We start from the raw sequence: 142,104 nt of genomic DNA, 5'->3' as shown, positions 1-142,104 counted from the left end.
TTTCTTTTTCTTTTTAAAGATTGACTTATTTACTGGAAAGTTAGAGTTACAGAGAGAGGGAGATGGAGAGGCAGAGAGAGATCTTTAAATCCTCTGGTTTACTCCCAAGAGGGCCAGAATGGCCAGCGTTGGGTCAGATCGAAGCCAGGAATGCCACCCTGCTATCCCACATGGGTGGCAAAGGCCCAAACACTTGGACCACCCTCCACTGCTTCTCCCATGTGACCATCAGGGAACTGGATAGGAAGTAAAGTGGCTGGAACACAAGCAGGCACCCATATGGGATATATGGGATGCAGGCAGTGGCTTTATCCTCTGCATCACAACACCGACTACAGAGAAAGCCTCTCAGTGATGAAGTAGCCCTGAACGCACTTGAAACAAGGTGGTGGTGGGAGGTGGCAGGGGGAGAAACTGAAAAATTGATGGCACAGGACCCTCAGAGAGATAAAAAAGGGGTGGAATTAAAAGCAGAAGCTGATCAAGCAGTGGAAAAAAATAAAACCAGAAACTGAACATATAGGAATGTCCTAGGGAAAAAGAGAGTGGAAAGCCTCTAGCGAAACCATCTCAGGCTCAGCACAGCAAGAAAGGAGATGGTTCACTGTGGAGGACTGAATCCCACGCCCACCACACCCCCACTCAAGCTCGTGAGTTATAGTTGCAATCCCTGTACCCCAGAATGTGATGACATTTGGAGATAGGGTCTTTAAAGAGATCATTAAGGGGCCAGCACTGTGGCGTAGTGGGCTGGACCTCTGCCTGCAGCGTTGGCATCCCATGTGGGCACAGGTTCAAGTCCTAGCTGCTCCTCCTCCAATCCAGCTCTGTGCTATGGCCTGGAAAGCAGAAGATGGCCCAAGTGCTTGGGCTCCTGTACCTACATGGGAGACCTGGGGGAAGCTCCTGGCTCCTGGCTTCAGATCAGGCCAGTCCTGACCATTGTGACCATTTGGAGAGTAAGCCAGCAGATAGAAGACCTTTCTCTCTGTCGCTCTCCTCCCCAACTCTGCCTCTCAAATAAATAAATAAAATCTTTAAAAAGAAAGCAAGGCCGGCGCCGCGGCTCAATAGGCTAATCCTTCACCTAGCGGCGCCGTCACATCGGGTTCTAGTCCCGGTCGGGGCGCCGGATTCTGTCCTGGTTGCCCATCTTCCAGGCCAGCTCTCTGCTGTGGCCTGGGAAGGCAGTGGAGGATGGCCAAACTGCTTGGGCCCTGCACCCATGGGAGACCGGGAGAAGCACCTGGCTCCTGGCTTCGGATCAGCATGGTGCGCCGGCCGCAGCACGCCAGCCATGGTGGCCATTGGAGGGTGAACCAACGGCAAAAGGAAGACCTTTCTCTCTGTCTCTTTCTCTCACTGTCCACTCTGCCTGTCAAAGAGAGAGAGAGAGAGAGAGAGAGAGAGAGAGAGAGATAATTATGTTAAAAATGAAGCCATTAAGGTGCTTCCCAAACCAATCTGACTGATGTCCTTCTAAGAGGAGGAAACGTGGACACAGAGACACCAGGGATGCACCTGCACAGAGGAGAGACCAACAGAGGACACAGGGAGGAGACAGCCATCTACAAGCAAAGTGAGAAGCCTCAGCAGAGCCCAAGCCTGCTGCCATCTGGATCTCGGACTCCGCCCTCCAGAACCGTGGGAGAATGAGTCACCCAGTCTGTGCCACTTGTTACAGCAGCCTGGGCTGACTCATACATCTACCAAGCCTGTGTATGCTCAGAAAGACTGGGAGTTAGCGATGGGCAGACATGGAGTCCTCAAGTTGCCAAGAAAACTAAGGCATCTCCCCAAGGAAAGGTTTTCTGATCACACTTATTTTCTTAATTCAAATTGGTTTCTATTACTTACCAAAAAGACTTTGATGCATTAACTTGAAAGGTCATCTCCAGGAAAGAAATTATTTGCTTGAGAAATCAAGCTTAGGGTTGACCAGAGAGTACTGCGGAGCACAGGTAATCCTGGTGACAGGGCAAGGGTGTGAGGGTGAAGCTAGGAGCCCTCTCAGGTCCCTTCAGAGAGGACAGAGGTGTCTCTTCTGGCCAGTGATTCCAGCCAGTCTCCTTCCTCCTTTCCCTCAAAATAAGAAGCAAAAATCAGGAAGAAGGACCTCTCAAAAGTCTATAGCTACCCCAGGCAAACAGACACATGTGAGTCCCAGCAGAGCCGTCTACAGCCACAGGGGACCAGAGCTGAGGAAAGACAAGACACACCAGAAGATGTCTCTTCTAAGAGCAGGTTGAGCAGAATTACACAGACAGGGTGAGGAAGAAGTTAAAAAACTGGCATGTCAGCTCAGAGCTTTTCTTACATGGTTGTGAAATAAAGCCATCTCCCATGTAGGCTGAGTAATGGCCCCCCTAAGATGTCTACATCCTAATCCCCAGACCTGTGTCTGTTATATTATACAGTAAAAGAGATTTTTGCAGATGTGATTAAGCTAAGGATCTTGTAGCAGGGAGATATCCTGGATTACCTGGGTGATCCCCATGGAATCACAAGAATCCTTCAATGATGGAGACAGAAAGCAGCCAGGAGGGGGCAGCAGCAGAGGCAAGCAGTTGAAGACAGCATGCTACCTCCCTGGCTCCTTAGCGAGAGGAAGGCCCACAAGCCAAGGAGTACACTGGTACTCACTGGTAGATAACAGCTGCCTTGCAGTATTGCTGTGAGGATTAAATGATTTAATACACATAATCATAATCCTTCAATAAATCTCACTATTATAATCATCCCTAAAGCTCTTAGAGTTGCGTTGTCCAATATGGTAGCCACAAGCCACGTGTGACCCTTGAACACTTGAAGTGTGGCTTTTCTGAGCCGAGGCATGCTGTAAGCAGAAAATACACACTCAAAGACTTATCAAAAACAAGGGAAATAGCTCTACAATTTTTAATACTGGTTACATGTTAAGATGGTATTTTGGATACATCCAATTAAATAAAATATATTATTACGATTAAATTTACCCCATTCCCCTCTACCTGTTTCATGTGGCTACCAGAAAATGTGACATCTCTGTGTGTCTCAAACTGAATTCTCCAAGACAGTGCTGCGTGAACTTCTGGCCCTTGCTGAATGAAGCAACAGGGAGCAAGGCACCTGCACACTCAGAACAAGTGCAGCCACCCGCTCACTTCTTCACAGTTGCCGTGGCTCTCCCCTGCTCCCTCTTCTCCATGTTTCCCTGATGCCATTTCTGGGAACTCCCTAAGTGTTGACTGACAGATACAACGAAATCAGGAGAATAAACTGTGGCATAGTGGGTAAAGCAGCCGCCTGTGGTGCCGGCATCCCACATGGGTGCCGGTTTGAGTCCCGGCTGCTCCACTTCTGATCCAGCTCTCTGCTATGGCCTGGGAAAGCAGTGGAGGATGGCCCAAGTCCTTGGTCCCTGCACTCAATGGGAGACCCAGAAGAAGCTCCTGCTCCTTGGCTTCAGATTGGCCCAGCTCTGGCTATTGTGGCCATCTGGGGAGTGAACCAGTGGATGGAAGATATCTCTCTCTCTTTCTCTCTCTCTCTCTGCCTCTGCCTTGGCTTCTGCCTCCCTGTAACTTTGCCTTTCTTTTTTTTCTTTTTATTTTTTCTTTTTCTTTTTTTTTTTTTACAGGCAAAGTTAGACAGTGAGAGAGAGAGACAGAGGAAAGGTCTTCCTTTTTTCCATTTGTTCACCCCCTAAATGGCCACTACGGCCGGTGCACTGCGCTGATCCAAAGCCAGGAGCCAGGTGATTCCTCCTGGTCTCCCATGCGGGTGCAGGGCCCAAGCACTTGGGCCATCCTCACTGCCTTCCCGGGCCACAGCAGAGAGCTGGACTGGAAGAGGAGCAGGGACAGAATCCGGTGCCCCAACCAGGACTAAAACCTGCGGTGCCGGCACTTCAGGAAAAGGATTAGCCAAGTGAGCCGTGGCGCCGGCCTGTAACTTTGCCTTTCAAATAAATAAATAACTTTAAAGAGAGAGAGAGACAGACAGACAGACAGACAGACAGACACAGACACAGAAACAGCCCCTGCACTGGGGCAGGAGAAGGTAATCTCCCCTTTCTCTCTCTCTCTCTCTCTCTCTCTCTCTCTCTCTCTCATTTAAAACTTATCTTTTCATTTCAATTTCCACATACTTTTTGTGGGTTCTTTTTTTAAGATTTCTTTATTTGAAAGGCAGTGCTTACAGAGACTGGGGAGAGACAGCAAGAAAGGTCTTCCATGCACTGGTTCACTCCCAATGGTTGCAATAGCCAGAGCTGGGCTGGTCCGAATCCAGGATCCAGGAGCTTCTTCCAGGGCTCTCACTTGGGTGCAGGGGCCCAAAGACTTGGATCATCTTCCACTGCTTTCCCAGGTGCATTAGCAGGGAGCTGAATCAGAAATGGAGCAGCTCGGTCTCCAACCGGCACACACATGGGATCACAGGCAGCCACCCAGCCCACTGTGCCACACGCCACCTCCTGCCCCCTTTCTCTTTTAAACATCCAGTGAGTGCAGAGCAGTGAGGCTCAGCAGGCACCTGTGCCCTCCACACCAGACTTTTCTTTTAATCCTTTCCCCTTGCTCCTAGGGGTTTCCTCAACATCCTGCCAGTGCTTGAAATTCCACCATTTGCGTGACTCTGGGATACGAAATTGAACTCTGGAAACTGGGCTTGGCTCTTACGGCTGTTCAGCCTCAGCAGCCATTAGGAACTCCCACTTGCTGTCCTTGCGTCTCTGGCCCTGCCCACCCTCTCCTCCTGAGAGTAGCCCTTGACCAGGAAAGGACCTCCGAGCTCTGGTCTCCTCGTTGTCCCTAAAGACCCTCTCAAGCAAGGCTCTTCTCCTGCCAGCCACTACAGTGGTGACAAAGGGCAGCACAAGTCACAAAGTCAGGCGGGTTTCAAGGGCTCCAGGGTCTTACTCAGCTTGCACAACTACAGGCCCTGGTAGATGAGCAGTGGCAGGTACTTGAGCTGTTGCTTTTATCCGTTTTTTTTTTTTTTTTCCAGGCAGAGTTAGACAGTGAGAGAGAGAGAGAGACAGAAAGAAAGGTCTTCCTTCCATTGGTTCACCTCCCCAAAATGGCCACTACAGCCGGCGCGCTGCACCAATCCGAAGCAAGGAGCCAGGTGCTTCCTCCTGGTCTCCCATGCGGGGCAGGGCCCAAGGACCTGGACCATCCTCTACTGCCCTCCTGGGCCACAGCAGAGAGCTGGACTGAAAAGGAGCAACTGGGACTAGAACCCGGCGCCCCGACCGGGACTAGAACCTGGAGTGCTGGCGCCACAGGTGGAGGATTAGCCTAGTGAGCCGTGGCACCAGCCTGCTTTTATCCTTGAGAGTGGAGCTCCCCACCTGCTATGGTTTGATAGGATTTGGCCCCCAGAATTCATGCAGGAGTTTAATCTCCCAAATATTATGCTGGTAGTGTTAAGAGGGTGGAAACTCAATCTGGCTTTGGTGTTTGTTTGGGTGAGAGGGCCTCTGGAAAGTGATGTTAGACTAGATCATTAGGGTGATTGGATGCTGGTGGATTCACACACACACACATACACACACACACATGCTCCATGTCTCGCTGTCTGAAGCTCTGTGCTGCCTAAGACTCCACCAGGAAAAAGGCCATTGTCAAGTGGAGCTCCTAGACCTTGTTCCTCCAGAACCCTCTCCTTTAAAGCTAGCCTGTCTCAGGTATTTTGCCACAGTAATGAAGAGCTGACTGATATACTACCCTATGCCTCCAGGTGAAGGGTACATGGGCTCCTTTCCCCCAGGAAGCCCAATCTGCACTTTGTAGATCTGAAGAAGCAGCAGGAGCAGAACAGATACTGCTCTCAGAGTCAAGTGGGCAAGCACTTGAGCCATCCTCCGCTGCTTTCCCAGACACACCATAGCAGAGGGCTGGATTGGAAGTGGAGCAGCTGGGACTCGAATTTATAATCATATGGGATGCCAGCACCGCAGGCCAGGGCTTTAACCTGCTGTGCCACAGCACCAGCCCCTATTTTTCAGCTCCTATTACTCTGACACATACTACAAGATGGTCAGACTTTCGGGATATTATGCTAAGTGAAACAAGCCAGACACAAAAGGACAAATAGTATATGATTCTTTCCATAGGAGTCACAAAAAGCAGTAAAATTCATAGGGACAGAAAGTAGATTATAGGTTCTAGGGGGCTGGGTGAGGGGAGAATGTGGCCTTGTTGTTCATGGGGTATAGAGTTTAATGAACAAGAGGAAAGACTTCTGGAAATAGATGGTGGTGATGGTTGCACAAATATGTGAATTTACAAAATGCCACTAAATTATACACTTAAAAATGATAAATTTGGGGACTAGCACTGTGGCATAGCAGGTAAAGCTGCCATCTGCAGTGCTGGCATCCCATAAGCGTGCCAGTTCAAGTCCCAGCTGCTCCACTTCTGATCCAGCTCCATGCTAATGCACGTAAGAAAGCAGTAGAAGATGGCCCAACTGCTTGGACCCCTGCACCCATGTGGGAAACCTGGAAGAAGCTCCTGGCTCCTGGTTTCAACCTGGACCAATCCTGGCCATTGTGGACATTTAGAGAATGTACCAGCAGATGGGAGACCTTTCTCTCCTCTCTCTCTCTCCCTTTCTCTGCCTCTGCACCTCCATCTCTCAGTCTCCAGCTCTGTCCACTCCGTACTCCGAACACAATGCAAGCGGCTGTGTTCTGTGTAGGCTTGTTGGCTTCTTTTCTGCACTGGGTCAAAATGGTGGAGTTGCTCGAGGGCATACATGGGCTGCACTGAGCTAATCCAGGCTTGTGGAAGGGTTGGGGACATCCCTACTGGGGCACGAGGGCGTCTTTGATGGTTAGCTGTGGACTCGCCTTGCTCCCCACTGGTTTGGAGTTAGAAAAGGATTGACGTTCAGGTGGCAGATGGCTACATGTCAGGTCAGGAGGGGCTTGGTTTTATGAGTCCTGTTTGCTACCCTGTCTCACTTTCATACTGTTTTGTGATGCTGCCCCAAATCTGCAAAGCAGGATTCTCTGTGCTTGCCGTTGGGTTCTGTCAGGCCTGATGTTGGGGAGAGCTGGCAGGCAGCAGGACAGGAGGAACCTACTGCCCACTGGCTTGCTCCTCCTGGCAGGTACCCCGGCAGTGGCTCTTCAGCCCAGTGGCAGGGCCCAGTCCCAGCTTCCAACAGCCTCACAGACTTTCCCAGAATGAGCCTCAGGATGCTGTGGCACAGGCACCCTATCAGCCTTTCAGCACCCCCTTCCAGTGATCTGGGCTTTGCTGCCCACCACCATTGCCATGATCGGAATTATCAGAGATGGTCTGAACTCAGCAGTCAAGGACTTTTCCTAAGTTCATTTGTCTTGTTCCCCCAGCTATTTTAACATTTTCTGTTAACATGTTGGTTAATTTCTGGGCTTGGCCCTGACTACTCTGTGGGGGTCAAGGTCTGTGGTAGACAGACCTTTAGAGTCACCCTCATGACTCCAATCCCTGGTGTACTTGCCCCCTTCAGTCCCTTCCTCTGGAGAGGGGGCAAGACCTGTGATTTACAGCTAAAGAATGGAACATAGCCAAGATGAGGGGACTTTGGGGACTTTGCAGATGCAATCAAGGTCAGTTGACTTGAAGTTCAAAATAAGGAAGATAGGGCAGGCTTTCGGCACCATGGTTGAAACGCCACCTGGTACACTTGCATTCTATACTGGGATACCTGGGTTTGAGTCATAGCTTTGATTCTGATTCTAGCTTCCTGCAAATTGCACACTGGGAAGCAGCGGTGATGGTTTTAGTAGCTGGGTCCCTGCCACCCAGGTGAGAGACCCAGACTGAGTTCCAGGCTCCTGGGGAGTGAACCAGCGAAAGGATGATTCTCTCTCTCTCTCTCTCTCTCACACACACACACACACACACACACACGCAGAGCTTCAAATAAATATATATGGAAGATGACCTGGGATGGGTTTGATGTTATCAGGCAAAAGCCCTTAAAGAGGAGCCGCTCAGGCCTTCTCTGAGAACAGATTCACTTTGCTGACTTCATGAAGTTGCAGGCATTTTGAGGAAGCCCTCCTGGCAGACCAGAGAACAGCCTCCAGCTGACACGAAGTGAACACCAGGGGCTGTCCACCGTGCAACCCTGAGGAGACGAACTTGGCAAGAACTTGAATGAGCTTGCAAGCCCATTTCCCCCAGTAGAGCATCCAGATGAAAATGAAGCCCTGGGAAACCTTGCCTGCGGTCTTGTGGGACCCTGAGCAGAGGACTCCACTAAACCATGCTGGGAGTCCTGGCCGCTGGCAGAAGCTGCAGGTTAATAAATTTGTGCATTGTTTTAGGCTGCTCAGCATGTGGTAATTTGTTACACAGGATCGAAAGCTAATACAACATCCAAAGGCTTTGCTTGAGGCACATTAAACATTGTGTTAAAATTACCGGTGAAAATCTCAGGGAAGCTGACACTGACAGTCCAACCCAGCCTGGCTTTCTCTTCTAGACTAAAACGTACAGTGCCATTTGAAGCAGGTGGCTTCCACAGAGACCAGGAAGTACAAAACTACATATGTCTTTAAACATCAGAATCACACTTAGCATACCAAGAGATCACACCAGAAGACTGAGATTTATGAAAGTGGGAGTGTATTTGTGACTCCCTCTCACCCACGTCCTGTAGTTTGCACTCACTGAATGGAAGAGCAGGTGGAAATTTTCGTACCATTCAAATGTTCTCCCTCACTCAGTATACAGTTGGGTTTACTTATAGTAAACAAGTATATAATATCATTCTTATTTATTTGAGTTTTGTGTTTGCATTTTTAAACTAATGAGACATTTGTGATAAATTTTGGATAAGCTCCTTTCATACTTTAAGGCTAGTTTAGCTAAGCCTAAATTGGGCCTTTTGAAGGTCCATTGATAAGAGAAATGGAAATAGTCTCTCAGGAGGTAACTACAACAGAATATGAACACTTCTTTTGGTCCTCTGTGCAAAAGATAGCAACAGAACAACTAAGGACAAATCCTCTATCTCCATCCAGTCCACAAAGAATCATTTATAATATGTGCAAGCAGCATACATGTGTACATCAAGGATCTGCAACTTGGAACTCAGTGAAAGAATCCCCAAGTGTTCCTTCAGTGAAGGGCTTGACTTGGTTTCTGTGGACCAGGTCATGCTATAATCCTGGAGGAACAGAAGTTAGCTGTGGCCTTGGTCCAAAAAGGTGTAAATAATTTCTGTCTAATGGAACAGTTTATTGCCCATGACAATGGCTTACAGTTTATTGTCTCTACCTCAGCAATCTTTTTTTTTAAGACTTATTTATTTATTTGAAGGGCAGAGTTACAAAGAGATAGAGAGAATGAGATCTTCCATCCACTGGTTGATTCCCCAAATGGCCATATTGGCTGGAACTGGGCCAATCTGAAGCCAGGATCCAGGAGCTTCTCCTAGGTCTCCCACATGGGCACAGGGGCCCAAGCTCTTGCGCCATTATTCACTACTTTCCCAGGCCATTAGCTGGAAGCTGAATTGGAAGTGGAGAAGCCGGGACTTGAACCTGTGGCCATACTGGATGCCAGTACCACAGGCGGTGGCTTAACCCACTATGCCATGGTGTCAGTCCCTACGTCAGTGATCTTTTTTATTTATTTTATTTTATTTTATTTTATTTTATTGACAGGCAGAGTGGATAGAGAGAGAGACAGAGAGAAAGGTCTTCCTTTTGCTGTTGGTTCACCCTCCAATGGCCGCCACAGCCGGCGCACGGCGCTGATCCGATGGCAGGAGCCAGGTACTTATCCTGGTCTCCCACAGGGTGCAGGGCCCAAGCACCTGGGCCATCCTCTACTGCACTCCCTGGCCACAGGAGAGAGCTGGCCTGGAAGAGGGGCAACTGGGACAGAATCTGGCGCCCCGACTGGGACTAGAACCCGGTGTGCCGGCGCCGCAAGGCGGAGGATTAGCCTAGTGAGCCACGGCGCCGGCCGTTTATTTTATTTTTATTTATTTATTTTTTTTACGTCAGTGATCTTAAATTAGAATTTCTTTATTAAATTGCATACCTATATCTACATAGTTTCAAATTCTCAAATATTCTTTGAACCAGTTTTAGCATCTTACCAGGTCCCACATTGGTTAAAGAGTTAATTGAACAGATTTTTTGACATAGTTTATTCTATATTTGAGTGACAATCATGTCTTTTGCCATTTTGAAAATTACTCTTGAACCAATATCCAGAGGAGAGTGCCAACCACATACCACAAACATCAATGCATTTATACTAGAAAAAGTCCAGATGGGTATAGACTGAAGAAAGACTTCAGAGTGAAATTCACCTCCTTTCCTTAAAGAAGGATGACTTCCTGTCTTCCCCAAGCTGTGCAACAGAAGAGAAAGTCTGAGACACCCCCAAGTCAAGAGGCAATGGCAAGAGGCTAAAGCAGGTCACAGGACAGTCTAGAAAGGGTCTGGATGGAATTCTTTCAGGCAGTGTAGCAGAGGAGGCTCCATGAGAAACCAGGCAGCCAGACCCAGGGCAGGAGCGGCAGCAGCAATAAGGGGCCTGATTCCAAAGCAGCAGGAGTCACCTCTCATTTCTGTGTGGCTTCACCAACTACAAGGCTGGACTGCAACTGGCCTGCTCAAACTCGGCACTCTCAGTAGCAAATATTCTTTTTAAACATTAGCAAACAGAGACACAAACAACAATTCCCACCTTTCCCAAGTAGGTAGTTTCCCCACATCAACCACGTCCAAACCTCCTACATCAGTCAGGTGTCCTGTAATTCCATTTAATTCGGATCCTAATGACTCAGAATTAGTGGCAGGCTCCACAGTTCTAAGTACTCCACAGTTCTTCTATCTGAATTGGCTACAAAGCTGGGGGTTTCCACAGCCACCCCAACCTAAGGCTCGATAATGTGCTCACAAAACTCAGGAAGCCACTGGCATTACAAAGGACACAAAGAATAGCCAAGGACAAGGTGTGTGTCGGGTCCCATGGAGCTGGAGTGCACTGTGCAAGAATGTGTTCTCAACTGGGACGCTCCTAAAGGAACCCCACTGTTTATGGGTTTTTTGGAGGTTTCATTCCATGAGCCTGATTGAAGGAGCCACTGGCCATTGGTGATGGAGTTCGGTCTCCAGCCCCTCCTCCCTCTGAGGTGGTTAGGGGTGGCACTGTAAGTCCCAAACTTCCTATCAGGACATGGTCTTTCTGGTTAGCAGCTCCTGTAGAGATCTAGGGGCCCCTGTCAAGGTTACCTCATTAGCATAAGCTCAGGGATGGCTGAAAGGGGTGCATTGTGAATACCAAATTTCATTCCTATCACTCAGGGAATTTACGAGCTTTGTGCCAGGAATGGGAGGCAGGGAGGAAAAACAACTTATTATTATTATACCATGCCATTGGATTCAGTCCATCTAGGAAGCTTAACATAATAGTTACAACAATGTATCTACATATATGTTCCATATTAAATGACAAATAGTCTCATATTTGATCCAACTATCAAGTATAGTATCTACAAGAGATACACCCTAAACAATGTGACTCAGTATGTTTAAAAATTACAAGATGGGGACTGGCCCTGTGGCATAGTGGGTAAAGCCACTACCTGCAGTGCCGACAACCCGTATGAGCACCTATTCAAGTCCTGGCTGCTCCACTTCCAATCCAGCTCCCTGCTAATGCACCTAGGCAAGCAGTGGAGGATGGTCCAAGTCCTTGGGCCCCTGCACATACATGGGAGACCTGGAAGAAACTCCTGGCTCCTGGCTTTTTGGATTGGTCCAGCTCCAAACACTGCTGCCATTTGGGAAGTGAACCAGAGGATGGGAGATATTCTCTCACTCTCTCTCTCTCCCTCTCTCTCTCTCTCCCTTTCTTTCTCTCTTGCCTCTGCATCTCTGTAACTCTACCCTTTCAAATAAATAAATAAATCTTTTTTAAAAAATCTTAAAAAAAAGATAAATTTGTCATCAACTTTTAGTTTCTGAATAACAAAGGAAGAATGAACAAAACTCAGTTGTGGAAACTGTCAGTTCTTAACAGATAGAGTTAACAAACACGAAAATGTAGAACGCAAGGGGAAAATTCACTGTTGGGATGCACTTAGCAAATATAAGAAAAAAAGAACATACCCTCTTTTTCAGTGTTCATGAAATAGTTTTAAAAACTGATTACATAGTCAATCACTAAATATTTTAAATGGGGGGCAGACACTGTGGCACAGCAGGTTAAAGCCCCAGCCTGCAGTCTGGCATGCTATATGGGTACTGGTTCAAGTCCTGGCTACTCCTCTTCCAATCCGGCTCTCTGCTATGGCCTGGGATAGCAGTAGAAGATGACCCAAGTCCTTGGGCCCCTGCACCCGCATGGGAGACCTGGAAGAAGTTCTTGGCTCCTGGCTTCGGATCAGCTCAGCTCTGGTTGCTACGGATATTTGTGGGGTGAACCAATGGAATGGAAGACCTCGCTCTCTCTGTCTCTACCTCTCTCTGTAACTCTTTCAAATAAGTAAAATAAATCTTTAAAAAAAAAAACCTTAAATGGATTCCAGACCAGAAATTACAAATGACTGGTTTCTGTACCACAATACAGTAAAACCAGAAATTAAAAAAATATGTCAACAAAAAAATATCCAACTACTTGGTTTGAAAATATTCTTCCAAAAAAAATGCATAGAAACCAAAACTATAATTCACAGAACTTTTGGGCACTAATGATAAAATACCATATACAACATCAGCAGGAGATAGCGAAATCTGTAATTAAAGGCAACTTCAACATGTTCAATCAAAATAGCAATTAACATTTCTTGAGCACTTACTATGTGTGAGACACCTTGCTAAGTACTTTTACAAGTAGTTTCTCAGGTATTCCTTGTAAGCAACCTGAGCTGCTGTTACAGTATTATCAAACAAGAAGGAACAAATGTGTGAAGTCAGCATAAAACTCAAGAAGTTTAAAAAAGAGCAAGATTAAATTAAAGCTTTAAATGCAGAAGAAATAAATTAATAAAGCTAAGAGATGAAACTAATGAGAAATGTGAGCCAGCGCAGGACTGGTACAGCGGCCCCGGGGGAATGTGTGGGAGAGCTGTCTCGCCCCCTCATCTACCTGGAGCATCTTCACCTCCAGTCGGTCTTGTGATGTCAGCACCTGCCTTCCTTTGCACATCACGTTTGCTGAGGCTGCAGAAGGCCTCTCTGCCTGTCCCAAGACAGACTGTAAGTGCCAGGGAATCCACACCCGGACTCCCCTCACCCACGCCACCTCCCCACAGGGAACTCCCCCGCTGTGACTGTCTGGAGTTGTGTCCAATACCCCATTGCCACCCCTGGGGAGGACCCCCTCCAAGGCATGCTCTTACCCCTCAGCCATTCGCAGGCTCACGCCTCCCCACACCCTGATGAACAAGGCAAACCTTGTGTGGTCACCTTCCTCCTCCTATATCCCCTTCTGCTCCCCTCCAGCACTTCTTGCACGAATTCATTAAGGCACTTGAACTTACATCCTTGCCTCAGGGGAAACCCAAACTGCACACGGAACAAATATCAAAAGAAGAAAAATATCTATACCTGTAGAGGAGGAAAAAGAAAACAAAAAACTGCTCAGTTGGCAATGATACTTTATAGCCACGGATTAAAATGAGAAATTGGGGCTGTTGTTCGGCGTGGTGGTTAGGATGCTGCCTGGGACCTGTTCCAAATCCCATGTTGGAGTCACAGGTTCATTTCCAATTCCAACTTCCTGCTGATGCACATCCAGGGTGGCAGCAAATGATGACTCAAGTACTTGGGTCCCTGCCTTCCACAAGGGAGATCTGGATTGAGTTCCAGGCTCCAGGCTTCTGCCTGCCCCAGCCCTAGCTGTTGTGGGCCTTTGAGGAGTAAACCAGTGGGTAGGAGATATCTCTCTCTCTGCATTTCAAATAAAAAATAAACTTTTTTAAAGATTATAAAATGCACATACAGAAATAGAATTATAAAAGTATTTCTATGTAAACTTTATTTGAAAAGCTTAATAAAATAGTAAATGTATGGGAAACTATAAATGACCAAAAATTGACTCAAGAAAATGTAGGGGGCCTGAAAAGACTAACATACATGGAATAAATTGGAAAAATTGCCAAAGAATCGCATCCTCCAAAGATGGTAGGTCTAGATAATGGTTCCTTAACATGACAAAAAGCATAATTTCAAACCAATAGCCAGTTGTTAATGCTAACAAAAAAGTAGACTCTACAATATCAACAGTAGAAGAAATAGATTTCAAGTCAGAAATATGACAAAAATAGCACCAAAAAGAGAAAATTACAGACCAACCTGACTTATGAATATAGATGCAAAAATCCTGAATAAAATATTAGCCAATTAAATGCAGCAGTGTGATAAAAGAATAATGCACTGTGATCAAGAAGGTTTATTTTTATAAGAACACAAGTAAGGATCAAAATTAGAATATCTATTAATATGATATTACCCACAAGGAGAAAAAGATTAACTCAATAGGCACTAAAAACATAATTTTATGAAGTTAAAAATACTAAATAAACTGGAGATGAAAATATATACTTATTTAATAGAAGGAATGTCTGCCTCACACCAGTAGGCAATAGTGTAACTAAAGAAAAACTTTAAAAATCTCTAATAAAGTAAAGATGCTACTGTCTATTGGATAACATATTGTGGTCATTTCAACTCTGCAGTAAGACAGAAATATCCAATGAACCAAAACTATAAGTGTACAGCTATCAGAGCAGAAAAACAGAAATGTACAGCTATCAGGAATGTGGTAGTTAAGTCACCACTCAGGGGCCGGCTCTGTGGTGCAGCAGGTTAAAGCCCCAGTCTGCAGCACATGCATCTCATTTGGGCACCAGTTTGAGTCCTGGCTGCTCCACTTCCAATCCAGTTCCCTACTAATGCACCTGGGAAAGCAGCAGAGGATGGCCCAAGTCTCTGGGCCCCTGCACCCATGTGGGAGACCCAGAAGAAGCTCCTGGCTCCTGGTGTTGGATTGGCTCAGCTCTGGACGTTGTGGCGGCTTGGGGAGTGAACCAGCAGGTAGAAGACCTCTCTGTCTCTACCCTTCTCTGTAACTGTCTTTCAAACAAAGAAAATAAATCTTAAACAAACAAACAAAAAAAGACACCACTCAGCAAGTCCATATCGTCTATATTCCATATTCAAGTCATTGGGCTCAAATCCTGGCTCTGCTTCGGATGTCAGTTTCCTGCTAACGCACACCCTGAGAGAAAGCAGGTGATGGCATTTGCCACCCACATGGGAGACCTGGATGGAGTTCCAGGCTCCTGGCTTTGGCCTGGTCCAGCCCTGACTATTGCAGGCATTTGGAGAATAAACCAGCAGGTGAAACTTTCTGTCCATCTGTTTCTGTCTCTCTCTGCCTTTCAAATAAAATAAAAAATAAATAAGTAAATAAATTTCAAAGAGAAATTTATAGCTGTCAGGATAGAATTGTGACAAATATACAGTTATTAGAAAGGAGGACCATCTTGCAGCTAACATAATTGCCTATCTTTAAAACCCAAGAAACTGAAGGAGCAAGCAAAGACCACCCAAATGAAGATGTCTGAGCCTGCTATCGGTAGGATGATCAGCTACCAACACTCACTTTTGACAGATTCAGAGGCAGGTGAGGAGTAGGGTGGGGGTGGGGGTAAGAATGCAATATGCTCTGTGAAGTGTGAAGTGTGAATGTTTGGGCCCCCTCATTCGTATAGTGCAACTCTAAGTCCATTGCAATTGTATTTGGAGGTAGCATCTTTGGAACTCACCTTCAGGCTCCTGCCATCGGATCAGCGCAGTGCGCCAGCCGCGGCGGCCATTGGAGGGTGAACCAACGGCAAAGGAAGACCTTTCTCTCTGTCTCTCTCTCACTGTCCACTCTGCCTGTCAAAAAATAAAAAATAAATAAAAAAATTTAAAAAAAATGACAGAGCCTTTATCAAAGGGATTCGTGCCTTTGTATGAGGAATCCTCTATCTGCCAAGTGAGAAAACCATAAGATGTCAGCAGCCTGCATCCTGGGAGAGGGTTCTCATGAGAACCCAACCATGCCGGCCTCCTGACCTCAGCCTTTCTCTCTCCAGAGCCACGAGAAAGAAACGCCCGCTGTCTGTAAGCCCCTGAGGACTGCGTTTGTCCCAGCAGCCTGAACTGAGACACTCGGGGGGTGGAGAGGCGTGGGTAACTAGAAGCATCCATGTGATTGGCCTGGGAAGCATATTTTTCTTTCTCTGGATGGTCTTGGGTTGGAAGCGGGCACAGCAATTTGAGGAGCTGACCATCACTAAGTTCTCTCTGCATCTCTGTCTCTGCCTCTGTTTTTCAAATATAATGAAAATAAATAAAAATTTACCAAGCCAAATAAAAAGGTAAATATTTCATAAAATGTTAAAAAATAAGTTACATGAAAGGCAGAGATAGAAAGAGAAAGAGAAGAGAGATAGAGACACAGATCTTCCAACTGCTGTTTTACTCCCCCAAATACCATAATATCCAGGCTTGGGCCAGACCAGAAGCCAGGAGCTGGAAACTCAGTTCCAGTCTCCCACACAGGTGGCAGGGACCCTACTACTTGAGCCATCACCTGCTGCCTCCCCAGGTGCGTGTTAGCAGGAAGCTGCATTGGAAGCAGAGTTGGGATTCAAACCAAGTGCTCTGGTATAGGATGTAGGTCCTGGGCAACATCTTAATCACTGTATCAGACACCCATCCCTCAAATAAAAATTTTTAATGGCTTAAATAAAATAGAATTGTAGAGGAGTAAAAATAACTTTCTATCTACCCTTCATAGCTCTTAACTAGGACCCTCATAACAAAAGGCAGATTAACAAGAGAAAAACAAATAAGAGCTTATTAGCTTGTATACTTCATGCATACGTGGGAAAGGATTGAAACTTCAAGTCTAAATTCCATCTCTAAAACAAAGAAAAAAGGGTATATGGTCCGGTTGAGAGGTGGACGGGGAGCCACCATCACACAGGGTGAGGTTTGTCATGAAGATTAAGTTGGTGCTTTGTTGTCACAACATTGAATAAGATAACCTTATCCCATATTGCAGGGCCTGGGTTTGATGTTCAGCTCCACTCTTGACTCCAGCTTCCTGCTAATGCAGAGCCTGGGAGAGCAGGGAAGGCTCAAGTGATTGGGTTCCTGCCACCAGTGTGGGAGACCTGGATTGAGTTTGTAGGGCAAGGGGCATTGCAGACATTTGAGGAAACAAGCAGATAGACTTCTTTCCCCACCCCCACCCTTCACAGTCCAAGATGGCTGCCCCTCAAACGGAAATAATTTTAAAATAATAAAAGCAGCAGAGAAAGGCGTGTTATTCAACAAAGGGCACTGATATCATTGGATTAACTTTCAAATAAAAAATTAAGCTGGGGGCTGGTGCTGTGGCACAGTGGGTTAATGCCCTGGCCTGAAGCACCAGCATCCCATATGGGTGCTGGTTCGAGATCCAGCTACTCCTCTTCCAATCCAGCTCTCTGCTGTGGCCTGGGAAAGCGGTAGAAGGTGGCCCAAGTTCTTGGGCCCCTGCACCAGCATGGGAGATCGGAAGAAGCTCCTGGCTTTGGATAGGTGCAGCTCCTGGCCTTTGCAGCTAATTGGGGCATGAACCATTGGATGGAAGATCTCTCTGTCTCTGCCTCTCCTCTCTCTGTGTAACTCTGACTTTCAAATAAATAAATCTTTTTAAAAAATTAAGATAAAATTCCACCACATTCCTTATATAAAAATAAATTCAAAATGGATTTAAGAGTTGAATGTAAAAACTTATGAAATCATAAAAGAACTAGACAAAACCGTAGATTCTTGGATTTGGAAAAGTATTTTAAACTATAAACCACATATAGGAAAATATAAAGGAAATTTTCCATAAAGGAAAATATAAAATATTTTATATAAAAATATAAAATATAAACAAATCGTACTGCTTAAAAATTTAAAACATTTCCAGGTCCCTCAATACTACAACTAAAATTAAAACCAAGTGACAAATTGAGAGTGGACATGGGAAGGAAATGCCTGCAATATTCTAACCAACAAAGAGTTAAAATTTTCATTATATGAGAGAATCAGAGAAATCAGCCAGGAAAAAATAAGCAACCCAATGGGAAAAATTGGCAAAGGACACACACAGATAATTCACAAAAGAACAATGCAGATGAGCAAAAATTATGCAACGTCAAAAGTAGTGATGAAGATGCAAAAAAAAAAAAAAGCCATCTTCTATTTTTTAAACTAGAAACTGTGAAAAAAAAGATGAAGTAATGAAATTATCCAATCTTGGGAAAATATTTGACCGGTTGAAGTAAAACTGATACAGCTTTTTAGGGAGACAATTTCTTGATAATGACAGACAAATACTCTGAATGCTTTACCAGCACTTGTCATTCCACATCCAGGATTTTAAAGGTAATAATTAGAGACTCCAGACAACACTGCAGGTTCAAGGACATTCACTGCTGTACTGTTAGTGTAACCTGGAGCAGGCCTCCCTTTTGTGCCACAAGGGTTTCTAGCTAGCCTCTGGGGAAGAGAAACTAGATACTATTTTACTGCATTAACAATTGTGCCATAATTAATGCTGACTATTTAATGCTGTCTGGAGTGTTTTAACCCCTTCAGCTGTGCCACTGACACCTCCAGAATTTGAGAGTCCTGCAAACATAAGGCTGAATGCCACAGGAATGTGGAGGAGCACCTGATGACGTGAGGACCCGCTGTTGATATTTTTTTTGTTGTTAAATGAAAAAAAGGTGAATTACCCGCCATGGTATATTCTGGGTCTCCATGGAAGTGTGCTCTTAGTCTCCGTCCTAGTTCTCAGAGAACTTCTCTGTTCTCTCTTTTCCTTACTAAACCAGACTTCCTTTTAACCAAAGCAACAGCACCCCAAGGTGTTGCTAATAGCAGACTCACTGAAGGGTTGAGTGGTGGGGTGTAATTACAGCACCGGGCAGCAAGCCACTTCACACTGAACACCAGAGTCTCCCTGCCACAGGGAGGGTCTCTCCCCTCGTCCATGTGGCCACAGTCTCCCTCCACCTTCCCTTTCACACTCACCTTCTCTCTACTTCCTGCTCCACTGTCTTCTCCCCGTGTCTCTTGAGCTGCAAATAACTCAAAATTCCCCCTTGTTTTCGTGGGGAGTAATTTATTAGTCTTGGTTTCACTTCCTCTCCCCATGACCTGCAAAGGAGTGGAGATGACAGGTGTGCACCATTGATACAGGTTAGGAACGTTAAGCATGTTCTAGTAAAAAATCGGCAACTTCTTTGAAATGAATTCTATCTTCCTCTCAGAGTCAGAAGCAGCTACCATTGTGTGAGTCTGTGTAAATAAATAGATTTCTTTTTTGCATAGCATGTTTACATGTGCATATGGTTAGAAAAAGACTGAACATGGGGCCAGTGCTGTGATGTAGCAGGTAAAGCTGCCATCTACAGTGCCGGCATCCCATATGGGTGCAGGTTCGAGTTCCACTTTTTTTTTTTTTTTTTTTTTTGACAGGCAGAGTGGACAGTGAAAGAGAGAGACAGAGAGAAAGGTCTTCCTTTGCCGTTGGTTCACCCTCCAATGGCCGCCGCGGCTGGCGCACCGCGCTGATCCGATGGCAGGAGCCAGGTGCTTATCCTGGTCTCCCATGGGGTACAGGGCCCAAGCACTTGGGCCATCCTCCACTGCACTCCCTGGCCACAGCAGAGAGCTGGCCTGGAAGAGGGGCAACCGGGACAGAATCCGGCACCCCGACCGGGACTAGAACCCGGTGTGCTGGCGCCGCAAGGCGGAGGATTAGCCTAGTGAGCCACAGCGCCGGCCCGAGTTCCACTTTTGATCCAGCTCTCTGCTATGGCCTGGGAAAGCAGTAGAAGATGGCCCAAGTCCTTGGGCCCCTGCATCCACATGGGAGACCCGGAAGAAACTTCCGGCTCCTGGCTTCAGATTGGCGCAGCTTCTGGCCATTGTGGCCATTTGGGAAGTGTAACAGCAGATGGAAGGCTCTCTCTCTTTGCTCTTCTCTCTGTGTGTAACTTTGACTTTTAAATAAATAAATAAATCTTTAAAAAAAATACAGAACAAGCCTGCTTCAAAATGTTAACAACAGTTATCTCTGGCTGTTGGAATGACAGGTGCATTTTCTCTTTGTACTGATGTTTCCCCCCAAATCTTCTGTGATGAATATACGTTGGCTTTCTATATTTCAAAGGTAGAGTTACAGAGAGAGAGAGAGGAAGAAGGAGAGACAGAAAGAAAGAGAGATCTTCTATCTGCTGTTTCACTCCCCAAATGGATACAACAGCCAGAGCTGGGCCAATCTGAAGCCAGGAGCCAGCAGCTTCTTCAGGGTCTCCCAAGTGGGTGGCAGATACCCAAGCATATGGGCCATCTTCTGCTACTTTACCAGGCACATTATTAGGGAGTTGGATTGGAGCTGGAGCAGCCAGGACTCGAACAAGTGTCCATATAGGCTGCCAGCACTACAGACAGTGGCTTAACCCATTGTGCCACACAACCAGCCCCAAGATAGTGCTTTAAAGGAATCAAATGCAACAACAAATCATTCTTTTGTGCCAAAAATGTTGATTTTCAAATGTAAATACCTTTTACTTCATCTCAGCTTTCTTCACCCTCAGGGATCACTGATAAATAGATGTTAAGTGTAGCAGTTAAGATACCACTTGGGACACCTACGTCCACTGTAGAGCACGCAGGTTTGAGCCTGGCTCCCCTTCAGTTCCATCTTCCTGCATTCTGGGAGGCAGCACATGAGGGCTCAAGTGCTTGGGTCCTTGCCACTCACATGAGAGACCCAGACTGAGCTCTAGGCTCCCGACTTTAACCTGGTCCAGCCCTGATTGTTATAGGCATCTGGGGAATGAACTAACAGATGGGAGACCTTGCTGTCTCTGTTTGTCTTTATCTCTTTCCTTGTCTTTCTGCCTTTCAAATAAAATGAAAAATAAATAATTCCTAAAGTATAAAAAAGTGTTTATAAAGAGTTACAACTAAAATCTAAAATACATTGTGTCAGCTTTTCATTACTGTAAGGAAATGCCCAAAGCAGACAACTTTATAAAGGAAAGGTGTTTGCCTTAGTTCATGATCCCAGAGTCCCAAGGTACAGGGGCCTCTTGCGATGGCCTTCTTGTTGAGAGAGCTCCAAGGAAGCACAGGGCAGGAAATGCTCAGAGTCAGGGAGCACGTCTGCCTGTGTCTCTCCTTATAAGGCCACCGGTATTCAACCAGGGGGCTCCACCCTAATAACCCAACCCAGTCCTATCACTTCCCAAAGGCCCTCACCATGTTTGGATTAAGCTTCCAATCTCAGGACCACTAACATAAGACTTTAGAGACCAAACTGAGTTAGGGGTACAGATAGTCAAGCAATTGCACATGTATTCCAAATATGTCAAAAGGCAAAGATGAAATAAAAACAGCTATTAACCAATGTGCAACACTGATTCTTGGGTTCCAAATATGGATGGAACCTGTCCTGGATTTATATCATGTATTTCCTGGATTTATACCATAGCTTACCTTTCCGTAGTATTCAATCAAACTGGTAGACATTTGGCCAGATTCATGGCCCATGAATTTTAACCAGAGATAAAATTTTATAAAATCTATCAATCTTGATGTTTAGTTTTCCAAAAATATTTATGCCAATCGTTTGTCTGTATAAAACATGTAAGGGACAATAGATTCTTAGGTTGAGATCAAATACATAGGATATGTACAAACTCTAAGGGGAAAGTATGGTAGGTTGAATAGCACCCCTCCAAAATTCACATCAACCCAGAATCCCAGAACATGGCCTTATTTGGAAATAAGGTCTTTGTGTATGTAATTCAGTGTTCAATTTATGGTGAATTTAGAAGAGAATCTGTGTGAGATGAAACAGGAACTGTGGCTAATTGGCAGGAAAGACTACACTAAGTATCCACAACAGGGCAGGCGTTAGGTGCAGTTGTTAAGATGCTACTTGGAATGCCTGCATCCTGTATCAGAGTGCCTAGGTTCAAGTCCCGGCTCCACTCCCAATTCTAACATCCTGCTAGTGTGCACCCTGGGAGGCAGTGGTGATGGCTCAAATACTTGAGTTGCTGCCACCCATGTGGGAGACCCAGGTTGTGTTCCAGGCTCCTACCATCAGCCTCGTCCAGCTCCAGCTATTGTAGACATTTGGGGTGTAAATCAGTGGATGGAAAATCTCTTTCTATCTCTGTCTCATTCCTTCTGCCTTTCAAATATAAACAAATAATTTTTAAAAAAAGATCCACACACAGCAGGAAATTCTCATTAGTGGGCGGACTCCTCATCATTGAATAGCCTAGGGAGAGGGTATGGTGGGGAGGGAAGAGGAGAAGAGCTAAATCAAGGTTACTATCATTGAGTTGGAGGAATTACCAGTTAGGCCTAGGTCTGGGAGCCATCTGGCCCAAATGGCTCAAAGAAGACCCAGCTGCACACCCTCAGCAGCCCTGGCCACCTGGATGGAAAGGAATCAGGACTGACAGGTGACCAGGACGAAAGCCCAAGAACAGAAACTAGACTGGAGGCGGTGTCAGTGATGGAAGAGGTGTGAGAGTATTTAATTGATCTGAGCATTGAACTCACCAATTTCCAGGGCTAGCTAGAACATTAGCAGTGCGTGGCAAGCTGAAATACTAATCCAGGGGCACATGAACCTGACCCATCTATCTCACCACCGGCCTTGCCTGTCTCTGAGAAAAGATTGCAAATAACTCAGCCCACGCTGTATGTATATTCAATACACACTGCCTAGACAGTATTCAGTTCATAAATGATGATGACGTGCAGTGGCCACAGGACCAGGCAGACAGAGCTAGGCCTAACTTTGTTGACAAAGTTCTGAATCCTGGAAGAAGTTTTTCCAACTAATAAATGTCTCAGTGAAGTTACCTGATTTAAGATTATTCCAATTAGTTCTAGTTAATCCCAATTGCTAAAGGGGATTAGTCCCTTTGTGGGTTATTCATAGCTTTTTTTTTTTAAAGATTTAATTATTTATTTGAAAGGCAGAGTTACAGAGAGGCAGAGGCAGAGAGAGAGAGAGAGATCTTTCATCTCCAGCCAACCCTCCAGCTCTGGGCTTGCTTGAGTCACTTGAGCCTTGTGGGTATAAAGGACACTGGGATGGAAACTTGCGATGGCCACCGATGATGTCAGAGAGGTGTGTGCTGGAGGAACAGGGATGGGGACAAATAAGCAGAGGGAGACTCTTCCTTCTTGCTTCCCTTTAATTCCTACGGACACAGGTGCTTTGTGGGGAAGGAAGGAAGAGCAGTCTCGGGGAGTTAGGGGACTTAAAGGGTCCATTGGCCAGGGGTGACCTGTACCTTTTTGCAAAACCAATTCTGAAGCAGCTCAGGAGAGGATGCCTAACCAGCTTACTGCTCTACCCACCTTTTTTTCCAGTTTCTTTAACCACGTTGTCCTTCTGACCGCTGGAATTTGGGCAGCTTCAGTAAGCCAGAAGTAGCATCTGGGGCCAGAGCCTTGGGATCTCACTGCTGAGCATACTGGCAGAGCCAAGGGTAGGAAACTGGATTTTCACAACTGCCCACACTACCTGCTCCCTGGGTGACTGGGGAATGAAGGCCTGGCCACCGCAGCCTGAATCTGCACTAAGTGGCGCCTGACATAGTGTGACGTGCCCAGGAGAGGAGCTACTAGCACCCCAGAGAAGACTAACTGTGGCCCAAGAGCTGTCTCCACAACTCAGTAGAAGAAACAGGTCCTCCAATCTCCCCTGCCCATCCACAGAAACAACCACCAAGCACAAGAAAAACCCCTAACTGTGACTGGCTTTCACAAACGTGAATGCATTTGTTCCTCACAGCTATTGAATAGGCCAGCAGCGGCAGAAAATGGAGGGAAGGAGAAACACAAGCCAGCATTCAATAAGCAGCGCGACGTGTCACACTTCAGGGCTGGTACTGGGAACATGCAACAGGAAACCCCACCCTGAATCCAGGCAGCTTTAGCCCCCACCCCTCCTCACCCTATTCCCAGTCTATCCCCAGGCCCTGCAACATTTTCCTCCAAATGTTGCTCAAATCCACCTGCTTCTCAGCAATGCAGCACCCAGTCCAACTAGCATCAGCCATCACCATGACGACAGAAAGAGACCGGACGTCAACTTGACTGTGCTAGTGGACACCCAGATGGCTGGTAAAACATGATTTCTGAGTTGGACTGTGAGGGTGTTTCCAGGGGAGGTCAGCGTTTGACTTAGTGGACTGAGTAAGGAAGATCCACCCGCACCACTGTAGTGGCACTGCCCAATTCACTGAGGGCCTGAATACAACAAACAGGTAGACAAAGGGAAAAGTCATTCACAAACACTCATGAACATATGTACACACCCACATACATTCACATACACACACACACACAGGAGCTCCAAACCTCATGGGAAAGTGTGTATTGTATGTTTATTTTATTTATGTGAAAGCCTAAAAGACAGACTGACAGAGATCTCCCAGCTACTGATTCACTCCCTCCAAAGCTGCAATAGTCGGGGCTGGGCCAAAAAGAAGCCAGGAGTCGGCCGGCGCTGCGGCTCACTAGGCTAATCCTCCACCTGTGGCACTGGCACCCCGGGGTTCTAGTCCCTGTTGGGGCGCCGGATTCTGTCCCGGTTGCTCCTCTTCAGTCCAGCTCTCTGCTGTGGCCCAGGAGTGCAGTGGAGGATGGCCCAAGTGCTTGGGCCCTGCACCCGCATGGGAGACCAGAAAGAAACACCTGGCTCCTGGCTTCGGATCGGCACAGCACGCTGGCCATAGCAGCCATTTGGGAGGTGAATCAACGGAAGGAAGACCTTTCTCTCTGTCTCTCTCTCTCACTGTCTAACTCTGCCTATCAAAAAAGAAGAAGAAGAAGAAGAAGAAGAAGAAGAAGAAGAAGAAGAAGCAGCAGCAGAAGCAGCAGCAGAAGCCAGGAGCCTAGAATTAAATCCAGGTCTCCCACATGGATGGCATGGACGCAAGTCCTTGAGCCATCAGTTGCTGCCTCTCAGGGTGTGCCCTGCAAGGAATCAGGAGCTGGAGGCGGGACTCAAACCAAGGTGTTCTGATATGGGATGTGAGCATCTCGACCACTGCACCAAATGGGCATCTGAGACACAAGCATGGGTTCCAAATTTTTGTACCAATATGAGCTTAACTTGTAGTTGCATTTCCCACTAGCCTTTTGAAGTTCCTGCCTGTGTAAACAAATACACATATACGCACACACACACACACACACACACACATCCTGGTTCTGTCTCTGGAGAACTCTAATTCAGGTGCCTACTAGGAACTCTTGTAATGTTGTGTCCCTCCTACCAGAGCTGGATTCTCAGATTGAAATCAATCATAGGTCCCTTGAGTGCATGGCCAGTGCCCTTATCGTTATATACCAAGTGCTGAGCTCTATCCCTGGCTTGCCAAGTAGGCTTGTGGTAAATGGGTATTTAATCTATAATGAATAAGGACAGACCTTATGCTCACAGAGCTCACTGTAGTGAGAAAAGATGACAAGTAATTAGGCAATTTTAATGCACTGTGACAAAGGCATTTACTGCACACACCAAGTGCCACAACAATGTGGCTCCTAATTCAAGGGACAGGTCACAGAACTCTCTGAAGAAGGTGACCCCTGAGCTGACCATGAGAGGCAGAGAAGGCAAAAGCGCTGGGGAAAAGCAATTGCATGTATGGAGGTGAGGGGTGTGAGAGTGCCCAGGGCACATGGGAAACCCAAGGTCTGCAATGGGAAATTTTCCAATCCATGTTGTGAGGGCTTTGCATCTTATACTAGGAGTGAAAGGAGCTGTTGCATTCAGGGTGATCAGTTCACTTTGCACTTGAGAAATATGGTGCAGAAAATGGATCACACTGGGGAGAGGCTGGAGTCTGGGAAGCTCCATAACCAAGCTGTGCCCCAGTCCAGAGGAGAAATCATCTGCATTCTTGGGATTGAAATAGCATTGAAAAGGTGGTGGTGCTAAAGCTGAGCCTGGGCTGATCTGAGAACTGGAAGAGATTGGACAGGACTAGGAACTGAGAGGATTCAAGGAAGGAGAGAATGACCCTGCTTTCTGGACTGGACAGGCATTCTACACCAATAAAGAGAGTGCAGGAGGAGGAGCGAGGCTGAAGTCCTGAGGGAGCTTGTACAGGGAAGTTGGGAAGTTGGGGATGCGTTGTGTTTGAAACTGGAGATGTCCAGAAGGGAATTAACGTTTCTTAGGCATCTGCTATGTCTCAGACTCCATGCTGCATATGTATGGCTTATATCCCAGGGAGTGCTCCTAACTGGCCATCCAGGAGTTGACTTGTGGTTTTGGAGCAAGGTCTCATTTTGATCTCACAACTGCACATAGGTCATATATCCATTTCACAAAAGAAAAACCCCAAAAGGTTTTCCCCAAGGTCATGCATCTAGGATATGAAGAGTCAGCACTAGGACAGAGGTCTCCATCTCTCAGGAGAGTGCTCACCTCATCTGAGGAAGCTTGCCCCAACAGCTGACACTGCACTGCTGGTTCTGAGGTGTGCCCTTGCAGCAAGCGCAATGCCTATGGGACAACCCAATCTACCCCTTTCACTCCACCCCACAGGGCAGCCTCCCTTGCTGCCCAGGGATCACTCCTCTACCTCCTAACCTCTTTTCAGCCTCAGCCCTCGGGGTTCTGGGGCAAAAGCCAATAGGAATATTCCTCTGAAGATCCATGATGACATCTGACACTCAGCTTACAGGGATCCCAAGGAATTGGAATCTTATCCTCTCTTTCTCTTTTTTGAGTTTTATGCATTTGAAAGGCAGAGTTACAGAAAGAGGGAGAGAAAGAGAGAGAGAGAGAATCTTCCATCTAATGATTCACTCTCCAAACGGCCACCATGGTTGGGGTAAGTCAGGCCAAAGCCAGAAGCCAGGACCTTCATCTGGGTCTCTCATGTGAGTGCATAAGCCCAAGCACTTGGGTCATCCTCCATTGCTTTCCCAGATACATTAGCAGGGAACTGGATCGGAAGTGGAGCAGCCAGGACTTCTGCTGGGAAGCCAGCATCATAGGTGGCCTAACCTACACCACAATGCTAGCCCTGGAATCTTATTCTTTATTGAATGATTTCAGACAACATCTGCAGGAAGCAGTCAGGAAGATCCATTGGTTTGATCTTAGTTCATAGAAAAATGAAAAGAGAGGACATTTCTCCTGGGGTAGTATTGGGAATCAACTGTCTTAGGGCTTTAACAGCTAACACCAGGATATAATACTCCTTCATCTGCTCTTCTTAACCTCTGGATTCAAATTCCCAGAGCCCTGGTGGTATGAGGAGGAGTGGCCCCTTCTCCAAGGAAATTGCTTTCAGTGGTCTCAGCCTGGAATAGATAGGGGGAAGGAGAAATCTCTTGTGCATAGGAAAACTAAATAAGGAGTCAGTGGAAAAGGGGAGGTAGGGGAAGGAGCCTAAGGAATGAAGAACAGACACATCCTGATAACACACCTGCTACTTCATAGAACACAGGTGTTTGTAGGAGCTGTAGGGTTCTGTGTTTTGTCCAACTCTCTCACTGTATAGAGAAGAAAGCAATTCCTAGAGAAGTGAAGGGACTTCCAAGGCCACCCAACTGAGTACAAAGGCAGGATCATGTCCCAACCTCCCAAGTCTAGGGTTCTGTTCACTAACTGAGATGGATCCCTTCCTTCTACCCAAAAGCTGCCCTGGCCCCCTCCTCTCTTGATCCTGCTTGCTTGAGATACCACCCGTGAGACCAGCATAGGGAAAGCACAGGTGTTCCTCTGGAGCCATCTAGGGTACAGTGGGCAACGGTGAAGTGCAGACCCAAGGGACCACAGTCCTCCCCGGGGACAGAGTCCTCTCTGGGCACCAAGTGGTGAGTGTGGTAATGGTCTCTGGCAAAACGCCCAAGACTGGGCAATTTATAAAGAAAAGAGGCCTATTTAACTCACAACCCTGGAGGCTGGTCCAGGACCGGGCGGCCGCATCCTCTCAACTTCTGGCGAGGGCTTCATGCTGCTCCGTGCTCAGTGAAAAAACAGAAGGGCAAGTGGGCCCATGCAGGAGAGAAGGCAGGATGGGTAAACCTGTGTTATGACAGCCTGATCTCAATTCTGTCCTGTGAATTGAGAATGATTGATTGATTGAGAGAGAGAGATATGGAGGGAGGCAAATCCACTTGGGAGGGCTTCTCCCCTGTGATCCAAACGCCTCTCACTCGGATCCACATCCCAACACTGCCCCATGGAAGAATAAGCCTCAACATGAATTTTGGTGGGGACAAACCTAATGCAAAGTATAGCAGTAATTAAACCTCTAGCCAAACTGCAAACTGAATAAGGGGGCGCTCGGGCATTTGGGTGCCTCACTGCCCACTCGACCCAGGAGGGTTCGCATGGCTGCGTTCCATCACCCTGAGGTCTGCTGCTCTCTGCTGTCTTCGGCAGAATGTGCTGATGCCACCGGCTCCAGCCCCTCCTGGGTGCTTTTGTCCACCCGGCACTGGCTTAGCACAAGAGGCCTGCAAAGGGGCTCCCTAACCGCCATCCACCCGGCTCCACTTGACCTTCCAAGCCCACCTGGGGGGTGAGGGGTCAGTGATCACACTTTACTAAGGAGGAGCAGGAGCAATTTGAGGAGCAGCAATGGGTCCAAGAGCTTATGGGCCAAACTCCAGCAGTTGTGGGAAAATCACTCAGAGCAGGAAGAGAAAGGTCTGCTGAGGGGGCGTCCATCCAGACTGGAGAGGAGAGGGAGCCTGGGGTGGCTCAACCCAAGACACCAGCCGTTCTGAATTATGAGAGCCTTTTTTTTTTTTTTTTGACAGGTAGAGTTAGACAGTGAAAGAGACAGAGAGAAAGGTCTTCCTTCCATTGGTTCACTCCCCAAATGGCCACCATGGCCGGTGCTATGCCGATCCAAAGCCAGGAGCCTCTTCCGGGTCTCCCATGTGGGTGCAGGGGCCCAAGCACTTGGGCTATCCTTCACTGCCCTCCTGGGCCACAGCAGAGAGCTGGACTGGAAGAGGAGCAACTGGGACTAGAACCCGGTGCCCATATGGGATGCTGGATTAACCAAGTGAGCCACGGCTCTGGCCCCTTTGAGAGCCTTTTAACCCTTCTGATGCACTGTGTCTTCTTATCCACAGACTCTACTTTGTGGGAATAAGGAGGGAGAGAGGAACAGAGTCTAAATGGGATTCGAATGTTTTTTTGTCCCTAACTGCCTTTAAAAAGGAGACAGAAGAGGTTCCATAAAACATGTTAAATGGGGACTGGCACTGTGGTGTAGTGGGTAAAGCTGCCACCTGCAGTACCAGCATCCCATATGGGCACCAGTTCGAGTCCTGGGCTCCTGGCTTCGGATTGGCTCAGTACTGGTTGTTGCGGCCATTTGAGGAGTGAACCAAAGGATGCAAGACCTCTCTCTCTCTCTCTGCCTCTCTGTAACTCTGCCTTTCTGTGTTAAGTGAAAGATGCTGGGCCGGCGCCACAGCTCACTAGGCTAATCCTCCGCCTTGCGGCGCCAGCACACCGGGTTCTAGTCCCGGTCGGGGTGCCGGATTCTGTCCTGGTTGCCCTCTTCCAGGCCAGCTCTCTGCTGTGGCCCGGGAGTGCAGTGGAGGATGGCCCAGGTGCTTGGGCCCTGCACCCCATGGGAGACCAGGAGAAGCACCTGGCTCCTGCCATCGGATCAGCGCAGTGTGCCGGCCACAGCGGCCATTAGGGGGTGAACCAACGGCAAAGGGAGACCTTTCTCTCCGTCTCTCTCTCTCTCTCACTGTCCACTCTGCCTGTCCAAAAATAAATTAAATAAATAAATAAATAAATAAAACAAAAAAGAAAGATGCTGTGGTGTGGTTCACACATTCTCACCCATCCCTTAGGATTGCGCTCTCACCTTCCCACTGCGTCACCCTATTGCGGGCTCTCCTTGTCCCCACTGAAGCCTCAGGAGGGCTTACCTGAGTACCTGACATCTGCGACATCAGACGAAGGCAAAGGCCTCAGCTCACGGCAGATAGGAAGTGAGTTAGCTTGATGTGAATTAATTAAAATGGCCTTCTGCATCTTAGTTGGTGAGCCTGACCTTCTCTCTATTAATCTAAGGATCTTTCTACTCTGCCCTGGCTAAGAAACAGATAATGATGCTGAAGGTGAGCCCATGAGCTCTGCAAGGGAGAGGTGGCCCAGACACCACGCCCAGGGGCCTGGGAGCTAAAACACCCACCACCGCAGGCTGCCCTGAGCAGGGCTCTCGGTGCAGTGCAGGCTGAGGGCCAGCTGAGCAAGGGCTCCTGGTGTACTTGCTGAAAATGCAATCCCTGACCCAACTAAGTCAGAGCTCCTGTGGGGAGAGGCTGGGAATCAGTGCCTTAGAAGCACTGGTAAGTGATTCTGCTGTCCACTGCAATGAGAGGCGCATTGTCAGTCTCTGAGAGGCTATCCAGCATTGACTGACACCGCTGTCATCTACAAAGACCACCTTGCCTCTGACAAGCAGACTGATGGGGTTCCCAGATCCCCTCACAACGTCCACCCAGGCACTCAGGAGAAGCTCAAGACACGGTCTTGTGGGGTTGGAAAAGCAGGCCCATGCGGGAGCTGGCCCTATGATGACCCTCTCTGTAGGGTTCCCAGAGCCACAGGCAGGAAGAGGATTGGAAGCAAGCAGGCCCCTGGCCTCTACTTCCCATTGAGTTTGGAGAATATGGCCAAATACCTGGGTGGTGCTGGAGGCCCGAGTGTAGTTAAGGGCTGTGTAGCACTCCACATACTCAGGGTCTGTTGGATTGAGACGTTCTGTGTGGCTCAAGTTGAGAGAAACAGGTTCCTCCTACAGCCTCCGCTGGCCTGAGGGACCCACTTCTCCTGACTACACAGCAGCTGCAGTGCAGGGCATTTAGAACTTGCCAAAGCAAACAGCACTGCAAGGGGAAAGTACCAATTTTTGCTCTCTCTGCTTCCCCAAAGCTGGGTCTTTCAGTAAATGAGACCAAGTCAACAGTCTCCCTACCCCTTCCACTGAGTGGTATTGAGACCACGGGAAGAACTTTAGGTCACTTCCAAGGCCAAATCGGCTTTGCCTACCAATTCTATGCTTCTCTTGTGCAAGAGGTCCCTGGGTTAGGGAAGCACTGGAGCCACACCTCTTTCTACAGCCTACCCTAAGTTGCTCTAACATCATCCTCTCACATTGTTCCTTGAGTTTATGAGCCGTGCTGGCCCCCTGAACACTCAGCTCCACCTCCAAGAGCCCAACAGGGACTGCATCCAGTGCACTCACCTGCTTGGGTCTGGAAGGGCAAGAAAAGGAAGATGGGAGGAGGGGGTGGAGGTGCACGACTCACCACGTTGCCAGGAGCATTGAGCCCATCCACTGCCCGGACTGAGGCCAGGGTGACTTGGGGGCACAGAGAGAGATCTCCGTATCTGTGGTCTCAGGTTCTTAGCATTTCCCATTGAATTCACTTCTAACAGAGCTCCTTGCCTCCAGCCCCCAACCACCTCCTTCCTTCCAGACTCAGTCTCTGTGTAATTCAGATCTGGTTGTGTGTCTCCCTTGAGGAAATCTTACAACTCCCAGCCCTGTCACGGGAAAAGCCTGGCTCTGGGCACAACCTGCAGCTCTACGTCTCTCCACTCTGACTTCTTTCCCCTCAGGTGCCCGGCATCTCTGCTTTTTCAGACCCCAGACATCCTGAACTCTCTATTTTATGGCACCAGAGCCCTTCCCTGGCCTCCCGACTGACAGACCTTGGACTGACCTTCCTGTACAGCCTGCCCTGCCCCAGCCTCCTGGGCACACTGCTGGCACACCCCTTGTCACCATGCCAATGGTCTGTTTGCTTTTTGTCTCTCCCACCAGACTTTGAGCTCCTTGAACTCAAGGACCATGAATTACTCATCTTTGTGTCCCCAGACAAGGCTCCGTCAAGGCTGAAAGATGAAACAATAAGAGCACAGGAACAATGCCCACCAGAATCAACCTAGTGGGGACCCACCCCCGAGGCCAGAGAGGAAGAGCGGCCATGGTACCCCAGGGCTCAAGGCACCCCAGTGACTTAATGAGCAAAGCCAGCACCAGCATTGTGGGGTAGCAGGTAAAGCTGCTGCCTGCAGTGCCAGGCTTCTATATGGGTGCTGATTCGTATCCCCGCTGCTCCACTTCTGATCCGGCTCCCTGCTGGTGGCCTGGGAAAGGCAGTGGAAGATGGCCCAAGTGATTGGGCCCCTGCCACCCACATGGGAGACCCAGATGGAGTAACCAGCTTAGGCCTGGCTCAGCCCTGGTCATTGTGGCCATCTGAGGAATGCACCAGCTGATGGCAGATTTCTCTCTAGCTCCCACTCTCACTCTTGCTCTGACTTTCAAAAAATAAATTCATTTTAAAACAACATCAAAGGCATCCTCAACACATGGCGGATGGAGCCTGTCCCCTGAGAAGTGTGAGGAGCTCTTCACTGTCCTCTCGGTGCACAGACACCCATCCACTCCTCTGCAGGCTCTCCAGCCCAGGCTTGTGGTTGGCCCCAGTACTCAGGAGTGGCCCTTAGACTGCTAGACCCTCCCCACAGGCAGCCAGGCAGTAGGGCCTGGGGGAGTAAGAGTGGACAGTGAGAGAGAGAGAGAGACAGAGAGAAAGGTCTTCCTTTGCCGTTGGTTCACCCTCCAATGGCCACCACGGCCGGCGTGCTGCTGCCGGCACACCGCGCTGATCCGATGGCAGGAGCCAGGTGCTTCTCCTGGTCTCCCATGCGGGTGCAGGACCCAAGCACTTGGGCCATCCTCCACTGCACTCCCGGGCCACAGCAGAGAGCTGGCCTGGAAGAGGGGCAACCGGGACAGAATCCAGCGCCCCGACCGGGACTAGAACCCGGTGTGCCAGCGCCGCTAGGCAGAGGATTAGCCTATTGAGCCGTGGTGCCGGCTGTAACTCTACCTTTCAAATAAATAAATAAATAATTTTTTTTTTAAAAAAGAAAGGTAAAAAAATTTACATTACAAATGAGGATAAACTCACAACACTTGAATCATTCTGTCAACTAATAATTTATCAAAGCAACCAACATCATAAGCCAACATCCATGAACTCCCAGCCTCCCCTCAGCAGCCTACACAGCTATGTAGCAGCTGTGGACAGCCCCGTGCAAAGTAGTTTCCCAATCAATGAATCAATGAAAACACAAGTTCAATTATGTGGCTACAAAGTTATAAACACATTCATATCTACCTGTTAAGCGGTATCTTAACTGCACCAGCTGAATCACTGCTGAAGTGCATCATTGGTCAGATTTTACAAGCCTATACTAGAGGCAGGCACTGTGGCATGGTGGGTAAAGGTGCCGTCTACAGTACCGGTACCTCATATGGGTGCTGGTTCAAATCCTGGCTGCCCAGTTCTGATCTACCTCTCTGCTATGGCCTGGGAAAGCAGTGGAGGATGGGTCAAGTCCTTGGGACCCTGCACCAGCGTGGGAGACCAAGAGGAAGCTCTTGTCCTGGCTTCAGATCAGCAACGGATGGAAGACCTTTCTCTCTCTCTCTCCATCTCTCTCTCTCTCTCTCTCTGCCTCTCTGTAACTCTGCCTTTCAAATAAATAAATAAATCTTAAAAAAAAACATATTCTGAATTGTTATTGTAAGCAGTTAAAATTTAAATTTAAAAATAAACTGAATTATTTGGTATGTTAAATTATAAAGTGAGGGATAGTTTTGTATTTCATCACCTTTATAAATTCAAAGAGGGATATATCAGGTTTCCCCAAGTGGGGAGGGATACACCTGTAGAAGATTAGAATGGGCATGTCTTGTTTTACATAAATCATTGTATGGTATTATGAAATTGTGAAACTTAATCAGAAAACCAGATCAGTTGGCCTCTTAAATCTCAATTCTCACATTTTTAAAATAAAATTTGAACTAGTCTAGGATTTGAAAGTTTTTAGCTATAAAAATACATTTAAAAAAAGATTTATTTATCTGAAACGCAGAATGACAGAGAAAGACTCGCATATAGAAAAAAAAGATTTTCCATCCACTAGTGCATGCTAAGGCTAGCACTGGGCTAGGCTGCAGCCAGCATCTGGGGGCTTCATCAGGGTCTCCTGCATGGGTGGCAGGCGCCCAGGCACTGGTTCTGACTTCGGCTGCTTTCCCAGGTGATTAGCAGGGAGCAGCTGGCACCTGCGTATGTGATGATGGCAACACAGCAGCAGTTTCACTCACTTTACCACAACACTGTCCCCTATAAAAATATTTTTATCAAGTGAAATAATCACAGTTAACAATGACAGTTAGTCTTTGTGTTTGCACACATTGCCTTGTTTCATCCTCACCCCACCAGACAGTCAGAGTCATCCTGTTACAGTTGAGAGACATACTCAAGACCAAGTCCACACAACCAACAAGTGAGCCAGAACTCAAGCCCCGCTCTGCTGGACTTCAAATCTCACATTTTTCGGTCCCACAGAGTCCTCTCTGTGAAGCCCTGAGGGAGGCCTTGCTGACTGAAAAGAAGATGGGGGCTCCCAAAGTCATGTTGACCCCACTTTTTATCCAGGGAACTCAGTATGAGAAACATCCATTTTTTTAATTAAAAATGAATTGTATACAGTCATTTGCAACAAAATGGATGAATCTGGAAAACATCATACTCAGTAAAATAAGCCAGTCCCAAAGGGACAATACCATATGTTCTCCCTGATCTGTGATAACCAATAGAGCACCTAAAAGAAAATCTGCAGAAATGAAACTGACACTTTGAGAAGCAATGATTTGAACAGCCCTTGTCCTGACTATCAAGGAACAGTTTTTTTTTTCTTAGTTGGGAATGGGAGAGGGAGGAGGAGGTGGGGTGGAAGGGTATGATGAGAAGAATCACTATATTTCTTAAATTGTACTTACAAAATTTGTATTCATTAAATAAAAAAGTTCTTTGGGGAAAAATTTAAATTAAATTTTTAAAAAATGAATTTTAACTAAGAGCTTTACCTTCACAACTAGAAATAAGTATTTAAAATATTCATCAATATTTAAACATGATTTAAAAGCTCCCATAGTTCTCTTGGATCTGACAGATAGATCCAGGGATTCCCCCAACTAAGTCTACAAAACTCAACTAGGAAAATCATTTGCACGATAATGCGGCATATAGCGACATCTACTGGCAGTTTGTGATATTGCACCCAACTTCAAGTCCCGGGAAATAAAAGGAGCTAAATTCCACACTAGCCTTGGGTCCAAGTCAAAATAAACAAAATTCCTTTCCCGTAACAGAAGGAAGATCTTGGAATCTCCCAGAACAGTTAAAGGCCTGTGCCCTGGTCCTGACCGCACCATAACTAGCTGTGTAGACGTGGTCGAGTCACCCGGTTCGAGAGCCACGTCTCTTAGGGGTTCACGCCAAGGCAGAAGGCAGGGCCGGTGAGGGAGCCAGGGCCGTGTGGCTGGGCAAGTCTCCTTTGATCCTCTCAGTGACGAATTTCGCGAATCATATTCTGTTTTTGAAAGAACCAACTGCTCTTTTTTAAAGGTTACAAAAAAAAAAAAAAAAAAAAACCAAAAAAAAAAAAAAAAAACACTGTTTGCGTTGAGCAGACCTGGCCGGCCCGGGTCCGCGTTCGCGGCTCCTTCCTGGCGCGGAGGTCCTCTCCTAAGTCTGCGACCCGCAGAAAGAGGCGGCCTCGCCCGTTCCCTTTGGCTGGAACAAAGCAAGCCCCGCCGTCGTCGTCGTCGGCTCGTTCCTTAAATAAGCATTTTTGTCAAATCAATTGGGAGATTTCTTTCCATGAGATCATATCTCTGATTTTATTATACAAGTCAATAGGAGAAAGAGTTCCTTTTATAGTCGCTCTTGCTGGGAGGCGTCTTTGCTATAAAACCAGTATTTCAGGGGTCTCTTGGGAAGAACTGGTGATGGAGCCAAGATCCACTGCCACAGCGCGGAGTAGCAGCGCTGCTTCTCGTGGGAATCGGCTGAGATTAAGAGCCTTTCTGAGTAGCATCCACCGTACGTAAAGTATAGGAGGCCCTGGGTGTGCCAGCCAAGAAAACAGGTACCATGTGTAAGACACCTGCGAATTGTCTGCTCCAGGCTCCTCTCGGGGCAGGCGCTTAGCCTGGCCATTGAGACACCTGCGCCCCGTGTTGGAGAGCTAGCTTGCCCGGCTCCTGACCCCGGAGGAGGGCGGCGGTACTGGTTTAAGTAACTGGATTCCTGACACCCACTGGGGAGACCTGGATTGAGTTCTAGGTCCCTCTTTGGCCTGGCCGGGTCCCAGCCATTGTGGGCACCTTGGGAGTGCACCAGCACATGCCAACGCCTTTTCTCTGCCTCTCGAGGAAATAAACATCGGAATTTCCTTAAAGTTCATTTTCAGTGAGAAATCAAGTTGTTTGGTTTTTTAAACATTTCTATAAAGAATAGGGAGAAATAATAATAATAATAATAATAATATGAATGATTAGTATCAATCAAGCACTTTCTGGGCCTGACACTGTCCTGACCACTTTAGCTCATTTACTGCTAATAATATCTTTAGGAAGTACATTCTAAAGCTACCTTACAGAGAGAACACTGAGACATGGTTAGTGGCTAAGATTATGCTGGCTGAGTTGGCCTATCCAGGCTTCCTGGATAGGAAGCTATAAAAAGGAGTCAAACCAGCTCCCTCCTGGCCACACCAGCTCTCCCCTGCCCCACGGGCCCCGGCAATCCTCAGGGCTTTGCCTCAGGGACGGCTGAACAATGCTGCCGTGTGCACACAGCCAGCGTGGCATGGGCAGTGTCTGATCCAGGCCTAGGCGTGCAGGCAACGAGGAAGAGGACGTGGAAGTCAAGTTCTCTTGACTCATCTGCGTCTCACTGTGATCAGAAGGTTTGACAAAGAACGTCGGTTGGACATTATCCGATCAGACACATCCTCCTCAGGCTGGCACCCATGGGTGGCGTTGGGAGCAAAGGGATGAGTGTGACAAGATTCCACCAGGCTCAAAAGAGCCGAAGAGTTTTTTTGCTGTCCCCTTTTTCCTCTAAACAGCAAAGTCCAAGAAACGCTTGACTGTAATTTGTGCACTTTCTCCATCTTGGCTGAAGATACAGTTTTCAAGTGAGTGAGGAATCTGAGACCACCTTTCCTGCCGTACCCTGTCCCAAGCAAGGCAGAAGACACGCCGGCCACAACCAGGCCCCAAAGGCACAACCAGCAAACTCTCAAAGGGAAAGTGCTGATCCTTGGCTTTCTCCCAGTAATGGGGACGATGAGCTCGAAATTCCTGATCAGAACTCACTGACACCGAGACTCACCGAGAAGACAGGTCTGCCTGGAGAGATGCATTGTGCAGCCAGCGAAGAACAAAAAGACCCGTCTCAGAGGGATTTCAAAATCACTGTCTTTGCTTCCCTTCTTGGAATATGCATAATTTATCTTCTTTTGGAAAGGTGCCTGTACATTTTAATACAATTTATTTAAGAACAATAAGCAAAGTCACAATTTGCTAATCCCACTTGTTTCTCAGAGGAGAAAGGGGGGGGGGGGCATCTTCCCTGCACGCTGAGTATTTAGGGCGCTTCGCACCCCGAGAGGGGAATTAACCACAGATCTTGTTAAAGGGACGGCAGCCCTGATTCGTTAGGCCCTCGAGACAATAAAAAAGTATGCGTGCCATCAAAAGACAGCCCCATCCTTCAAACACTGATGAAAAGCTCAGGGTGATATTGAACACGTAGGCACAGGGCTCAGGACTCCAGAGCTAGAGAGACAGACGCTCCTTAACATCAAAAGAAATTTCCGGAAGGGAAGGGTATTGAGGACACTGTCCAACCTCCGATTCAACTTATTTCCCCCTTTACATGGCCGGCCTTGCTTTCTGGTGTCCAAAGGCTAAGAGGGAAAGGCTGTCTTACTTGACATTAGAAACAAATGCCTGTCCCCAGGTGACTATCAATCCCAGGTGGCACTCTTGCAGTCTCTCTTGTAACCTGCTGAATAGCCGGGGATTTTCTCAAGCTAGGGACTGGAAAATAGCAGCTGCCTCTCAACTCTGTCCACCTCTGCTCTCCTCACCCGGCTCTGGGACACATCACTAATGCACAAAAGGCCAGCTTTGCAATCTGAGAGTCACCACGGGTCAAAGAGGCAGCATTTCCAGTCCACAATGATGACCTGAGCTGATGCGTTTCACACATGCTCCCCGAGGTCCCCCGGCTGCAATGAGCCACGGAACAGAAGAGGACAAACAACTCCAACCTCAGTGTGACAGGGACCAGAGCCAAGTAAGACTGTCTGTCACCATGGGAAGGGCGGGGCCAAACTCAGACACCAGCACTGCTATGAGAAGGGGACAGGCCGTGTCTGCTCCAGGCTTGTTGGTGGCACAGAGCTACTGCTGAGGACGGAAGGGTGCTGCTGCCGCTGCGGGCTTCAGCTGAGGGTGAGGCCAGATACTCAGAGGGGTCACCCCTCTTCTCAGCCCTCATGTGCCAGACTTCTAAGGGGGGTAAGGTCAAGAAAACGTAAGTTTGCTTCCCGTGCAGAGACAGAACGACTTCCACGGGGACCGGGTCTCTGTGACAACACTCACCCGTTCCTCGGCTGGCCCGCCACAGCCCTTCCCTGCTAAGGATTAGAACGTGGAGAAAAATGACCAGGTACAGAAATAAAGGGGCCGCTAGGAGGCAAATTTAATCAAATCTGATCCATCCGGATTTGTTCTAGCAAACATTGAATGTCAAAGATAAGGATAAAAGGCCCATAACTATCCAGGTGGAAAACAAAATAAAACAGGCTATTTGCACTGAGGAAAAGCAGATTTCTCCTTTGCAACCTTAAATGCAAAAGTGCCACTCAATAACAGAACAGATGATAAATTTGTGTAATGGGAAACGATACAACCATGAAAGCGAGTGTACCCCAGCTACCAGTGTCAACCTGGGTGAATAACACTCATAACCACAGGCAAAAGAAGTATCACAAAAATACAGACATGTGTGATTCTCCGTGCATACCTAAAGATCAAAAGCAAGCCATTCAAGGATACACAGCCATGAGGAAATGCTATAAGCAAAAAGCAAGAGCTTATTAACACAAAGTTCAGGATGGTGGTTTCTCTTGGAGATGAAGGAGAGGGATGCATTTGGAAACAGCTCCAAGTTACTGGTGATTTTCTATGTCTTAATCTGGGTGGTGACTTTGTGGGTGTTGGTTTTATTATTATCCTTGAAACTGTACAAATGCATGTTACACATTGTGTGTGTGTATGTTTCACATAAAACTATTTTATAGTTCAAATATAAAATAAATAGTGTGTATTAGTCATGGTTCTCCAGAGACATGGAGCCAATAGCGTATAGAGAGATCTACAGGAAGAGGTTTATTAGAGGGATTGGCTTACAGCATCACAGAGCTTCTGCAGGCTGAGGGTCCAAGGAGGCCAGTGGTGTGGTTCCAGTCTTAGCCCAAAGGCCTGAGAAGCAGGGTAGCCGGGCCATAATCCCTGACTCACTTCACATGCCAGCGAAGCAAGAGCTGAGGACCAAGGGCAGGAGAAGATGAGTGCCCCAGACATAGAGGAGATGCAAGGCCACCCTTTCTCCACCTTTTTGTCCTATTAGGACCCTCAGTAGATTGGATAGTGACTTCCCACATTGCCAGGAGAACTTTACTCAGTCCACTGATGAAGTTCTAATTGCCTCTAGAAACACCCTCACAGACTTGCTTGGAAATAATGTGTTGCCAGACACCTGGGCTAAGCCAATTTAGCCCATTCAGGTTGATTCATACACACACACACACACACACACACGTACACACAGACACAATTAGTAATTTATTTATTTTAAAGATAGGGTAACAGAGAGATCTTCCAACTGCTGGTTCACTCCCCAAATGCCCACAATATCCAGGGTTGAGCCAGGCCTAAACCAGGAGACAGGAATTCCTTGCTGATGTCTGACATGAGTGTCAGGGACCCAAGTGTCTGGGCCATATTCTACTACCTCCCAGGTGCATTAGCAGGAAGCTGGACTGGAAGCAGAGCAGCCAGGACTCAAACTGGCCCTCCAATAGGGTATGCCAGCATCACAAGTGGTGGCTTAACCTGCTCCAACACAGTGCCAGCACCAGATGCATGAAATTAACCATCAAAATATATAAATTACAACAAACTTTTTAAAGAACTAAAGAATATAACAGTTAACACATTGAGCAGCAATAAGAATTTTAGTTTAAGTACATCTTAAGAAAAAAAGGGACAAAAACTAAAGGAGAGAGGAAACTTAAATCATTTATGAAAATGGATGCAAGTTTTGTAGCTGTTATTTGAAAGGCAAATTAGATTAAGAAGAATATCATTTGGTATTGTTAGGATTTATATAAAAATATATACATGGTTCAACATTAGAAAAAAATGCTTAACATTTAGACAAAAATCATAATATCAATAGATATTGAAAAGTCATTTGATGGGGCCGACGTGGTGGCTCACTAGGTTAATCCTCCGCCTGCGGGGCCAGCATCCCATATGGGCACTGGGTTCCAGTCCCTGTTGCTCCTCTTCCAGTCCAGCTCTCTGCTGTGGCCCAGGAAGACAGTAGAGGATGGCCCAAGTTCTCAGGCTCCTGCACCCGTGTGGGAGACCAGGAGGAAGCACCTGGCTCCTGGCTTTGGATCGGCGTAGCTCCAGCTGTGGTGGCCATTTGCGGAGTGAACCAACGGAAGGAAGACCTTTCTCTCTCTCTCTCATTGTCTGTAACTCTACCTGTCAAATAAACAAAAATCTTTAAAAAAAAAAGTCATTTGATTTTAATCAAATTCAGTACATATTACTGGTATTAATAAAAAGTCAAAATATCAGTGACCTATAAAGATACATTTCTTTGGCAATAAATAATGTATATTTAATAATTAAAAGTTAAACATGACAGTGCATTCCCATTAAAGTCAAGTATAGTGTAAAGATTCCTGCCATTTTTTAATTATTTATTTATTCATCTTAAAAGTCATAGTTACAGAAAGAGAGGCACAGACAGAAAGAGAGATCTTCCATTCCAGATGCCTGCAATGGCCAGCGCTGGGCAAAGCCAAACCCAGGAGCCAGGAGTGTCCTCCAAGTCTCCCATGTGGGTGGCAGGGGCCCAAACACCTGGGCCATCTTCCACTGCTTTCCCAGGCCATTAGCAGGGAGCAAGATTGGAAGTGGAGCGGCCAGAACATGAGCCAGCACCATGTGGGATGCCAGCTTTACACACACCGCCATAATGCCAGCCCCAGTGTCTGCCACTGTGAAGATGCCTGCCATCATGATCGTTACTCAAAATGATTAGCAGGTGTTTTCCAAGTGTAATAAGGCAAGAAAAAGGAATTAGAAAGAAGACATATTGGACAAGACAATATTACAACTTTTTACATGATGACATAATTACTTGAAAACCCAAAAAAATTAACTACTAAATACTTAATACTAATTAGAGAGTTCTCATAATGTGTCCAACTGCAAAATAAATGCGCAGAACTTAACAGTGGTAGTGCAAATTCAGTGCCCCCAGGGACTGGGCAAACACCAAAGGGAAGCATACCGTGGGGACGGCCCCTCGTTATCAGAAGCCACTTCTGCTTAAGTTGCTTCCAGCTGTGGTGTGTTGTCAGCAAGCAGGACTGTGAACCCAGAGCTGCCAGATAGCCTGAAATATCAAGAGAATTTGTAAAACCAGATTTGTGTATAAAACTTCCTGATTTTTATATGCAAATACCAATTCAAAAATTATTTGAATAGCACAACATACTCATAGGCCAGATATGGCTATGGGCCTCCAGTGTGCAACTCGTGATCCACACTTTCCTATGTGACTGATCTGCAAATACAATTGGGGAAATTTAAAAGAGTAAAAGAGATTGACTTTTGAAGAGCAAGCCATTTGTAATAAGTAAAATTAAATCCATCCTCTTTGTATCACACTAAATAAAATCCGTAAAGATTTAAATGTAAAAGAAAACCTAAACAATAGAAAAATACACAGGTGATTTTTTATCATCTTGAGGTGGAGAATGCTTTCTAAAAGCATTTAAATCATAAAAACATATAAATCAAAATAAATATATAAATCATAAAAAGAAAAACTAAGCTTGATTACATATGATTTTTCACCTCTTCGGGTCAAAAAATAGAAGGCCAGTGTAGAGTAGGAACAATATTTCAGACACACAGGATCAGTGTCCTATATATAAAGAGACTGATCTTAAGATCCATGACAAGAACCTCCAGAGAAAATTGAAGATAGGATGTGGGAAAGCATGTCATAAAATAAGAAATGAAATGGTCACTGACAATAGGACAATAGACAACCTCACTAGCAATCACAGAAATCAAATTAAGCCATTGGCAAGGTGGCATTTTCACTACTGACTTGACAAGGATTTTTAAAAAATATTTTTGTTATTGTTTTTATTGTGCTTGTTTATGGGTTACTGTGTGATAATGTGACATATGTATTCAAGGCGTGATAACCAAATCAGCTTAGTTAGCATTTCCATCTCCTTAAATATTTTTAAAAGGTTTTCAAATTTATTTACTTATTTAAAATCCAAACAGAGCTCCTATTCTATTTATTCATATATTTGCAGAACACAAAAATAAAACAAAAAACAGAAACAATGAAAACACTGAAAGACAAATAAAAAACTTAGTGCATTCATATTGTGAAATTCTTGGAAGAAAGTGCTGGAGAATAGTTATTATTGAACTGTATTCATAAAGTATTGCCAAGGTTTTTAAAGTTTATTTTAAATTAAATGAACAGTATGGTTCCAAATGACACAGTCTGTATAGAATGATCTGGAAGGATATTCTCTATAAAGTATTAACAGTGGTGATCTCTGGACTGTGGAGTTAGGATTGTTGTGTTCCAAAGTTCCTTTTTAAAAAATTTGTTTCTGTTTTTCTATAATAAGCATATTGTTTGGGTTAACAAAAGAGAAAAATTTGTTTTTACTCAAAAAATAAAGTTAGAATTCTCAGGGGGACTAACAGATCATTACAGCTACTTAGCTATATTAGAAGGAGCTGTACTGGGCCCGCCTTGTGGCGTAGCTGCTTAAGCCTCAGCCTGTGACACCAGCTTCCCATATGGACGCTGATTTGAGTAACGGCTGCTCCACTTCCGGCCTAGCTCCCTGCTAATGTCCCTGGGAAAGCAGCAGAGGGCAGTCCAAAAGCTTGGGCCCCTTCACCCATGTGGGAGACCCAGAGGAAGCTCCTGGCTCCTGGCTTAGGCCTGGCCCAGCCCCGGCCATTGTGAATATCTGGGGAGTGAACCAGCAGATAGAAGATCTCTCTCTCTCTCTCTCTCTCTCTCTCTCTCTCTCTCTCTCTCATAACTCTGCCTTTCAAATAAATAAAAATAAATCTTTAAAAAATAAATTTAAAAATTCATATGCTAAATGCTAATTTAAAAAGCCATCCTTGAAATATGCAAAATGCCAAAACAGAGCTTGGACAGGTTTTAATTTAACATTATCCAAAATTAAAATTTTATTTCAAATAATCCACAAAGTAGATTCACTGCATGTGGTTGATTAGGGTTGCCTATAAGCACCTGGTCTATCCATAGCCACTTAATACAGTTAACAAACCTTACATAAATATTTACAGGCCCAAAGAGAGACTTATTGGCAGACTTGGCCTTCCTTCCAGACCCAGTTAGCAGTGAATTCCTGCCAGCCCTTCAAATACACAGAAAGAGAAGCCAAAAATGTTTTTGCCAAGGATTTAAGCAAGGAAAAGTCTGGAACTGCAAAAGGTGTGATATTTACTAGTTGAACCTGAGAGGATATTCATGAACAAGATGCAGATGTCCAAAATAAATATCAGATATGGAAATTACAGATTTCTGTATGCTAAGAACTATGAAATTAGAGCCCACAATTTAAAAAAGTAAGATGGCATTTCTTTGACCTAACTGCACAGTACCCAGTCTTCCTGGTCATGGAGGGCCAGCTGGATTTCCTCATGTTGGGGTGCCCAGAGCTCAGTCTTAGGTGCCTTCCCAAGCAAACTGACCCAGGCTTTTGGTTTTAAGCAGCGACATCTGTAATCTGATGGCTCCCAGATTTGCACCCATTGCACTTCCACACCAAGACCTCTACCATCTCAAACTTGACAGACTGCTTCCAAGCTGTCTTCCTCCCCAACTCTCTTCCTTCCCTCCGTCTTTGCAGTTCCATGAAGGACATTATCTTACATCTAGGAGTCCCTTCGGATTCCCCTTTTCTCCTCCCTCACACCAAATCCAGTTGTCTGCAAACTACAAAAACGCGTGCTGAATCCACCCACTTCCCAGCAATCTGATTCAAGCCACCATCCTGTCATCTCCATCTGGAGGGTCATTGCAATAACCTCCTGATCCGTGCTCCACTGAGCGGCTGCAGTGTGTTTTGAAAATGTAATTTCTATCTGCTTAAATCTCCACAGTGGATTTGTATTGCAAGTAGAAAAACAAAGCAACCAAACCCAAAACCCCGGCACTTCCCACAGTGGTCCTGGGGTCATGTGGGGTGAGCAAGCCAGTGTGATGCTGTTCCACTACCACCTGCTCTTGCAGATCACTCTCTAACCTCAAGGGAGAGGAACCCCAGCCCTCTGTTTCCAGAATGCCCAGTTCCTACCACCTGAGGGCCACCACGCTTTTTGTTCCCTTTGTCTCAAAGGTCCTCCTCTCCTCTCCACTTCAACCTTGCTTATCAGGGTTTCTTTTTTCTTTTTCTACTTATTAGTTTTTATTTATTTGAAAGGCAGAGAGAGAGAGAGAGAGAGAGTGACCCAGACAGAGATTCTGCATCTACTGGTTCACCCACCAGTTGCTGCAACAGGTGAAGCCAGGAGCCCAGAACTAAATCCAGGTCTCCAAGGAGGGTGGCAGGGACCCAAACACTTGAGCCATCATCTGCTGCCCTCCCGGGTGTGCATTAGCAGGAAGCTGGCAACAAGAGCAGAGCGAAGGCTCAGACCCAGGCACTCCAATATGGGATGCAGGCATCTCAAGCAGCATTTTAAAAACCTGTGTCAAAAGCCTGCCCCTGTTTGGTTGTTTTTAAAATAGTAAGAAATTAAGAATTTGAGTTGAGAGCATGCAGTGCTCTCAGGCAATCCAAAGTCTTGGGTACTGGCCTTCCACTGTTTTCAAGACGGGGACTCCTACTCTACACTGATGTGTTGTCCCTCCATACGGCCAGGGCACTGGCCACACAAAGCCCAGGCACATCCTCCCACATACTTGAAATCATCACTAAATCCCTCACCATACCTAACGCAATCCAGATGCTATTGTTACAACATCTTGTTCAGGAAATGATGACGGGAAGCAAGCCTGCACGTGTTCGGGGCAGAGGCAGCTCTTCCTAGAATACTTCTGATCTGCCGGTGGTTGAATGTGTGATGCAGATCCCGCGGCTACGGAGGACTGACTGTGATGACAATGACTTATGTCACCAGCACCTCAGGGGTTGGCTCATGATTTCCTCTTCTCTGGGGCCAACAGTTGCCTTCTGTCTTGGAAACTGAGAGTCTAAACATGGAAATGCAGACATCGGAGGTCACTGGCGCTGGTCAGCCACCGCGGAAGTCCCCACACTGCCAATTTCTTGCTTCCCCAGGATTCTCCGTTCAGCTCCTCCTTTGGAATGTATGTGCTCCCCAGTTTTCCTGAAATAAGTCCTTTAACTAGAGTTAATTTCTGTAATGTGCAACAGAAAAGCACCTAAAAAGGATCCCATCTGGATTGCCTGGTTGCTGCCCTAGACGTCAGCCTCCCAGAATCAATTCCTTAGTGGTGACTATCAGCTAACCTGGGCCATCCGTGGAATCTAAACTCAGGACTGATGTTGATGTATGTGGAACAATGCAATATGCACACATGCACACACACACACACACACACACACCACACAACCACACAGCACACACCATGTAAATACCACATACACACACCACACAATCACACAATCGACCCCACACACACCACATATAACACATCACACACCACATACACATTGTCACACACCACACACTCAAACCCCCTACACACAACACATAGACACCACACATACACAATCACACAATCAACCACACACACCACATACAACACATCACACACCACACACACATTGTCACACACCACACACTCAAACCCCCTACACACAACACATAGACACCACACACATACACACACACACACACACACACGTCTGCCTGCATTCTCCGTAAGTCCTCTTACCACACTTTCTGCTTTGTTCCAGCCTCCCTCAGGATAGATTTCTGTTCTGCCTTGACATCTGCTCACAGCTCATCTTTCCACTGCAAGCCGTGCCCCCAATTTTCGTGAGAAAATCCACATGCATAAAGGAGCCGTGTGTGTGCTTAGCCACTATCTCTGGGCTCTGCAAAGAAACCCCATCTCTCCTCACTTCCCCTGCCTGTCCTCAGTGCTCTTGTTCTATTTCATTCCCCAGTAACAGTGTCCAACCACCAGAGCCAGGGCCTTCATTTTTTTGTACATCAAGGACCCCTTTGATAAATGCTACAGCCATTTTTCCCCAGAGAAAAAAAATTCACACACACACACACACATGCACATACACGCACACATGCAGGACACGCACACATGCAGGCTGCCAGGTTCCTGGGCTCCTGATTAAGAATCGCTTTACCAAAGACAGTGCCTCTGTGAGTATTCGCTGCCCCCCCTGCCACCACCAGTAATCCCCACCCTTCTATAGCTAAGACACTCATCTGTGCTCCTCTTACCAGAGACACCAATAAAACAAACCAGTTCCTTCCTCCTAGGGTTTATTATGCTGAAACAGAAACACAAAGCATCCTTGATAATCACAGGCAGTTACACTTAGGAGTCATTAAAAGCTTCCCCCATTAGAACACTTCCCCAGGACAACAGTTTATAATTTGCTAGATTACAGTTTGTCTCGCACAAATTGCATTTTAAATGCTTTCCTTCGCGGGAAGGCATTCTTGGACCCTGACTGGGAAAACAGCTAAGTCTATCAGCAGCACACTTAGCCAGAATTCCTTAGGTGGGTTACTTCCTGAGAGATTTTCACAATGATCAATCTCGCCCATTTCTTGTTGTCAGTTTCAGAGGGTGACATTTTTGGCCTAGATCCCAGATTCTAGAGATGTTGTCAATTTAAAACCTGTAGCGTCTTACATACTGACTCTGCCTTCTAATTAGAGAAGAGGGTTGAAAATGTTGAAGCTTTCTGGGCTTCCTCCTTCAAGCTAAATTAGAGATGACTGAGGAAAAGAAAGATGGAAAGAAGACAAGACTGAGTTGATGCAGCAGAGAAAGGAGCAAAACTGGAGGTTAAGTCAGGAACTGGGACAGATTTTTTTTCCCCAACCAATGCTGAAGACTCATGAGTGGCTTCAAGCCCCTAAGCTTCTTTTCAGCCCAGTCTGACTCCCCCTGGGGTCATGCAAGCATTTATTTTGTTTGCTTGCTTGCTTTTCATTAGAGTCTACATGATATGAAACAGGGTTTCACAAGGCAATAGATTGAATGTGTTCTCGCCAAATTCCTATGTTGGACTCTAACTCTGAGGTAGAAGGTGAGGCCTTTGGGGAGTCATGAAGGTGGAGCCCTCATGAAGAGCATTAGTGCCTTTATGAAAGACACTCCTGGGGCCAATGTTGTGGAACAACAGTTAAACTACCACCTGCAATGTCAGCATCCCATATGGGCATTGGTTCAAGTCCCAGCTGTTCCACTTCCAATCCAGGTGCCTGGGAAAGCAGTGGAAGATAGCCCAAGTCCTTGGGCCTCTGCACCCAAGTGGGAGACCCGGAAGAATCCCTGGCTCCTGGCTTCTGCCTGGCCAACTCCCAGCCATTGTAGCCATTTGGGAAGTGAACCAGCAGATGGAAGACCTCTCTCTCTCTCTCTCTCTCTCTCTCCCTCTCCCTATCACTTTGTCTCTGTAACTCTGCCTTTCAAATAAATAAAAATAAATCTTAAAAAAATAAATAAATAAAAGAGAGTCCGGAGACCTCCCTTACCTTCAAAAGGTGAAGACACAATGAGAAGATGGCTGCCTGTGACAGGAAGTGAGCCTTCAGCAGGTACCCTGAATCTGCTGACACCTTGATATTGAACCTCCCAGCCTCCAAAACTGTGAGAAATAAATTTCTATATACTATGAAGTCTATGGTACTGTATTACAGCAGCCTGAAGAGATTAAAACATTCAACCTCAGTACTGTTGGCATATTGGGTGCAATCATTCTTTGTTTTGAGCTTTTCTGTGCACTGTAGGATATCTGGAAGCATATATCTAACCTGTACTCACTGGATGCCAGCAACACCCCACAGGTGAGACAACCAAAAGCATTTCCAGATTTTGCCAAATGGGCCCACAGAGGGTGACAAAATTGCCTCTGAGAATCACTCAAAAGAGGAAAGCTTTGGAGTAGACAGCCCTAGATTTTAACTCTAGCTCCATCCCATACAGGTCCCTACCCTGAAGGGGGAAAAAGGCATTTACTCTCCCTAAGCCCATTTCTTTTTAGCAAATAATACCTCAAAAAATTGTTTGGAGGATAAAATCAAATGAGATGATGTGTGTAAAACATATAGGATCAAAATGGGTGCTCAATAAACATTTGTTCCTCCTCATTCTCATTTCATTTATTTAAAACTGGTTGATCACATATGCTATATGATAAGGATGTAAGCACAAAACACAAGCCTTGTCCTCCAGGAGCTAACCAACCCAAGAGAAAGAGATAAATAGACAAATAACTAAATTATACTATAACAAGGGCAGTGTTAGAGATTGTTTACCAAATCTTATAACTCTGACCCTATTTTATTCTCTTTCCTTAAGAGTCAACCTTCTGTCTCCATAAGCTCACCTTGCATGTACCTTGACAGAGGAAGAAGCCGATGAGCAGGGTCTTGAGAAAGGAATGGCAGTTCATCTGAAGGCCGGAAGAGAAGAAGCACACCAGGCAGAGAGACTTTCTGGGCAAAGGCTTGCTCATGTGGTGATTTCAGGAACCCCTGTGTTATCCACTGGGCTGGAGTGCGGCTGAGCAAGGGAAACTGGCACAAGATGGAGAATGCGAAGGAATTTGGGTTTCTTCTTGCAGGTCATGGGGTGCCCTAGAATGCTTTCATCAGGATGGTGACACAATGAGACCTGCCTTGGAAAGCACACAGGGACAGCAGCTGGGAGGATAAATGAGAGAGAATGAAGGTCAAAAGAGATGGGAAGCCAGAAGACCAGTCAAGTGCTATTGATTCCAGATGAGAGATAATGAGGGCCCACACTATAGAATTGGCAATGGCAAGGTGCCAGCAGGCTCCAGGGACATTAAAGGTAGAACTGACAGGGTTTAGTGACTGATTAGATGGGAGCGGGTAGCAAGTGAAGGAGAAGAAGGAATAAGAAGTGAGTATAAGATTCTAGCTTAGAAAATTAGGTAGATACTGATGGCATTTAGAAATGACAGGCTCCAGGAAACTGCTTTCTTTTCTTTTTCACAGCTGCCACCATTGACACTGTACAAAGGAGCTCACTGTCCCCAGATCCCACTTGACAAATTTGTTTACAACTCAATTCAACAAAGCTGGCTAAATGTGTGGCACACGCTGTCACTCAGTGATGTTTGGGTACTCCTGTCTGTCTTTGCTTGGATCCAGGAAAACCCCGAGGAAAATATCAAGAAAGAAACAATCTCTATCCCTAAGGAGCTCACAGTCTATGTGGCGCAGTCATACTATGGGAAATGATAGTACAACATGACCTGCCCTGTCAAACAGAGCTATCACAGGAAAGAACGTTTCACAGAGGTCATCCTTGAACTGAATAGTTGCTGGGGGGGGGTGGGATCTTTTAGTCAAAGATGCAAAAGCATGAAAGTGTGGTATAGTTTGGCTGCCTGGAGAAGTGGGGTGAGGTGGGAGATGAAACTGGGGATGTAGGCAAGAGCCAATCATAAAAGTCCCGTGAACTAAGCAAGGTAAGATTAATCACTGAGTTATTTTCTTTTTTTAATTAATTAATTTTATGATGGACATAATACACATAGGTATTTATGAAGTGCAATGTAATTTTTTGATGCATGTATACATTATTAAATTATCACATTAGAGTAATTATCATATCCATCACTCCAAATATTTATGATTTCTTTATGGTGAAAACATTAAAAAAAAACTCTTTCCTTGCTATTTGAAAATATAATACCTTACTGTTAACTATATCCACCCTACTGTGCAATAGAACAGCAGAACTCATCCCTGCTATCTGCCAGTAATTCTGTATTAGTTGGTTCTCCTCCCTGCCACCATCCTTTCCCCACATCCCCCTCTAACCACTGTTCTACTCTCCACTTCTATAAGACCAACTTTTTTAAAGTCTACATTTGAGTAAGATCATGTTATATTTGTATTTCTGTCCCTTCCATGCTGTTTTGAGAATGATAGGACTTCAACGTTTTTATGGCTGAATAGTATTCTATTATACACACACACCACATCATCTTTCTGCAGTCATCTTTTAGGTTAATTTCATATCTTGCCTATTGTGATTAGTGCTGAAATAAACATGGATTTGTAGATATTTCTTTGAAATACTGATTTCATTTCCCATAGTAGAACTGCCTATCATAAGGTAACTCTGTTTTTAAGTTGTTTAAGGATGCTAAACAATTTTATGTCAAAAACATTTTGGCAACTCATATGAAAAACACATATTTCTTCAAAATCACAAATTCAGGAAACTGACGTGGAAAGAAAAAACTTTGAATTAGCCTCATGTGTATTTAAGAAATCAAACTCATTTTTTAAATTTTCCCCACGAGATACATAAAGGTCCAAATAGTTTCACTGATGAATTCTACTAAACATTTAAGGAAGAAATAACAACAAAATATGTTCTATCAGCAAATAGAAAAGAATAAAATATTTACCAACTCATCTTAAAAGAGAGCCACATAACCCTGTGCAAGGAAGAGAAAGAATGTACAGAATTGTAAGGAAGTGAAAAAATTGTACAGAATCGCAGTCTTAATTAAAATAAGTGAAAAAAATCTATAAATGCATTGCAAATCAAAACTAGAAAAAAAGTAAAATAAAATGCCACTCCTTGGATTTTTTTCTACTCTCTCTTTTGTGTATCTGCTGTAATGCTAATATTTGTACTTTCACATGTTTTCATGATGGTAATTATAATTTCATTTCTAATGTAGGACTCCCTTAAGCATTTCTTGTAGGCTCAGCCTGGTGGTGATGAATTCCTTTCAGTTCTGGCTTGTCATGGAAAGTATTTCTCTATCACTTCTGAAGAGTAGCTTTGCTGTGTATATTATCCTTTGCTGACAATTTTTTTTTCTTATGGAACTTTGAATATTTCACCCCCTTCTCTCCTGGAGATGTGAGGATCTGTTGTGGGCTAGCTTGGGTCTAAATTCCCATTCCAGGCTCTAGCCTCTTACTTAGAGAAGCACTCTAAGTACAAGCACAAATACAACACACAAAGTGATAAGGTTTGTTTAAAAGGTGAGGAAAACTCACACATATGTGGGCATTGTTCAGGAAGAGTGGACCAAGAAGGGAAAGGATGAGAGAGATTTAAGCACCCTGCTTGCTCTGAGTTCAAGTGAAGAGAGAGCACACCCTTCCCGGTTGCTGAGCTTCTTATTAGCTTGGAAAGGGGAGTGATTACATGGTACCACCCACAGGCCCCAGTGAGGGGCAGTATATCCTGGGGAAGGGGTCATTTGATTAACAGGTGGGTGGACAGGATTACATGGGATAGAGGAGTTGTGGCTTCCAGCTCATAGCCCAAATCTAGCTACCTGCCTTATATCAGTTTCAGCTGAAAAGTCTACCACTAATCTAATGGGATTCCCTTGTAAGTGACTTGACACTTTTCTCTTGCTGTTTTAAGAATTATCTGTCTTATTTTGTTTTACCAGTATGAATCTAAGACATCATGAAGAAGACCTTTTTTCATTGAATGTATTAGGGGTCATTTATGTTTCCTGGACTCAGAATTTCCCATCTTTCCCATGATTTGGGAAGTTCTCAGCAAATATTTCATTGAATAGGCTTTTCTTTTCTTCTTTATTTTTCTTTTTTTTTTCAAGAAACCTTTCATTTAATGAGTACAAATTTCATAAGTACAACTTTAGGAATATAGTGGTTCTTTCCCCCATACCTGCCCTCCCATCCACACCCCCATCTCCTCCCATCTCCTCCTCCCTCTCCCATCTTATTCTTAAGATTCATTTTTAGTTAACTTTATACACAGAATGCCAACTGTATACTAAGTAAAAATTTCAAAAATTTTCACCCCCCCCCACACAAATATAGAAAACTATTTGAGAACAGGTTTTACAGTTAATTCTCATAATACAACTCATTAAAGACAGACATCTTGCATGGGAAGTAAATGCACAGTGACTCCTGTTAATTTAACAATTAACACTTTTATGTCTGATGTCAGTGATCACCTGAGGCTCTTGACATGAGCTGCCAAAGCTATTGAAGCCTTTTCAGTCCACAATCTCCATCAGTATTTAGACAGGGCCATAAGCAAAGTGGAAGTTCTCTCCTCCCTTCAGAGAAAAGTGTATCCTTCTTTGATGGCCCTTCCTTTCCCCTGGGGTCTCACTCACAGAATTCCTTTGTGTAGGACTTTTTTTGTTTTTGCCTCAGTGTCTTGGCTCTCCATTCCTGAAATGCTCTTATGGGCTTTTCAGCTAGACAAGAATGCCTTAAGGGCTGATCCTGAGGTCAGAGTGATATTTAGAGCATTTGTCATTCTATGAGTCTACTCTGTGGACTTCTTCCCATGTTGGAACATTCTCTCCTTTTAAATGTTATCTTTTGTAGTTATCAGACACTTGATCTTATTTATTTAATCCCTTTATCATTTAATCCTATCTATATGATCAATTAAACGAATAGGCTTTTCTATGTCTTTTCCCTTCTGTTCTACTTTTGGTGCACCATAATGCCAATGTTTGCTTGCTTAATGGTATTCCATAAGTCTCATAAACTTTCTTCAATACCTATTCTTTCTTTTTTTTTCTGAATGAGTTATTTTAAAAGACCTGTCTTCAAACTCAGAAATTCTTTCTTCTGCCTGTTCAACTCTGCTGCTCAGGCTCTCAACTGCAATTTTATTTGTTGAGTTATTTATCCCTAAGATTTCAGATTGGTTATTTTCTATAATCTTTATCTCTTTCTGAATTTCTCACTCAAATCATTAATTGTCTTCCTTAATGTTATTGAAGTGACTGTATTCTCTTGCACCTCATTGTTTTCTTAAAATCATTGTTTTGAATTCTTTGGTAACTACTCAATTTCCATTTTTTTTTTGTGGTCTGTAGCTAGAAAGCTATTATTTCCTTTCAAGATATTTTACCTTGCCTCTTCATGGGTCCATATGGTGGTGTTTGTGCACCAACTCAGGGATCAGTTGCTTCTAACAATTTTATAGAGTGTTCTTCATAGTAAAAAAATTTCTGCTGGCAATGTGTCCTGTGGTGTTAGTTAGATGTGCTGCATTGGATATGGTTACAGGTGAGTGCATTGGTGTAGGGACCATGTAGCTTCTTCAGTTGTGATCAATTATGGTGATGTCTAGGCTGCAGGGGTTATGGGACTGCATCACCAGTTAGGATGCAGCTCCCTTAGGTAGTACAGGTTCACTGACAATCCTGAGTGCAGTGCCCCTGACTACAAGACTGGGGCTTCCATCAATTTCTGTGGATTGTGTGAATGTAGCACCATCCCTGTGGACACAGACAAATGCAGTGCAAAACTGGGTAATTCTCAGTGTCTGAAGGATGCATAGGGGCCAAGCCACAATAATGTGCCCAGATGGACACCTGTCAAAATCCAGAGGCTGCACAGGGAATTTCACAGGGTCTTCAGGGGGCCAACCTGCTCAGTGGGTTGCTTAACTGCTTCCCAGGGCAAAGGATATGTGGGTGAAGATGAGTATCTACTTCTTAGGGGCTCAGTGGGCCAACCTTCTGAGAACAAGCAGCCCAACTGCTTCTTGGCACAGGAGGATAAATAGGGCCTCCCAGTTGTTTCCTGGGGTCCCTGACATGCCAAGTCCCTCAGGAAAAGCTGCTTGACTCCCTCCTTAGGCAAGTGAGTGGATAGGCAAAGCTGCTTTGTCTGCTTCTCTGGGCCTCTATGGGCTGAGCTACTCAGGGATGGTTGTCCAGAAAATGCCTCAGGTATCTGAAGTGTGAAGGCACTTCTCGGGGCCTCCTTTTCCCACTGAACAGAATCCTTCTTGGCTCAGAGTTGATCTTGAGACAGAACGACAGATTTTGTGTACATATGTACCTTCTTTATGAGGCTGTATCTTCTGGTTGTGCAATGTCTAGTCCTGTGGTTGCCCTCCTGCCCTGCTCCCTGGTGGGTAGAGTCTTCCCCCATGCCATGCCTTACAAAGTTGGGGGGAAGGTCCTAGGGGCAGTCTTTTGGTTGCATAAGGCTGTCCCATTGGCTCAGTCTGCAGGTACTAGCTTGAAACAGTGCAAGGTTTTGCTTTGCACTGGGTTTCACTGTGGCAGGCCTGGTAGTGGGTCTGGCCCTATGTTTTAGACTTAATTTCCTTCCCTCCTCCCTCTCCCAAGAGGCTGGTGTCTCATTCCACACTGCGCTGCTTGGAGCTGGGGGAGAAGTGATACAGGCAACAACTTCCTGCCTCCTTCAATTCATCTTTTTTTATTATATTAAAACCAGGTACTATGGTCTCTCTTCTGGCTTCGCCAGCCCTTGCAAAGGTAGCTTGGTGCAGGAGTAGATGTTTGAATGGATGTTTCTGTGGGAAGACAATCAGGAGGGTCTTACTCAGACACCATCTTGCTCCACTCCCTGCCCCACTTTCTCTATCACTGAGTGACTTTAACCAGAGAAGATTCTGAGAAAGCCCCCAAACACCTACCTAATATGCCCAGTATTAAAGGAAAACAGGTAAGATAACAAAAATCTCATTACCCAGTGTGTACCAGGTTCTGTGCTAACTTCGTTCAGTTGATGGATTAGTGAGGGACTTTATACGTTACTTTAGGAGTTATAATTTCCTTTCCATCAATCTCCTAAATCACACATTGTGAGTTCTTTGAAGTCAGGACTATTGCCTTAAAAAAAAAAGTATGTATTTGAAAGTCAGAGTTACAGAGAGAGTGAGAGGGAAAAACAGAGAGAAAGAGATCTTCCATCCACTTGTTCACTCCCCAGATGGCCACACCTTGGCCATGCTAGGCCAAGCAGAAGCCAGGAGCCAGAAGCCAGGAGCTTCATTCAGGTCTCTCATGTTGGTGGCTGGATCCCAAACACTTCAGCCATCTTCTGCCTGCAGCTTTTCCCAGGCCATTAGCAGGGAGCTGGATCAGAATTGAAGCAGCTGGAACACTAACCAGCGCCCCCATGTGGGATGCCATCATCACAGGCTGCAGCTTTACCCACTACCCCATAATGCAGCCCCAGGACTTTTGTCTTAACCATCTTGATACCCCCAGCCTAGCGCAAAGTAGGCTCCTAGTAAGTATTTGCCAGATGAATGAATGATCTATTGGACAACTTTTTCTTGTCTTTCCTGCCTTCTAGAGGTTAGTGTGTCATCTTCTATTCAGCTTAGATAAAAGATAAGGGAAGTACAGAGAAAATAGTAGTAAATTTGGCTGTAGACCTAGGATCTAGCTCTGCCTCATTTACGAACTCTAACCTTAGGCAAAGTACACCTATGCTGAGCCTCAGGGTTCGCACCTGTGAAAATGGGATTTTTCAAAACTCCACGTCACACAAAATAATTTGAAAGTATTTTATAGCACCACTCAAATGTAAATTGCAAACATACATATTTCACCTCCCTTAAAAATTAAGAAGTTAGAGGGAAAATAGGTTGGGCCCAAAGTTACTATTTACAGGACAATAAAAATACTAACATCAGTTACATTTTTCAGCGGGTGGTCATGTTATTCTGATGGGTAACATGAATTAGATTCTGGTTGCTCCTTGCTTACACTAATCAGTTACACTTGTCTTCTTACTGTTTTTAAAAAAGCCAAGCTTCATTCTATTTCAGGATCCTCCCACGGCTTCCCATTCAGCTCTTCCCCCAGAAGGCTGCATGAATGCTGTCTTCACTGCCCAGGTCTCTGCTCAAGCGCCACCTCATCATTTATTTTAGATAAAACCATTTTATCTAAAATAGCCTCCACTCCCCTCTCCTCACTGCCATCACCCTCTGCTTCCTTAGCTGGCCTTATTTTTCTTTCTGGTAATTACTGCAAAGCCTATCTTTGCCTCCCCTGGGACATCCTAGAAAGTGAGGGTCTCTGCTTCAGTCACAGCCACATCTATGATGCTTCAACAATGCCTGGCACATACAAGATACCCAGGGCCTTTTGCTAAATAGTTTGCCAAATGAGTGACATTTGCTAAATAGGTGAATATTTTCACAATAATCATCCATCACCCTATAGTAGTGTATAATACTTATAAAATTAAGAAGAATTAGAAGATGTAGGGAACAGCCCTGGTCTTGCTGTTTGACTTGGGGGGTCACATGTTTCTGAGCTCAGTCTTCCTATCTGTAAAATAGGAGTAGCAGTGTCCTCTATCCACTGCTACCCCTACCCCCATTTTATACATCATTGTAAAATGAAACAAACAGGGCCTCCTATAACATGTGACCAGTAGAGTATGCTTCTGCTCTTACTGTTAACCCTTCAAATGTACAGACTTTGACACATCTATTACAGAAATTGGCACAGGGCCTGGATCTATAAATAACTACTAAAAGAATGAAAAGTAAAGATTTAAAATGTCCTTTGTGAAATGAACTGGGCTTCAAATATTCATGCTCCAAATTACTTTTAAACAGTCACTATAAGAGTCATTTCATTTTATGTAGCAAACATAGCAATTAGCAGCGTGCCTGGGCAGCCAGAAATGTTCCCATTTAGCCTAGTTTTTGTTCAGCATAATGAACATGAATGCTTGTTTTCACTAAATAAATGGTTCTCCTAAATCAGTGCTGAATAAATGCTTGTGCTATTGTGACACTTCTGACCCAGGCAAAAGACATGTGCTTTCATCTACAGAATACCAACCTTTGAATGACCTCCCAATACAGTGGAGAAAAGAAGTGCTGTGTAACTCAGCAGCATAAACCGAATCTCCAACTGCTTAGACTCCGTGAAGGCACAACAAGAATACACAAGTATGAAACTGTCAGTCCTGCACCAGCCTCTAAAGAATCTATCCATACAATTTCACAGGCAAGTATTTACCATCCTGTCAAAGAACCAGATTAAAAAGAATAAAGTTTATGGTATCAGGTAGTTTAAACAATTATTTTGCATAAATCCAGTTTTCTTGTCTATATCTATTAGATTGGGGGGGGGGGAAGGTGCAGATCTAACGTTCCAAATGAGCACCCTCTTTATTTATTTATTTATTTATTTAAGATTTGTTTATTTGAAAGACTGAGTTCCAGAGAGGCAGAGACAGAGAGATAGATAGTTTTCCATCTGCTGGTTCAGCCCCCAAACGGCCCCAACGTCTGGGACTGGGCCAAGCTGAAGCCAGGAGCCTCCTCCAGGTCTTCCACATGGGTGCAGGTGCCCAGGTACTTGAGCCATCTTCCACTGCTTTCCCAGGCCATAGCAGGAAGCTGGATTGGAAGTGGAGCAGCCAGGACTCTACCTGGTGCCCATATGGGATGCCAGCACTGCAGGCGGTGACTTTACCAGCTACACCGTAGTGCTGGCCCCAGGAGCACCCTCTTTAAAGGTCTTTAAACACACTGTGGCTTATTCTGTGTGAGTAGGAGCATGATGGGTATATTATCTCATTTAATCCTTACAAACAATTCTGGGAGGATTAGCTGGGTATTATCATTCCCTTTTCACAGAAAGAAAATTAACACTATCTAGCTATGAGAATCTCACTCAAGATCACACACTGAGATTTGAGCCTACACTGTCCAAGTCCATTCTGTTTTACACCACACTACAGTCTAGGGAAATTTTTAACTGAATGAACACATCCTGCACAATGTGCATGAATATTTCAAAATGTTGCAGAGGGGGCAGGCATTTAGTGTAGCTTTAAGACACCCACATCTCACATCAGAGTATCTGAGTTTGATTCCCAGCCCCAGTGGCTGACTCCTGTGTCTTGTTAATGCAGACTCGAGGAGGCAGCAGTGATGGCTCAAGGAATTGGGTCTCTGCCACTCATGTGGGAGACTTGGATTGCATTCTGGCTCCTAGTTTCAACCTGGACCTGTTCTTGCTGTTCTGGGCACTTTAGTAGTGAACAGAGGAAGGGAGATCTCTGCCTTTCTTGCTCTCTCTGACCCTCTCTGTCAAAAAGCAAATAGAATTTTTCTAAAAAGAAAAAAGTTCATAGAAAAATAGAATTAAGACACATTTATTTTGGTGCAGAACATTTTTGAAATTTATGTGGGCCGGCGCCGCAGCTCAATAGGCTAATCCTCCGCCTGCGGCGCCGGCACACCGGGTTCTAGTCCCAGTCGGGGCACCGGATTCTGTCCCGGTTGGCCCTCTTCCAGTCCAGCTCTACTGTGGCCCGGGAGTGCAGTGAAGGATGGCCCAAGTCCTTGGGCCCTGCACCCCATGGGAGACCAGGAGAAGCACCTGGCTCCTGGCTTCAGATCAGCGCGGTATGCCAGCCACAATGTGCTGACCGCAGCGGCCATTAGTGGGTGAACCAACGGCAAAGGAAGACCTTTCTCTCTGTCTCTCTCTCTCACTGTCCACTCTGCCTGTCAAAAAAAATTATTAAAAAAAAGAAATTTATGTGTTTTTTTATAACATATGTTTTCCATAAACATTTCGAAGACCCTCTCATATGCTGCAGAGCAAGAGAGATTTAATGATGAATTTTGGAAATAATGGCCATAGCTTGATTTATTTACCACAATTAGCTGGTTAAGATGTGACCCAGGAAACTGATTTCTTAGCCTACGGAAGGAAGGGGCATGACGAAGTTAGCAATAACAAAGAACTCCCATAATTTGGTGAGAGAAGGTTTGGATGTGAGAGGGGATTATGAAAGGTCTGGAATCATTAAAAGGTTGATAATGACAGAAACGTGGTACAGCTGAGAAAGAGCTGCCCACACAAGCAAATATGTGAAAGACTAGGAATAACAGGTTGACTGGCAAACCCTGTGTCAGTTAGTGTTGCGTTCCATTTACTTTGCAGCAGTCTATTTGCTAGGTGTGAGGACTCTGGAAAAATCTAAAGCATAATATAGTAGAAAAAGCATTTTAATCAGAAAAACTCACTTCAAGGGTGGGCATTTGGGCAGTGGTTAAAATGCAGCTTGGGACATCTGGGAGTGCCTGTGTTTTGAGTCCCAGCTCCAGTGGTTCCTGATTCCAACTTGCTGCTAATCACACCCTGAAAGTCAGCAAGTGATGGCTCAAGAACTTGGGTTCCAGCCACCCACCCAGGAAACCTAGGTTGCGTTCTGGGCCCCTGGCTTCAGCCTGGCCCAGCCCCAGCTCTTGCCAGCATTTAGTGAGTAAACCAGTGGATGAAAAGATCTCTGCCTGTATGTATCTTTCCCTTTCTGTGTTTCTGCCTTTCAAATAAAAAATACTTAAAAGAAAAACTCACTTCAAATTCCTGCTCTGTCACTATTAGCAACCCACTTACTGTGTCTCTTTGTTCATGGATTAAAAACTTAGAGTACAAATGCCACCTTTGAAGTGTTGCCATAAAAATTAAATTAAGCCATATATGGCAGAACAGGTACCCCCAATCAGTTAATCATTAATATCTTACTATTATTATGATATAAAACCAGTTAATCTGTTGTTGTTTGGGAGGTGAGAAGACTGGATATTAAGATTCCAAACATTTTATCTGGAAGATTTATCAAACAAAACAATTATTTTCTTAGGAGAGAGATCAAAGAATAGTATACAGGAACAATCACTTGTTCAACTTCAACGAAAGTAAATTCCCTTAGTGTTCACACTGTTTTAAAGACTAGGAAAAGATTCAAACCTCTTAATCCTGGATTATCTATCACGATATTTCTTTCAAGGAATCTTTGAGATCCAACAATGTTTGTCTTTTAAGATTAAATACAAAACAGCTGGAGAAATTTGAAAACAGAATGCTAAAATTTATTAGGTAACAGCATTATGGTTTGTAAGAAAAGACTAATTTTAGCAGATGAATGCTGATGATGTATTTAGTGAAGTTTAGAAATGTTTACAACTTTCATGGTTCAGAATTATATTTAAAATAAGTAATTAAGCTAATGTGGTAAAATGTTATATAACGTTATATGGGTCATGTTTAAAATAATGCATATTAAAGCACTAGAGGAGGGGAGGTTGCATTTAGGGACCATCCCAAGTAAAATGCTCCATCTTCTTCCTTTTCCACTCATGGTACAGATGGTTAATGGCAGAGGTGGTTAAGCAGAAAACAATTGATGTTGGATAAATAACATATTCAGCCATAGGTCAGCCAACTACAGAGCAACTTCTGAAACAATGTTAATATCACTTATAGAATCCAGCTGGTGAAAAGTCAGTACTAAAACCTGAAGTTTTAAGACAATTCTTTTGCTGGGGTAGGGTTTTGGAGGAAAAATATTAGCCTTTCCAGTTCTAATCACAAAACAGAAATAGGGGCCAACGCCGCAGCTCACTTGGCTAATCCTCCGCCTGCAGCACTGGCACCTCGGGTTCTAGTCCCAGTTGGGGCACCAGATTCTGTCCCAGTTGCTCCTCTTCCAGTCCAGCTCTCTGCTCTGGCCCGGAAGGCAGTGGAGGATGGCCCAAGTGCTTGGGCCCTGCACCTGCATGGGAGACCAGGCGGAAACACCTGGCTCCTGGCTTCGGATCGGCGCAGCGCGATCGGCGCTGCAACACAACAGCCATAGCGGCCATTTGGGGGGTGAACCAATGGAAAAAGGAGGACCTTTCTCTCTCACTAATTCTGCCTGTCAAAAAAAATTAATTTAAAAATTAAAAAAACAGAAATAGGGATCTATAAGGATATTTTGAAATGGTTAAAAATGTAATTACAAAAGAAAAAAAAGTCTGTAGTCCCCTCTGTTTAGCATACAGGCTATTTTGAGACTCATTCCTCTTAATTTAATAATTAATACTTATCACTAATTGAATATATTGCTTTTGTAGAGTGGTATAAGAACAAAAAGAATTGTGGAGGCCGGCGCTGTAGTGCAGCAGGTTAAAGCCCCAGACTGCAGCACTGGCATCCCATATGGGCACCAGTTTGAGTCTCAGCTGCTCCACTTCCTATCCAGCTCCCTGCTAATGGGCCTGGGAAATCAGTGGAGGATGGCACAAGTCCTTGAGCCCCCTGCACCCACGTGGAAGACCCAGAAGAAGCTCCTGGATCCTGGCTTCAAATCGATCAGCTCAGCTCTGGCCATTTCAGCCATATGGTCAGTGAACCAGTAGATGGAAAATCTCTCTTTCTCTCTCTCTCTCTGCCTCTACCTTTCTGTAACTCTGCCTTACAAATAAATAAATAAATCTTTTAAAAAATTTTTTATTTAATAAGTATAAATTTCAAAATACAACTTTTGGATTATAGTGGATTTCCCCCTCCATAACCTCCCTCCCACCCGCAACCATCCCATCACCCTCTCCCTCTCCCATCCCATTCTTTAAAATATATATATTAAAAAAGAGAATTATGTAGGAAGTAAGCCAAAGTACTATTTAATTTTAAGGTGTAAAGAATAAGGACTACAAGTGAAAAGAAGCCAAAAAAAGATTTACACAACCGGAAAGCAAAAATAAATGAAAAATTTTAAATCCCCAAAAGACAAAATTAAATCATTTCTTGGGTTAACTAAATAAGTTTGCAGCACATAAACTGCAAAACACCCTCTGTAAAAACATCTACATATCCTTGGTTAAAAAAAAAAAAAACTTCTGGCAGGGCAGAATATGGAGTTAACATTCCACCCAAAGACCCAAGCAGAAATTTGCTGACTTCTAAGAATGTCCTAGGAGAATGACTAAAATCATGGAAAATCTCATTGAGAATATTAAAAACTGGAAGTCACCTTAAAGGTTTAACAGTGAAAGAATAATGTAGTTATTGCACAAATACCCATATTATCACATTATTACTCAGAAATTAATAAGACCCCAAAAAAAGTTAAAGTAAAAATAAAGAAATTAGTAAGTATAATTATAAAAAATTGAAATACCAAAAAATTACATTGGAATGAGGAAATTCTGTTCCTTTTTCTCACTGATTACCTCCTCCACTAGCACTATCAAATTTTTTAAAATTATTATAAAAAGAATGAAAAATAAAAGTAAGAATGCCATGGCTAGAAGGCCACTAGTGAACTCTCACATACCAAGAACCCTCAAGATAAAAGCCAATATAGAGTATGAGACTAGATGTTCTAAGAAAGGTCATTGTCCTCAATATCTGACTGCTAATTTCACTCAAACAGCCGCAAAACCACTCATTCTTTCCTTCTTTCTAATGGCAGATCCCAAAAGGCATCCAGCACACAAATGCTGCCAGACATATAATTCTTAATTATGACCAGCTTATAAACACTTTATTCTCAAAGGCTCTTTTAGCCCCGAATTGACATGAAATATATTACTTCTCTAGAGCTTTCTATTCGTTTTTGTTTTCCAGCTGCAAAAAAAAAGCCAATTTGTTAAATTACCCATCTTGAAAAACTAATCAGGGATGGGCATTTGGCCAAGTAGTTAAGATGCCCACTGCTATACTGGAGTCCCTGGGTTCAACATCTAGTTCCACTCCTGTCTTCAGCAGCCTACTAACACAAACCCTGAGAGGCAGGGATTATGGCTGAAGTAATTAGGTTTCTCCAATACCCAGGTGGGAGACCTGGACTGGGTTCCCAGTTCCCTGCTTCAGCTTTCCCCAGCCTTAGCTGTAATAGGCATTTGGGGAGTGAACCAGCAGATGGGAGCCTCTCTTTATCTGTCTATATCTCTGCCAATCAAATAAACGAATAAATAAAATCTACAATCACAAAATCATACTCACATATTGCTACTGCTTTTTTGCCCTAACCTAGATGGGCTGTTTAAAAGAAAATTAGAATGACTGTTTAAACAATTCAGAAAGCATCTGTCCCATAAATACTATAGTGATAAGGGATATAAATCTTGTCATCAAAGTCTCATTTCCACAACCCCCCAGATCCTCGTCCCACTTTCCTGATCCAGAAAACCAATGGCTCCTTAGGATGCTGCTTATGCTTCCCAGGAATCTCCTTCAAAGGTCTCCATTTCATTGTGTAGTTTTCCTAAGTGCAATTCGTTTAAGCCAAGAAATTACTAGCAATTTAGGTGGTAAAACTTCATATCACCTAAATTCTACTCATACTCATTTTTACAACATAGACAGTAGTTGATTAAATTCTAAATGAAAAATCTTGTCAATTAGAAAGTTATAAAGAGGTAAGAGGCACACCAAAATGTTCTAATAATTTATGTGTTTAATTCAAGACTGCTTGAAAGTAACTAAGGTTACAATTTGTTATTTAAGAATTTTTGTATTAATTTGGAGCTTTTAAAATGATTATTTCAGATGTAAATAAATAAAAAGAATCTGTGGGCAAGTTGCAGAAATTTTAGAGGACAGTGTGTAAGGCCACCACAAAACACACCAAACACCAGAGTAAGGGAAAGAGTTTATTGGGGGAAACCCGACAGTCTGGAGGGAAGGGGCGAAGAAGGAAAAGAAGCAGAAGAGTGTAAGAGAGACAGACAGAGACAGAGATCAGGAGAAGGAGAGGAAGAGAGAGAGAGAAAGGAAGACAGCGAGTGAGCGAGAGAGGAGAGAGCCTGTTCAGGAACAGGTCCTTTTAAAACTTTGCCAGGGGGCGGACAGGGAAGTAGGAGCAGTGAATCCCATTAGGATGGGGGTGGAGCTTGACACCGCCACCTGGCTTCCAGCAATGGCAGCGGGGGCTAGAGCCTATGGTGGTGTCAGGGTATAGATCATGCCATAGATAAGACTGCGCCATTTTCCTAACACAGTGTGTTCATCTTAAAAAAGGGTAAAAAAAAAAAAAAAAAGAAAAAGAAAAAAAAAAAAACTCTGCATAAAGAAAAGACATTGCTTTTAAAAATTATTTTGTCTTAAAGTAAAATGTCTAGATTGGACTGGAAACATAAAGATAGCACAAAATACCTAAAGGCTTAATTAAGTAAGTTGAAGAATGTGGGAGCAGGTTACAGAAGGTTTGAGTGGCTCAAACATGGAAAGCAAGATGATATTTTAAAAGATCTAACAAGTCTAAAGATGGATGGATTTAAATTCAATCCTTGGGGTGCCACTGTGGTGCAGCAGGTTAAACCACAGATTACAACACTTGCATCTCATATCAGAGTGCTGGTTTGAATCCCAGCCATGGTGCTTCTGGTCCAGCTTCCTGCTAATACATCCTGGGTGGCAGCAGATGACGACTTAAGTGCTTGGGCCATGGCCACCCACCAAAGTGACCCAGGTTGAGTTCTGTATTCCTGGCTTCAGCCTGGCCTAATCCTGTCTGTTAAGGGAATTTGGGGAGTGAAGCAGTCGATAGATAGAGCTCTCTTTCTCTCTCTGTTGCCCTACCTTTCATGTATATGAAAATAAACATTTATGAAAAATAAATTTAATCTTTTTTGTATAAAACTAAAGTCTAATACCCCTGAAACCAAGCATCAAAAAACTACGTTATAAAACAAATATGAGGGGCTGGCTATGGCGCAGCAGGTTAAAGCCCCAGCCTGCAGCGCTGGCATCCCAGCGCTGGTGCTGGTTCTAGTCCTGGCTGCTCTGCTTCTGAGCCAGCTTCCCGCTAATGCACCTGGGAAAACAGAAGATAGCCCAAGTCCTTGGGCCTCTGCACCCACGTGGGAGACCTGGAAGAAGCTCCTGGCTTCAGATTGGCTCAGCCCTGGCCATTGCAGCCACTTGGGGAGTGAATCAGCAGACAGAAGACTTCTCTCTGTCTCTACCTCTCTCTGTAACTCCGTTTTTCAAATAAATAAAATACATGTTAAAATATATATATATATATGTGATATGTGATTTCGATATAAACTCTTTGGATTATTTCTAAGTCCCCACTTTTTAATACAGAATTTTAAAGCTTTCCCAACTAAGCATGGTAGTATTATTTAATACTTTTTAATTTAAAAAGTTGTAACTTTAAGAATACTTTGTGAATTTTCACAGCTGTCAGGAAACGTTTAGAAAGGAAAAGGGGGTGGTGAAAGATTTAAAAAACTTAATATGGTAGCATAACTGGAACAAATAATAGACACTGGCTTAAATCTTATGTTTCTATCTACATTCCCCCTATTTTTCTACAAGAATGTTTTAGTAAGCATCTGATAGTTTCATCAGCCTTTCCATTTTCAAACAAGTTAACTTTCACTTCTCATCAGGTAACAACTAAGCCCTAAGATTTCCCAGAGCATGGACCTCAATTATTGAGTCCCTGTTATACACATAAGGCAAATGTTGGTTTTAATTTGTGTTGGAACAAGGCAGTTTTCACTGGAGTGCTAAAAATGTTCAGCAAAAAATTTCCGAAGCTCTCTTTTGATCCATACAGATCAAAATGTAATAGACAAAAAGTGGTAGAAGATCTAGAACATACGTTAGTCATATTTGATTCTGGCTGTCAGGGATCCTTCTTTGTAATGGGAAATAATCTGAATCAGGATGGAACAATTGATAAGAAGGAAGAACAAACCGGCTAACCAAATAAACAAAAAGGTGTTCTTTCCTTGAAACTCAAGAAGGTAAGCAGGAGCCAGCCATAAGGCCTGCCCTAGAAACCATAACATTAGGAGGACCACAGATCTTTTCCAAGGCATTTGCACTAGTGGCATCACAAGGGGCAGAAGGCAGAGGTACCACAGAAAGTACTGGGAGGTGCAGACTTTGTTAAAAGTCACAAAAATGAACGTATGGAGAAAACAACAAAAGGCAAGGTCCCTGTAGTAGGCGAAAGACACCGCTGAAAGCAAGATGCACTGTGGCAGGAATGCTGCAAATCCCAGCGGGAGGCTCCACCTGCTCTCGGCAGTCAAATACAGCATGTAGAAGTACGGAGAAAAGTTGTGCCGGATATCCCGCCGGGTCAGGTGATAAAGGTAGGTGTGCTCCAGAAATTCCCAGCCGTATTTACAGTAAAAAACAAAGCTCAGAGTAAAAAACGTGAGTCCGGACACCGCCACGAAGAGCAGCACAGCGCGATTACACAGCCTCTCCAGGAACTCCCACAACCGAGCCGGGAAGGAACACCGGGCTGGGCGGAGGGCTTTGTCAGGGTCACGCTCAGGAAGCAAGTGGAGAGCAATGGGCAGGATGTAGGTCACCGGATAGATCTTCATATGCACCGCGAGCCCGTAGGAAACGGCGGCACACGCGACCAGTCCTTTCTCGAGTGCGTACAGGGCCATCAGCACCAGGGAGGCGACGATAGAGTCCGCGTTGCCTCGGCTGGACACCGTCATAGGCAGGGGGTTGAGAAGCCAAAAGGCACAGTAGCCGCAAGCCTGGCGGGGCCCCAGCCCCTTCAGAAGCAGCAGGCGGTATAGGAGGAGAGCGGTGAGCAGGTCGCAGCTGATGAAGAGAAACTTCCCAAAGAGTTCGCCGAGGTAGATGTTGGGGGTGAGGAACCAAGCCAGCAGCGGAGTGTAACGGTAGGTCGCCCTCAGATACGGGGAGCGCCCTTCCGTGACGAAGCGCGCCGCGTCCGTGAAGACCTGATAGTCGATGTCTGTATACCTCACGAGCAGGGTCCGGTCTTGGACGACCCCATAGAAAACCAGGGCGACCCGGGCAAGGAAAGCCACACCAAACACGCCGGCAGGGGACACCCGCACGTTCTGGAGCCACTCTCCCCAGTGCTTGGTCGAGTCCATGATCTGACTGCAAGACAGCCGCTCCGCCCGCCTCCCAACTGCATTCGTACGTCTAACCTTCGATTCCACTTCCCGCCGCGAGTGGCCGGCGCATCTCCTACCTCTTAGGGAGCCTGCGGGAACCACCAGGGAACGATCACTTCCGGCATGAGCCCCGCCTCCGCGCTGCTTCCGTTTACCAGCCCCGCGCGGGATTCTCGGAGGCGCCGGCCCTAGAATTCCTCCCCCGGCATTGGCTGTCTAGCTTCTGCTCCTCCCCCTTCGGAGGCGGGACTTCCGATTCCTGGCTAAGACAACATCCGCTTGCCCGACAGCCCTCACTGGCCGAAAATACTGAAGAACGGAGCGAATGTGTTTTCATGAGTGGGCCGCTCGTCTCCTTCCCCAATTCCAGTCATCAGGAGGCGGACCCCCGACCCAACAAGCTGCGAGCTATATCCCGTAGGCCTTGGCTGGAGGCCAGAGAGTGAAAAATTAGGATTGAAAGGAAAAGAAGCCTGAGATAGTGTCCAATACTTTACTACACCAGCTCTCCGGTATTCGCGAGGAGTTTGTGAGTCTCCTGAGACCGGCTGGGATCATTTGAAGCAGAGGCAGAATGTGTATGTTGCTTGCAATGTTAGGGGCATTCTTATATTTCCAAAACTATCAGTTGTTTACCAGAAATTCAGATTTCAGTGAGCGCCCTGAATTTTATCGGGCAACCCCAGGTGGAGAGGATGGGGGAGACAAGCTGCCGTGCCAGACTCTGTTTATTATTCCTTCTGCCAAAGTTGTCCTCCCTGGCAAACACCCACTCCGCCCGCAGGCCTCAGCTCAAGTGTTAACTCCTAGAAGCCTATTCTGGCGCTCAGCCTGCTGGCTCATCAGGCACAGTGTTCACCTGCCAGTCCTCTCCACTGTCCAGGGGTAGGCAGGCTGGGGCAGAGGGGCCCCATGCTCCAGACAAGTGAGTAGACAATCCTGCCTGGCAACATACAAGAGTGGCCCAGGGCCTGCCATCCAGATCACCCTTTATTGTTTGTCATGCTGCTCTGTAGTAACTTGTTGTTTTGTTTTCTCCTAGTTTTTGATCAGGACTCTTTAAGTTTCGTAAGAACTGAGTCTGTCTAGTTCTTTTCTGTACGGACTTAGACTAGCCAGTCAGTAAAAGTTGGATTATTTTTGAATGCTCCTCCTACCAGAATACTTCTAAGGTGACATCCTTGGAGTGCTCCAACATGAAGCTTTTTCCCCCTTGGAATATGTTTTACCCGTGTCAAGGTCTGCCCCTTCACACACCTCACTCCAGCGCATTAACTCTGTCCTTGCTGTGGTCACTTACTGCACTTACAGTCTGCATTGCAGAATTTGATTTCTTCAGATTTGCAGGGTTCTTGAGGGTAGGAGTTGGATCTTATCTCTAAACTTTTTTCAATCCCTTATAATTTCCTGCAGTTTTAACCACGTGGTAAACCTTTGGGAAGTACTGACTGACTTGGTTTCACAGATTGAGTCTGCTGCCTGGGGGATGTCTTCTCCTCACATAAGGAAAGGTCACTCCATCCCTTCTGAGCATGCCGCTCTCAGGATTACCCTCTACTCATCCATCCTACACTTCACATTTATCCTCTGGATGAAGCATGTCAACCTTATTCTCCATTCATGTTCTGATATCTCTTGTCCTTTTATATGCCTTGAGATAATTATATGCCTTATATTGTTAATTATTTCTATCAATTTCTAAGGTATATTGGCCATATAGTCACCATTCAACTGGTAATTATGATGATGATTTATAATAGCAAGATTTGAAGATTTATTTGCAGTGTGCCAAGCAGTGTGCTAAATAATTTTCATATAAGGTAGATATTCCCATCTTTACAAATGAGGAAAATTAAGATTGATGGAGCTCAAGTAGTTTTTCTAAATCATAATAGCCAGCTAGTGGCAGAGCAGAAACTCAAAACCAGATCCTTCTGACTTAGGATATCTTAGTCAATATCTGACAGACTTCTAAGTAAAATGTTGACTATAAATTTAAGTTCCCTCTCTGTTTCCTCTCATTGATCTGTTGTGTGAATCTTTCTGATACTCTCTCTCACTATGATTCTTTCTGCCTCTGATTTATTCTTTTCCTCTTTGAGTAATAGATAAGTGAAACTTAGTCCCAGAAGGCAGAGATTATTGGAGGTAAATCTCTAAGAATTAACATGGCAAAAGTTCTTCTGACTGGAATAGCTTAGGTAGTATGGCAGAAAGACTTCAGTCAATATGTCCCTTTATGGCTGACCTAGGGGAGAAGTGAGAGTCACAAAATTTGGACGGATAAGGAAACAAAAACTAATCAAAAGAAACTAAACATGTCACTGAAACCAAAGGAGTGAGATGTAAATACTAATTGTGGGAATAAAGAAAGGGCTGGAGCTGTCTAAAATATTCTGGACAAAGAGATTCAACTTCAGTTTCTGTTTCCATGTGGAACAGAAGCATCACAGGATTTGTGGACCCTATACTGATCATTTTGCATTAGGCTAAGGGATTCTATTTGTACATCTCCCTGAAAAAGCATATGTTTTTTCAAATATGATCATGGCTGCTTAATGATAGTAGTACATTCTTAGAAATGTATGAGCATCATAAAGTGGACTTAAACTAAAACTGCTTTAATGTCACCAGACAATATAATCTTATGGAGCTAGCATCTTGTATGCAGTCCATCATTGACCAAAACATTTATTAGCATGCATAACTGCACTCAACTCTTCATTGCTTCTTAGACTACTGTAATGCTTTCTAATTCACCCATTTACTACAAGCTCCTAGATTTCCATACTTTTAGAACAAGTGGCTAGGGAAGGCACATATTCATAGCTTGCCCCTAATATCTTTAACCAGAACACTGGTCTTGTTCATTGTAACGCATTTGCTCTCATTACTCTTCCATATCTACTCTCCAGCTCTTTTGCTCTGTTCTGTGCTCCAAGAAAATAACCTCTGAGGGCAGAATCACTCAGTCCTCCCATCAGAATAGGCTAGTGGGAGGCACCAGCTGATCTTTGGCAAGATCTGAATACCTCTACATATGGCCATGGTTCCTGTTGGAACTATAGCCTTGTCCCTTGGGTACAACCCTCACCAGATTCCAGTAACTGTTCCTCAGATTTAAGACTGGCAAAGGCTTCCTACTTTTGTGAGTTCCAGGGTGCTTCACCATCTCTTGTTTATGTATTAAACCTGCATACACCCTTGTAAATAATTCCTTCATTAAAACCTGTCCAATTAGCACTTTGAATGTACCATCTCTTTCCTGCTGGAAGCCTAATTCAGTCACTTTCATTTTTGCTACATCTTGTTCCTCTGTCCTGCATTATGATGTCTTTTGACTACATCCCTAATTATTTCCATGCTCAGAATCCTGTACCTTGGTCTAGACCTTCAACAATGCAATTAAATAATATGCATCAACACCTAGACAGTACTATACTAGGAACTGTGGCAATCTTTCCCTCAACCTCTTTCTTTAAAAAAAAAAAATTATTTTATTTATTTTAAAGACAGAGAAAGAGACAGAGAGAGAAAGGTCTTTCATCCGCTGGTTCACTCCCTAAATGGCTGCAAAGGCCAGAGCTGAGCCAAACCAAAGCCAGGATCCAGCAGCTTCTTCCCAGTCTCCCATATGAGTGCAGGGGCCCAAGGACCTGGGCCTTCTTCCACTGCTTTCCCAGGTGCATTAGCAGGGAGCTGTATCAGAAGCAGAGCAGCCAGGACTTGAACCAGCACCCATAGGGATCCAGCACTGCAGGCTGAGGCTTTAACACACTGGACCACAGTGCTGGTCCCTCCCCCAACCTCTTAAAGGTCTCTTAAGTAGTTTATGTCTCCTGCCTCAATTCTACTGTAAGATTGATATTCATAAAAAATATTTTACTTAGGTTCTTTCCCTTGCTCATTTCCCATAGCTCCCAACTACCTAAAGAAAAAAAAATAATAAACTCCCCCTTTTCTTTCCTTCCTTCCTGCTACATTTATTGGGCATCATACTTGCCTGGCATTGTGCGAGGTGCTGAATTGTACTATTGATCAAACACTTGACATGAATTCAAGTCACATAACACTTATAAGTCTAGTGAGTAAGATATATTGATCAAATAAATTCATAAGTAATGTAAAATTACAGAAAGTGTTATAGCTTTTAATGGTATTTTTTTATTTTTTATTTATTTATTTATTTATTTTTGACAGACTGGACAGTGAGAGAGAGAGACAGAGAGAAAGGTCTTCCTTTGCCGTTGGTTCACCCTCCAATGGCCGCCGTGGCCAGCGCGCTGCGGCTGGCACATTGCGCTGATCCGAAGCCAGGAGCCAGGTGCTTCTCCTGGTCTCCCATGGGGTGCAGGACCCAAGGACTTGGGCCATCCTCCACTGCACTCCCGGGCCATAGCAGAGAACTGGCCTGGAAGAGGGGCAATCGGGACAGAATCCGGCGTCCCGACTGGGACTAGAACCCAGTGTGCCTGCGCCGCAGGCAGAGGATTAGCCTGTTGAGCCGCGGCGCCGGCCTTAATGATATTTATTTTTATCTAAAATGGGAATAGTGAGAGTTAAGAAAGTTGGGGTTGGCAGGCAGTGGGGAGAGTTCCACAGAAGGGATATCAAGTGTACATCCCTTGATGGAATGTATCATGTCTCACATTTCTTCATTAGGTAAACAGTACCTTCCATATAATAGGAACTCAGTAAATGTTTGCTGTGCTGACTTTTCGTGCATTTAATGTCAGATGTTTTCTAACTGATGATCCCTTGCCTAGTACTTGTTCCTGTGACGTTTTCCACAATGACCCCACTATTTTTGGAACATGTTATTAATGCTTTATCTGGCATCAGTATGTGGGGCTTGTTATTACCATGAGGTATATTTGTTCCATGCCTTTTACCTGCCCTTAGTACATGCTACCTCTTTCTTACAAATTTCTAAGTTTCTTCTTCTAACCTTTAGGAACTATACATTATATCTTATATATACATTACATACATTATATTATATATACATTATATACATTATATCTTATATATCATTATATCTTATTTTTCTCATATGTGTCATGATCCAGTCTTAGTGCTTTGTAAATGTTACAGTTAAGTATTTATTATTGGTGATAAGAGACCAAATTTTTTTCCCTTCTTTTTTCCCTCTGTTCTTCCATTTCGGGGGAGGGAGGAAGAATAGTTACTATAGGATCTGTTGTTTTTTGTCAGAATTCAGGATTGGATATTGACACCCTTTCTCAGGCTATTATAGATAAGGATAGAAGGCAAATCCATTTTTTTTGAGACTTGAGGAGACTTGATTTTTCTTGAGGAAAATCAGCAACGAGTCTACGCAGAAGCATGGAAGGGAAACTGGGCATGTAATCACTGGCCAAAGGGGACAATGCCCAGTTACAAAATAACTTAGACTTCTTGGATTAAGATGAGCTAGTTTTCAGATGTTTTTTTAATCTTGGCCTTTAAAAATTGAATTTTAGAGGCTGACACTGTGGCACAGCTGGTTAAGCCCCCATCTGTAGCACTGGCATCCCATATGGATGCTGTAACTCTACCTTTCAAGTAAATTTATTTATTTGAAAGGCAGAGTTACAGAGAGGCAGAGGCAGAGGCAGAGGCAGAGGCAGAGGCAGAGAGAGAGAGAGAGAGAGAGAGAGAGAGAGAGAGAGAAAGGTCTTCCATCTGCTGATTCACTCCCCAAATGGCGACAACAATTGGAGCTTGGCCAATCCAAAGCCAGGAACCAGGAGCTTCTTTTGGGTCTCACGTGAGTACAGGGGCCCAAGCATTTGGACCGTCTTTCACTGCTTTCGCAGGCCATCAGCAGTGAGCTGGATCACAAGAGGAGCAGCTGGGACTCCAACTGGCACATATGGGATGCTGCAGCTGCAGGCAAAGGTTTAACATACTACACCATAGCACTGGCCCCCATTGTAGCCATTTGGAGAGTGAACCAGCAGATGGAAAATCTCTCTCTCCCTCCCTCCCCCATCCCATGTGTCCCTCTCTCTGTAATTTTGACTTTCAAATAAGTAAATAATCTTTTTTTAAGATTTATTTATCTTTATTTGAAAGTCAGAGTTACACAGAGAGAGGAGATGCAGAGAGAGAGAGAGAGAGAGAGGTCTTCCATCTGTTGGTTCACTCCCCAATTGGTCGCAACGGCCAGAGCTGCGCCGATCCGAAGCCAGGAGCCAGGAGCTTCCTCCAGGTCTCCCACGCAGGTGCAGGGGCCCAAGGACTTGGGCCACCTTCTGCTATCCCAGGCCATAACAGAGAGTGGGATCGGAAGTGGAGCAGCCGGGTCTCAAACCAGTGCCCATATGGGATGCCTGCACTTCAGGCCAGGGTGTTAACCCGCTGTGCCATAGTGCCAACCCCTAAAGAAATCTTTTTAAAAAATAAATAAAACTGATTTTTAAAAGTATGTGCTGGGGCCTGTGCTGTGGTATAATAGGTTAAGTCATTGCCTGCAGTGTGGGCATCCCATATAAATGCCAATTTGGGTCCGGACTGCTCCACTTCTAATCCAGCTGCCTGGGAAAGCAGTGGAAGATGGTGCAAGTGCTTGGGCCCCTGCACTCACATGAGAGACTTGGAAGAAGCTCCTGGCTTTGACCTGGCACAGGTCCAGCCATTGTGGCCATTTGAGGAGTGAACCAGTGGAGAGAAGACCTCTTTCCCTCTTTCCCTCCCTCTTTCTCTCTTTCCTCGTTCTGTAACTCTGCCTTTCAAAATAAATAAAATTTAATTAAATTTAAAAAAAGCATGTTCTAAAGAATCCTAATGTTAATAAGGGGCAATATAGGAAAGAAGTGGATGGAATGGGTAATATTATTAATAAGAAAAATCAAAGGGAAAAATTCTAGTAACGCAGTCAGAAGCTCTTCTAGCACAGCCTAACTCAGTCCTCCCCCTGTGTGTTCAGGCTATGATAATAGTATTGGCTTAGATTTCTCAAAGAAGTTAAGGTGAAGATGAGAGACTCATCTATTTTATTTAGTAGTTTGTTCTGAATGGATAAAAATAAAATAAGCAAAGAAAAAAACACCTTTTTTCCCTAGGTAAAATTGACCTGACGTAATCTTTAATGCAATGAATGGAAAAACCATCACTAGATGCTTCTCCTTCAGTAGAGTTGGACATTACTGAACCTGGAGGCCTGTACTAACTGTACAGCAAAGGTAATGTGTTATTTCACACATAAACTAGGTTGGCTAACATGGGTAATGGACCAGGAATAGGAGCGTTGGGGGTGGTACAGTGTACGTGGCTTGTATCAATGGTATAACTGGCTTCTTCTCTCCGCTCAGACCTCATAGGAAAATCCCTGGATGACTTACAGACTGATGCGGGTCTAGGGAGATAATAAGGCAGAGCGTAGTATGGGAATTTCAGAAGCTCTCAAGGTACCTCAGACCCACTCCCTGCTTTCATACAGAAGCATCAAAGCCAAAACATCACCCTGTATGCCCAAATGCCAGGATTAGGACTCTTCTGGCATAAATGGCCTTCTTTCAGGGCTACTTGCAGCCTTTGAGGGGCTGAGCCTCTGCCTTAGGAGTATCTTGTCCCAACAGCTTTTCAGTCTTGCCATTTGGATTCAGGGTTGAGGTTTCCCTTTAGTGCCTCTCATACACCAATGTGCTTAGTTTCTCAGTTTCGTTCCAGGGGCTGGAGCTGCAGCTGCTCCCACCCCTGTGGAAGAAGGGGAAATATATCGTACTTCAATAGAGGGAAACAGAGGGTGCTTTATTTATGTGCTTTATTTAAAAAAAAAAAAAAAACAGGTACTACAGTGAGAGGATGCTATTTGGGATGGGGGCACATAGCGTAAGTAGTAGATTTTTCCTAGCTTTCCATGGATAGGGTATCTCCCCTCCCCATTTTCCTTCTAACACCTCTCTTCCTGATCTTATCAATAGCACAAGGTTCATCATAAGCTTCGATGGATAGCTCTTTATCTCTGAAAGGCAGCTTCTACCCCTCCCTTCCCCATCATCAAACATGAAATCCCTCATCAGCTGTATCACTTCCATGTTGAAACCAAGATCACTGGTTGTAAGTTGGAAAATCTGGGTTTTCTACCCCACAACCAGGACAGGATACCTACCCACTAAACTAAATTCTCTGAATACTTCCTTTCTGTACATTCAATATATTGGGACATATATACATCTATATACATCTCTCTATATGTATATATTATCTCTGTTTCTTTCTTCTTAAATAAACCTTTCATCTGTATCATATCCTAACTCCCTAAGCCTCCACTCACCTCTCTTTGCTAACCCAAGTAAGACTCAAGTGTTTCATTGATTTCACTGGGTCCCTCAGCATCAACATTTCTCATCTTCACATCCTCCCCCCAACAGTTGTTTGGCCCATGTCCTGAAATCTGCCCCCTTTTAACACCTGAGCCTGAAAGTACCCTGCCAACTTTCCAACTCTGTGGTTGGTGTGGACAAGGCGCCCATTTCTCACCTGACCTGGCCACTTCTAAACTTGACCTGTAGAAAGAGGGCTCCAGGACAGATGAGACAGGCTGTTGTCTAAAGAACCATTTAGGGTTGTATAGGGGGGAGTTGTTCCCTGGGGGAGTGGGAAGGCTTGTGGGTGAAGTTGCCAGATTACGTTCATAGGGCAGTATGATTTAAAGTGCAACGTAGAGCAGAGCCTGGGGTAGGGGAGGAGGTCAGGAAGGATTAAGTCAGAAAACGTTCTCAGTGTTATCCAGGAATCAGGAGTGTGGGTCTTAGAATGAACAGCAGGGCTCTGAGAAGAGAATAATTCCTTCAGAGGGGAAGCAGCAGTGTGCAGAAGAAACCAGCCGGAGCATAACTTGCTAATGGAGAAGAAATACACACAGTGGTACATTTTGTCCTTACACCTTGAGAGACATCAGGTAAGTCTAATGTTGAATAAAGTTTCGAGCACTGAAACTGGCCCTTTGCCTTCTGTTCTTTGTTTCCGATTTTCAGGTTTTTCTGGTTCTTGTTTTCATGAGAGAGACAGAAATGCTGGTTTTTACCGTGAGTAGAGACTGAATGGTCTTCATTTTCAGCAGTTAACTGAGTTCAAGGAAAGATGAATATAATAGGACTTTATGCAATTAGAGCAGATGATGACCATGGGTCCAGTCATGAAGTGCCGTGAGTTTCTCTGTAAGGATCTGCACGCAGATGCCTGTGTGTGTTCTGCATGAGCGCATGGCTCATCAGTTCACTTTAAAAAATAAAACTGCCTTTTGATCCCTACAGGATCTCTATGCCAAGCCACTTTTGGGGAGTTCCATGGTACCTAAATGAGACCAGAAAGCACTCTTGGGATCTGGGGCTTTAGAGAAAGTTCTGGTGCCTATATGCCCTACCCTGCGCTTTATCACAGCCCAAACCAAAGAAAAGGGAATGCAAAGTATACTTTTTAGCATGCGTGAGGAGAGTAGAGATGACACTGATTTTCATCATTTCTTACCAAGTCTCAGGAATGGCTGCGAGAGACAATGGTTATTTGATGAGGAGGTATCATTTCCTTCTCTCCCAGCACTGCCTACTGAAATAACTGGCACTTTTCAGATGGGCACAGAGAGGCACATCAGGCACAATAGTGGCTACAGGCCACAGAGTTCTGCTACTGTCCAATCCTTCACAAAGATCGCCAATTCCCAGAGGCTCTGTACAGCAGTTTGGAAATCTGAGAATTCACTTGTGAGGTTGATTTTACTTTCCTAGGGAATCTGTTTTCAGGGGAGCACCAGTGTTAAGACAGTGTTAAGACAGGCCCTTGGCATGTCCCCTCCTTTCCCCCAAAGGATTGGGGTTAAATGGAAGAGGGACCTGAGCTAGGCAGGAAAGAAGAAAAACCAGATACAGTGTAACATGGAAGATCATTTTCAGGCTTTTCCATGGGGCCTGGGCACTGGGCTTTTCTCAAATATTGGCTTAGTCATAGGAGAAGCAATCTTCCCAAGGTTTTATGGAAGGTAAGTCCAATGTTTGGGCAACACTCTGCATTAATCATTCCAACTTAAAGAGTTCAGAATCCAGGATGGGTGCAGGTGTGCAGGTTGGTTGTTTATGGTTCTTGAATCAACCCCAATTCTCTTGGAGCTGAGGCTATCAGAGGACTAGTTATTTCGAAGGAGTCCGCTTAAGAAACTAGAAAGGGAAAGATAGTGGTGATTGAGATTCTAGGCAATAGTCAGGAGTTACCAGCAGAAGCTAGACAAACCCTGAGTTCTTTCAACAGGGATTGGTAGAGGCTCTAGGATAAACTGATTTCAGATTCCTCTATTTCTGAGGGCACCAAAGAGACCACTCAAGAGAGTCTTGCTATGAAGGAACTTTCTATATGTAAAACTAGAGACAGAGGGGATGGGGCTAGCCTCAAGTCACCAGACTTTATGGTGATGGTGGTGCGGGGTGCATCCATCCAACCACATGGTCCTCCTAACGTGAGTCTCCAAGCACGGCTGAAGCCTTCTCAGCCACTTCAGCCCCATGTTCCCTCTCCTTCCCCCATCCTGGCTTAAGGCAGTTGTGTGTATTGGGGTAGAAGCAGGGGAAAGTGAAAGGAGATGGTGGGAGGAAAATTTGGACAGCAGTTGGCCTTGACTGACAGGCCACCGGGTTAAAGAGGAGGGAGAGGAAGATGGATGCTTCTAGGGCTCTCCAGTAAACCCAGGAAGCTCCCCTGACCCAGGGCGTGAAGAAGAGGAAGGGAGACCTGCGGGATGGGGATGTGGGAACAGGCCATCAGACGTTGCTAATGCGCACACTAAGAGCACTGCTCTCCTTCTCAGCTTGCTCCCTCAAGGACTCCTCCAATTTGAGTTTTTCTGGGTCTCCGTACCGAACGGTGCTGTCACGGAAGCCACTAGGGGGAGCCACTTTCACAACTTGGTCGAACAGGCTGAAATCAGCTATGTATTTGCCACTGGCGGACAGTGAGATAGCAGGTGTGAACTCATAGCCCCAAAGGATTTCCTCTGGCAGGTAAGAAGTGCGCACCTGGCAGGTAGCACTGGTGGACTCCACTGTCCCACTTAGGATCAGCACCAGCTCAAAGTCACCCTCACCACTGCGAAGAGGGAGGTCTTTCAATGGACTGGTCTCATCTACCACATGGTAGAAGGTAAGGGGTAGAATGAGGAAGGGACTGTCAGAGGCCGTGTCTACTTGGAAAGTCACATTGACCTGGTTGAGTCGGATGTTCTCACCCTCCTTGGTCTGGTGGGTCTGAAGTAGTTTGCCTGTCACCTGGCAGCCAATGAGGAGGCTTTTACGCATATTGGCAACTCGGATCATAAGGCAGGGCTTCCCATTGTGGGAAGCCACAACTGCATGCTGACTGAAACGGATGGTCTCGGCCCGCTTCTTGGGCCGTGCAATCTTCGCCAGGAAGGTACCGGTGATAAAGATTTCCAGGATGGTGGTGAGTACCAGCTGGGCGATAAGAAGCACGATGGCCAGGGGGCACTCCTCACTGATGTAGCGGAAGCCATAGCCAATGGTGGTCTGGGATTCAAGGGAGAAGAGGAAAGCTCCGGTGAGCGTGTGCACCTGTACCACACAGGGGGTGTGGTTGGCCGGGGGTCCCAACTCCAGCAGGTCCCCATGTGCCACAGCTACCAGATACCACACCACACCAAAGAGGAACCAGGTTCCTGCAAAGGTGGCAGAGAAGAGCAGAAGCTTGTAGCGCCACTGCATGTCAATGAAGGTTGTCCATAGGTCCTTGAGGTAGAGGAAGCGCTTGTCAGCAATATGCTCCATTCTCACATTGCTGCGACCATCTTTTGTCAGGACTCTCCGCCGTCGTATCCCTGGGCCCATCAGGGGCCGGCTTTCTGTCTGAGTGGTCTGACTGTAATATACCTTGGCAGCTGACGTCATCTGAAAGGAGCAAGACAGCATAATAGAAGTTATTTTAGAAACAAAGCCAACTCCTAGACACCACCCAATAGGAAGGGGGAATAATTTACATTCACTTTGGTATCATTTCTTTCTTTTGTTCTTAGCAACTATTTATTGAATTCTTACTATAGGCCAGTCATTGTGCAAGGTGCTGGTAAGTCAGAGATGAAAATAACATCATCTTTGCTCTAAGAACTCATAAACTAATAAGAAAGACACTGTTTACTAAGTGCATAATTGTAATACAATCTAATATTAGATTGCATTACAGGAAAGGCAAAGAAGAAATAGTAATAAGTACAGAGTTCCTTGAAGATGGGGTTGAGACTGAGAGTTCTACTGATCTCCAGTCACCACAAAACCAGGTCTGTGATGATCTCTAGTTTTGAAATAGGATCCCTTTCCACTCTTATGAATGGCTACCATGAGACAAGAAAGGCTATTCCATTGAAACCCTTCTAAGCCAATCTCCCTTAACACACACAAATACCCTTAATTTTTCCTTTCTCTCCATTAATCCCAAATCAATACCCATTGGTGATACTAAGATACTCATCTGGAACATAAAATAGCAGAAACTTCCCATTATTCTACCCTTTAAGATGCTCTCCAAGCACCAAACTCATTTCATTTTCTAATCATCATCATCATCATCATTTGGGGAAATTGGCATGGATTAAGATCTCAGAGTGATGTAAAGAAGAGTACATACAGGATTTGAATGAAAAGAAAGAAGTAGAAGTGGAAGAGAAGCAACATGCTGACGCTTCCTGGGAGCACTGGAATGTTTCCCCAAGGATCATAAGAAATGCCAGGTTATAGGTGGCAAAATTGCTTTGATCGAATAAAGTACAAGAGTTAGGATTGTCTAGTGGCTATGTTTCTGCAGGCTCAAATTCGGGATTGCTTTTTGTCCTGATAGTAGAAAATGGGACAAGTCACTGCAATATGAGACAGTTCACTTAACACAAGGTGCCTGGTACCCTGTCCAAGGAGTAACTTGTACTTTTCCAGAAGACAGAATTTTAATCACTTGAGTCTTGGCACCCTGGATCTGATAGCCAGATCTTCTGGGGAGGAGCAAGGTGATCTGTCAGGAGTTTTCCCTTTTGGGGGGAACAGAGAGGTCCTTTACATTCTCCATTCCAAAAAGTCTGCATCACTGTATTTTATTCTTTATACTGCCCCCATCCTATTTTTCCCATGCCCTTGCCCCCGTAAAACACTAAAATACTGGAGTCCTTTCATTTTCCCATCCAGGTAGGCACTGAATTATTATTTTTTAAAGATTTATTTATTTATTTGAAAGAGTTACACAGAGAGAGAAAGAGAGGGAGACAAAGAAAGAGAGAGAGAGAGAGGTCTTCTGTCCACTGGTTCACTCTTCAATTGGCCGCAATGGGTGGAACTGTGCCCATCTGAAGCCAGGAGCCAGGAGTTTCCTCCGTGTCTTCCCATATGGGTACAGGGGCCCAAAGACTTGGGCCATCTTCTACTGCTTTCCCAGGCCATAGCAGAGAGCTGGATCGGAAGTGGAGCAGCTGGGACTCGAACCAGCGCCCACATGGGATGCCGGCACTGCAGGTGGCAGCTTTACCTGCTACACTACAGAGCCAGCCCCAGGCACTGAATTAGAGATCATCAATGGATGAGAATCCCAAGAATGTTCGGAGGCAATTAAAATGGCCATATTACCAGCCCCATTCCTTTTGGGATTTTTATCCATGCGAGGCTACTTAGCCAGACTTGGATGCCATTCACTGACCAGTTACTTTAGGGCAAAAAGGAAGCTCTGAAACTCTGAAGTTGAGAGAAGTCTTATTTGGAGTCCAAATAAAGCCCTCTTTCATTCTCAGTAGTACCAAACCACCAGCACAATGCCTGCATGTATATACCATTTTAGAGTTCATGCATTAGCATGCCTCCTCATTGGATCCTTAAACTCATGAAAAGAAGATATAAAACCTCTATAGGATATTTTGAGTAATATTAGAGAACAGAGGAATTACTGCAGAGTTGGGAATGATTGAAGATGATTTTTTTAATTTTCAGAAGGCAAACTAAGGTACATCTCATAAACTATAGGCAAACAGATATGATTGTGAGTACTTGGGCAGAATGGGGGACAGGAAGTTATCAACAGACTCAGTATGCATTATTAGCAAAAAGTCAGAACAAAAGAACTTAATTTCCTTCTGTGATGAGGTTACTAAATCAACAAATCAGAAAGACAATAAAGTATACCTAAATTATATCATCAAGGTTTTTGACAAGATCTCTGTGTCCTTGAGGATAAGATAGAGAAAAATAAACAGCATCTTAATGTATTATGTGACCTAAAATAAAAAAATTAGTGGTACTGGTGAATGGACCATGATAGCCTGGAATTAATTTTCTAATGATGTACCCAAGAGCTTTATCTTTGGCCTTGTCCTATTAAAGGTTCTTTTTTTTTCTTTTGACAGGCAGAGTGGACAGTAAGAGAGAGAGACAGAGAGAAAGGTCTTCCTTTTGCCATTGGTTCACCCTCCAATGGCCGCCGCAGCCAGCGCACTGCGGCTGGCACACCGTGCTGATCCGATGGCAGGAGCCAGGTACTTCTCCTGGTCTCCCATGGGGTGCAGGGCCCAAGCACTTGGGCCATCCTCCACTGCACTCCCGGGCCACAGCAGAGAGCTGGCCTGGAAGAGGGGCAACTGGGACAGAATCAGAATCCGACGCCCTGACCAGGACTAGAACCCGGTGTGCCGGCGCTGCAAGGCGGAGGATTAGCCTAGTGAGCCGCGGCGCCGGCCCTATTAAAGGTTCTTAACACTGATTCCATCAAAACTATCAGACAATATGATGTTATATGGATGGCACAAAACTGGAGTGGATTGAAAATTCAAGGGCTGGGGCAACATTAGGGTTCAAAAGGAGCAAAAAAGTAGACTGAATCTAATAAAAAGGATAAGAGCTAGATTATGAACTGAGGTTCAAAAATTACCTGAGCAAGTTCTGGTTTTCAGAGATGTGATTTAGCAAGAAATAACATGAGAAAAAAATAAACACTTTAGCAGAAAATCCAATATGAATTATTCATGTATCTTAGTTGCCACATAAAGTGATGCAATCTTAGGCTACTTAAAGCCTTTACAGTAAGGACGTAGTTGATTCTACTCTGCTCTGTTCATCCCAGTCCTGCAGGCAGTTTCCATTATCAAGGGACAATGAGGATATGTGAGGATTCAGAGCAAGATCACATGAGAAATGGTTGAAGGAAATGGGGAGGTTTAGTCAGAAGAATATAATAGATGTGTGCAAATGCTTGGTTTGAAGGACTGTCACATGAATGCTTTGGACTAGTTCTTTGAGTTCCAAGAAGAGCAACCAAAACCAGCAAGTTCAAGCTACAGGGAAAATGATTCCAGACTGATAGCACCAGCTGAACTGCAATAAATAGGATAGTTCAAATGTGAAAAGAGCAGGGCCGGCGCCGTAGCTCACTTGGTTAATCCTCCACCTGTGGCACCAGCATCCCGTATGGGCACCAGGTTCTAGTCCCGGTTGCTCCTCTTCCAGTCCAGCTCTCTGCTGTGGCCCAGGAAGGCAGTGGAGGATGGCCCAAGTGCTTGGGCGCTAGCTCCAGCCGTAGGGGCCACTTGGGGGGCCAAGGCTCTGGACTCATGAGCATGGGGGATTTTGTCTACTGTTGCATTGCCTCTGGCTGTTGTGATTGCCGCCTCCGGCTGTTGGGCCCACTATTGCCAGCCTTTACATCTGCCACCTCCAGCTGTGATCTGCGGCTCCCAGCTGTTGTGCCACCTCCCACAGCCAGGCAGTTTTGTCTTCCACAGCAGCCAGAATCAGAAGCAAGTAAACAATCAGCTACGTGCCAAGGGCAAGCTGACCTGCCCCCTGGGGAAAGGAAACAGGCCTGCCCACGTTCTGAAAATGGTGTGTTGCCGCCCCTCCCAAAGCCCAAACCCGCTTTCCTCCAGAGGGTGCTATTCTCCCAAATTCCATCTCACACAGGCACAGAATTCTGAAGACTAGCCTCTGAGTAGCGAAAGGAACAGAAGCAGGGACATCCATCTTTTTTCTCCTCCAAGAACTGAACAAATGATTCTTCAAAGGCCAGTCATACCTACAGTGAGGTCTAGCATGTTCCTTCAGCAAATACCACTCCCCCTACTGCTTCAGGCCCATCAGATCTTGCTATAGGTGTCTTCTTCTACCTAAGAGCTCATATATTTCACTTGAGAATCATTCTCCAGAATGAAAGTATTTATCAGAACCTTGCATATATGTGTATATATGTATATATTTATGTTTTAAATGTTTTTTTTCTTTATTGAGAGAGAGAGAGAGTTCAATCTTCCATCTATTAATTCATTCCCCAAATGCCCACAATAACCAGGGCTGGGCCAGGTCAAAGCCAGGAGTCTGGAACTCTACCTGGGTCTCCCATGGGGTTGGCAGGGGCCCAAGTGCTTGAGCCATCAGCTGCTGTCTCCCAGGTGGATTTTCAGGAAGCTGAATCATAAGTGGAGGACTCAGAAGCCGAACTATCTCTCTGATAAGGGATGCAGGCAAGCCAGGGGGTGCTTCAACCTGTTGCACTACAACACCTGCCCCTCAGACCCCTTCTTGAATACAGGATTGTTCTCAAGTAAGGATACTGTTCGTGTGAGTGTCATAATTAAAATTGATCCATAACCCCCATTGCTTTCCAAATAAACTGCAACTCTCTTAGCATTTAGGGTCTTGTGCGATTTGGTCTCTGTCTGCTTCTTAGATTTAATCCTCACAATCTTTCACACATTCCCTAGACTCCAGTGCTTTAAAGAACCTTATTATCTGATCCTTTCCACCTTTGACCTGCTTTCACACTGTGCCTACCTAATGACCTGCTTATCTTTCAAAACCTGACTCAGGTGTTAATTGTACCCTTTGAAGCCTTCCCTGACGCTCACAGAAATAGCTCATTTTCTCTGTCCCCCACTCCTGGCCCTACCCCAACACAGTCAGTAAGCATGGTCTTGGACATATTGCCATTTTGAAACATCAGAGTGCTTTGAAATATTTGTTTACCGTTGTTTACCATCTGTGAAGCTCCTAATTTAAGGCCTTGGATTATGCCTTTCATCTGTTCTCCCAGAACCTACCACAGTTTGTTAGGAAAGACTGAGAAAAGCAATGATTGAAAGTTGGGCCTGCACAGCCCAAACCTGAGGAAGGGCTACAGCCTTGATCTGCCTCCCAGGAGACTCCGAGTCTCTGGAGACCTGCAGGGAACGTGGAGATCCACATTCACATGGACTTCACTAATGCTGCAAAGCTTACACGTCCTGTTTTCAAAAGGTGGGAGAAATAAAGCCCCAAGACCTCAGTCCCAGCTCTCCTCGGCTCAGCTGTTCCTTTTTGCAGGAGGATGGAGAGAGGATGAGCCTTGTAATTGCTGTGGTATGGGGCTGGCATTGTGGCCTAAGAGGTTAAGCAGTCAACTGGAGTCCTGGCATCCCATATGGACAGTGGCTCAAGTCCCTGCTAATGCGCCTGAGAAAGCAGTGGAAGATGACCCAATTGGTTGGGCTCTTGCACCCACACAGGAGAGCCAAAGAAGCTCCTGGCTCCTGTGTTTGGCTCTCTTCCTCTGTCTCTGCCTCTCTCTTTCTCTGTAACTCTGCTTTTCAAATAAAATAAAATAAATCTTTGAAAAACAAATAAATAAAAGAAAAATTGCTGTGGTGCACTGGAGTTGGTTGTGCTAAATTTGATGACTAGAAAAGATGCTTCAACCCTCCCCACTGGGAGGCCAGCACATGGAGGGGCAGGGAAAACCGTGCACCTTCTCCCAGAATCTGTTGAGTTGGAGGGTAAGGAAAGAGTTTTATCTGTTTTCTTTGTGGCAAGAGCAACTTGACTAAAAGAGCTTTGGGATGTGAACACTAAATACATTCATTTCCAAACATGAATGAGTCTTCTCCCACCTGTGGCTCCTCTTTGGTTCTCTAAATAGTTAAGGCGTCATACTCTTCCCAGTTACCTGTGTTCAAAGTCTTGGGGTCTTCTCAAAGTCTCCTCCCTCCTCAGCTCAACATTCCTCTAATGCCACAAGCTTAGATGTATCAACGTGTGCTTCCTCCCCTTCATTCAGTTGTCTTACTCCAGGTCCTAATGCCTTGTGGCTGAATCACAGCATCCACCTCCTACTCCATCCCCCATTCTCTTATCTCTAGTCTCTCTCTAGTCCATCTTACTTTGCCACTGGGTTACTCTTCCCTTAATTAACACCCGTGACCACAAATAGATGTGTGTTGATCCGGTACTTATCAGAGTACTTTCATATTTTGTTCTCATGGCATTCCCATGCAGGGTTAAGAGTATAATCTTTATTTTATGGATGAGGAAACTGAGGGTAAAGAGATGCTGTGACTCAGGAAATGATAAAACTGGACTTGGCCCAAGTCTTCTTTCTCCCAAACTCACTCACTTTTCATGGGTACTTTTTGTATACATTATATGTCTCCATTTCTTCCCCAAGGTCAAAACCTCTTACTGTTTCCTCATTGTCTATCAAAGTGAGTCCAGACTCAGCCTGGCATGTAGGGCCTCCCATGATCTGCTTGTAAAACTCCTTTCCAAGCCTTGTTCCCCACCTCTTCTCTCTTTTGGAGGTGCACTGATGACCCCTGCTCCCTGGTGTACCAGCACATGCTTTCCAGCCTTAACATGTCACTTGTGTTTTCCTGTCTTCCTGACCACACCTTTCTTTCAATCTCTATGTATCCAAGTCCTATCTTTCAGAGCCCAGTTCAAGTGACTCCTTTTCCATGAAGCCTTGTTTGATTCCCACAACCTTACATAATAATTTCCTTTTTTTGAGTTTCCATCTATATGTGTATATCTATATAATTTTTATAGCCCAGCTCTTGGCATATCATTGGTCTTCTATTACAAATACACTTATTTGAAAGAAGGATCTAGGCATAATACATCTTGGTTACCCAAATGATTAGCACAATATGTAACACATAGTAAGTGATCAACAAGTGATTTATGAGTGAACTGAGTAGAAGAGGGTTCTTTGCCCTTCCCAGTCGCAGTGGTCAATCTAAGAGAATTGGAAAAGACTCCGCCCTCATAGCAGGGCTGAGGTGTAGAAGCTCTGGTCCTTGACAGGATGGAAGGACAGAACTTCACCCTGGTCTAGAGCCTTTGGGGCCTTTGCATTTCCCCTTTTGTTTGTGTCTTCTCTTGATATTTCTAATGTTTTCTCTTTTTTCTCGTACTCATGGACACTCTAGACAGCTAATTATCAATATTAATAGGTAAGCAAGCAGATATTTTCATCTGTAATGAGGTTGCCCACCATGTACAGCATCTATGGAGTGAGTGCCAGATTGTAAACCAGGCGCTGGGATTATGGAAATGGATCTCTAATAAGGTTAGACAACCATAAAACAGCAGGAAATGACAAGCGCTATGGAGGATGTATCAATGGAGCATAGGGAGAATTCATCAGGGAATGGTGATATCTAGCTTGGGGGATCAGGATAGAAAAAGTAACTAATACGAATTAGCTGAGTAAGTATCTAATATGTGCTAGCCACTGGACTCCTTGTTTTTAATGTTAACTCATAGAACGTCACAAAACACTCTGTAAGACTGTTACTACACCATATAGAGCAGGAAACATACATGAGGTCTTCAAAAAGCTCATGGAAAATACATATTACAGAAAAGCTACACATGGATTTCAAAATTTTTCATTCTGAAATAAACTTTTCTTTTAATTCCATTTTACACAAACTTTTTGAAGCATCCTTGTGTTAACAACAAGGAGTTGAGCTTTTTCCTCCACACTGGCCTCATTTAGGGATGATGCCTTACAGAAATGTGGACACTTGGACCCTTGGAGACTATGTATTGGAGAGTCCAAGAAAGGGCTCATCCAGAGAAAGGATCAAATGAGGAAAAGGGACAACACTGAGGATGTCCAGGGCCAGCCAGCAAATAAGGCACCATTGATTTTGATTGAAATGTTAGGGGCACATGAAAGACCCTAATAAGACAATTCAGAAAAATGATGACGTCCTGTGATCACTCAACACCCTCATTCTTTGTGCCTGGCTTCGGGTGTTTGAGATTAAGTGGCTAGAATGCGAAGCAGGAGCCACTGAGTGGGTGTGGAGCCTTTGGCTCTGGCAGGGATCAGATGCAGAACCTCGACCTCTTCCCCATTGTGCTGTGGCCTGCTGGACATCCTTTCACAGAGCCACTAAGTGACTTTAGCTTTTTTTTTCCCCAGGTTCAGGGTAATGGAGGGGCAGGGAAGGAGGGGACCTGCATTTATTGAATGCCTGCTTTAGACCAGCACTTTATATGTCATTTTTGCAACCGCTCTGTAAAACAGGTCTTATTATTTTCATAATTGGTGATGAGAAAATTGAGGTTCAGAGAGCCTGGATGATACAAGTTGTAAGTAGCAAGTCTGGGATTTCTACCTAATTGTAACTGGATTCCAAAGTCCTGTCCATTGCAGCCTCAGGGTAATACTTCAATGAATGTGCTTTAGCTGAGCAAATTCAGCACTCAGCAACCAGAGCAGATGACACCTGGAGAAGGCTAGCTGTTATCAGGATCTAGATGGGTGCAAAACTCACCAGGAATGATGCCCAGGGTGAACCTGCCGGCTGGAGGCAAGACCCTTCCCCTATGATTGCTGTATCCCCTCATTTCTTCTCCTCACTTTGGTGGCATGTCTTTATTCTCCCCATTCCCTGCTCCGGGACTCTCATCCCAACTCGCTTCTCATCACTCCAATGCTCTGTGCTTCCCTGCCTGCCCTCGTTCATGTTTTGTCCTCACTGCCACTGAAAAGTTTCTCCTTCCTCTGTCTTCCTTTGCACCTTCCTCCTCTTTGTCCCTTTTTACTCCTTATGCATCTCTCTGGATTGTACCTTCTCCTCCTTGTAGGGTCTCCAGCCTTCTGTAGGTCACCCTGGAGATCTGATTTTTTTATTTTATTTTATTGTGGAATAGAATGTTATCCATCTAATGACAGCACTTGCCTTCAAATTCTCTCACTTTTTTTTGGATCTTCTTTATTCATTCAATAAATTTCTATTGAATGACTGCTCAGTGTGCATAGATTGGGGGACCCAGATAAGCAGGTTGACATTTTGCCTAGACTGAGAGGGCCTGGTAATAATGATGGCACAATTCTGGGAAAAGAAGGAGCTGATCACCATTGCCCCTCTCCTCTCCACAAATGAAAAAGCTCTTCTATTGCATTGAAACCTTTATATAAGTGCCTGAGACCTTCAGCCTTCTGATTTTTTTTTTTTTTTTTTTTTGGACTGGCAGAGTGGACAGTGAGAGAGAGAGAGAGAGAGACCTTTTTCCATTGGTTCACCCCCTAATGGCTGCCGTGGCCAGTGCACCATGCTGATCTGAAGCCAGGAGCCAGTTGCTTCTCCTGGTCTCCCATGCAGGTGCAGGGCCCAAGCACTTGGGCCATCCTCCACTGCACTCCCGGGCCACAGCAGAGAGCTGGACAGGAAGAGGAGCGACCGGGACAGAATCCAGCACCCCAACCGGGACTAGAACCCGGGGTGCCAGTGCCGCAGGTGGAGGATTAGCCTATTGAGCCGTGGCGCCGGCCAGCCTTCTGATTCTTTATCACACTTTTTCCTCCTATAATCCTATAGCCCAAGACCTGGTTGTCCACATTTGCAAGGAGCATTACAAGCTCTAAAGTCTCTTGAGCATTCTCCCTACTTCCCTCTAGAAAAGAGACTCTTAAATTAGAAATGGGATAAGGAGTGAAAATGTTCCCAGGAGGAGAGGAGTACCCACTATAACTATTAACTAATCCAATTAGTTTCAGTTGGAACGTATGTCTGACCCAATCACTGGTGGGTGTAAATAAATGAATAGGTGGGTACAAATAGGAAGTTCTACTACCAGCTCATTCTCTGTCCCTGTATCTGTGCAACACACCCAAGTGCTAAGTGTTGGGAAAGCCCCATACGTGGCCAGTGGCTTTGAGCACTGTCTCAGACCCTGAGGTGTCTCAGCTGAGCACAGGATTTTGGAGATGGAGTGAAGGAATCAGACACAAGGATGTGGGGGACCTTGCCTGGAACTAAGAGGCAACACTGCCTCCAGGAAAGTACACTGGACTGGAAGGCAAGAGATATAGGTGCCAGACTCAGTTCTGCCACCAGCCAGCTGTGTCTTGGGCAAGTCTAAACTTCTTGACCTTTATTTTCTTCACTGTGGAATGAAGAGATTTTATTAGTTCTACATTTCTCAAGTCAAAGCAAGCACTTGTGTACCAGGAGGGACTCCAATCCTGCAATGTCAATTTTACTCAAAGGATTTTGAAAATATTATTTTCATATTATAAAAACAATATACGATGGAGCAGAAATGAAAAAAATGTGCAATTCTTACGACAAAAATATTTCAAGGACATATAATGCATGGCAGTTTCTGGCTTATCTTGTTGCTTCTGGGGTCTGGATTCACAGAGGATGTTGTCGGGTCAGTCTGGAGACGCTGTGTGAGGTGATTAAGGTCACTGTCCCCTTTAAGACTCTCTGTCCAGTCTGAGTTCCTGCCACTGGGGTCTGGTCCCATTCCTTCCCCTGGCCTTGGTGGAGAGAGGAAGCAGTTACTTAGCTTCTCTCACCAACCACATTATCTCTTTTGTGGAGACCAATTCTGACTTGAATAGTGATCCTGGAGTCCTCCAGAGGGAGAGCAGCTGCACCGGAGACTGAAAAGCAGCACTTCTGGGCTTCCAAGTGCTCTTAATGAGAGGGGAGGTGAAGAGAGGAGAAAGGAGAGGGGTCTAAGAGGAAGGGCAGTAAGAAAAGCACGGCAGGATTATGTAAGCCCTCAAGGTTGGGAGAAGAATGGAGTCGGGCTTGGGGTTCTTTTCCAACTTAATGTCTTCATTCATTAATCTCCCTACTGTCCTGCCCCAAGGAAAACAAACAAACAGAAATGGATCCAGATGCACACAAATCTTGAGGTGGGGAGAAAGAGGGCAGTGTGTGTGTGTCCAGGGGCCTGACTTACCAGCTGAGTCACCGTCGCCACCCTCCGGACTCCTTCTCCCTCTCCCTCCCACCCTGCAGCCCCAGCTTGACACCGAGGCCCTGGCCCAGGGAAGAATAGGCTTTTCTTCCCTTGTGTCAACGTTTGGAAAGTTCTCATAGTCTGATCAAAAGAAAGGATAGAAAGCCTTCAAAGCATTTCCTGGGAGCCTGTGACCTCCGTCTGGCCCTTTTGACCCCCCTGTGTATTTTCCGGTCAAGAGAGGGAGGGACAAAAAGATGGGGCCATGTCAGATGTTCCCCTCTGGGTTGCCACCACTCCTGCCTGTCTGTGTGGGCTGATTGAGGCCACTGCCCCTTCCTCCACCCCAGGCCCCAGGCCAGGCCTTTTGCCCGCTCTAAGAACTGCCCAGAGGGTAACATCTTAGGGACCCCATCTTTCCCTGGCAGGAGAGGGGGGGTAACTTCCTGCTGCCTGCAGCAAATGGACTCTGCCTCTTTGGTGCACCTGCCCTTCCAATCCTCCACACTGCCCCCAGTGCACTTCCTCCCTGAGTCATCACCCAGTCATGGTATCTGCTCCCAACTATAGTCTAGGGCAGCAGGACTGCACATCTTGGGCCCTGCAGGGAGATGGTCCTTTGTGAGCAGCTTGGCAGTATGCAGAGTTCAACTGAGGACACAGGCCGTACCACTTCCTCCTCAGCCCCAGCTCCAGAAACCCAGAGAACCTCCTAGCCTGAACACTTCTGGGTGCTCACCTCAAAAGAACAGCCACTTAGAGTTAACCCATCCTCCTTACCTTAACTGAAGAAATGAATAGATCTGAGTACTGAGATTCAACTGGAAGCAATGGCATATATAGGGTACTTCAAAAAATTTGTGGGAAAATGGAATTAAAAGATAATGTTCATTTCCATGAACTTTCTGATCATCCCTTTGATTGTTATTCTATCATTTTCCTGTTGTTGTCAGTAAGATGTGAGATACCGAGAAAATATGATTTAGGGGTTGCATTAGGGAGAAGCAGGGTGAGGGGTCTCTCCTTCATGTGGCAGTTCTGCCTGGGTCTCCAGTCAGTCATTGCCTGACCTAGACCCTGAGCTTGACTTACTTCCAAAGATACTGGTTGAGGAGATCAACCTAGCTTAGATACCAGAAGTATTCTTCCGGCCATACCCCCCTCAAGAGGGTAAGCCTACACCCCAGTCTCTGCTGAGTTTCCAGCACAGGGGCCTGGCAAGACGACCTACTGGGGTCTGGGAGAGTGGAGGGGAGAGGGACTCACAAGTACTGAGCTCCACCAGCTAGGTGCCACTCTCCACCCTGTGCTGAAGGGTTACCTCCCCACCACCAGGGGGCAGGGCTCTCCAGTTCTGGAGCAGACATCTTTCATAGATGCTCACTACCTCATCCCCACCCTCCAGAACCATCTGAAATTACCAATTAAAAACATTTTAAAAATGGATCCTAATATGGGCAATATCAAAGGATTCAATCTAATAATACCTAATAACAATTAAAATGATGGAAACAGCCACGTTCAGAATGTGGGGCTTCACGGTCTGCAAAGCACTTATACAAAATCAGAACAATTCCATTTGATCCACACAGCCACCCTGGGCGGCAGTTAAAGCAACAGAAAGCTCCTTCCTAGGTCACAGCTGAGCTTCTGATCAGTAAATCCAAGGTCATATTCTGAGTCCTCAGCCCCGGCAGTCTCTCCAGAGCATCTGAGACAGATGACCAGCCTCTCCTCTCCCTCTCAGCCTTGATTACAGTCCTCAGTGAAAATCTGCTGCTTTTGTAGACCTTGATCAGCTGTTCAGTGACTCTGCCACATCCAGGCTTTGTGATGTGGGCAGATCACTTACACGCTGGATTTTCATTTCCACTACAGAGATACTGGAAGAATTAAACAAGATCATAGATGTAAGACTGTTCCCTAGTCGTGAGGCATTAGGTATGGGCAGTGTCTCACTGTCACTCTAATATCCTGTCCCGGGTTCTCTCTCCACCTCCCTCATTACTTTCTCTCTCTCTCTCTCTCTCTCTCTCTCTAACTCTGCCTCTCAAATAAATAAATATATCTTTAAAAATAAAATAAGATAAAATAAAATGCGCTCTCCCTTTCCCTCAATGCCCCCTCTCTGTCCTTTAAAATTCTTTGCATTTCTTAAGGCCTTCTTCCAATGCTCTCTAGGCTGTGGGACCTCCCTGGTGAAATATTTAGTCTACTTCTATGTTCCTGGGACATTTTGCCGCACTGTCCCTTTCCTACTCAAGAGATTGGGAGCTTTTCAAAGACAGAGATCTCAGTCATCTATTTAAGCTGCTACCTTTGAATGCAGCCTAATGGGTAGTACAGAGGAAAGATGTGAACTTGAAATCACTGGGTGATTCTGAGCTGGGATATACACTATACAGCATGTGAGCTGTCACTCACTGTCCACCCCCTGCCCCCAGCAGGTATCACTGATTCATCACAGTACTTTTTTTCCTACTAAGCCTCAGAATCTTTCTTAACATGGTGTTAAGAGAATCATTTTCAATCTAATGGGCTAGGCCTAATAAAATCATTTGTTATCCTGGCACATCTGGGTCATGGCCAAAAGACCCTGCCTATTCTCCTTTCCCACTGTTCGCCATCCTAGTCTGTGTCACTTACCAGCTATGGGAACTTTCCATCTCCTAATCTCTCTGGGCCTCATTTTCCCACCTGCCATTGCGGGGTCAGGATTACACGAGATAAAGTATGTGAAATCTCTAAGGCCTTTATGCAAATAAGGATATTATGATTACCCTGCTTTGCGGATGAAGGAAAAATGTCTCCTGAATCAGAGAACCAAGGCTTAGAGAGGTGGAGCAACCGACTGATGTTTATTTAATGGCAAACCACAGCCTCTGAGCTGTGAAAGTCCCGTGGACTTCCCACTCATACTGCTGCCCTGCATCCCAGCGGGCCTGGGGATGTTCACACTGAACCTGCCTTGTCGCTGCTTCCTCTGGGACTAACAGGGAAATGGGGGCTGGGGTTAACTGTGGCTGAACAGAACTGGAGGGGGCTTCCTACCCACTCTTCTACCCACCTCCCTATTCCTAAGATGAGGCTTCCTTCCAGCCTCGTTCTCAACCAACAGGTGGAGGAGGTGTGAAGTAAGGAATGCTGCACAGAGCTAAGCTCCTCATGCTGCCCTTCAGCCCCTCCCTCTCCCACTCTCCTGCAACCCCAAGGACTCCAGGCAGTCGGTGGGCTTCTCAAGGCCCGAGTTGGCCAGGCCCTGGGAGATAAGGACCTATAACCTGTCCTGCCACTAGAATCTGGGAAACTAGAGAGGGTCCAAGTGGATAGGACCTGCTGCTGGGTGCCCCAGGGCCCAGGTACGGATGCCTGCCTGAGAGAGGAGAGAGAGAAGACCGCACTAGATCCCAGCTGAAGGCCCCTCTGGCTAAGCCTTTCTGCCTGTGATCTCAGAAGCTGTCCTGGCAATGATCAGGGAGGTCTACCTAGGAGAGGACCCAAAAGGCCAGAAAGGGCTGAGGGGAGGCAGAAGCATCGCTCCTCCATGTGGGAGCACCCCCTGGGACAGCTGCTATTGGGGCCACTCTTTCAGCCCCACCCCTTCAGGAAGAACCATCCCCCACTTTCCCAAACAAGAGACTCTTTTCTAAACTGATTCTTAACCTGGGTTTTGTTCATCTCCATGTCCTCCCTTGGTGCTTGGTACTCCTTTGATTTAAAAGAGCCTGTCAGGGGCCGGTGCAGTGGCACAGCGGGTTAACACCCTGGCCTGCAGCGCCAGCATCCCATATGGGCGCCGGTTCTAGTATCAGCTGCTCCTCTTCCAATCCAGCTCTCTGCTGTGGCTTGGGAAAGCAGTAGAAGATGGCCCAAGTGCTTGGGCCCCTGCACCCACATGGGAGACTGGGAAGAAGCTCCTGGCTCCTAGCTTCGGATCGGCGCAGCTCCGGCCATTGACGCCACTTGGGGAGTGAACCAACGGACAGAAGACCTTTCTTTCTGTCTCTCCCTCTCACTGCCTGTAACTCTACCTCTCAAATAAATAAATAAAATCTTTAAAAAAAAAATGGTCTGTCTACACTTTCCTCTTTTCAGAGTGTGCATCATGCTTCTTCCTTGGGAAGTCATTCCTCTAAGCCTCCCTCTGAAGTTTCAGCTTTTGGGCACTTGGGGGCACTGGCCCAGTCACCCTCCCCACGAGCTGTTACTCTAGGCTGACAGCCATCTTTAGATTCCCTAGGTCCCCACTCCAAGCTGCCTGCAGCCCCACACCCTCAATGCTTTCTCTGCTCTCTGGGCAAAACTGAAGTCCACAGAGGGACCCAATGCTTAGTAGAGTGCTCAAGGCCAAAACTCCAGTCTTCCCTGGAGGTGGACCCTTCTTTCCTAGTGGGAAAACAGGGAGGCAGAGAACTGCAGGCCTGGCCCAAAACCTGCTCCAGAGTCAGACAAGCCTCTCCCTGGACCTGCCAAGTTCCCCCAGGGGAGCCCATGGCTTCCTGGTGGCTGTGTGACCAAGGATAAAAGGACTGAGTCTTGGGAGAAAGGGAGGAATGAACGGAGGGTGGAGAAGCAGAGGATCCATCTCTAAAGCCACGAGGATGGCAGGTGGGGCAGGGTCTGTTACAGGCTGGCCCCCACCACCCTCCCAGCATCGCCACTCTCTATCCTGTCCCCACCACACACACCTGCACCCTGTCTGCCACCCACACTTCCCTCTCTCAGTTCCAGAATGGACCACTCTTTCTCTCACCAGCAGTTCTTTGCCAATAATGGGACCTCTTCCATGGAATACACTTCCTCTCCAACTGTGCTTGATTAGCTTCTCTTCCTTCTTGCCTCTGGCCCTTCAGCCTCCTGCCTCTGGGCTCCTGTGGAACCATGAACTTCCCCATCTCAGCCCCTACCCTGTGTCAGGTGTTGTGCTGAGTGTCACACGCATCATCCCATCCGCCCTGAGGGGTTGATCACAGCATTGTCCTCTTATTAATGATGTGGAAGCCAGACTGACAGAGTTTAGCTGACTTGCCCAGGGAGACTGCTAGGAAGGGCAGGCACGACAGGTGAATCAGACCTGCTTAAAGCAAAGGCTCTGCTTTTCCTCTTGCTACCATCGCATCTCAGAGAATGGGCGTGTTGAGGGTCCTCCATCAGCATCCCATTCAACCCCTTTGTCTTATCAAAGAGGAAGCTGAGGCCCAGAAACGGTGAGTACCTTCCCCAAGATCACCCAGCTAGCTTGGAGGACATGTTGTTTTAGATCAGAATCAGAGCAATAACCCTGGCCTTCTCCTACAAGATCCTTGTCTTCGCCCTGGGTTCCTGCAAGTGCCGGCTGGTGTGGCACCAACCGTGAGATGCTGCCCATGGAGTTCTTCCCTTATCCAGGTCCAGCCACAGCCCAGGATGTGTGAAGTTTGGACTTCCCACCTAGCAGGGGGCCCAAAAATATGCCAACAGGAAGAGTTTGAAGACAGAGCACATAGTGAGGTCCATGGGAAGGCGACAGATTCAGTGATACTTTGGCTGGGGGCTGTGGAAATAGGCAAAGGAGTTCCTTTGAGATGTTTGGAAATCCCACAGCCCACAGCACTCTGAAAGTCACTGGGCCGCCAGCCTGTGTTCCATAAGTGACTGATGGGAGACTTCTCCTTCTCATGAGATAGAGTGTTCCACCTCTTCTCATTCTTCCTCTTTGCCTTCCAATACCTTATGCCCAGGAAATTCTTCCTGCCAAGTCACAATGTATACCTGCTGCTGCCTAAGCAATTTATTTTTAGTGGCAGTTTTGGTGAAGACGGAGACCCAGGGGTACCCTGTACTTATAATTCACATTCAGGGAATTGACCCACGCTCCCCACAGGTATCCTCAGCTCATCTCCTTCTTAGGACAGCTGTTCCCATAAGGAGAGCAGCCTCTGACCCTCCCACAGGAAGTCTAAGGGGGTGCACCATTGCCGTGGAAGACAATCTCTATCCACTCCCCAATTTTCACAGACTCCTTACCCACGTTCCTTCCTTGGGGTGACAGGAAGACACCGACTTGATTCAGAGGTGGGCCCCACTGTCCTCCACCCTGCAGTGACTAACTGCCTGAGCACAGCGGGAAGGGTGGGGCTTATACCTTGGGCAGGCCTCTTTCTCCAACAGAAGACAACTGAAGGGACACTAGGAGGCAGAGAGCCCCTCTGTAGGTAAGGGTTGGGGGAGGTATGTTCCAGCGTGAAGGCAGCTCAAACAGAATCCAGTAGCTAGAGAGGGAGCATTCTAGATAAAGGGTGGGGCAATGGAGTACAAGGGTCCCACAGCTCTTCTGTGCAATTCTCAAACCAGGGAACCATCATGGAGATCAGCATTCAGTAATACTCGCAGATGAGCAAACCGATACCATCTTAGCTGTCTGTCTAATAATGGAGCTCCTGCAGCTGGGACCCATCGCCCCTCCCAGGACCCAACACACCACTGTGCAGTCAGCTGTCAAACCCCTGGGGTTCCAGTTGGCCTTCCTCTCTTCCTTCTTAATACTTCTTGTCTAGGCTGCTAGGAGATGCCCCCAGACCATCGTAGAAAAGGCACAAACACTCTACATATCATTGTATGGGCAGAGGGTGTTACCTGGGATGGCCAGAGTTCTGTGACAAGGTCACAAGGACTTGTACTCAGTAAAGACCTCCTCCTATAAACCCTAGCTAAGGGTTATTCTATCCAGTGATCCAGCGTGGGCAGCAGGAATGGGGCTGGTGTGAAATGGGAAGTGAAAGGAAGTAGACTCACCCTGCCTGGAGGCAGTGAAAGGGTCAAGGTTACCTTCTGAGGTTCTTTCTGGACCCACAGCCTATTTAAGGTATCTGTACCTGTTTTTTTTTTTTTTTTTTTTCCTTTTTTTCTCCCACTGCCAATCCCCAGCAGGCTCCCACTCCTTCCCAAGGAAGGTGGGTAAAAAGATAGGATGGGGGGAGTCGCCTAGGTGGAACCAAGAGAGAGGTAGGAGAGAAGTATATACACATAAAGAGAAAGGCAGGAGCTCTCCATTCTGGTCCCAACCTCATAACCAGCTGCCTGCACACATCATCTCACCTCTCAGAACCATCCTACCCACCTCACCAGGCTGTGGCTATGGGGCCATGTTCAAGTGCATGGGGCCAGCTGGGAAGTTAGATTTTCCTGTATCCTCTGGGGCCTACCGAACGCACCCCTATGGTGGAAGTGGTGCAGGGGGAGCCGTGCTCAGAGTTCAGCAGAGGCTGTGCCCATGGTTAACGTATAAGCAGGTGCGGTCTGGGGCGGCAGGACATTCTCCGCCCCAGGGCCACATTCTTGAGGTCACAACAAGTGCAAACTTGTTATAACCTGTGTCAAAGCAGCTGAGGGCAGCCAGGGCATGGTGGGGCGGGTGGAGGAACGGTGTTGAAGTGCCTGTGGCAGCCAGAGGGAATGCTTAGAGAAAGTGGTGCGTGTGGGGGAGGGGGTGTCAGGTGCACAGGAGCTTATGCCATCGGGTGGGGGTGTGGGCATGCGGGTCTGTGTGCCTGGCCAGGCGTGTTGTGTCTGGGCACATCCACCCCGGCATGCATCTGAGAGCCGCGTGTGGGGCCGCATAGATGAGTGTGTGCCTGTGTGTCTCTGCATATATGAGCCCAAGTGTGTCCTTGTGGTGGGAGGGGAAGGGGGTGGGCAGCCACAGGCCCAGGCTGGGCATATGGAACGAGGAGTGGGCAGGCCGTGAGGGCCCCTTCCCTTCTTAGGCCCCACAGAGCCCGCATTCCATCTCCCTCCACAGATGACCCGCCCCTGTGAGCCAGGCTGCTCCCTCCTGTGCCCTCCACAGCCTGGCCTGTCAAATGCCCATCTTCCCAGCCAGTCCAGGGCAGCGGTGGGGGGGGGGGGGTCGTCTCCTGCCCATCCCCCCTGGCCCTGGGCCCACTCCCCCGTGCTCTCTGGGCCCTCCGGCCACTGGGGCGGGTGGAGGATGGTGGGGGGTTGGCTCTGAAAGCAGGTGACTGTTTGGGGCAACTCGGGGACAGAGCCCCCATTGTGGCCGCCCCAGAGCCGCCTCAATGGAGCTCTCTGGCACAAAGGGGCTTTGACAATGGGCAGAACATTAGTATGCAGAGCCAGCCCCTCAGCCCTCTCCCTGTCCCACAGCCCAGGGGTGGGAGGTGGGGGGCTGCTGGCAGCAGGAGAGGCGGGGGGTGGGGCAGGGCTGAGACTGAGGAGATCTTAGCCCACCGGAGCTCCCCTGGGGGCACTGCCCAGGAGCCAGGGGCAGGAGACTAGACCAGGGCCCCCAAACCTGCCACTCAGCCAGAAGGGACCTTCCTAGTGGAGAAAGGCGCAGAGGCTACAGGGATTGAGGGGGGAGGGGCCCCTGGGTCCTGGGCTGGGGTCTAGAAAGAGGTGGGTGGGCAGTTTGAGCCCACCCACTTTTTGCTTCGGTTTTACCATCTACTCAAAGGAATTGTGAGGGTAGGAGAGGAAAAATGGAGCGAGAGTTAGCAAGACCTCCTGTGTGTCTGAGTTGTCAGGCTTTGCGGGGTGCGGGAAATCAGGGCCTCCAGAATTCGGACAGGGTCTCCTCAGCACCTGGAGGCCTTAGGATTTCTGCCTCCTTGAGAGCTCCCACCCCCACCCCCATGTTATGAGACCTCCATGGCTGTGATTTTGGAGACTAGAGGAACCACCACAGGGGTAGCGATTAGGAACAAGGGTTTCCTGCCTATCTGGGCTCCTCCAGGGAGCTGGGCCTGGACTGAGTAAGGTGCAGCAGGCAGCCCAGCTCAGGAGAATCTGGCTGGAGAGGCTGGGAGCCAGGACTAGCTCTTCCCCAGTGTGTGCACCTGCTTCTCCCATCTGCCTTCCGCCTTCCCACCGAGGGAGGAGGTTTCTTCTCTCACTTTGGGATCTCCAGCACGGCCAGATGCTGTTCCCTGGGCATCTTGTCCTGCCCTGTGCAGCGCACACAAAGGGCAGGGTGGGACCCAGGATCTCGAGAGTGAGCTCCAGGGCCCGGAGTCAGCGGAGGGCTGAGAGGAGGGTGAGGCTCAGTGATGGATGGGGAGGGGGTTGTGGGCAGGGGCCGGGCACGCCCCTGGGGTGCAGTGTTGCCCCATCACAGATTTCCTCAAGGCCAGACAGAACCCCCCCTCCAGCTCTTCAACTGCTGGGGATGTCTCCCAGCTCTCTGCCCTCAAGGCCTCCTGCTGATGGCTGTGGGCCCTGGGTGTCTCAAGGGTAAGGGGGTGGGGGATGGGGGCATCTGCTTCCTTCTCCCCCTCAAGACCTCCCTGGCCCCCTGCACAACTCAGACAGGAAGTGCACAGGGCTATGAGATATCGACTCAAGGGTTTAGTTTCCCTGGGACACTGCCCAGGTGAAGTTTCCCCGTGTGAGCCAAGAAGCGCCACTGTAGCATGGTCAGTGTCACCGCCCAGCCCCAGGGGCGAAGCTCTGCAATGTAACCAGGGCTCACATTATTGACACTCTGCTAAGCGCCTTTCTAGTTTATGTCATTTACTTCTCAACAACTCTAAAAAGTCAGAGTTTTTTTTAAAGATGAGAAAACTGAAGCAGAGATGTCAGTAGTTCACCCCCCGCCACACAGCTAGCGAGTGGCAGTACTAAGATGTGAGCTTGAGCAGGTGGTTTCTCTGCAGAGCCCAATGATTAATCACTGCCCCAAGCTTCCTCCCTAGTGAAAACATTCAAAAGACCACGGGCAGCTGAGGGAAGTCAGCCAGGGCACTCAGATTGGCCTGGGTTTTTTGGAAAATGCTTTCTGAGGTTCCTCTAGACTATCAGTTCGAAGCACAGTTATGGGACCCCTGGGGGTTCCTTAGACTCTTACAGAGGCTTGATGGGCTCAAATCCACCTTCATAACGATGCTAACTGCACATTAGTCACCCTTTTCATATTCACTGTTTCATGAATGTTCCGTGGAGTTTTCCAGAAGAAATATGACAGATGCAGTAGCAATGTACTGAATGCAAAAGCAGATCTCAGAAACCAACTGTCTTTTTCGAAGCCAGATATTAAAAAGAGATGTGAAAATGTCACTCTTCTTAAACATTTTGTTTGCTTCCTTGTTTGCTTATTGGGGGGGGACATAGTTATTTCTCATTTCTAATATGTCAGAGTAATATGCAATGGGCTTGTTAATCAGTGAATTCATAATTATTTTAAGTTTTCCCCGTGTTCCTTTCTCACACAGCAAATGTCGATAGACATAACCCATGCAAACATAAGTTCGTTGGAGTCTGAGGTGAGTTTTAAAAGTATAAAGAGGTTCTGCATCAGAAAGTTTGGGAACTACTGATCCAGCCTGGCTCTCCCCTCTCTTCCCACCAGCCACCCCATTACCTCTTTTATCAGAGGGTCCACTGGGCAGGTTTAGACATGGGGAGGGGCCTTGTGTCTAGGTCCAGCAGTTGGGGCTGGGATCTGAGGTCTTGCTGAGGGATAACACTAAGAGGGCAGGCCTACTCCCCACTTGGAGGGCATCCCCACTTGTCAACCAGCTTGAAAACTCCTGTTCAGAGGTCTGCTCAAGACCACAGGGCTGCCCAAAACCAGACTCTGACCTTCGCCCCCTTCTTCCTCTCCAGACTCCAGACGGCTGCTGACAAGCCCCGTGTGGGCGGGAGTCAGACCTCCCTGTGAAGGGAGACAGCCCCCTGGGGCCTGGACAGCCATGAGGCTTTTTGTGTCTGGTCACCAGAGTTTAGAGGACTGGAAGTGGGAGAATCTAGTGCAATCTTAGGGTGAGGCCATCTGCACAGAATGAGAGCGCTGATAGGAGAGGAGTGGCTCTTGAGGTTTTCCCAGAGATGGGTCACAGGGTCTTACCTTCCCCTAAAGATAGAGTCTTACACAGCCCCGCAGCAGGATGCTCACCCTCCCCTCAGACTGAGCAAGCGAAATGGTTTTCTACTCAGAGTCCAGTTGGAAAGAAGCCACTCTGAGCCCAGGAGCCAAGCTCTTTGCTGGGTGCCCAGAGGTCCAGGGAGAAAAGAGACGTCTTTGCTCCAGGCAAAGTCCCCAGCCTGACAGGAGCATGGATGGGTCCTACCCTACAGGAGCCCACAGGCTAATGAAGGAGACAGGATGTCCCCAGCAACATCACCATGCCCGGAGCACCCTGGGCAAAGTCATCAACAGGGGACACAAGCCAGAGGGCAGAGAGGCCAACAGGAGGCTGGGGGTGTGCAGGCAGGCTGGGAGTTGGACTAGCCCTGCATTTGCTGCTGCATCCCCCAAGCCTGAAGAATGCAGTCCCAAAAGATGGGGGTGCTGGAGGGGAGGGGAGAAAGGCCGTGACTGGGAAACTCTCACTGATGCCAATGGGGCGACTGGGTGGGGGAGAGACAGGGTAAGACAGGTGCTTCACAAAGACAACCCCAGGGCTAATTCCACGGTGGAGTAAGGGGGAGGGATCGAAAAGATGGAGAGAAAGGCAAGGACATTAAGGAGGTTGCTGTGGACACCCAGGCCGATGGGATGGATGGGCTGAGCTGGGGGTGGGAGAGGAGGATCAGACCTGGCAGGAGCAAGGAAGGCAGGGCCATGCAGGAAGCAGAGGGGAGTGGGGTAGAGAGAAGCTGGTGTCTTTGGCTGAAGCAGAGGGGTAGCTGAGAATGGGGGGAAGGTTATTTGGGGGACACTTGCTGAGTCTGAATTGAAGTCAGAACACTCATTTGGTAAAAACCCATGGGAAGAACAGGCTACAGGTGTGGAGCAGCAACCTCAGGTGACGGCCAGCCTGTTAAAGACAGACACCTCACCTGACTACCTGACCTTCCCTTCACCTGGCCCAACTGCAGACGGAACCTCAGAAAAACCACAGTGGGGCTGGAGGGGGCAGGGGGCGGGGCCAAGGCTTGGGAGCCAGGAAAGATGATGCAGGAGTGTCAGAAGGTGGGAGAAGCTCAGTTGCACTCAACTGCATTTTTCCACGCCAGCCACCATACCAGGCCCTTTCCAAATATTGACTCTTTTAATCCTCGCGGCCATTGTTGGCCCCATTGTAAGGAAGAGCAGACCTGTGGTAGCTGCAGAGTGGCAAAACGAGGGCCGTGCCCACTGTCTCAGAAAGGAGGGAGGCCTGAGGATTGCAATGCACCATTGTTACACCAGCAGAGACCCTGACAGGTGTCGCAAAGTCCCAAGTCTTGGAACTTCAAGGCTCCTCTTGGAAGCCTTGTTGGGGTGGGGGTGGGGGTTTCGGGGAGAATTTTGATTTCATTTCTCAGTTTGGTTGTTGTATGTGTGCTTGTTTGTTTTGTCCAGAAGGTCATCTCCCAATCACCGTTTCAAATGCCTTCCCTTTTTTGGGGAGATGTTTCCTGGACTCTAACCTGCATCCTTCCTGCTCAGCTTCAACCCTTTGCCCAAGACTCAAGGGCCACACACATCCCTTCCACGTGACACCATTCTGGAGGTCTCCATGGCTAGTCTGGCCCTCCCAAGCCCCTGCTCCTCCAACCTCTGGCTCCAGGCCACACAGTTCAGTTCTTACTTCTCTCCCACATTCCAAAGACAGCCCCTCCCTTCCCCCCACCACCTCAAATCCAGGCTCCCAGCTGGCTGACACCCACGGGAGGGTTTTTCCCACAATCCCTTTTTCTCTGCCCTTTCAAGGTTCTGGTGGGGGAGGGGATGAAGAGGGGCCACTCAGAGGCACTCTCCCCTGGAGAACAGCGACAACGTGGAGATGAACCCAGGTGAAGGAAGGGGGCAGACAGAGGAGGCACAGCTCACTCTGAAAGGTTTCCTTCCCAGGACCTGCCCCCCAACCACGCTTCACCGGGAGCTGCAACACTGGGATTCCAAACCTCCCCCTTTCCTCCAGGCTTCCTGCGGTTCCCTCTCAATGGTGGGCCTTGGAGTCTCCTTCTTTCCGCCCCCTTTCCTGGGCCTCACTGCTGTCCTGGACAGCTTGGCCTCAGCTAGGCAGTAGCACGGACCAGTCAGGCAAGAGGAGAATCTAGGCTGGGGAGCGGAGGGAGGGTGAAGAGTTTTTCTTCTGTCCTAAATAACCTTTGGCAGGAAAGTTTAGGGGTTCCATTGCCCAATATCTCTTTCCCTCTCACCCAGTGCTAGGGGCCTCTAACTTTTTATCTTGTGTAGAAACCAAGCATTTTCCTAGGAGGCCCAGGAACCTCCTTTGAGGAAATGGCTCTTTCTGCATAACCCACCCTCTAGACCCCGGAAACCTGTCATCCCACCAACCCCAGGCTGACTCCAGAGGACTTTTCTGGAGCCCACCCAGGTCCTAGCATTCTGACCTTTCTGGTCCCAAAGGAGGGAGAAGGGAAGGAAGGCCCCTGGGTCTTCTGCCAGTCACTCCGCTTCTGGCCCAAGCCAACAGAGCTGGAGCTGTAAATGAGCTCATGCACAGTGGAGCAGGTGGGGAATGCCAGGGAGCAGACAAGTAATCCACCCACCCAAACACATGCACCCAGAGACGGGATGTGGGGGAGACACAACTTTTCTTCAGGGTAGAGGGCAGCAGCGAGAGTGTGCATTACAGCCACAGAAGGAATGGGACCATACCCCTACCCCCCACCCCCCAATCACTGGAGTCATTGCTATTTGATATCCGCTGAGACAACTTGGCTGCTCTGGGCACTGGGTAGGGGGTGGGGGGATGGCTCAGAAAACAGCAGTTCCTTTCAGGACCCAGGTTGGCAAGGGCTTTGGGAGGCTGGACTGGCCCAGATCACCCCCAGCTCCCCCTCCCTCCCTCTCTCCCTCCCTCACCACTACCAAAGAACTGATTGGGTGGGGGGATGCGGGCAAAAGGAGTTGGCACTGCGTGGGCCATGCCCATTGCCTCTGCAGTCCAGCCCTGGACCTCTCCCTGGCCTGATGCCTTCCCTCCCCCTCCCCCCTATTTCCTCCTCCCTGAAGAGCCAGCTAGGAGTCAGAACACCTGGTTCCTTCTAGACTCGGTCCCCCCTACCCAGTCTAAGCCCCGAGGAATTAATGAGCCCTACCCCTTGGCACAGGATGGAACTGGGAACATGTTCAAAACTCCTGGGACATTAGGAAGATGGTTTCAGGATGGAACTAAATTGTAGGTCATGGTAGCTGTTGGCGGGTTTCTCAATAACCACTCTCAGCACTCTTGAACAAGGTTATCCCCATCCCACCCCCCAGGAGAGCACCAGATCTGCCATCATCATCTCCCTCCTCTCCAAACTGTCTAAAGCAGTCCCCATGGGGAGAAATAAAATTCAAACTCCAAAGCAACAGCAGCCTGGACAGAGCTCTCTAGTCAGAATTTGCATTGATAAGCAAGGTAATTGGAATTTAAAGGTCCAGATTTATACCAGCTTCACCACTCCCACTTCCCCTGTCTGCCTCTGCCTGCTTGGGGCACTTCATTTACTGCAAGAAAATAAGAAACCAGCTGCCCCAGCCCCACATTCTACTAGTTTTGCCCTTCTACCCATCCTGGGGCTCAGTTCTCCTTCCCCGAAACAGGAAGTTCCAACCTTCGTCTCTTTCCTAGCACAAGTGCCCTTGGTTAGTTCCTGGTACGAGGGAGGGATAGAAAGGGAAGGGGCATCCAGTCTGAGGGTGAATTTGCAGATCCCAGCCTACCACCCTAAGCCTGCAGGGGTGGCTCAGCTCCTCCCCTCCTGGGAATCTCAGAGTGCAAGAGCTGAGGTGGGGTAGACTGATGGGGAGGGGTCTCTTGAAGTGGGACCCAAGTCAGAATGGAAGAAAGAAAATGAGTGAGTGGGTTCCAAGGCACATCATATCCTACTGCAGCTCCCTAAGCTAAGCTAGTAGTACGTGCCCTCCCCCACCATGTGTGAATCGACAATTAGCAGGTGCATTATGTGTGTCACTGTATTGGGGAGGAGGGAGGGGCTGGGCATGGGAGCAACCTGTCCATCCTGGACGAGGGGGCAGTCCCGTGTGCCTGTGTGAGGGATGCATGGCTGCGTGTGGTCTCACTTGCACTAACTGGAGGAGCAGTGATACACCCGCAAGTCTGGGCTGGGGAGGGGAGGGAAGCCACTTCCTTAGATTAAGAGGGCTGACATGACTTGCCTGGGTAGAGTTCCCATCGTGGGGTGACCTTCCCAGGACGGTCCGTTTGGGGTTGCTCAAAGCATGAGGCCAGAGGGCAGGCCCTTCTGCTGACACTAGCCAGGGTAGGGGCCAAGGGGCTGGGGCCTCACAGTGTCTGGAGAGTTAAGTGGACAGGGCTACAGCCGGAGAGGCAGCACTCCAGCATCAGGGTCGGGTCTTACCTTGGGTCCAAGGCGGAGGGGCTCCTCAGATGAGCCGTGGGGCAGCGGGACGGATGGACGGATAGGGGGTGAAGAGCGGAGCCGTGCGACGGGCAGGGCCAAGAGTCTTAAACCCGGAGCTGGGATCAGATAAGGGCTTGTCCGGGGGCCGGGGCCGGGGTCGGGCCGGCCGGGGGCAGAGCTGGGCCGGGCCGGGCCGCCCCCTCCCTCCGCAGCGCCGGAGCCAAACTTTGTTGAATGGAGGGGCCCGCGGTGGGGGGCCGGGCGGGCGTGGGCGGGGGGCTCCGGCAGACCAATGGGAGAGTGGAGCGCCAGGCCCGAGCGGCCAGGATTGGCGGCGCTGGGGCGGGGGGCGGGGCGTAGGGGGCGAGGAAGCGGAGACCCAGACAGATGGAGGCGCAGAAAGAGTGGAAGACAGAGACCCAGACAGAGTCCGGGAGAACGCGAGATGAAGAGGCGATACGCGAGCGATAGGAGCCGAGCTGGCACGACGACAGGGCGGGAGAGGAAAGCAGAGTCAGAGACCGGGGCGGGGCTGGGGCCGTCTCCATGGGGTAGAAATGAATTCAGGGAGCGCCCGGGGGGCGCTGCGGGCTGCGCGCGAGGCGGCGCCCGGGAGTGGGACGGGGGCTGCAGCTCTGCACCAATCAGCGCTCCTCGCGCGTAGTTTGTTCACCGTTTTCTGAGTAGTACCGGGTCCAAGTAGGTGCCAAGGCCACGCCTGCAGCAGCTGGTGGCGATGGAAAAATGAGCCCCGGCGGGCGGCTAAGGGCGGGAGCCGCTCCACGGCTGCAGAGAGGGAAAGGGCGCTCTAGTTAGGGGGCGCCGGGCAGACGCAGGTGACAGCCGCAAGGGCGCCAACGGATGCAGAGACTCCAGCTATTGAAAGCAGAGGGAATAGCAAGAGCAAAGTCCCTGGGAGCAGCAAGAAATCATCCCTTGGACCCGCGTCCAGCTCGGTGGTTCTCCACCTTTTCGTCGCCAGGGGCTTCCCTCATTCCCTGCACCATGTTTCGAGAGGCTTTTATCCATAATCTTCTCCCTCCACTGAGCATCTACTAAGGAAGAAAGTAATGATTTTCTCATTCCTCATCACAAACATTTAAGTACTAATCAATAACCAGTGTTAACCATATTGAGTTGATGTAAAACCAGGTACAAAAGCAAAGAAACTAGAACATTTAGATTAGTTTAACCTCCAAAAGCCATCAAATGGGCCAGTGTACCGTTCAAAGAGGGGAGGACTAGAATGCAGCCAGGGGAGTTTGGGGCAGGGGGGTGGAAAGCCAGATACAGTCATGCTCCAAGGTCAGGCCAGAGTTTCCACAGGCACTGGAGAGCAACTGAAGGTTCCTAGGCAGTAGGGAGACAAAGCCATAGCAGAATCTTAGGAAAAATCAGCTACATGTGAGTAAGATGGTTTGGAAAACATAGCACAAAGAGATAAGTGCCCAAGTAACTGTGGTCACAGCAAAAAGGGGCAGAGAAAGTGGATTCAAGTACAGAAAAGCCAAAATTAAAAGACTTTGAGATTAACTTGATGTGATGAGCAAAGGAAGAAACCTTCTGAGATCACACCAGGGTCTCAAGCCTAGGGATAGTTCTACATGGTTATTAAGGAGCACAGGGAGTCCAGGGGAGCAGCCAGCCTGCTGAGACCGAGTTGTGGTAGAGGAGGTGATGAGGTCAGAGGGGGACACTGGCTGCCAGGGCAGGGTGAGTTGAAGCCATGGGAGCAGGGAGGCTCCCAACACAGACTCTGCACAGAGAAAGGAGAGCCTGGCCAGGAGGGCAAAGAACACCTGCATTTGGAGGATGGGGAGAAGAAAGACCCCCACCCCCCAAACACACACACACATACACATTACAAAGAGTGACAGAGAATCTACCTGTCAGGCAGCAAGGAGACAAAGAGTAGGATGTCACAAGAGCCAAGGAAGAAGAGCCTGTCGATGATCTAACAGTATCAGCAGGCGCAGTGAGAAAAGGCATTGAACTTGGCAATGAAAAAAGTCGCTAGTGACATTTGAAAGCCATTTCAGAAGAATGGTCAAGGTGGGAACCATTAGAAAGTGAGAAAATGCTCTGCTGTGGCCCGGGAAGGCAGTGGAGGATGGCCCAAGTCCTTGGGCCCTGCACCCACATGGGAGACCAGGAGGAAGCACCTGGCTCTTGGCTTTGGATCGGCGCAGCGCGCCGGCCGCAGCACACCAACCGTGGCAGCCATTTGGGGGGTGAACCAACTGAAAAGGAAGACCTTTCTCTCTGTCTCTGTCTCCCTCTCACTGTCTAAATCTGTCTGTTAAAAAAAAAAAAAAGTGAGGGCCGGCGCCGCAGCTCAATAGGCTAATCCTCCACCTTGCGGCACCAGCACACCAGGTTCTAGTCCCGGTCGGGGCGCCGGATTCTTTCCCGGTTGCCCCTCTTCCAGGCCAGCCCTCTACTATGGCCCGGGAAGGCAGTGGAGGATGGCCCAAGTCCTTGGGCCCTGCACCCCATGGGAGACCAGGAGAAGCACCTGGCTCCTGCCTTCGGATCAGCGCGATGCGCCGGCCACAGTGCGCCAGCCGTGGCGGCCATTGGAGGGTGAACCAATGGCAAAAGGAAGACCTTTCTCTCTCTCTCTCACTATCCACTCTGCCTGTCAAAAAAAAAAAAAAAAAGTGAGAAAAATGTTAAAGAGAGTGATAGCATATAAGGGATAACAAAAACTTGATATAAAATATGTATTATAAAAGCAATGAATGGATTTCATAGGTTTTGCATAAAATAAACTTGTGATTCCATTTTCCACAAACTTTAAAGCACCTTGTATAGATTATCCTTTTGATAACTTTACTCAGAAAGGAAAGAAATACTATGGAAGTAGAACAATGTCCTAGAAACTATGACCCAACTGATCTTCAAGCCCCCAGTATCCCTGCTCCTATGTCAATACAGATGAGAGGTTGTGGTCAGATGGTCTCAGGGTCACCCTGCAAGGCTGGTGTAAGACCTGGAAGGTAATGGGAAAAGGCTGTCTAAAGGATTCCTAAGAACAGTCTTGACATTCACAGCCAAAAAGAATATAGAGACTCTGATCAAATTCCAAAATAAGGGGCTGGCATTGTGGTGTAGTGGATAAAGCTGCCATTTGTGACCTTGGCATTCCTTACGGGTGTCAGTTCATGTCCCAGCTGCTCCACTCCTGATCCAGTTCCCTGCTAATAGCCTGGGAAAAACAGAGGAAGATGGCCCAAGTCTTTGGGCCCCTGTACCTATATGGGAGACCCGGAAGAAGCTCCTGCTTCCTGGCTTCAGATCAGCACAGCTCTGGTAGTTGTGGCCATTTGGGGAATGAACCAGTAGATGGAAGAAACCTCTCTTTCTCCATCTCTCTCTCCCTCTCTCTCTGCCTCTCTCTCTCTCTCCCTCTCTGTAACTCTGCTTTATATTGTGTGTCTCCTTGTTTATTTTCAGATTTGTCCCACAATCATTTAGGATGTTGGTACTTTCTTTAAAAAAAAATTTATTTGTAAGGCAGAGTTACAGAGAGGCAGAGGGGAAGAGAGAGAGAGAGAATCTTCCATCGGCTGGTGCACTCCCCAAATGGCTACAATATCTGGAGCTGGGCTAATCCAAAGCCAGGAGCCAAGAGCTTCTTTTGGGTTTCCATGTGGATGCAGGGGCCCAAGGACTTGGGCCATCTTTCACTGCTTTCCCAGACAATAGCAGAGAGATAGATCGGAAGTGGAGCAGCCAGGTCTCGAACTGGCGCCCATATGGGATGCCAGCACTGCAGGTGGTGGCTTTACCCACTACACCACAGCACCAGCCCCACTCTACCTTGCGAATAAATAAATCAATCTTTTTTAAAAAATTCCAAAATGAACATGAAGGACACCAGAGAAGAATAGCCAAAGAGCAGCACTGACTTATGGAATTGCTAACAGACATTTATTGTGTGCTACTTTTCCAAAAACATTATCCAAGCATCAGCTTCGACTTCCACGCATGTGTCAACATCTCCAGTGTACCTGGATGTCTATTTCAAACTCAACATATTTAAGGTAGAACATGTCATCCTGCCCACAGGAGTGCTGCTCTTTGTTTACTCTCTACCACAGTGGGTGCACTACTGCCACCCAACCAGAAACATGGAGACCACCCTAGATTCATCATTCTTCTTCATCTCAGCTCCCTTACCTAATCAATGCATCTGTTTCCCAAATCACCGAACGACCACCCCACCTTTCTCTCTATCCCATGACCACTGCTGGAGTCTGGGACATCATCACCTGTCACCAGGGCTGCTGCAGCAGGCTTCTCACTCCTCTTCCAGTCTTTCTCCACTCTGATAATTCTCCATATCATGAATTCCTTGTGTAAAAATAAACACAGAGCCAATGCTGTGGCATAGCAGGTAAAGTTGCCATCTTCTGTGCTAGTATTCCATATGGGAGCCAGTTCGAGTCCTGGCTGCTTCACTTCCAATCCAGCTCTCTGCTATGGCCTGGAAAAGCAGTGAAAGATTGCCCAAGTTCGTGGGCCCCTGTGCCCACATGGGAGACATGGAAGAAGCTCCTGCTCCTGGCATCAGATCAGCCCAGCTCCAGCCATTGCGGTCATTTGGGGAGTGAACCAGTGGATGGAAGACCTCTTGTCTGTCTGTCTGTCTGTCTGTCTCTCTCTCTCTCTCTCTCTCTGCCTCTGCCTCTGCCTCTCTGTAACCCTGCCTTTTTTTTTTTTTTTTTTTTTTTTTTTTGGACAGGCAGAGTGGACAGTGAGAGAGAGAGAGACAGAGAGAAAGGTCTTCCTTTTGCCATTGGTTCACCCTCCAATGGCCACCACGGCTGGCGCGCTGTGGCCGGCGCATCGCGCTGATCCAAAGGCAGGAGCCAGGTGCTTCTCCTGGTCTCCCATGGGGTGCAGGGCCCAAGGACTTGGGCCATCCTCCACTGCCTTCCCAGGCCACAGCAGAGAGCTGGCCTGGAAGAGGGGCAACCGGGACAGAATCCGGCGCCCCAACCAGGACTAGAACCCGGTGTGCCAGCGCCACAGGCGGAGGATTAGCCTATTGAGCCGCGGCACCAGCCTCTGCCTTTCAAATAAATAAATAAACCTTTAAAAAAAATAGTTACACACAATAGCATGTATCTCTCTGAAATACAGATCTGCCCACTTCGCTTCCCAGTTTAGAACCTCTGATCACTGCCAGTTGTCTGTAAGTCAACTCCAAGTTCCTTCACACGGAACAGAAGGCCCATTATAACCTGGACCTGATGCCTTTGCAAGCCATCTTCATCCACTGTGTACACATCCACACCTGTCGCCACATCCTCTTCCAATATCCAGGTTCAGTCTCATTTTCTCTTTCTCTGTCTCTTGCTCCCTGACCCTTTGTCACTCACACAGCTCCAACTGTCATTTCCAAGTGATGCCCAAGTCTCCATCCTCAGCACTACATTCTCTTTAGAGCTCCAATTCCATGGTTCAGTCACCTTCAGGGGATTTCCACTCCTACTTGCAAAGTCCACACAGAATTCATCGTCTTCCTCCCCCCAGCTGGGAGAGCTCGTGACTTCCTAATGTTTGTGTTACTCCTGGGCAGTCAAACTAGAGAACTAAAAATGCTATTTCTCCTTCACTGTTGCCCTGTGCCCCATCCCTTGACATGTTGATTGAGCCAACAAATTCTGTTGCATCTCCCTTTGTTACATCTCCCTTGGATGTCTTTTCTCATTGCCATTGCATGACCTGTACTGGGATCAGGAAGGTCATTACCAGCCCAGGACCTCCCCCATCCTTCCCCTTTCTCTCCAGTCTCAAAGAAAGAGGCAACCTGTTTCATCATGTCAGTCCCTGTGCCCTTGAATCACAACCCCACACAGATCTCCCTTGCATACAGATTACAGTCCAAACTCCTTTGCTCAACACTTAGGGCACATCCCTGGAGAGGAAGGATAAGACAACAAAAGGGCAGGAACAGAAAGAAATAGCTTGTGGTGCAGAGGAAAGTCCCTGGAGAAGTTCCTTCCAAATGGTCCTTCTGTGTAGAGTGCAAGACTCAGAGTGGGGGTGGGGTGGGATGCAACTAAGCAATTTGGGTTTAGACACCACCCCCAACTTTTTTTTTTTTTTTTGACAGGCAGAGTGGACAGTGAGAGAGAGAGACAGAGAGAAAGGTCTTCCTTTGCCGTTGGTTCACTCTCCAATGGCCGCCACGGCCGGCACGCTGCGGCTGGCACATCATGCTGATCCGATGGCAGGAGCCAGGTACTTCTCCTGGTCTCCCATGTGGTGCAGGGCCCAAGGACTTGAGCCATCCTCCACTGCCTTCCTGGTTCACAGCAGAGAGCTGGCCTGGAAGAGGGGCAACCAAGACAGAATCCGGCGCCCCAACCGGGACTAGAACCCAGTGTGCTGGCACCACAAGGCAGAGGATTAGCCTAGTGAGCTGCGACGCTGGCCCCCCACCCCCAACTTTTTAAAAAGGACTTATTTGTTTGAAAGGCAGGGTTACAGAGAGAGAAGGATAGACAGAATGAGGTCTTCCATCCTCTGGTTCATTCCCAGGGGCTGCGCCAGGCCAAAGTGGGGAAACAGGAACTCCAGCCAGGTCTCTCACATGAGTGCAGGGGTCCAGGCACTTGGGCCATCTTCTGCTGCTTTCTCAGGCCATTAGCAGGGAGTTGGATGGGACAAGAGCAACCAGAACTTGAACTGATGCTCATAAGGGTTGCCAGTGTCACAGGTAGCAGCTTAATCTGTTGCACCACAATACCAGCCCCAGGTTTAGACATTCTGGAACAAGAAGGGTACAAGAGTGTGGAAAAGTACACAAACAGCTTGAATAGCACCATAAAGGACCAATTTAAAAGTTACTTAAATTGAGTTTTTCTGGCCGGCGCTGCGGCTCAGTAGGCTAATCCTCCACCTAGCGGCGCCGGCACACTGGGTTCTAGTCCCGGTCGGGGCGCCGGATTCTTTCCCGGTTGTCTCTCTTCCAGGCCAGCTCTCTGCTGTGGCCAGGGAGTGCAGTGGAGGATGGCCCAAGCACTTGGGCCCTGCACTCCATGGGAGACCAGAAAAAGCACCTGGCTCCTGGCTTCGGATCAGCGCGGTGCGCAGGCCACAGCGCGCCAGCCGTGGTGGCCATTGGAGGGTGAACCAACGGCAAAAGGAAGACCTTTCTCTCTGTCTCTCTCTCTCTCACTATCCACTCTGCCTGTCAAAAAAAAATTGAGTTTTTCTACCCTTAAATTACATTTTAAAAGATATATACATCTATACATCATCTATACATTGTATGTATTGAATGTCTTGAATGTCACATTTTTCTTGCTTTCTTTTTTTTTTCCCTATTTATTTATTTATTTATTTATTTATTTTTTGCTAAAGGAAAGTCCTACATCAGTCAATACAATCCTAGTATGGAATCACTGAAAACAGACACAGGAAATTAATGTTATGAGTGTTTACTCCGCAACATAGATCTCCAGACGGAAACTTGAATTTCAGAGAGGTTAATGTGGCTTGCATGCGGTAACTTAGCTAGAAAGTGTTCGGTTTGAGATTTGAATCCACATGTTTGATGCCAAATCTTGTCTCAGGAGAATGTTAGGGGTAATCGGCATGGCTTTAGCACAATCTCACTTACCAGACGCAGGCTCTGACCCCTGAGCACATGCTGGAATGGGAAATTGTCCATGGTTATTATGTACAATGTTCACCATACACAGGTACCCTCTTTCTTTGGGAAACCTTTCTTCCCACAGTTTAGAAATTCTGTCAGGGCTGGTGCTGTGGTGTAGCAGGTAAAGCCGCCACCTGCAGTGCCAGCATCCTGCATGAGCACCGGTTTGAGTCCCAGCTGCTCCACTTCCGATCCAGCTCTCTGCTATGGCCTGGGAAAGCAGTAGAAGATGGCCCAAGTCCTTGGGCACCTGTACCTGCGTGGCTTCAGATAAACACAGCTTGGGCCATTGTGGACAATTGGGGAGTGAACCAGTGGATGGAGGATCTCTCTCTCTCTCTCTCTCTCTCTCTCTGCCTCTCCTTCTCTCTCTGTGTAACTCTGACTTTCAAATAAATAAATCTTTCTAAAAAAAAGAAATTCTGTCTTCCTATCTTCCTTCCTTGTTCTTTTTGGACTCAGTCCTTCCAGCTTTGGCCTATTCTCTTTTACCTTGTTCACAATGGGGCTGGAGCTTCCTCAGCATGGAGGAGGAAAGTAGGGGTGAGCAACTGTTCTAGAAGGGTCCACCGGTGGGCAGCAGTTTGAGGGGCTGTGCTGGGAAGAGCAGGAGTAAACAGAGGGAACAAGGTGGTATGGAGACACGTGGAAGGCATGGCGGAGACCAAAAAAAGCAACACGGCACCCGGTCAGGGGAGTGAGCTGGAAAGGACAGACACTAACATGGCTCACCACGCATTCCAAGTGACAGCTCTGTGCCAAGTCTACACAATGCTGAGCAAATTTAATTAGCACTGGGCAGCTGGTTGGACATCCCTATTACAAATATCCAAAATCCAAAATGCCCCAAAACCTGAAATTGTTGGAGCAAAAAAAAAAAGAAAGAAAGAAAGAAAGATACAGGGGCCGGCACTGTGGCATAGTGGATAAAGCTGCCGCCTGAAGTGCCAGCATCCTGTATGGGCATTGGCACAAGTCCTGACTGCTCCACTTCCCATCCAGATCTTTGCTATGGCCTGGGAAAGCAGTAGAAGATGGCCCAAGCCCTTGGGCCCCTGCACTGGTGTGGGAGGCCTGGAGGAAGCTCCTGGCTCCTGGCTTAGGATTGGTGCAGGTCCAACCTTTGTGGCCATCTGGGGAGTGAACCAGTGGATGGAAGATCTCTGTCTCTCTGCCTCTCCTTCTCTTCTCTTCTCTCTCTCTCTCTGACTTTCAAATAAATAAGTAAGTCAAAAAAAAGATGTAACAAGAGGAAACTTCTATAACTGACTTCTTGTAACTGGTCAGTCAAAATCCAAGTGCAGTAAAAAAAAATGTACAAAATTACCTTCCGGCTATGCATGTGAGGTGTATATGAAGAATAAGTGAATTTTGTGTTTAGACTTGGGTCCCATTCTCACGCTATCTCATTGTATATGCAAATAGTCCAAAACCCAAAATACTTCTGGTCCCAAAGTTTTCACATAAGGGCCATTCAACCTGTAACTAGATGATGCAGGCCACAGAAAGGAAATCAAGAGACAGACTGGATTTATCTTCCCAGTCTCTGAAGGATCATTCTTTAGGTAGAACACCTCTATAAAGTAAATGCAGTATACTCAAAACCACATTTAAAAATAAAACATAAATTAGGGGAAACTTATTACATTACTAAAGGCTTCTTTCCTCAGGACGAAAAAGAATTTATTGGCAGGTGTGATGGCCCAGCAGGTTAAGCTGCTGATTGCGATGCCCACGTCCCATATCAGCTTGGTTTGAGCCCAGGCTATTGCGCTTCTAATGTAATTCTTGGCTCAAGTGGCTGAGTCTCTGCCCCCATGTGGGATACTCAGATGGAGTTCCAGTCTCCTGGCTTTGGTCTGTTTGGTCTGGCCCAGCTCTGGCTGTTGCAAGCATTTGGTGAATGAACCAGTAGATGGAAGAGTCAGTCTCTCTCTCTCTCTCTCTCTCTCATATACTTTTAAATAAATCAATCATTTTAAAATGACTTGATTTAAGTAGATAGTCCTCTAGCACCTTTCCATTTGGGTCCAACTGGTAGGAATTCCCTTAGCTCCAATACACCGATGGGAAAGAGGCAACAGGGAACAAAGAGACAACCAGGCACCTGGAGTTGGGAGGCCTGGGTCTCAGTCCTGATCCTGCTCATGGGATCCACTCCTCAGTTGTAAAGTGAGGGCTCATCGCAGACCACCTATAAGTATCACATAACTTTATTTTTTTAAAAGATTTTTATTTATTTATTTGAGAGGTAGAGTTACAGACAATGAGAGAGAGAGAGACAGAGAGAAAGGTCTTCCATCTGTTGGTTCACCCCCCTAATGGCCGCAATGGCCATAGCTATGCCGATCCAAAGCCAGGAGCCAAGTGCCTCCTCCTGGTCTCCCACACGGGTTCAGGAGCCCAAGCACTTGGGCCATCCTCCACTGCCTTCCCAGGCCACAGCAGAGAGCCATACTGGAAAAGGAGCAACTGGGACTAGTACCTGGCACCTATATGGGATGCCGGTGCCCCAGGCAGGGGATTAATCTAGCGCGCCACAGCACTGGCCCCAGTATCACGTAACTTTAAACACAGTCTCACAAACCAAGACAGAGCAGTGTATGAGAAGCCTTCTAACCCTCTAGCTATGGTGAAAACAGCCAGAGGGGCTCCAGGCTCCTCAGCCGCTTCCCCCCACGTCACTCTAGTCCGCAGCCTTTGTCATTTGCCACATTCACTACGTCAGCCCGTCCACATCCTTCCTCTGCTGTGCCTTCTCCAGGGCCCTCCTCTCCTTTGGATTTATGCAAATGGTTATAATCTAGCAGATTAGCTACCCTGCTCCGCTAAGCTCTACCCTCAACCATCCCCCATCTCTCTATCATGCTGCCTCTCCCACCTCTGAGCTTCTGCCCAAGGTGTCTCATGATCTTGCTCAAGGAAGCCTTCCCAGATTGGCTGATCCTAGGGCCGCCACAAAGGCAACCAGTGATGGGGCAAATTAAAGGTTGAGCTGTATTCAGTTTGCCAGTTCTTGCACCTGGGCGCAGACCTGTGTGTGCTGGAAGAAGGGACTATTTCCCCCCAAAAGGGACACTTGCTCTCCCAGCTCCTTTTCCTAACTTGCACCAGGCTTCTCTATAGATCAGCAGTGGGTCCCAGCTGTGTCCCTCCTGTCCTGAACATTCGGTTCTAAACCCAACTGCCAACATCACAATTATATGACGTATTTGTATTGATTCATTGTAAGGTTGCTTGCTTTCTCCTCTGCCTCGTTCAAGTTCAATGATAGATAAGGAATTGAGGGTGGGTAACAGGAAAATCTGGGATCAGTAAACCAGGGGAGGGAGTGGGTGGTCTCCTTGCTTGTCCTCAAGGCGAGGTACAGGGCAATTGGGCCTGAAGTGGGGGGCTGGCTATAATCACCTCTGGAGGGCCTTCAGCCCCATGATCCCCTCCTCCTCCAGGAAATGGGGCCAGTGCTATGCAAATGCGTTCTTGCCCAGGGGTTTGGTTTCTTCTCTCCCAGCTCCTGGCACAGTAGAACCAACGTGAGCAGCTGCTTGGCAGGACAGAGGAGGGCAGGTAGCAGTCAGTCCCAAAGCTCAGGTGACAGGGCCAGGCCCAAGAGACAGGGATGTTGACTGGGGCTTTAACAGCACTCCTGATGCCAATCTCGGCTGAAAACTCGATATTTCCACTTGCAACAACAAGAAACACAGGCAAGAGGGCTGGGGAGAGGAGGGCAGTGTGCCAGGAGTGCCCCCTGCAGGTCGCACCCGGTAGTGCCAAAACAAACCGAGGCAGCGCAGGCTAGGCGGGCTGTCAAGAGCCCTGGGACCTTGGTGCTGATGGTGATGTGACCAACAAGAAGATACCGGTGAAGAGCAAGAGCAGCTACATTACTGAGCATTTACAATGTGTTGGGCACTGCCTATGCAATCCTCGTAAGAATTCCCAGAAGATGGATGTGGTGGTCCTCGTTTTTTAGATGAAGAGTCTAAGGCTTAGAGAGGTTAAGAAATTGCTCAAAGGTGCCTGGCTAGTGGAGGACAGAGCTGGGATCAGAACCCAAGTCACTGCCTGCTGAGCTAACCTTACCCAGCACCTCCTGCCCAGGCTTGCCTGGTCATTCCAGGGACTTTCAGCCCTCCTGTGTCCATTTCAAGGTCTTCCAGGTCTCCTCTAGCTCATATTTTCTTGTTCCAACTTCAAGGGATCTGCGAATAATAGCCCAACATCAAAGGTATAACAATACTGATAACAACAGTAACACCTTGCATTTGTTTGCCACACTCTGCTTTGAATTATTTCTCTGGGGAAACAATGAACATGGGAATATTTCCATTTCTCTAGAACTTTTCCCTGAGTTTTATCAGTAGTCCTGCAGTTATCTTTCTATTTGATCAATTCATGAGAATAATTTTATATTCTGATTTTTGATGTTTTTTTTTTTTTGACAGGCAGAGTGGACAGTGAGAGAGAGAGACAGAGAGAGAAAGGTCTTCCTTTGCCGTTGGTTCACCCTCCAATGGCCGCCGCTGCAGCCGGCACACCACGCTGATCCGATGGCAGGAGCCAGGATCCAGGTGCTTTTCCTGGTCTCCCATGGGGTGCAGGGCCCAAGCACCTGGGCCATCCTCCACTGCACTCCCTGGCCATAGCAGAGAGCTGGCCTGGAAGAGGGGCAACCGGGACAGAATCCGGCGCCCCGACCGGGACTAGAACCCGGTGTGCCGGCGCCGCAAGGTGGAGGATTAGCCTATTGAGCCACGGCGCCGGCCTGATGTGTTTTTATATATACATTCACATAGAGGAGGACACAGCAAAAAAAAAAAAAAAGAAAGAAAACAACTTGTAGAAGTGTAATTAAAAGTAAAATTTGGGCCGATGCTGTGGTGTAGCGGGTAAAGCCACAGTGCCGGTATCCCATATGGGCACTAGTTCGAGTCCTGGCTGCTCCTCTTCCAATCCAGCTCTCTGTTGTGGCCCGGGAAAGCAGTAGAAGATGGCCCACATCCTTGGACCCCTGCCCCCACATGGCAGACCTGGAAGAAGCTTCTGGATCCTGGCTTTGGATCAGCACAACTCCAGCCATTGTGGCCAATTGGGGAGTGAACCAGTGGATGGAAGGCCTCTCTCTCTCTCTCTCCCTCCCTCTCCTCTTTCTGTGTAACCCTGACTTTCAAATAAATAAATAAATCTTAAAAAAAAAAAACTAAGTAAAAGAGAAAAGAAGTCTTAGAAAATAAAATCAACTAACCAAAAGGAAAAAAAGTTATTTATTTTGGTGCAAATTTTTTGGATATTTATGCAAAGTTTTTTAGAAAGATTTATTTATTGGCCGGCGCTGTGGCTCAACAGGCTAATCCTCTGCTTGTGGTGCGGGCACACTGGGTTCCAGTACTGGTCGGGGCGCCGGATTCTGTCCTGGTTGCCCCTCTTCCAGGCCAGCTCTCTGCTACGGCCCGGGGTTGCAGTGGAGGATGGCCAGGTCCTTGGGCCCTGCACCCGCATGGGAGACCAGGAGAAGCACCTGGCTCCTGGCCTCAGATCAGCACGGTGTGCCGGCCGCAGCGCCGCAGCAGCCATTGGAGGGTGAACCAACAGCAAAAGGAAGATCTGTCTCTCTCTCTCTCTCACTGTCCACTATGCCTGTCAAAAAATAAATAAAATAATAAAAAAATTATTTATTGATTTGAAAGGCAGAGTTACAAAGAGGCAGAGGCAGAGAGAGAGAGATCTTCCATCCACTGGTTCACTCCCCAAAAGGCCATAACAGCTGGAGCTGGGCCAATCTGAAGCCAGGAGACAGGAGCCTCTTCTGGGTCTCCCAAATGGGTGCAGGGGGCCAAGGACTTGGGCCATCTTCTACTGCTTTCCCAGGCCACAGCAGAGAGCTGGATGGGAAGCAGAGTAGCCAGGACTTGAACTGGAGTCCATATGGGATGCCGGTGCCAGAGGCGGAAGCTTAACCTACTATGCCACAAGCGCTGGCCCCTGTGCATAGTCTTTTCATGGTGTGCCTTTTTCAGGAATTTATTGAAGACTCCTTGTATATATAGATTTCAATTTTTTTCACAAAAATAATCTTTAATTACATTTTCCATGAACTTCTCTAAGTGCCCTCATATAAACATAGCAATTATATTGGCTTTACAGAAGCCTATTATATTGATATGCCACAGATATTACATTACTGAGGCAGCATCATTTTGTGAAAAGAGCAGGGGCTGACAACAGCACATGGTAGTGAGGATGTGGAGCAACAGCCTAGAATCCACGGCTGAGAGGAATGCAAAGTGGTGCACCTGCCACTGTGGCAGGCAGTTGAGCAGCTTATTACAAAACTAAACATAGGCCGGGGCCACGGCTCAATAGGCTAATCCTCTGCCTGCGGCGCCGGCATCCCGGGTTCCAATCCTGGTCGGGGCGCTGGATTCTGTCCCAGTTGCCCCTCTTCCAGGCCAGCTCTCTGCTGTGGCCTGGGAGTGCAGTGGAGGATGGCACAGGTGCTTGGGCCCTGCACCCCATGGGAGACCAGGAGAAGCACCTGGCTCCTGGTTTCGGATCAGCACGATGCCCCGGCTGCAGCGTGCCGGCCGTGGCGGCCATTGAAGGGTAAACCAACGGCAAAGGAAGACCTTTCTCTCTGTCTCTCTCTCACTGTGCACTCTGCCTGTCAAAAAAAGAAATTAATTAAAAAAAAAACTAAACATACTCTTATTATATGATCCAGCAATCACACTCCTCAACATCTACTCAAAGGAGCTGAAAGCATGTCCACACAGAAACCTACACAGCTGTTTATGTCAGCTTTATTAGTAATTGTCAAAACATGGATGCAACCAAGATTTCCTTCAGTAGATGAGTAGGTAAGTAAACTGTGTTCTATCCAGACAGTGGAATATTATGCAGCACTAACTAAAAAGAAATGAGTTGTCAAGTCACAAAAAGACATGGAGGAATAATGAATGCACAGTACTAAGGGAAAGAAGCAAAGCTGATTAGGCTACACACTATGATTCCAACTGCATGAGCATGAGATTCTGGAAAAGGCGAAATGATGGAGACAGTAAACACATAAGTGGCTTCCAGGACTCGGGGGGTGGGGGGATGATGAAGCAGAGCACATAGAATTTTTAGGGCAGTGAAACTCTCCCAAATGATGCTTAAATGGTAGATACACATCATACACAGTTGTCCCAATCCATGGTATAGATAACACCTAGAGTGAACCTAGAGGCCAGAGCTGTGGCATAGTGGGTTTAGCTGCCATCTGCAGTGCCAGCATCCCATATGAGCAATGGTTTGAGCCCCAGCTACTCTACTTTCTTTTTTTTTTTTTATTTGACAGATTTAGACAGTGAGACAGAGAGAAAGGTCTTCCTTCCGTTGGTTCACTCCCCAAATGGCCGCCACGGCAAGAGCTGCACCAATCCGAAGCCAGGAGCAAGATGCTTCCTCCTGGTTTCCCACATGGGTGCAGGGGCCCAAGCACTTGGGCCATCCTCCAATGTCCTCCCGGGCCACAGCAGAGAGCTAGACTGGAAGAGGAGCAACTAAGACTAGAACCCGGCACCCATATGGGATGCCAGCACCGCAGGCGGAGGATTAACCAAGTGAGCCACGGTGCCGGCCCCTAGCTACTCTACTTTCAATCCAGCTCTCTGCTTGTGGCCTGGGAGAGCAGCAGAAGATGGCCCAAGTCCTTGAGCCCCTGCACCCATGTGGGAGACCCAGATAAAATTCCTGGCTCCTGGTTTTAGCCTGGCCCAACCTTGACTGTTAGAGTCATTTAGGGAGTGAACCAGCAGATGGAAGATTTCTCTCTCTCTCTCTCTCTCTCTCTCTCTGTCACTCCTCTCTCTTTTTGTAACTCTGACTTTCAAATAAATAATATTTTTAAAAAAAGAATGAATCTAATGTAAACTGTGGACTTTGATGGTGTGTAGGTTCATCAGTTACAACAAATACACCATTGAGGTGCCTGTTGATAAGGGGGGAGGCTGTGCATGTATGAGAGTAGGGGCATATAGGAAAACTCTGTGCCTTCCTCTCAATTTTGCTGTAAACCTATAACTGCTCTTAAGGGGTCAGCATTGTGATACAGCAGCTTAAATTGCCTCTTGCGACATCAGCATCCCATAGCAGAGCATCAGTTCACGTCCCGGCTGCTCTGATTCCAATCCAGCTCCCACTAATATGCCTAGGAAAGCAGCAGCAGATGACCCAAGTACTTGGACCCTGGTCACCCACATGGGAGAGCTGGTTGGAGTTCTTGGCTCCTGGCTTCAGCCTGGCACAGCCTAGCTGTTGCAGCCCCATGAGCAGTGAATCAGCGGGTGGAAGATCTTTCATCTTTCCCCCCACCGCTGCTTCACCTAACTGTCACTGTGCCTTTTGAATAAAAAAAAATAATAATAAACAAATAAAATGGTATAAATAAAAAATAGTCTTAAAAGAAAACAGAAAGGGGGATAACAAGTCTGTTTGACTCCTATCTATGTCCAACTCGGCGACATTTAGTAAATGACTGAACTTTCTCAGGTTGGTTTCCTCATCTACAAGTGGGGAAAATGATGCCCATCTTGTAAGCTTCTGGTGGGGATGCTCTGAGATTCGTGTCTAGTGCATCGTGCAGAGCTGATGCACGGTGAATTAAGACGAGGGATGGGGGGAATAGTGTGTGTTTATGTGTCTTTCTCCCTCAGGTTCATACGCTCTTCCTGGGCAGGGACTGGGGTTTCCGTAACCACCCCCCTCCAGCACATTGCCTAGCACTCGGGCTCATCAGAAGCCTGCTGAAGGAGGAATGAGTAAGCCTGAACGTGGGCTTTCCTCTCTGTTGGACATCTGGGTGGTTTCTAGACTTTTTCCATTAGTGCAAAGCATTGCAAAGCTCTTCTGCTTGTACTCCCGCACCTGACGTGTGCACCCTGAAGTGTGCACAGAACACGGCTGTTTGCACGTGCCCACACCCTGGACCAGACTAGAAAACTGCAGCTCGGGGAAGCAGGGCTCACGTCAACCTTTGCTAGGATTAGAACCCTTCCCTTTCCTGCACTGTGTGGGTCTCTTTTCTCTCTAGCTACCCTCTTCTGAATCAGAGGCATCTCCAAAAATGTAGGCTGGGATGGCCCGCCTGACCTGATGGCAGCCCCGACACACCACAGGTCCTGCTGGGGGTGGGGAGCACCAGGTGACCCTCTGAAACCCCAGGAAACCAAACACCTTATTCCCAAAATACACCAGGGCTTGTATTTTCCCAAAGCAAGGAACCTCTTAGGAAAGAGCCAGCATGCCTGCCAGCTTTCTTTCCCTTTTTATTTTTTTTCCTCTTATGAGGGGGTGAGGAGGCGAGCTTTGAGCTGTCCAGGAGGAGGGACTTCAGCTAAAAATAGCTTTGGCGCGTGGATCAGCCCCTAGTGGTACCCAGGACTGGGGAGGGGAGGGGGATGCTGTGGCGCTGTCGCCAGACTGGTTGCCATGGAAACCAGGAGGAGCAGGGGAGCCTGGGAAGTGGGGATGACACAGATAGCAAGTCCTAGTCAGAGCTGCCGCTACATCCAGGAGAAACAGCAGTATCTGCGGTTCCCACCCTCCAAGGGGGCCTGGTGGGGGGCGGTGTCAGGGGCATGGACACCACCCCCCAAGGGTCTCTGCTGCCGGCTCCTGTCCTCTCCACACGCTGTGAGTTGAGTTGCGGGGGACTTGGGGTTTGGGCCCCCTATTTCCCAGGCAAATGAGGGTTTGGGAGGAGCTGGTTCCCAAGGGAGTTTTCACCAAATCTCTTCTAAAAAAAATCAGCCCCCTTGCTGCTCAATACCCTTTAGGAGGAGGAAGAGGGGTCCAGGAAAATGTGCTAGTGGATCTTCTGCTTTAGGGGTCACAGCATGCACGAGAATGAGAAGTAGGTGGGAGGAACTGGAATTATTGGAGGGAAGATGCAGACGATCTTGGAATGAACGCAACAATTTCACACCTTTCCTTCCCTCTGAGAAAAATGCAGCTCCCTACTCAGGAGGGCAGGAGATGGAACTCCAGCAAAACGAGGCTCACGTAGCTCCCTGGGGGCAATAGACAGGGAGGGAGTTCTGGGGGTGATAGGACAGTGGAGTCCCCTCCCTGAGAGGATGGCTGGATGCCCACCTGGGGCTAAAGCTGGGAGGAACAGGACCCGGGTGCTTTCCTGCATGACCTGCAGTCTCTGAGGCAGTCAATGTCCAGCGATCGCTTCCCGAGGACGTCCCGTGCTCAGAAAGTGACACGGAAGCCCACTGTTGGGGCAGGAGAAGACCCTAACCTGCCATTGCCACATGGCTGGCCTCTGTGTCCCTGGCTCCATGCAAAACAGATGTGGGGGTGCCCTTGAACTCCATCCAAGTCAGGTCTTTTTGGTTTCTCCTCCTACCACCCACCCCAACACACACACACACACACACACACACCCTCTCCGACTTAAATTCCTGAGTGCTGGGTTTAGACATCCATATCCAGAAAGTATCTCCTAGGACTTGGTCAAATACCCAGGGCCATTTGTGATCCTCATGTCATCCCCTCCTGCCCGCTAGTCCAGACCTCTTAGGGGGACAGGACAATTCTCGGGAAAGAGAAGGGTACCAGATACCTATTCTAGACCTTTCTTGGTGTGGTTCATATCTCTGGGGAGACCCAGGGTGCCTAAGGAAGGGCTCTGGACCTCCATCTCAGGGCTCAGAGAGCTCTTCTGGGGGGAAGAATCTGGAGCAAAGTTAGGTGGGCTTCGCTGGGTGTGTAGGCTTGGGGCATATGGCAGATGGGGGTGGGGCTGACGTTGATACGCAATGGAAAGTAGGAGGGTGGGGGGACAGAACTGGAGCAGGTGGGGAAGTAAATGTGGGTGCCTATTGCTTCACTCGATCTGCTTCCATATCTGCTGTGAAGAACAGAGGGATAGGAGCCTAACCCCAGCTGCACTCTGTGCCTGCTTTACCCTGGCTGCCTGTGTGGATCTCACATCCTCTAGTCCCCCTCCCCAATGTCAGACTGTTCCCACCGGGGAGAGGACCTGGGGGGAATGAGGCTGACCCCTCGGGGAGGAGTGCAGGGGTGAGGAGAGCGCTTCCCAGCATGAGGATGTTCAAGCCTTGCAGGGCTGGAGATGCTTCACTCTCTCCCACACCTCCCCCTGCTCTCCTCCTGTGCAAGCTCCTTGATGCCAGGAAGATGAAGTGGGCAGGATGTTGAGGTCCAGGGAGGAAGGAGCGGGGAGGACTTCCATGGGACAGCCTTGGGGCGATTCCAGAAGAGCCAGGTTAGATGGGCAGGTTGAACTGTGGAGGGAAGTCCGGGAAAAGAGGGCGCAGGTCCTTAGGGCAGGCCTGGTGACTCGACATTGGAGAGAAAACGCCTTCCAGCTGGGGTCTTCTGCCGGGATGCCAGTGAGGTGCTGCTTTTTGCCAGGTACAGGCGGTGGCACCAGGCTTCTTTTCCTGTAACTCCTTCCCCTAAGAATAATCGTAGGAGCTGCATGGTGCCGTCCGGTGCGTTTACATGACACCATCTGATCCTCCCAAGTCTTGGAGCGTGGGATTTGGGCGGGGAGGCGGGGAGGGTGGCAGTTGGGGCTGTAAGCATCAATCCCATTCTGCTGATTGGAAGAGTGAGGCTGAGAAACCAAGCTACTCACTCAGGACCGCCCAGTCAGTCACTCGGGGCTGGCCCGGGAGCCTCGAGTCCCCCACCCCCCACCCCCTCACCCCCTCACCCCCTCACCCCCAGCCCGCCAGTCCATTAATTCAGCAAACCTCTCTCAAGCCCCTCTAGGAGCCCAGCGGGCGCCCGGCGCGCGCGCGCGGAACTGCCCGCCGCCGCCATGGCGCAGGAGAACGCCGCCTTCTCGCCGGGGCCCGAGGAGCCGCCGCGCCGCCGCGGCCGCCAGCGCTACGTGGAGAAGGACGGCAGGTGCAACGTGCAGCAGGGCAACGTGCGCGAGACGTACCGCTACCTGACCGACCTGTTCACCACGCTCGTGGACCTGCAGTGGCGCCTCAGCCTGCTCTTCTTCGTGCTCGCCTACGCGCTCACCTGGCTTTTCTTCGGCGCCATCTGGTGGCTGATCGCCTACGGCCGCGGCGACCTGGAGCACCTGGAGGACACGGCGTGGACGCCGTGCGTCAACAACCTGAATGGCTTCGTGGCAGCCTTCCTCTTCTCCATCGAGACGGAGACCACCATCGGCTACGGGCACCGCGTCATCACCGACCAGTGCCCCGAGGGCATCGTGCTGCTGCTGCTGCAGGCCATCCTGGGTTCCATGGTGAACGCCTTCATGGTGGGCTGCATGTTCGTGAAGATCTCGCAGCCCAACAAGCGCGCCGCCACGCTTGTCTTCTCCTCGCACGCCGTGGTGTCGTTGCGCGACGGGCGCCTCTGCCTCATGTTCCGCGTGGGCGACCTGCGCTCCTCGCACATCGTCGAGGCCTCCATCCGCGCCAAGCTCATCCGCTCGCGCCAGACGCTGGAGGGCGAGTTCATCCCGCTGCACCAGACCGACCTCAGCGTGGGCTTCGACACGGGCGACGACCGCCTCTTCCTCGTCTCGCCGCTCGTCATCAGCCACGAGATCGACGCCGCCAGCCCCTTCTGGGAGGCGTCGCGCCGCGCCCTAGAGAGAGACGACTTCGAGATCGTGGTCATCCTCGAGGGCATGGTGGAAGCCACGGGTGCGGGCGGGGACCGGGCTTGGGCGGCGGGGGCGGACGGGCAGGGCGGAGGAAGAACCGGGCAGGCAGCTGGGAGGGAGGGAGCTGGCCCACAGGCTTGGGAGGAACGGGAGATGGAGGTGAGATAGGGCGGGAGAGCGACGAAACAGCGTGGAGGAATTCTCCGAAGTGCTCCTGGGCCGAGAGGTGCGTGTTCCTGGGAACACCGAGAGTAACCCTCGCCAGGTACTCGCTTTGCGTCCTGCACAGTTCCAAAGCACGCGCCCCGATCCGTGAGCTCGTTTCACCCTAGCAGGAGCCCCCTGGAGGTGACTTCTTGTTATAGTGCTCATCGGCTGTCATAAGGCACTAAGTGGCCATGCCTCGGTTGGTCCCAGATGGGCTGGCTTCAGTGTTCAGCGGTCTGCAGTTGGAAGGAGGTGTTATGCTTAGAGGTCACCTCCTTGCTGATAGGCCAGGCCCCTGGAGTTGGATGGTGGAGGTTTGTTATAGCCTGAGTTAGTCCAAGGCTGGACCTTAAGGAGGGCTTAATACCTGGTCACTCCTGCCTCGGTTTCTCTATGCAGCAAAAGACTCAACTTTCAGAGGACAAGGGAAATACCATTTCCAGCCCCTTCCCAAGGAATGACAACCCAGCTGGGATGTCAGTACCTCCAGCTCTGGCCAGCTCGGTGATGGGTTTAGGGTCGGTAAGAAAAGGCCAGTGTAGTAGCTGCAAGTGAGGTCCCCTAGGATTTGAGATCCACAGGTTGCATGATAAGGAAAGCGCCCCCACCTCCCAGGGGAGAACAAAGGCCCACTAGGGGGCACTGCAGTTCCTGCCACTGTCCAGAGCTTCTGTTATTCCTGGTGGCCTTTCTGACAAGCTGGGGCCATCAAACCCTTCCCTGGCTCCTTCACCCTACCCCAATCTCAATGCACCTTGCCGGGCTTCCCCTAGCTCTTTCCCCTTCCCTCACTCACTCTGTTCTCTTTCCTCCATTTCTCCAGCTGTAGCTCCTTTCCAGGCAGTATCTGAGGCTGGCCCTCTCTTTATGGGAACATTCTCCTCTCAGCCCCCTCTCTCCCCAGCACCCCTTAGCTTAGGGCTCTTCTTCCCCTGCCTCCCTCCCCCATACTTCTTATTCCATGCTTCTTATTCCAGCCTTCACCAAAAAACGCCAAGCCCCCAGGATGTCTCAGGGCCAGGCCTCCATGTTGAGAGCTCCCATGACATGCCCATGTCCACTCTCCCCTGTCCCTTGTTATGAGATGGGTGTGGGTTAGAGAGAGACCCTGAGATCCGGGGAGAATGACCTGCCCCACAAAGTGTTCTGACCCAACTGGGAAAATAGGACACAGGCCCAAGGCTAGGCAGACTGGGAAGGGTGGCAGTGGAGAGGACAAGGGATGAAAGCCGACTGATTTTTCTAGAGAGATAAAGCTGGCAAGGGTGGTAATATTTTGGGTGAGAGAGTCAGGATTCAAAAATGCTTTTGAAAAGCAAGAATAATGAGCCAAAACCCAACAAGATGACATTTAAAGGGAATAAATATAAAATTCTACATTTAGGCTTTAAAAAAATCACTTATGTAAGCACAGCATGGAAGAGCTCTGGCGAAAAAAGAACTGGGCGGGGGTTAGTTGGCCACAGGCTTGATGTCACAGCAATGCGATGCAGCTTCCAAAAGCGTTTATGTAATGCAATCTTGTGCCCTCTTAGTTAAAAGACCCGTGGCCAGAGGACAGAGAGACGATGAGCCCTCTCGTGTGCGTGGATCGGCCACAGATGAAAATTTATCATACTCAAGGGGCTACTTAAGGGTTCCTCCTGGCCATTCTGGTTTGCCATCGAGAAAGTGAAATTTGTGAAAACCAGATCCAGTGAGGAATGGAGGAGGAAGCCAGAAGTGTTTAGCCTGGGCTGGCGCCGTGGCTCACTTGGTTAATTCTCCGCCTGTGGCACCAGCATCCCATATGGGCGCCGGGTTCTAGTCCCGGTTGCTCCTCTTCCAGTCCAGCTCTCTGGCTTCTGACCGGCCTTTTTGGGGGTGAATCTGTCAAGAGGCAGATTCTCCTCTGTTTAAAGAAGAACCCAGCTGTTAGGGCCTTTGCAGAAAGCAGTGGGCTCCTTACGGGGTGGTGAGCTCTTGATCCCAGGAGGTGGGCAAGCATAAGCTAGACGCCCACTGTTGGGGGTGCTCCAGCAGGGAGCCTCGTATGGAGGTGGAAGTTGCACCAGATGATCCCTAAGGTTAGTTTCAAGGTTATGGCTTCTGTGGTTGGCATCACCATTGAAGAAGAGGGGAAAGCGATGGCTGGAGACTAAGGGCAGTCGAGGTAAATGAGAGGAGGTGCGGGGGCTGGCCAAGAACAGGAGTTGGGAAGGGGGAGGCAGGAGCCCCTGGGAGGGATGGAGGGAATGGTGCTCAGAATGGACTTTGCAATGACTGGTGCCCCTTCCCACCCACCCCGCCCTGCACACCCAGGAATGACATGCCAAGCTCGGAGCTCCTACCTGGTGGACGAGGTGCTGTGGGGTCACCGCTTCACATCAGTGCTGACCCTGGAGGACGGCTTCTATGAAGTGGACTATGCCAGCTTCCACGAGACCTTCGAGGTGCCCACACCCTCGTGCAGCGCCCGGGAGTTGGCCGAGGCCGCAGCCCGTCTTGATGCTCATCTCTACTGGTCCATCCCCAGCCGGCTGGACGAGAAGGTGGAGGAGGAGGGGGCTGGGGAGGGGGCCGGGGAGGAGGCTGGGGCTGACAAGGAGCAGAATGGCTGCCTGCCACCCCCAGAGAGTGAGTCCAAGGTGTGAGTGACCAGTCTCCTCCAGACCTCTGTGGCAGACCGGGGCCCAGACACAGGTGTACAGGGGAGCTGGCTGTCAGAGGTGGAGGAGGCAGGCAAGACCACTGCGAATGTGCTGAAGTTGGAGAGGCCCCCTCAGAAGCTCGAGTGTAGGGTCCCACATGGAAGGGAAAGGTCCTTATTTGAGAATAGAGGGTAAGAGAGGGAACATAGCAGTCTGTGTTTGACCTTCGTGTCTGTTCACAGGAGGATGGATGGACAGAGGGATAGACTTGTTGGGGGATAGAAGGTGGTGGCAGACAGAGGCAGCTGACGGGTGGGACCGAATGACAGGGCTGCCACTAACCCACAGAGGACCTTTGTGCAAGCTCCAGAAAGATACCCTTCCCCTTCCAACAAAGCCCCGAAGCCAGGGTGCATGCTCGGGGAACAGAGTGTGGGAGGCAGTGCAGCCCCCACTCACTTCTCCAGCCAGCCTCCCCGGGTATGGCACACCTGTCCAACTGGACACCGTACTCCAAGCTGGGCCAGAGCAGGTAAAGCTGAATGGTGGTGGGTACAGGTGACGAAGGTGCCCTCCCAGCTGCACCCCTCCCACTGTGCCGGTCTGAGCAGGAGGATGAAGGACTGCAAAGGAAACTCAGCAAGGTGTCAGTGACCTTAGCCCAGAGGCAAGCAAGTAGGAAGTGGAGGGAGATGTCAGAGCTGGGGGCCCTGGAGCAGGGCCTGGGAAGAGATCGGCATGGCTATTTTCTGAGAGTGGAATGAGATCTTGCAGATACCGCTGCAAGGGCAGGAAGGGAGAGAGAAGTGCTGAGGAGGAAAGGGGGCCATGGGAGAGATCTAGAAAGTGGGTTCGCTAGAGCCGTACCACAAGGGTCCCTGGGGAAGGCAGAGTTTGTCCTTGGGGCACCAGTGGGGGTGTTGCTGAAATCATTGATCGGTACCATGGGGAGTAGACCTTCAAAGACCTGGCTCTTAGCCCGGGGATACTGGGCATATGGGAACTGTACCTGTGGCAGCTGAGCAAGGTGTGGTTCCTTCCAGCTGCGAACTGTGCAGTCTCTCAGAGCAGGGGGTGAAAGGGTTGTGTTCATCAGAAAGCCCGGGGTTGAGTAACTCAGAGGAAATGACGTCAACCCAGTTTGAAAATGCCCATGTGGGTCAGTCACCTGGACGGCATGTTTAAACACGGATTGCTGGGCCACACTCCCAGGGTTTCTTACTCAATAGTTCTGGGCGGAGATCAAAAATAAGGCATTTCCAACCAGCTCCCGGGTCCTGCCTGGGGGTCACCCTCTGAGAACTGCTGCTGTCACAAGATCTTGGAGACCTTATCAGGAGATGGAGCACAGACGCTGAGGATCCTGGGGCAGCCAGCAAGAGAAACAGAAAGGGTAGCATGGAGGGGAAGGCAGAGGGGGACCTGAAACCCAGGCTGAAGGGTGTAACTTCTGGCCCAGGAGCTCAGCGGTCAGTGGGAACAGGGCAATGACAAGCTGAGGTGGCTTTGGGGAAGACGAGAGGGCAAGATAGGCAGGATGAGGCTTAAGGGGATTCCTGGGAGGTCACGGGGAGCCCGAGCAGGAGAGGCTCCAGTGGCAAAGGAATGCGCCCCTTGAGAGACTTGGAGAAGCAGAGCTGACTGTGGAAGAAAAAGAGAGAAGGACCTGGATGGGCTCACAGCCTGCTTTCTGCCCAGCTGGGACCAGGGGCCATGGAGGCACACGTTCCCGCCCCAACTCCAGCCCTTCCTAGTCTCTTCCCAGCCATGCTAGGATGGTGAGGGGAGAGTCGTGGCAAGTGAAGAAGGGGCAGGAGCGTCCAGGGACCTGAGGCTGGCCTCCTGGAAGAGTCCTACCCACGAAGCAGGATGTGTGAGGGGCCAGTCCCCGGCTGGGACGCCAGGGTCCCCTGGGAGCAGGGGAAGCAGTCACAGAGGCAGCCTCAGAGGACCCAAGCTGCCATCCCCTCCTGTCAGTCTAGGCACGGTCACAGGACCACCCGAGTCACCCTCAAAGACGGGGTTTCCAAACGCTGGCATCAGCTGTCCCCTCAAGAACAGACGGATGTTGGGGCAGAACATGGGAGTGATTTTGATTCAATTCAGTGTAACAGGTGCAGTGCAGACAGGTGTGGGGGCTGCCCAACCCCATACACACAGGCACACGGTGGTTAGCCCAGGCAGGGACACTGAGGCTGGGACAGGCCTCCTCCTCCCCCTGGAAGTCACCGAGACCCTGCCACATGCCTCCTTGCCACCGTCCCCACTCAGGGCACCACCACACGGTGCACACAGTCAGGAGGCCCGGGTTCTGGTCCTGACACTGACCATCACTTTTAGCTCTATGATGCTGGGCAAAGTCACATCACTTCTCTGGACCTGATTTCTCATCTGTAAAAATGACATTTAGCAAATCAGTAATGCTCAATAAATGTCTAAATAACTAAACCGAAACAGGGATACTCGATGCCTCTTAAGCTTCAGTCCGGCTGTGAATTTTAGGATCAGAGAATCCTTAGGCAAAGGAGAGAAGCTAGGCGGGGGTGGACGCAGGTGCAGCGGCTCTGTGGGCACACAGGTCCTCCTGACTGCCACTGTCCCTGCCACCCAGGTGGCTGCGCTCTGGGCTCCTATTGTCCTGCTGCCAGACAGGATAATTAAGGTCAGGAGGAAAAAGATGCCCCAGGGGCTGCTGGGAGGAGTCAGGTCTAAGACTAGCCTGACCAGGAGAATGAGCCTGGCAGAGGGGAGTGGAGGAGTCTGGGGAGCTCAGGAAAGGCCCCGCCCCCCGGAAGCCCTTGCCCTCTAACATGGGTGGATGGCGAGGGCAGGGCTAAAGCTCAGCCAGAACTCCCCCTCCCTTTCCATACTCTCTCCCAAGCAGAAGCCCAGTGAGGAGTTGGCTCGACACTGACAATTCCGGCAACAGATGGGACCCAGGTGTCCCCTCCTGGAGTGGGCGGCACAGCCCACAGAGGCCAGATGGTGTCTGTGGTGGGGAGAGAAGCCTGGGTTATCCAGAATAGGCTGTCAGGCCCCAACCTGCCTACCACCCCACCCCACCCCGCCCCAGCCTCCTACAGCCTCATGCTGGGGGAAGACACAGCCAGGCCTGGGTTGTATAAAACAGTTTATTCACATTTTAGAAAAACTAATTCTGGGACTGGGACAGGGAATGGCCTCCCCAGGGGGCAGGTATGAGATCAAGAACAGGCAGCCAGAGGGAGGCGTTTGGGAGGTGAGGAGTGGGAAGTAGGGGCCATGTCTCCCACTCTGGGTTGGGGGAGTAGGTCAAATAAATTAACAGGGAGGGGGGCAGCGGGCGAGGGTGTCCAGGCAACCAGACAGAGGGCTTGGAGCTGGGCCAGAAGACAGTCAACACCTGCAAGAACTGGAGAAAGCGTGGAGGGGGCTGAGGTCAGAGAGCCCTGGGCGGGCGGGCCTCCCTCCCTAACGGGATGCTGCAGAGCTGAGCAGCCTCCTCTTCCCCGAGGTGGGGAGGGAGTAGTTCAGCTTAGGACTTGTGGGCAGGAGTCCTAAGGAAGACAAGATGGGGTGGGGGCTGTTTTTCCCCCTCACCTGGGGAGTGAGGGATCACCGCTTCCGCAGCCTCTTCATGAAACAGCAGGTGATGGTGCCAAGGACGATGGCGCCGGTCACTAGAGCTACCCCTGTTCCCACCAGCATGGGCACTAACAGGGTGTCTAGGGCTGGGTGAGAGAGGGTGGTTCAGTTCAGAGGGGGTGCCCTCGTCTCCCACCCCCGACCGTCACGCTCATCCCCCACCTCCCCTGTGCACACGGTCCCTCCCCCGCCCACTGCTGCCCTCTCCGCATATGAGGACGTGGGTACAGGTGGGCACAAGGGGCAAACACTGGGTTCCCGAGACCTTTCAGCAGGCTACATGGAGGAGAGAGAGAGGATGGCGGCAGGAGGCTCAGAGGCAGGAAAGGGACAATGAGGCAGGGGCTGGAGGGTGGGGCCCACTCACCATGCGTGTAGGGGTAGACTGTGACGGGCCCGGAGCGGGCACTGCCAGCCTGGTACCAGCTGTAGTCTGCATGCTGCACCCAGGCACTGGGGGCGCAGTGGTACACGCCCTCATCCTCGGGCCCCAAGCTGTGCAGTCTCAGCCGATGGCTTCGGGGCCCCACCAGCTCCACGCTGACAGGGCCTCCTCCGGGCCGGACCCCCAGCTCTGCCACCCCGTCCTGGCCCACGCCGCCCACCAGCTGGGCAGGGGAAGAGCTCAGTTCCCCCTCCTCTGGTCGCTCCACCCACCAGCTGGCAGCCAGCCGCAGCCCTGGGGGGCCGCCCCGAACAGAGATGTTGCACAACAGGGAGGCAGTCTCCCCCCGGTACACTGTGCCCCCTGCCAGCCATGCCACGGCCTCCAGCACCACACCTGCAAAACAGAGGACAGGAATCAGAGGGCAGAGGGGCAGGGACAGGGGGTTAGGTCCCAGGAAACTCAGGGTATCCCCATAATTACAGTGGAAGAGGAGCATGAGGCCGATGAACAAGGAGAGGGCATGGAAACAGAAGGTTCTATGAGCCCCTCACCTTCCTCCCGCACATGCACAGGGAGAGGCCGGGAGCGAGCACTGGCTGCCTCACGAAGCCGGGTCCCAGAGCCTCGAACATAGGCCTTGGCGAGGCAGCGGTAGGTGCCTGCATCAGCAGGCCTGGCAGCCTCTAGCCGTAGCCGATAGGTCCTGGACGCCACCTTCTCCATGGCAATGTGCCGGCCCTCGTAGCCAGGGCCCAGGCTGCCCACGCCCTCTGTGTCCAGCTGGGCTACCAGGCGGCCAGGCCCCGGTGCCCCTGCAGGTGCCATCTCCCAGCCCACGGAGTACGCAGCATGACGGCCTGGTGGGGGCAGTGCCCCGGACACGTTGCACAGCAGCTCCAAGGGCTCCCCTGGGCCGATGCGACGCTCTCCAGGCCCCACGGTCACTGCCAGTTGGCTGGCTGAAACACGGGAGGGGAGAAGAATGTCACAGTGGCACCCGACTCCACAGCTGTGGTTCCTTCCCCGACGGCAGCAATTTGGAGGCCTCCTGTCTGCCCCTCACTGGGTGTCACCATCTCCTGCGCCCAGGGACAGGATGCTCATCCCCAGCCATGGCCCTGCTATCTCCTCCCCTAACACCTGGGCAGAGAAAAGCTGTCACAGGTGGAGAGGGAAACGAAGCTGACAGGGTCACCCGCTCTTTGGAAAATGAGTTCCCTGAAGTCAGAGGTGGCTCGGAGTCCACTGGGAGAGAGGACAGCGGGCCTTGGAGCTCCAGGGTGGGGGTGTGGGCACTCACACAGCGTCTGCACGTCCACCTGGGCCAGGACAGCCCTCTTCTCCGCGATCTGGGCCCAGCTGCCATCAGGATCCTGAATCCACTCCGCGGCAGTGCAGTGGTAGGTGCCCGCGTCCTCGGCCTGCGCGCCCCCAACCACCATGCGGTACCGATCGCTCCCCTCCTTGCCCAGCCGCAGCTCCCCTGCAGCCAGCCGCTCAGCATAGGGAGCCCCGGCCTCCACGGCCAGGTCGGAACGAAGTCCCACCACTTCCTGCAGAGTCGCTCGCCCCACGGGCGCCTCAGGCACGGCTCGTCCAAAGGACACGGCCAGGTGTGTGTGCTTCTGTGTGCTCGTCCGCGCCAGGCAGCCCAGGGCCAGCTCCTGGCCCTCGTGCACTGTCAGGCGTGGAGGGGAGGCTGGGGCCTGGCGGCCTCGGGGCCCCGGCGGTGCAGCAGACACCTGTAGCATATCTGGAAGAACTGAGAGGGGAGAAGGAGTGAGGGAGGGCCGGGAGCTGGCAGCTCTTGTCCTGTTTCCCTAAGCAGACCAGCGCGAGCCCCTGGAGAGCAGAGACTGCATGTTGTGTTAGTTCTTCTGTAACTCAGTGGTGCCAAGCATGGCACTGGGCACACCACGGCAGCTCAATAAACACTTGCTGAATTTGGTAGAACCAGCCCATTGCCTACTCACCGTTATGTTCCAGAGCAACCCCACATTGAAATACTGAGAAAACACCAACAAGTGTACAAGGGCAAGAATGTCAGCTGGTCTAAGTCCTACCCCAGCTCTGGACTCTCCAGGAGTACAGCCCGCTCAGCCCCTCAGGCTGCCCCGCCCTACTGGGGAGTAGAGAGTAGACAGCACAGCTTAGACACACTTGCCCTTCTCCCATGAGGGAGTTTGCTAGGAGAGCAGTGGACTGCAATGAAGGAATCTGGGTTTGAGTCCCACCCCAGCCACCACGGGTGACTTTGTGAGTCACTTAGCCTCTCTGCGTTAGATAGGTCCCACCTGGCCCTGACTTTCTGCCCCATCCCAGGGCCCTGTACCTCGAAGCTCCACCTTGCCGCTGTAGCTGCCCAGGTAGCGGGTATCAGTGGAAGGTGTGTAGCACTCGTAAATCCCTGCGTCCTGGGCCTGCAGGCGCGCGATCTTGAGCAGCACAGCATCACCCTGGAGACGCTGCACCTGCACTTCACCGGCAGCCACACGGGGCCCGAAGATGGCGTAGGAGAACCGGGTATCCCTGGTACTGACAATGCCCAGGGCAGCGTCTGGGGCCTCAGGTCTGTACAGGAACCACTCGAAGTCCTGCTGGGCAGGGCCCTCATAGCCACTCACATTGCAGGAGATGGAGACGGCCGTGCCAGCCACGCGGTACAGGGGCCCCTCGGGGACCAGCACCTCCCGGGCACCGCATCCGACTCCTATGGGAAAGCACAAAGAGTTGGGAAGCCTGGGTCCCCATTCCATGTCCCCAACTACCACCTTTCTTGATCCCTGCCTGTGAAGCGAAAGGAAACCGGGGAGGATTGGCACAGTTTGGGGCCTGCTCTGGGAACAGGGAAGGGATGCTAAGACACCTGGATGTCCAGGAGGGGGTGCAGGCCCAGGTTTGCCTCCCATTCCAGCCAAGCAGAGGCAGAGCCCCTCAGGGCAGGAGAGGGCTCGTAATTCCTGACTCCACCTGTCCTCCTTATCTGCACCCTATCCCTCCACCCCACTTCTTCCGGACCTGGCCGGGAGAGCCTTCTGACTAAGGGATTCTGAGCCCACTTGGAGGGGAGCTGGCCAAATCTTGCGCAGAAGAGCTGGCTGGCTCAGCTGCGTCACCTGGGCCAGACAATGGAGCCAGTGGCCCAAGCTGGACAGGGCACGGCCCCAGTCACACAATGCCCTCCCCCCCGCCTCCAGCTGTGCCATGAGCTCACTGCTTCTCCTGGGACTTCTGGGGTAAGAACCAGGCTCTGCCCAGGCCAGCAAGGGGGCAGAAGCCCCTCCCCCAGTGCCAACCTTTAGGTTACCCCAGCTGATGCCCAAGGCCCCCCACCAGCTCCCTAACAAAAGCTTTTATTTGCATATGGCCTGTACTTATTTACATACGGCTGTCTTTCTGTAGGGAGGCACTAAGCTCCCAGCTGCTCCTCTCTATTCCTCCTGGGAGAGACCAAGCCTCTCTTCTGCATTCTACCCCTACCCTCACTCCCAACTGCACCCCAGCATATACTCCTGGCAGCACTGGAGGGCTCGGCGTCTTCCTTCTCTTCCCCTGTCCTTCCATGGCCTCCATTAGATAAGCTCAGAGAACCCTGGGATGTAAGAAGGGCTGCCTCAGCTCCCCACCCCCATGACTCCCACACACCCCTGCAGAGGGGCAATCCAGGGGGAAGATGAGGGAACTCCAAGGCGAGGTCGAGGGGACTGCCCTCATCAGTCACTTCCAGGCGTGCCACTGTGCAGTGGCTGAAGGGAAATACCCAGCACTCTGTGGTCCGGGAGCCCTCCGGCTCCTCTACAAAAGGCCCTCTCGTCTTCCCTACCCCACGGCCATGCTCTCAGCCCCTTCCTTCTTCCTCTGGCTGTCACGGGGAGAACTCGTGGTCAGCTGGCGCAGGACACAGGTCTGGAGTCCGGATGTCAGGTTGCAGCCCCAGGTCCAGAAGTCTGGCCCAGGACCAGTCCCTTCCTCTCCCAGGTCTCAGTTTCCACCCTGAATCTGTGACTCAGGAGCACCTCGCTTGGGGCACATACAATCAGCATGAAGGTCAGACAGCCAGGCTGACACCTCCCCCCCCACCCCACCCCACCCCTGCCTACTCCCTCGGGCAGACTCTGCTCAGAAGGGCCCCTCAGCCCTCCCTGGCTCCACAGCTGCTGATGCCTGGAGATCCCCATGGGAAAGTCACCCTCTCAGCCTTGGGAAATGAGCTGCCACACAGCTCCTCTCCCCAGCCAGCCCCCTCCCTGGTGACTGGATCTGGGTTCACATCCTGGCTCCAGCACTCACTGCAGGTGAGCCCTCAGATCCTCTCTGTGCATCCCCCCTCCCCACCTCCACCTCCCCTGGGCTCCTCACTGCCCCATGCTTTCCACTGGGGAGAAGGAGCCAAGTGCTAGGCAACCAGGTCCCCCAGCTCCTTCCTCGCTCTACACCCATCTGCTTCCCAGCCAGGGACCCAAAGAAAGGCCTCCTCCTAGCCCCGTGGGCACAGGGCGGTGAGGCAAGGGAAGACTGCACTATCTGGAAACGCGGTGGCTGGGGCTTCTGCGTTGACTACCCCAGCTCTCAAGCCACCACCCTCTCCCCCTGCACCCTGCTCCTCTGCAATCGGCTCCTCTAACTCCCCCACCCACGGCGCTCCTGTTCCCAGGCCTTGGGTCTTCTGGGCAGCCACGCAGGCAGCTGTACTGTCTCCCCACCACACTCTTGCCCACACACCTCCAACAGAGAATCTCCGCTCCAGGCCTCAACCAATCCCACTGTCACTACCCTGGAGCATCCATGCAAGGCCGGCCCCAGACGGCCCCCATAAACACCCAGACTGTGGACAAGTTGCTTGGAGCTCGCAGAATCAGTCTCCATGGAGCTTAGCGTCTCATGAGGCAGGGAAGCAGTCACTCAAGGGGTGTGCCGACCAGTGGGGGTCGCAGGGCACAGTGCCATCCAGGAGCGCTGAAGACCGGCAAGGAGGGACCCGGCCCAGGGTGGAGATGGGGCTGAGAGTAGAAACCGCCCCCAACCTCAGATAAAGTGTATGGGGGGCAATTAGGGAACAGCAACTTCAAAGATTGTGGGCAGAAGCGGCTCCTGGGCCTCTAGCCAACTCTGGTGCAATTACGAAGACGGGCAGGCACTGCCCACGCAGGGCAGACACCCAAGGCCAGGCCTGGGACTGAGTGGGGGGCAGAAGGGACCTGCAGCACTTCGTTTGCGGCGACCCCAGGATCTAAATATGCGGGCTGAGAAGCGGGGCTGCCTCCCTGAGATCCGGGGTGCCCCAGTTCCCAGGCCTGGAGCTGGGGAGCCCTGCCTCTCCCCATACAGACTCGGCCATACCGCTCTCACCTAGAGCAGCGGGGCGCCGAGCCCGGGGAGGCTGGAGACACCCTTGAGGCAGAAGGGGGCTGCGAGGAGTTCAGAAAGGCGGGGGAGACAGCGGGGCCGGGGCGGGGGCCGGGCTTACCCAGCGTTAGCAGCAGCAACTGCAGCAACCGCGGCGGCGGCGTGGGGCGGAGGGCGCCCATCGTGCGCAGCCGGATCTGAGGAGTCTCCGGGGGGCGGCGCGGACTCTGCGGGGCCGGGGCCGCGGGGGGCGCATGCCCGGGTGGGGAGCAAGAAGCGGAGCAGCGAGGCGTGGGTATACGGAGCGGCCCGGCGCCGAGCGGGAGCTGCTGGGTCCCCCCTCCTCTCTGCCTCCTCCCGCTGCTTTTACTCCCGCCCTCGGCGGCCCCAGGGACCATTCCCGTCCCGCCTCGTCCCGCCCCGCCGCGGTTCCCGGCCCCGCCCAGTCACAGTCCCGCCCCGCCAGACTCCAGTCTTGGCCCCGCCCCAGGCCCCGCCCCGGCCCTGGGCTCATCCCTATCTACCCTCGCAACGAGCTCACCCCCGCCCTGCACCTGCTAGCCTTTCCCGGAGGGCTGGATACAGGAGCCCTGGGGTGGTGGCCACGTGTTTAAAATCCAGTCACTTGCTCTGGGCCACTGGTCTTCGCAGCAAACCCTGCAGAAGGGGTAGCAGGACCCCGGAGTTCCGGGACGCGGGGGGGGGGGGGGGGCTTTGGGCTGAAACCCCGTTCAGGGCCCCGGGAGACCCGTACCACCTCCCCACACCCCCACCCCCCACAGAGAGCGAAATGAAAGAATGGGTTAGGAGGGTGCGTCATCCGGAAGCCATTGCTTCCTGGTGCCGCTGCTTAACCTCCCTCAGCCTCAGTTTTCTCCCTTGCAGACAGAACTGAGTTCTATCACGTCCGCCGGCATCCTCCCCCCACCCCCCCCCCCGGGTAACCGTGAGGACTGACGCTGGAGTTTTGGCCCAGGGTAACCTACACGAACGAGGAACTGGCGTGGGGACGTTGTTTTGTTTTTTCAGTTATTATTGAAACCGTTTCCTTAGTTCAGACCTGGGGTTTTGTGTCCAGTGGGAGGAGCTGGGAAGGGTAGGGCCTGGGGGGGGGGGTGAGGAGGAGCAACTGGTTCCTAGGTGCTCTGCCCTGGAGAAGGGGGCCGTGGGAGGGGCGGCAAGGGGGAGGGAGAGAGGGAACAGCCAGGCGGGCCAAAGTGGCTGCCAATGGGAGGGGACCCTAGGGCTCACCTCGCACCTGGCGCCCTTCAGCCCCTACTTGTCCTTTCTGAGTTCTCACCTCCCCCATTACAGAGAAGGAAGCCGGGGCCCAGAGAGCGGAAGCAGCAGGGGCCAGACCAGACCCTTCCAGAGCCTGGCACAGTGCCCAATTCAGAGCAGGTGATCATGGATTGGCCAGTTGCAGTCTCACTCAGGACCCCTGGAGGAAGCAGAGCTTGGGAGCCTGGAGGGCACCTAGAGGCCGTCACCTCCCAGTGTGGGCCCAGAGGCAGGCCAGCAGGGCGTCTGTTTATCCATATATCCACAGCCTGGAACCTGCAGACTCATTGCATCAAGTCCATCCCTAGACGCATAAGGGAGCTTTTAAAGATTTATTTATTTATTTGAGAAGTAGAGTTACAGACAGAGAGAGGGAAAGACAGGTCTTCCATTTGCTGGTTCATTTCCCAAATGGCCATAATGGCCAGAGCTGGGCTGATCTAAAGCCAGGAGCCAGGAGCTTCTTCCAGGTCTCCCATGTGGGTGCAGGGGCCCAAGCACTAGGGCCTTCTTCCACTGCCCTCCAGGCCACCAGCAGGGAGTTTGATCAGAAGTGGAGCAGCCAGGATATGAACCAGCGCCCGTATGAAATGCTGGCACTGCAGGCAGAGGCTTAACCGACCACGCCACAGCGCTGGCCCCGGCATCCTCCCTGTCTTCAGGAGTTGAGTAGATTTAATGCCTTCCTGATGCTTGAGGGATGAGAGGCATTAGCCATCATGATCGCAGTAGCTGATGCCACTTCTGGAACGCTTCCATGGTAGGGTCCCTTGGGACATTACTGCTAGTCTTCACAGCAAATTTTGCAAGATGGTGTCATTTAACAGAAAAGCAACCCGAGGTCCACCCTAGGCCACACAGCTGTTAAAGGGTCAAGCGTTGGGACCCACCACATGGCCCAGATTCTGTTAAAGGCCTAGATTTTGGAGACCACCACATGGCCTGAATTCTGCGGGAGGCATGCTTGGCCAGATTGCAATGTTCAGTTAACAATGGCAAAGGTCACTTGACATGATGACAAAGCAGCTAAGGAAATGCTTTGGGCTTGCCCCAGTTAATAATTAGGCCCCCTCAAGACCCTCCACATTGCGACTGTTCTCTTAATCATGGCTTCCAAGCAAACAACTCTTTCCTGTGAACACCAAAACTCCTATTGTTCCCTGTTTCAGCATGTTTAAATTTCCTCATCATGAAATCCTGTTTTCACAAAACTGCACTTTTTTATGATTAATCGATCATGTCACCATGGATAATAAATACTTGGAGTAACCAGACATCCGGGCCTCAGCCTCTACCTCCACCTTTGACAGTAGACAGTGTCCCCTGGTCTCCCCTCATTACAATCTCTGAGTCTGCTTCTTTAACCTATGCAACTCTTTTTTCCAGTTAACCTGACGTAGCAGTCAAGGTGTGATTTGAGCCTAGGCCTGTCTGTCCCCAAAGCCCCAAACCTACCTACACCCCACTGTGTCTCCTCCACAAACCTCTCCAACCTATAAACTCATTCATGCAGCAAACGCTGGTTGGGCCAGGCCTTGTGCTGTGCACTGGAGATGGCCTGGTAAACAGCACAGGCATTGTCCCCTGCCCCCAGGGATCGCTGTCATTGCTAGGGGCACACACCAGCAACAAGTACCAACAATCCCCAGGTTGGACGTTATCGGAGGATCCTTCAGGGAGCTGAGGGATCATCCTCAGCCTATCGCTTGAAGCTGCGCAGGAGCTGTGGCACGCAGGTAGGCGTTGAGGGCTGGTCTGGGGTCTCCAGGGGGCGCAAAGGCGCCAGGAGGGCGCAGCTTCTTCCGCGTGCCCCTCCCCAGGCTGCGGGTTCCAGAGGTGGCCGGCAGAGGGAGCCCGTGGTCCAGGCCTGGCTCGGCTTGGGCCGCTTATGTAACTGGACAAGCTGGGGGAGGACAGCACGGCTCCGGCACCAGTGGCGTCACGTCACGCAAGCAGACGCGGAAACCCGCCGTAAAGGGAGAGGTGCTTCCACAGAACGACGGCGCGCACCCCGCCCTCCAGAGAGCCCTGCGCGGGCGCAAACACGTCCCGCACAGGAGGAACGTGCCTTGCTTGCTGGAGAGCGTTTCTGTGCCCACTCATCACACGCGTTTAAAAAACACAGGCGTCCCAGCAGCATCTGAGTCGGTGCCCTGGGAAGGGCGAGCATAGAAGGGAGGCATAGAGGGAGTTTGGTGAGCCTCCAGGCCCGACTGCGACATGCGGGCAGAGGCGACGTGCGGCAGTGACCCGGGGACCCCGCCCGAGTCCAGGCCCCGTCCAGTTGTCCCCAGGCCGCCACCAGCCTCCCAGCGGCCCTGCACCACTGCCAGGTGTGGTGGCCTCCGTCAGAAGAGCTTCACCTGCTTCCTGATTCACTGCACCGCAAGCCGGCAGACAGGCGAGGCGCCCAGGAGGCACAGGGGCGTCCGGAGTGGGTTTTCTTAAAAAAAAAAAAAAAAAAAAAAGAGAGATGCATTTATTTATTTGGAAGTCAGAATTACATAGAGAGAGGCAGGAGAGAGAGAACGCTCCGCTCCCATCTGCTGATTCACTCCCCAAATGGCCGCGAACTACCAGAGCCAGGGGCTTCATCTCAATCTCCCTGGTCGGTGCAGGGGCCTAAGTGCTTGGGCCATCTTCCCCTGTTGAATCGGAAGTGGAGCAGCGGGGACTTGAACCCATGCCCATAGTCAGGAGGCCGCGGCTTTACCCGCTAGGCCACAGCATGAGTGTTTTGTGTAAAGGTAATTTAGCCCTGCCCTGAGCAGTTTATAACCAGGCTGAGCTGCCACGCACCGCAGTCACTGTTGTCAGAGACTGGCATGTTGGAAGGCGGCACGGTTACCTAGCGCCACTTGTGCCCGGTGCGGATCCTGCGCGCCCTCTCCTGGCAGGTAGCGCTGGCCAGAGGTCTGCAAGGTGGGTGCTGCTCTTATCCCCAGGAGAAACCGAGGCATAGAAGAAGTCAAAACAGGTGCCTGCGTCA

The 142,104-nt window shown here is 48.6% G+C and overlaps 4 protein-coding genes and 1 long non-coding RNA gene across 9 annotated transcripts; 1 reads left to right on the top strand and 4 right to left on the bottom strand.

Moving 5' to 3' along the window:
* Positions 1-39,863: 39,863 nt before the first annotated feature.
* LOC127493732 (uncharacterized) lies at positions 39,864-67,236 on the bottom strand. Of its 4 annotated transcripts, XR_016210495.1 has the most exons (5): positions 67,141-67,225; positions 45,347-45,607; positions 41,831-41,899; positions 41,624-41,728; positions 39,864-40,806 (listed from the first exon to the last, which is right to left on the bottom strand). It is a non-coding gene; the product is annotated as an uncharacterized LOC127493732 (long non-coding RNA). The 4 variants fall into 4 exon arrangements; XR_016210494.1 differs by lacking the exon at positions 45,347-45,607 and having other exon boundaries at positions 67,141-67,236; XR_016210496.1 differs by lacking the exons at positions 41,831-41,899; positions 45,347-45,607 and having other exon boundaries at positions 67,141-67,227.
* On the bottom strand, positions 63,793-67,147 carry PIGM (phosphatidylinositol glycan anchor biosynthesis class M). Its single transcript, XM_008264242.5, has one exon. It carries the CDS (start codon positions 67,037-67,039, stop codon positions 65,768-65,770), a length of 1,272 nt encoding a protein of 423 aa, XP_008262464.3. The 5' UTR covers positions 67,040-67,147; the 3' UTR covers positions 63,793-65,767.
* Positions 67,237-74,814: 7,578 nt separating the features above from the next.
* Positions 74,815-105,477, bottom strand: KCNJ10 (potassium inwardly rectifying channel subfamily J member 10). The gene is given in 2 exon segments (NM_001198930.2): positions 74,815-78,960; positions 105,316-105,477. A coding segment is annotated over 1 exon segment (1,140 nt). The 5' UTR covers positions 105,316-105,477; the 3' UTR covers positions 74,815-77,820.
* Positions 105,478-122,375: 16,898 nt separating this feature from the next.
* On the top strand, positions 122,376-130,930 carry KCNJ9 (potassium inwardly rectifying channel subfamily J member 9). Of its 2 annotated transcripts, none has more exons than XM_051858479.3 (3): positions 122,376-122,665; positions 124,772-125,679; positions 128,148-130,930. In XM_051858479.3, exons 2-3 carry the CDS (start codon positions 124,830-124,832, stop codon positions 128,477-128,479), a joined length of 1,182 nt encoding a protein of 393 aa, XP_051714439.1. In that variant the 5' UTR covers positions 122,376-122,665; positions 124,772-124,829; the 3' UTR covers positions 128,480-130,930. The 2 variants fall into 2 exon arrangements, with proteins under 2 accessions (XP_051714439.1, XP_089155857.1); XM_089299731.1 differs by lacking the exon at positions 122,376-122,665 and adding an exon at positions 123,873-124,417.
* Positions 130,931-131,593: 663 nt separating this feature from the next.
* IGSF8 (immunoglobulin superfamily member 8) lies at positions 131,594-138,277 on the bottom strand. The gene is made up of 7 exons (XM_002715248.6): positions 137,956-138,277; positions 134,821-135,198; positions 133,789-134,250; positions 133,040-133,447; positions 132,468-132,881; positions 132,056-132,186; positions 131,594-131,867 (listed from the first exon to the last, which is right to left on the bottom strand). Exons 1-6 carry the CDS (start codon positions 138,230-138,232, stop codon positions 132,071-132,073), a joined length of 2,055 nt encoding a protein of 684 aa, XP_002715294.4. The 5' UTR covers positions 138,233-138,277; the 3' UTR covers positions 131,594-131,867; positions 132,056-132,070.
* Positions 138,278-142,104: the final 3,827 nt, after the last annotated feature.

This window comes from Oryctolagus cuniculus, chromosome 7, assembly GCF_051225735.1.
Source record: "Oryctolagus cuniculus isolate XC-2025 breed Fujian yellow rabbit chromosome 7, ASM5122573v1, whole genome shotgun sequence".
NCBI lineage: Eukaryota > Metazoa > Chordata > Mammalia > Lagomorpha > Leporidae > Oryctolagus > Oryctolagus cuniculus.
The sequence above is the reverse complement of the archived record's forward strand: the minus strand, read 5'-3'. Positions and strand labels throughout refer to the sequence as shown.

What these genes read in the sequence shown, in the direction of transcription:
- PIGM (XM_008264242.5), bottom strand. Translation starts at nt 67,039, where the DNA reads ATGGACTCGACCAAGCACTGGGGAGAGTGGCTCCAGAACGTGCGGGTG.
- KCNJ9 (XM_051858479.3), top strand. Translation starts at nt 124,830, where the DNA reads ATGGCGCAGGAGAACGCCGCCTTCTCGCCGGGGCCCGAGGAGCCGCCG. An exon ending in GGGCATGGTGGAAGCCACGG is followed by an intron (nt 125,680 to 128,147) that starts GTGCGGGCGGGG and finishes CTGCACACCCAG; the next exon opens with GAATGACATGCCAAGCTCGG.
- IGSF8 (XM_002715248.6), bottom strand. Translation starts at nt 138,232, where the DNA reads ATGGTCCCTGGGGCCGCCGAGGGCGGGAGTAAAAGCAGCGGGAGGAGG. An exon ending in CGGCAAGGTGGAGCTTCGAG is followed by an intron (nt 134,251 to 134,820) that starts GTACAGGGCCCT and finishes CTCCCCTCTCAG; the next exon opens with TTCTTCCAGATATGCTACAG. An exon ending in TGTGCATGTGCGGGAGGAAG is followed by an intron (nt 132,882 to 133,039) that starts GTGAGGGGCTCA and finishes TCTGTTTTGCAG; the next exon opens with GTGTGGTGCTGGAGGCCGTG.